Source organism: Solea solea, chromosome 13 (assembly GCF_958295425.1).
Source record: "Solea solea chromosome 13, fSolSol10.1, whole genome shotgun sequence".
Classification (NCBI taxonomy): Eukaryota; Metazoa; Chordata; class Actinopteri; order Pleuronectiformes; family Soleidae; genus Solea; species Solea solea.
Genome location: NC_081146.1, coordinates 11,166,343 through 11,303,619, shown reverse-complemented (window position 1 = coordinate 11,303,619; position 137,277 = coordinate 11,166,343). Strand labels below are relative to the sequence as shown.

General features: G+C 39.5%; 17 protein-coding genes, 1 long non-coding RNA gene and 1 pseudogene across 35 annotated transcripts; 13 read left to right on the top strand and 6 right to left on the bottom strand.

The window, feature by feature from the left end:
• Positions 1-2,739: 2,739 nt before the first annotated feature.
• Positions 2,740-9,399, top strand: si:dkey-79d12.5 (protein BTG4). The gene is made up of 5 exons (XM_058647061.1): positions 2,740-2,977; positions 5,932-6,109; positions 6,210-6,344; positions 7,354-7,684; positions 8,350-9,399. The coding sequence occupies exons 2-5, from the start codon at positions 5,937-5,939 to the stop codon at positions 8,569-8,571; spliced, it is 861 nt and encodes a 286-aa protein (XP_058503044.1). The 5' UTR covers positions 2,740-2,977; positions 5,932-5,936; the 3' UTR covers positions 8,572-9,399.
• An 889-nt stretch (positions 9,400-10,288) lies between these two features.
• Positions 10,289-28,428, top strand: kcnn4 (potassium intermediate/small conductance calcium-activated channel, subfamily N, member 4). Of its 2 annotated transcripts, XM_058647042.1 has the most exons (10): positions 10,289-10,749; positions 15,163-15,258; positions 17,018-17,454; positions 20,904-21,039; positions 22,677-22,694; positions 23,137-23,247; positions 25,533-25,654; positions 26,436-26,505; positions 27,532-27,698; positions 27,846-28,428. In XM_058647042.1, exons 1-10 carry the CDS (start codon positions 10,492-10,494, stop codon positions 27,847-27,849), a joined length of 1,419 nt encoding a protein of 472 aa, XP_058503025.1. In that variant the 5' UTR covers positions 10,289-10,491; the 3' UTR covers positions 27,850-28,428. The 2 variants fall into 2 exon arrangements, with proteins under 2 accessions (XP_058503025.1, XP_058503026.1); XM_058647043.1 differs by lacking the exon at positions 22,677-22,694.
• A 4,662-nt stretch (positions 28,429-33,090) lies between these two features.
• Positions 33,091-41,609, top strand: smg9 (SMG9 nonsense mediated mRNA decay factor). The gene is made up of 13 exons (XM_058647035.1): positions 33,091-33,520; positions 34,270-34,344; positions 34,711-34,945; positions 35,042-35,139; positions 36,543-36,655; positions 38,157-38,268; positions 38,683-38,778; positions 38,922-39,007; positions 39,480-39,586; positions 39,685-39,792; positions 40,159-40,284; positions 40,369-40,513; positions 41,041-41,609. The coding sequence occupies exons 1-13, from the start codon at positions 33,374-33,376 to the stop codon at positions 41,117-41,119; spliced, it is 1,527 nt and encodes a 508-aa protein (XP_058503018.1). The 5' UTR covers positions 33,091-33,373; the 3' UTR covers positions 41,120-41,609.
• Positions 41,610-46,861: 5,252 nt separating this feature from the next.
• Positions 46,862-49,473, top strand: LOC131470959 (urokinase plasminogen activator surface receptor-like). The gene is made up of 5 exons (XM_058647074.1): positions 46,862-46,997; positions 47,269-47,382; positions 47,473-47,619; positions 48,523-48,633; positions 48,726-49,473. The coding sequence occupies exons 1-5, from the start codon at positions 46,955-46,957 to the stop codon at positions 48,926-48,928; spliced, it is 618 nt and encodes a 205-aa protein (XP_058503057.1). The 5' UTR covers positions 46,862-46,954; the 3' UTR covers positions 48,929-49,473.
• Positions 49,474-50,346: 873 nt separating this feature from the next.
• On the bottom strand, positions 50,347-54,144 carry LOC131470948 (myelin-associated glycoprotein-like). The gene is made up of 11 exons (XM_058647052.1): positions 54,047-54,144; positions 53,545-53,616; positions 53,056-53,451; positions 52,677-52,973; positions 52,435-52,534; positions 52,295-52,330; positions 52,182-52,214; positions 52,056-52,097; positions 51,071-51,142; positions 50,900-50,927; positions 50,347-50,803 (listed from the first exon to the last, which is right to left on the bottom strand). Exons 2-11 carry the CDS (start codon positions 53,570-53,572, stop codon positions 50,741-50,743), a joined length of 1,095 nt encoding a protein of 364 aa, XP_058503035.1. The 5' UTR covers positions 53,573-53,616; positions 54,047-54,144; the 3' UTR covers positions 50,347-50,740.
• Positions 54,145-56,046: 1,902 nt separating this feature from the next.
• LOC131471309 (myelin-associated glycoprotein-like) lies at positions 56,047-57,790 on the top strand (annotated as a pseudogene).
• A 1,809-nt stretch (positions 57,791-59,599) lies between these two features.
• Positions 59,600-60,725, top strand: LOC131470962 (uncharacterized). Its single transcript, XR_009241960.1, has 2 exons — positions 59,600-59,706; positions 59,821-60,725. It is a non-coding gene; the product is annotated as an uncharacterized LOC131470962 (long non-coding RNA).
• A 1,130-nt stretch (positions 60,726-61,855) lies between these two features.
• Positions 61,856-66,264, top strand: LOC131470940 (sialoadhesin-like). Of its 2 annotated transcripts, none has more exons than XM_058647041.1 (9): positions 61,856-62,003; positions 62,156-62,527; positions 63,569-63,853; positions 63,935-64,186; positions 64,272-64,532; positions 65,217-65,307; positions 65,593-65,673; positions 65,774-65,849; positions 65,932-66,264. In XM_058647041.1, the coding sequence occupies exons 1-9, from the start codon at positions 61,955-61,957 to the stop codon at positions 65,962-65,964; spliced, it is 1,500 nt and encodes a 499-aa protein (XP_058503024.1). In that variant the 5' UTR covers positions 61,856-61,954; the 3' UTR covers positions 65,965-66,264. The 2 variants fall into 2 exon arrangements, with proteins under 2 accessions (XP_058503024.1, XP_058503023.1); XM_058647040.1 differs by having other exon boundaries at positions 65,590-65,673.
• Positions 66,265-67,263: 999 nt separating this feature from the next.
• On the bottom strand, positions 67,264-70,649 carry LOC131470952 (myelin-associated glycoprotein-like). The gene is made up of 9 exons (XM_058647062.1): positions 70,551-70,649; positions 70,377-70,437; positions 69,902-70,273; positions 69,751-69,765; positions 69,520-69,558; positions 69,297-69,408; positions 69,131-69,205; positions 68,882-68,963; positions 67,264-68,333 (listed from the first exon to the last, which is right to left on the bottom strand). Exons 2-9 carry the CDS (start codon positions 70,435-70,437, stop codon positions 68,265-68,267), a joined length of 825 nt encoding a protein of 274 aa, XP_058503045.1. The 5' UTR covers positions 70,551-70,649; the 3' UTR covers positions 67,264-68,264.
• Positions 70,650-74,110: 3,461 nt separating this feature from the next.
• On the top strand, positions 74,111-80,036 carry si:dkey-238d18.4 (TBC1 domain family member 16). Its single transcript, XM_058647808.1, has 10 exons — positions 74,111-74,607; positions 76,392-76,577; positions 76,676-76,794; positions 77,218-77,321; positions 78,074-78,141; positions 78,243-78,408; positions 78,641-78,676; positions 78,762-78,910; positions 78,993-79,134; positions 79,223-80,036. The coding sequence occupies exons 1-10, from the start codon at positions 74,409-74,411 to the stop codon at positions 79,389-79,391; spliced, it is 1,338 nt and encodes a 445-aa protein (XP_058503791.1). The 5' UTR covers positions 74,111-74,408; the 3' UTR covers positions 79,392-80,036.
• A 421-nt stretch (positions 80,037-80,457) lies between these two features.
• On the top strand, positions 80,458-84,862 carry hsc70 (heat shock cognate 70). Its single transcript, XM_058647029.1, has 9 exons — positions 80,458-80,566; positions 81,725-81,929; positions 82,090-82,295; positions 82,497-82,649; positions 82,725-83,280; positions 83,427-83,629; positions 83,732-83,930; positions 84,025-84,257; positions 84,404-84,862. Exons 2-9 carry the CDS (start codon positions 81,725-81,727, stop codon positions 84,596-84,598), a joined length of 1,950 nt encoding a protein of 649 aa, XP_058503012.1. The 5' UTR covers positions 80,458-80,566; the 3' UTR covers positions 84,599-84,862.
• Positions 84,863-85,868: 1,006 nt separating this feature from the next.
• Positions 85,869-88,898, top strand: LOC131470953 (chymotrypsin-like protease CTRL-1). The gene is made up of 7 exons (XM_058647063.1): positions 85,869-85,956; positions 86,142-86,245; positions 86,369-86,448; positions 86,546-86,627; positions 87,625-87,805; positions 87,971-88,101; positions 88,624-88,898. Exons 1-7 carry the CDS (start codon positions 85,911-85,913, stop codon positions 88,783-88,785), a joined length of 786 nt encoding a protein of 261 aa, XP_058503046.1. The 5' UTR covers positions 85,869-85,910; the 3' UTR covers positions 88,786-88,898.
• Positions 88,899-88,958: 60 nt separating this feature from the next.
• LOC131470946 (chemerin-like receptor 1) lies at positions 88,959-90,850 on the top strand. Of its 2 annotated transcripts, XM_058647049.1 has the most exons (3): positions 88,959-89,401; positions 89,526-89,589; positions 89,778-90,850. In XM_058647049.1, exons 1-3 carry the CDS (start codon positions 89,399-89,401, stop codon positions 90,848-90,850), a joined length of 1,140 nt encoding a protein of 379 aa, XP_058503032.1. In that variant the 5' UTR covers positions 88,959-89,398. The 2 variants fall into 2 exon arrangements, with proteins under 2 accessions (XP_058503032.1, XP_058503033.1); XM_058647050.1 differs by lacking the exon at positions 89,526-89,589.
• Positions 90,851-91,026: 176 nt separating this feature from the next.
• On the bottom strand, positions 91,027-95,113 carry lin37 (lin-37 DREAM MuvB core complex component). 4 transcript variants are annotated; one of them, XM_058647065.1, is made up of 9 exons: positions 94,978-95,113; positions 94,679-94,754; positions 94,544-94,594; positions 94,187-94,222; positions 93,881-93,966; positions 93,566-93,726; positions 92,663-92,806; positions 92,471-92,544; positions 91,027-91,867 (listed from the first exon to the last, which is right to left on the bottom strand). In XM_058647065.1, the coding sequence occupies exons 1-9, from the start codon at positions 95,009-95,011 to the stop codon at positions 91,780-91,782; spliced, it is 750 nt and encodes a 249-aa protein (XP_058503048.1). In that variant the 5' UTR covers positions 95,012-95,113; the 3' UTR covers positions 91,027-91,779. The 4 variants fall into 4 exon arrangements, with proteins under 4 accessions (XP_058503048.1, XP_058503050.1, XP_058503049.1 ...); XM_058647067.1 differs by having other exon boundaries at positions 92,675-92,806; XM_058647066.1 differs by having other exon boundaries at positions 94,193-94,222.
• On the top strand, positions 95,026-100,661 carry proser3 (proline and serine rich 3). 6 transcript variants are annotated; one of them, XM_058647021.1, is made up of 15 exons: positions 95,026-95,124; positions 95,394-95,539; positions 95,819-95,925; positions 96,002-96,110; positions 96,475-96,749; positions 96,951-97,102; positions 97,220-97,332; positions 97,905-97,990; positions 98,067-98,200; positions 98,364-98,602; positions 98,700-99,226; positions 99,296-99,488; positions 99,853-100,024; positions 100,322-100,403; positions 100,512-100,661. In XM_058647021.1, exons 3-15 carry the CDS (start codon positions 95,915-95,917, stop codon positions 100,561-100,563), a joined length of 2,145 nt encoding a protein of 714 aa, XP_058503004.1. In that variant the 5' UTR covers positions 95,026-95,124; positions 95,394-95,539; positions 95,819-95,914; the 3' UTR covers positions 100,564-100,661. The 6 variants fall into 6 exon arrangements, with proteins under 6 accessions (XP_058503004.1, XP_058503005.1, XP_058503006.1 ...); XM_058647022.1 differs by lacking the exon at positions 95,394-95,539 and having other exon boundaries at positions 95,034-95,124; XM_058647023.1 differs by lacking the exon at positions 95,026-95,124 and having other exon boundaries at positions 95,500-95,518.
• Positions 100,662-100,706: 45 nt separating this feature from the next.
• hspb6 (heat shock protein, alpha-crystallin-related, b6) lies at positions 100,707-102,208 on the bottom strand. Its single transcript, XM_058647075.1, has 4 exons — positions 102,052-102,208; positions 101,820-101,977; positions 101,262-101,384; positions 100,707-101,160 (listed from the first exon to the last, which is right to left on the bottom strand). The coding sequence occupies exons 2-4, from the start codon at positions 101,973-101,975 to the stop codon at positions 101,002-101,004; spliced, it is 438 nt and encodes a 145-aa protein (XP_058503058.1). The 5' UTR covers positions 101,976-101,977; positions 102,052-102,208; the 3' UTR covers positions 100,707-101,001.
• Positions 102,209-103,316: 1,108 nt separating this feature from the next.
• psenen (presenilin enhancer, gamma-secretase subunit) lies at positions 103,317-105,887 on the bottom strand. Its single transcript, XM_058647076.1, has 4 exons — positions 105,752-105,887; positions 105,317-105,405; positions 104,437-104,541; positions 103,317-103,710 (listed from the first exon to the last, which is right to left on the bottom strand). The coding sequence occupies exons 2-4, from the start codon at positions 105,375-105,377 to the stop codon at positions 103,571-103,573; spliced, it is 306 nt and encodes a 101-aa protein (XP_058503059.1). The 5' UTR covers positions 105,378-105,405; positions 105,752-105,887; the 3' UTR covers positions 103,317-103,570.
• Positions 105,888-106,704: 817 nt separating this feature from the next.
• Positions 106,705-129,541, top strand: kmt2bb (lysine (K)-specific methyltransferase 2Bb). Of its 3 annotated transcripts, none has more exons than XM_058646997.1 (36): positions 106,705-107,036; positions 108,382-108,460; positions 108,581-112,105; positions 112,228-112,385; positions 112,580-112,699; positions 113,415-113,601; positions 114,666-114,897; positions 114,987-115,054; positions 115,136-115,393; positions 115,719-115,825; positions 116,094-116,219; positions 116,844-116,957; positions 117,132-117,278; positions 117,376-117,468; positions 117,565-117,682; positions 117,770-117,883; positions 118,069-118,253; positions 118,377-118,478; positions 118,956-119,066; positions 119,233-119,309; positions 119,632-119,855; positions 119,946-120,049; positions 120,170-120,307; positions 120,457-120,615; positions 120,718-120,835; positions 120,922-121,000; positions 121,098-121,258; positions 121,355-121,513; positions 121,629-124,686; positions 124,994-125,094; positions 125,308-125,436; positions 125,564-125,816; positions 125,955-126,062; positions 126,248-126,331; positions 126,835-126,964; positions 127,096-129,541. In XM_058646997.1, exons 1-36 carry the CDS (start codon positions 106,731-106,733, stop codon positions 127,369-127,371), a joined length of 11,508 nt encoding a protein of 3,835 aa, XP_058502980.1. In that variant the 5' UTR covers positions 106,705-106,730; the 3' UTR covers positions 127,372-129,541. The 3 variants fall into 3 exon arrangements, with proteins under 3 accessions (XP_058502980.1, XP_058502981.1, XP_058502979.1); XM_058646998.1 differs by having other exon boundaries at positions 106,705-107,060; positions 115,136-115,369; XM_058646996.1 differs by having other exon boundaries at positions 106,705-107,060.
• Positions 129,542-131,445: 1,904 nt separating this feature from the next.
• On the bottom strand, positions 131,446-136,513 carry igflr1 (IGF-like family receptor 1). Of its 5 annotated transcripts, XM_058647059.1 has the most exons (10): positions 135,743-135,886; positions 135,246-135,400; positions 134,673-134,776; positions 134,415-134,598; positions 134,303-134,324; positions 134,175-134,225; positions 133,626-133,677; positions 133,458-133,535; positions 132,677-132,781; positions 131,446-132,447 (listed from the first exon to the last, which is right to left on the bottom strand). In XM_058647059.1, exons 3-10 carry the CDS (start codon positions 134,758-134,760, stop codon positions 132,122-132,124), a joined length of 906 nt encoding a protein of 301 aa, XP_058503042.1. In that variant the 5' UTR covers positions 134,761-134,776; positions 135,246-135,400; positions 135,743-135,886; the 3' UTR covers positions 131,446-132,121. The 5 variants fall into 5 exon arrangements, with proteins under 5 accessions (XP_058503042.1, XP_058503041.1, XP_058503043.1 ...); XM_058647058.1 differs by lacking the exons at positions 135,246-135,400; positions 135,743-135,886 and adding an exon at positions 136,268-136,513; XM_058647060.1 differs by lacking the exons at positions 135,246-135,400; positions 135,743-135,886 and adding an exon at positions 136,229-136,253.
• Positions 136,514-137,277: the final 764 nt, after the last annotated feature.

The window sequence follows — 137,277 nt, the reverse complement described above, 5'->3', positions numbered from 1 at the left end:
GAAAATCAATCGTTTTCAGATGGAGAACGTTGTGCAGAAGCTCTGGGGTTTGACGCGCAACATCAGGTTTGGAAGGAAAGAAAGACTGACCCGTGACTCTTTGAGAAAATTAATTGCATGTTTGAAGACGGTGTAATGCAATCAGTCTTATAGCTAAGAGCAAGAAGTGCCTGCAGCTCAGAGAGTTGAGTGGGAAGGAGGTCATCCATAGCTAAAGGGGCGAAACAGAGATAGAAACAGAGGCTGGAACAGAGGACAGAGAAGGCAATTTTATTTCCATCAGTTGTTAAAACAATTCTAATCAATAATAAAAACCCGTTCTACTTCTCCCACACACATGTTGGACATTCATGACTTGAGGGGACATTGCATTGACTTACATTCATTTCTGGAGACTTACTCTAACCTTAACCACAATTACTACTGGCCTAATCCTAATCCTAACCCTGACCCTAACCTCGACCTAACCTTAAAACATAACTTCACCTTAAAATGTAGTAATTTACGTTGTGGGGACTTGCTTTTTGTCCCCACAAGGAAGACAAGTCCCCATAATGTGACTGCAGGTTTAGGTCCCCACAACACACAAACACACACACAAATCGAAAGTCTGACTGTGGTCGGCACTGTGTTTTCCCACTTTCACATTATGGGATGATGTTTCAGAAACCATTCTGCTCTCTAGTGGACACAAAGAGAAACTCAACACTGCGTCTGTGTCAATATCACCTGAACAGCTGCTGAATGTAAAATAAGATATTCGCCAGCGAGAGCAAGGTAAACCGCAGGTGGTTTTAACCGAGTATATGGTGTAATATCCATTCTGATCTTATTTCTAGTCAGATTATTTATAATTTGTGTTTTAATATTTCAAGCAAATTCATTTACAAAACTGATTTAATAGCCATGAAAAATTTAAATCAATCAATAATAAGCCACTGTTATAAATCAAACAGCACTGCAACAGTATATATATAAAATGGTTAAAAATAGCCTCGCTTTTATCTGCTACATTAAAATACTACTTACATATTAATGCACTAGTAATAAAACCACAAGTTTTATGTTTAATAGTTGACATTGACTTGATTTATCTATGCACCTTGATAACACTCGTACATGTTAAATTTGTAGTAATAAGCCTATGAATGCAGGAATTATACTTATCTTTATCCTGGCAGCTATGGCTGCATGTTTTATGCTTTGGGGTTGGTTTTATATCAAAATGGGATAGAATTTAAGAATCTTTAATCTTTCCAAATTTGGCACAAACATTGGTCTTTGGTGCCTCCTGGGTGCAGGGATGGATGGATGACTAGACAGATAGAGATCATATCTATCATCATAATATTTTATAATGATATCATGATGGAATATTGTGATATAATTATAATAAAGTTCACATTGCCCACCCCTGCTAAATGGTTGATTTTCCCAAAAAGGTTGGACTTTTTTCCTCTTGACTGACCTCCTACTTGCCAGATTAGATGCTCTGTGGCCTCAATGTCATTTGAGTTTGACACAATTCTACACAATCTATAGAATGTGACAAACAGAGGAGTCCTCTACTCACCCCTTTTTTTCCCCTTGCACTTCAGGGAACTACAGTGGCCTTTACATTTCATAAAGGATGTCGTTCTCCTTCATTTACAGATTTTACGCTTCTTTTAAAATACTTTAAAATACATGCACTGGCGTGCACTCGTGCCTTTGCAGCAAGGTTTCATGACCCGGTCGGAACAAGGGCCTTTCTGCATGGAGTTTGCATGTTCTCCCTGTGTGTGTGTGTGTTTTCTCCTGGTTCTCCAGTTTCCTCCCAAAGTCCAAAAACATGCAGATTTTGGGATTAGGCAAATTGGACACTCTTCAGGGGCCTCAAACTCAAAATGACTTGGGGGCGAGTAAACTTCTAGTCTGGTCAGGAGGCCCCTCCTGACCAGACTAGAAAACCAGACTGGTCCAAATTGTTGGACCAAATTATATCTTGATAATCCATCATGATATTGCAATTACAAATATTTAGGATGACATTGCACACCATTTCAAAGTAAAAGTGTTTGTTTTGATACTAGTTCACAACAAAAAAACATATGTAAATAACAAAAACAAAATTACAATTGTAATTAAAACACTAGACAAGCATATAATTAAATGATAGTTTCAAAATAAGTGTAGGGCCACAGAACATCGACTGGGGGGGGTGCATGTGGCCCGCGGGCTGCAAGTTTAGGACCCCTGCTCTAAAATGACTGTAAGTGTGAGTGTGAGTGTATTTTGCCCTATGTCAGCTAGGATTGGCACCAGTGACCCCCGCAACCCTCATGTGGAGGGTAAAGAAGTAGAAGATGGAGGGTCCCTTGCTTAAAGTATGTTATGTTCAATGTTAAGTAATGTTCAATGTTCAAATTGACACAGCAGCACAAAAGGTTGTGACAAAATGTAATAAAAGATGAATAAAAATAGAAATTGCAACAGAAACAAACTGGACATTTAACATATTACTTGACTAGAAAAAGTATTTTGATGGTGAAACTAAAAAGAGCAGAATAAGAATATCTAGTCATGACATTAAAGATTTACAATGAGGGACAAACCACAAGGATGATGACACATGACAAAATGTGGCTGTAAGAAAGAAACACACACGTACACACCTTGGCTGTCCATATATGGTGTGGCGGGGCGTGTTCTGCTCGCGGCTGCTGAGGAAAGGAAGTGAGTCACACTTACGGTAACGTTACGTCCTCGTTGCAGCAGCAACAGCACAGCCGAGAATAAGGAAGCAACATGTACCGACCATAATAACCATAATAACTCTTACACATCAGCAGCACACGGAGGAGAAGAGACACGCAGCCACGAGAACAGAAGAGGGGAAGCCGACGACACGCAGTCACCAGTGGATACTCACGCACATATACAGAGTGTGTGTGAGAGAGAGAGAGAGAGAGAAAGAGAGGAAACATTGTTTATTATCGTGAGTACAGATTTGTTATTTTATTAATTCCCCTTTTAAATGTTTGAAGCCCATTGTTGTGTCTATGTACGTTGTTGTAACTTTGAAACCTTTAATTGTAATCTTGTTTCGTTTTTGTTTTTTTTTGGTTTATAAAAGTGTTTCACTGAACTTGTTCTTGTTAGTAATGATTTACCGCATGTCTTTGTCCAACACGAACTTTCTAAACGAATATAAAGCAGTGTTAACGGTATTTTCTTGTGTATTAGGGGTAACTAAAGTGTATCTTCACGGTAAATACACTGTTTCTGCTGAAGTTTCGGGGTTTCCACTCACTGGGGGTTTCCACGCTCACAGAAAACACACTTCACTGCTGTTTCCAACGTGTTTGCTTCAGTTTCCTTTGTCACAGCAGAAAAAACACAGAGCAAAGAAGATGTAAATGAGTTGGGTTTTTATACCATTTTCTGTTCCTTTCTGCTTGTTAATGTGAACGTGATACTTCTTGAGTCACACACGTGTCCACCTCCTTGACTGTCCAGTTGTGTTTTATTGTCTCCTTTGTTTCAGGCAGACGCGTTAACAAGTTTCGTTTTGACCCAAACATTGAATTAGGACAAAGGATCTCTGGTAGTTTCACTTGAAAAAAAAAAACCTCTGTTCGGACCTGGTCATTAAAGAGACTCAAGGATTAATCGAATTTAGTTCCTTTTTTAAATTCTAAGATTATGGCTCTTATTTCTTACCGTAAATGTACCTCTTGTTTTTATATTCTTTGAGTATCAATAGTCCATGTGTATGATAGATGTTCTGCAGCCAATGATTTAAACTGAAACAATTTAATTTCCATACATTCCAATTAATATAGAAAAGAAACACTGGTGTTAACTGACATGACTCTGGATTTTACCCCAACATGCACACGACTGTCCACAGAGACACATTAATATTAAACTTTAGGGTTAGCATTACATATGTTTTAGGGATCCTTTCAGGGATCAGTCATTTTGTGTGGCGTTCTATATGATTTCAACTTCATAGATGATAAATATTAATATTTTCTGGTTTGCAGGCTTCTCTATGGTCGTAAACTATAAATGTTTTGTTTGTGGGCCCAAAAAATCGGAGGATGTCATTAATTTGTGGTGTGGGAAACGCTTATCAACTACCAATTCTATGTCCATAACATGCAGAACTCTGTTAATCGAGAGAATAATTGACAGATTAATCTGTTAGGAAAAAATGGTGTGTTCCAGCTTCAGATCACATTGACTGTGGTGCGACACGTCTGTTTGGCCTAGTTTGGGAAGAAGCCATTTGACACAGAGGAAACGCAGCCGAGGCACATCTCTGTTTGATAACCCGTCAAAGTGTTGTCTTTACACGTTAAGTTGAAAACACTATACGCAGAGACTCTGCGATAATGGTAGTAGGTCACTGCTCAGTGCCTACACCGCAGTAAACATGGAGCTTTTTGTTTTCAGGGCAGAGCCTCTGATTAGATCACAGAGAAGAGTTACACAGTGGTGTGATTGAGATTTTATTTCCTCCAGCATCTGAAAACCTGCATTATTTAATGTGCTGGTGTGATGCAATTCCACTTGAAAACATGTCATGACTCATCCTGTCAAGCTACTGAAGCAGTAGTCATACGTGAGAGGTGTCATGTTGTCATTGAACAACTAGACACACGGCTGATAAAGAATAATCAGGTGTGTTATGTGTTGGCCTTGAATACACATACTGTAAGATTGATCTTGCCTTGTTTCAGCTTCTCAATCGGGAATATTTACTTACACTGTTTTATGAATTTGTGAACATATTACAGTGAGTATGAACATTGGACCTCAACAGGAGAAATAAATTCATATCTGTTTTGAATTCCTACAACGTGAGGAGGACTTTAAGTACCAAGTTGGGTTAGAATTCTTCACAGTTATTGCAGAAATCTCAGACTGGTTAAAACTAGGGGAAAAAAACGGTGCTGTATGTCAGGCAAAATGACATCCTGCAGGTCAACATGCTGTGCAACCCTTACCTGGCGGAGAGTGTCAGGCATACTGTGCTGAGTTACGTAACCCAGGAGGCAGAAACAACATGAGGAATACATACAATTTGACTCGTTTACCTGGCAGACTTAATAACTGAGTGGAATATCAGAGCGGCTGCCAAACATAAATCTGATGACAGGCTAAAGCTCTCAGAGTTCATGTAATGACAAAACACACATCTGTTAGGGGTTTAAAGTCCCTACTACTCTTACTTGTTGTGTCAGGAGCTCATCACAGCTTTCAGAGAAGGCTGTGGCTCCATCTTTCTCGCGCACAATAGTAATTTTCTCTCACAACAAATTACACAAGCAGAATTGATAGTGGCCTCTTTCAAGCCACAATAACACGTGAGAATCTGCAGCTGAAATGTTCAAGGCTCGACTTTCTCATCGGAAGCATCTGTGGGGTGTTAACGTGCCACAGAGTTCGAATTTCCTTTGCCTTTGTTGAGCTCTCTCCTCTCTCCTGGTCACGCTGACATTGGCACTGAACCCAAACAGACACGCTATCAGAAGATAAACAGCACAAAGAGCTCACTTGATTTGTATGTCCAAGTACTTGTATGTCAAAGCACCCAGTGCTTTTTTGCATCTTGTTTGCCTGTATACAAACTATAGCCTTTGCAGGCACACGAGTTTGCCTGAAGGTAATAAAAATAGGCAGCTCAGGGGCAGCTGCACAGGGAAATGTTGTTATCTCTGCAACTGCAACTGAAGTTCCTCCTCTTTCGCATCTCGCTATAGGAAAGTCACACTCTGTTACCAAACAACTCTTATCACTCAGATTCTTTGTGCCTTGGTTTGGGGAAAAAAAAAGAGATTGTGTGAAGTGATTATCGAAGCACATATTCATGTTGAGACAGAAACACTACAGTGTTTTTTTTTTTGCTGCCTCAACTGATTTGTTTCTTTTTTCTTTCTGCAGACATCATGAAAAGAGAGGTGAAGGCCGGAGTCAACTTCCTCAAACGCCTGGCTGTGGCACGTGGCAACCTTGACGAGGCCAAAGCAGAATTGTTTGCTGAGAAGCTACAGCAACTTTTGTGCGACAAGTATGATGATCACTGGTATCCTGACTGCCCCATCAAAGGCCAGGCATACAGGTAAAAACCATATTACATTGTTGTGTCAGTGTCAGTGATTCCTGTATGAGAGAGGAAGATGTTTATACATGATGTAAACTTTTTTTTTAATCATTCATAGATGCATCCGGATAAATAATGGAGTCCTCTGTGATGAAGTTCTGAAGGCATGTGAAGCGAGTGAGCTCACGCCCGCTGAGCTGCGCCTACCGTCTGAAGTCACAGTGTGGATTGACCCACTGGAGGTTTGTGCAAGGTGAGTCATAGGGTGACACACACTGATGCTTCAACAACAAGGCCTTTCTCAGACTACATCCACACTACTCCATTTTCATTCAAATTATGCATAGATTCTGCTGGAGGAGGGGTCCGCTGTTCACATGACCCTTTTTTTTTTTTTTTTATATATGTGTCAACAAGACAACAAAGAAGATATTTTACAAAATGACTCCAACTAAAAATATCCTCACATTTGCGATACTGAACCCCTTGTCATGATCTGTCTCTGTAAAGAACAAAAGACAACCACTTGCGTTTGTTTGACCAGTTGCTTTTGCCCATACGTTATATTGTGGAACAGTAACACTATTTACTTTAATTTTACACTTTTATTTACAATGTTTGAAATTTTGGAAGGAAAAACAATGATTTTGTTGGGTAAAGTTTGTATTTCTAAAGCTGAAACATTAACCGCCCTGAATTTAAAATACATGAGAAATGTATTGCGTAATCAATATCAGTTAGAAAAAACTCTTGCTGCAAGTCAGGGCACGGTAACACCGTATGATGAGAAGTAATTGCCTTTGAGGGAAAGTGTTAAATAATTAAAGGAACTGCCTGATTTGTATATTCATGTTGTTTTGTGAGAAAAAAAAGTATGACAATGCTGCTGTTCTTATCAGCTGTGAAACAAAAGCTCTGTTAACAAGTTTCAGTTTCACCTTGTCGTCTGTCGAATATAAGAAACACTTTTATTGAAATGTGTTGTTTCTTGTTAGAACTTCTTTTCAAAACCAAGCCAACAATTGCAGAGAAGAGAATCAGCTTCCTGTTTTCACCCGCATGTACATGCCCGGTGTACCTGAATAGACGTGATATACGGCTTCAGGTGTGCTACTATGGATACGGAGCTGAAACACTTTTTTATTTGAAAACACGTTTTTAACGGGTAGTGTGGATGTAGTCTCAGTCTAGCCAGTAAGTGTAAAAAGAAAGAATATGGGTGAATAAAAATGATTTTAACTGACCTACTCCCTCTTTTACAGATCTGGAGAGAACAGCAGGCCGTTCACAGTAGCCACTTTTAAAGAGGAAGAGGAAGATGTGAAGGCAGAACAGGATGACTCCTTGATGGATTCATTAAATCTGGAAACGTCAGATTACCACTCTGCCACTTCCTCAGATTGTGGCTCGGCCACGTCAAGCGACACAGAGGAGGAGGCGGTAAAGGACGCCGAGCCTGAGGGAGAGCAAGAAAAAGAAAAACAGCTGGTCGTAAAGGAGGAGGCGGCAGAAGGCGACGCCTACGCGGTAGTGATGGTGCCAAGGATTCGGAAACGTCACGGCGCAAATAAAGTCAAATACGTCGGAAATATGGTAAATCATCATGTCACAGTTGAATAATAAGGTTGATTATTCCACAGATGAAAATAGTTCCCAAGAAATGCACTAATTCATCCCTTTTGTTTCAGTAACATTCCAAAAAAGTTATTTCAAAGAGATAATAAAAACAATGTTTGTGACCACTTCTTCAGTAGTAGAAGTAAAAAAGTATTTACAAACGAGGTTTGATGGTTATGGCTTTTAAAACTTTTTTATTTATTAATTATGAAAGTGCAGATTTAACCCTTAACAACCTTCATGGTTGGATTTAGTACAACAGATTCACAAATTCAACAAGAAATGGGGATTGTGTTGAGAAATGTACCTACATCATCTCTGAGTTTGTCTAACTTAACACGTCAGCAGTGTTTTACAATATAACAGAAAGTACCATCTTAGCCACAGTTGCAGAAACTGCTGTTGGTTTTGAGCAAAATGTGTAACAAGAAGTTTTGATACACACCCGCAACATTTTGTTACTCCACTAGAAAAGTACAGACTTGATGTCTTTCTTGGTGTACAAACTGTTTATTTTGAACATGAGCTGCTTGAGTTACTCCCATGTTAAAAAGCTTCAGCCTTGGACATGGACATCAGTGTTGGAAAGCCTCCACCGTCCCTGCTAATCTCTTTACTCCATCCATTCCCTCTATGTTCAGCTGCCTGCTAGCCTCCAGTACTTCTACCACCCGGCACCAGTTTGGCCTCAGTACAAGAAGGCCGCTCCAGTCTTCCTCACCACAGTGTGTGCACCTACAGCTCAGCCGCCACCTCCCCCTCCCCAGCAGCAAATATTCGGCTACTACATCTTGCCACAGCCGCCTCCACAGTTCATTGTGCCGCATGCTGCTCTGCAGCCGTGGGGAGCCGTGAAAGGTTAAGACCTTTCAGGATCTCAATCTGGGAAGCATGCTCCGAACATTTCCACTGTGTAGCTCAAACTTATTCCTCGCACAACCTGTAATGATTTGTCTTTACTTTTTAAAATACTGGTGACTTGTAATTGATTGCTTGCACAGAGACACGCCTTGAATGGAAAACCCTTTTTTTTTATTCTTGATCTGTAATTCCACACGGCTCTATTTCCACATACTGTACACATTCAGATTGACTCAGGGACTCTAAGCAATATTCTCAGTGCCAAATAACTTTTCAGGTGTTATTTGTTTGTTCTCACCAAATGGGGTCCACTGTACTGTACATTACTTCACCAATGATCCATGTAAAATGTGATTCAGGGTTTAAATCTCTTGTAGCTAGAGTGACAATATCTGTATATTAAGAAGACTATTTTTTACTAACTAACTGCTTGTAAATACTTGAGAACTCGCACATCATGCAGGTATAGACTGATGCACACTTTCTAATATTACTTAGCCTTTGTTGTAATTTATTGGGCCACCAGTGGGTGGCACTAAACTCACAGATAATACATGAGATTGAATCGTTTTCATGAATAGTGCCTGCTGCATATTGTAAATGCTGAGATACGCTCCTTATTCAGATGTCTTTAATTTATGTCCTGCATAAAGCTGCCTTTTTAATTTCACTCAATTAATCAATGTGATGTGTGCTTAGTTAATTTTATTTGTTGGTGCATATACTGTATATTCTACTGTTCATGCTGCTGTGAAGCTCATCTGCGTGTTTAAACATTGTTCTGCTATTCACTTTTTACTGCAGTGCATTAAAATGAACTTCTATCTTAAGCTGTGTTTACTTTGACAGTCGTTGCTTTTGGGTGCAGTGTATTAATCTGTGTCTCGCAACAATATGGTTTGACAAGACATCAGGTCAGTCTGTTTCAGCACGTGCTGTCAGTCCCAGCTGTGGTCACAGTAAGGAGCAGCAGCAGCAGGATGCCGCAGCGGAAGGACTCCTGGGCGCGTCATTAAGCCCAAGGTCGTGACGCTGTTCCTCCTCAAACGGGGCCAGTGAAGCGGGTGAAGGACCAGTTTGTTTAGCCTGTGGTAGAAATGACCATTTGAATTCAGTAACAGGGAATGAATGGACCTCATAGTAGATCAGTTTGTCAAAATAGGAAAAATAAATGCAGCCCCTAATACTTTGGACAAGAAATGGATGACCAAGGAATGGAAGCAAGGGAGTCATTGCCAAAATAGTTTGAACAGACACAGTTACTCAACCACAAGATGTCACTGCAGCTCCTGTGAGACTGCACCACTCACCACTGATGATGTTGTGCTTTAACAACAATAATACAAATGAAATAATAATTACACTCCAGTGTGGATACACAATATTTCTTATCAAGTTTGACTTTTTCCAGAGAGGACAAACAATGATCCGTGGCTTGATCCCCGATAAATACAAAACAGAATTTTCTTGTCTCAACGAAATTGTTCCATAATCCACCAAATGAAATGCTTATCTGATCAGACTGATCCAAATCAAATAAAGTATAAAACCAAAAAAAAAATTGCCAAAGAACATCTTGTTATTGCTCTTAATACAGTGGACCTGCATGCGCACACACCCACCCACACACCATTCATTTGTGGCCGGCTGACGCACGCTCCTAAGATTATAACTCGCGCAAATAAGAGCACATAACCCGCTGCGCTTCAGTGCGCGCAAAGACGCCGCGCAGGTTGGCAGCAGTAGTCCTATTTCAGAGATGGCGTGTGCTAGAGGCAACGTGCTTTGGCTAACCCCGCAACTTCGATGAGCAACAAACGCACGAAGGGTCTGGTACACAGAGTGCCCACCGGGCTGTGCCCTCTCCAACCTGGGAGCGGAGCAGAGTGGAGAGCTGACAGAGACAGACCGAGGAGGATGAGATGGAGATGACAAACCGAGACTCCAAAGTGGAGTGTGTGAAGTGCGATGGTTTGATTAATTCGGCCAAGGTATCCGTGCCGCTGTCACTTATCGGGAAACGGGCAACCATGGAGGGAGACGACCTGTACAGGTTGCGAGACAGGAAGGTTTTATTGGAGGATAAAAAGCGCCTTTGCGTGTTGTCTTTGGGCACCGCTCTGCTCGGGATTCTGCTCATGATAATCCACGCTGAGATATGTCCCTTCGTTTATAAACCGGTAGGTTAAAGTTTCCTACATTATAGTTGTATACACCTGCAAATGTATGTAGACAAGAGCATGATGTATAAACGTGTTGTATATACTGTATATTCATGCCTCAGGGAAAATAAATCAACAAGAATCATCAGGAAAAAAATCACAAGTTAAACTATAGTGACTGCTTTTTACTCAAATCTCCAAACTTGGATGATTCACTCTGTGATGCAGCTAAACCTTTGACATCACTATTCACACTGCTATTGTCAGCTGGCTAAGACACTTGACTGTTGTCCCACGAACTCATCATCAAATGTCACCACAGTGGAACCAAAACATGTTATTGCTTTGCTGCTGCTGCTGTGTGACAGCTTCTTCAACTCCTCACAAGTGTTAAAACCATGCCAAAAATATTCCACAGATTGATATTAAACCCTATTGTCTATTGACGTTTGACAAATCTAGTAACTAAATGAACCATAATTGGTGCAAAAATAAAAACAACGTTGTCATGATAACTTAATTAGCAGACAGCACAGGACCCGTGCAGCTCAGCAGCAGAATGTGCACCTGGTTTTTGAACCTTCCTGACCCTCTGATTAGTTAGTCCATTTCCAGACACACAGTTTGGTAGCACAGTCTCATGACATTAACATGCAGATCTCAGTGGATAACAATGCCAGGCCACACAATCAACAAATTATTAACTCCCCCAGACTTCCTACAGCACACGCCAGTTCCACATGTGGAAAATAGTTCTCATGCATGCCACAAAACATCGGACCACCTCCATGCTGTGAAGTCAGTGATTGATTACAGTGTCAAAGCCCCACTTTTGTTAACTTGCAAACTTTTCAGGAATCTATGGAAATATGGCCCGGCATTCAAAACCATGCCTGGTGCGTTTAAAGAGAGTTGGACCTGGAGAGAGACACGGTTGTGAAATTACCAGGGCTGGCACAACTTTGACAATACTATTCCAGTTTACAAATGTGAACCAAGAACAGGTGTTGTCCGTCCATTCCTAACATCAGGCATCTGCTTCGGTACCATGGAAATGCTGATGCACTGGAAAAGTGCTCTGTGCTACAATGGAAGTGTATTATTTTCGAGAGGCTGCTCTGCGGTTTTAATCACAGTTTATATAACCGTTGTCAACATTCATCTGTTCATTTTATGTGATGCTCAAGTCATGGATGTGAACTGCAACGTCTTCCTCCTCTGTGGACTCACATGACCTTTGGTGACATTGGGGCATAATAGTAATATTGCATTTCTTAAGTCGTCTATCGTGCAGGGCGTTTTTGAAGATGCCCTATCAAAGTTAATGGCAGTCTACAGATTTATATTTCAAGCATACCTTTTCATAGTTACACACAAAAATGGGGGCTATTTATGGAACCTTTTTCCACATTTTACCTCTTCCCCTGCAGCAAAATTGCTCACAGTACTTCAGGCTATCTTTCCACATCATTTAGTGTATAATTAGTGTTTGCACGACCAGTCTAGAAGTCGCTATGTCTCTGTGGGTTTGCCTAGACCAGAACCAGGAGTGTGCACTTCAACCCGGAAGCAACCTGAAGTCCAATTGTCTGCATTTCATTTGAAAACTTTCCAGGAGTGACTTTATAGACCAGAACAATATTTACTCAGTATGATGTCCAAAGATTATTTTTGATGTTTGAATAGGAGTTATGTTGATTAATTTTTATATGTTTTGTTCTAAAATGTGTTAGTACATCTCGAGGCATGCATAAGGCCCCACTGTTCATTTGACAACCTTAAGTTTCAGAAGATCCTTCCATTAAATATATGATGCAGCACCCAGTACCTGCCATTCCACCTGCAGTCACTGCATGCTTCTCATGAGACTGTGTCACACAGTCTTTTATAGGTTTATATTTTTAATTTGATAAGAGGTCATTGATTTGCCTCATTTCTTTTGCATTTTTTCCCCCTGCTGTCAATATTTGTGTCATCTTTTAGGATAATATTTTTCTGTCAATTGCATTGTAGGAAAATGAACAGCACTATTCATATTTATGACTCTCGGTTTCATTTTTAAGTTAAAAGTCAAATTGTTTAAAGTTATTTTAGGTGTCATGGGCACATTTTGTATAATACGATAGTGTCATATAGTGTCATAGGTTGACAAACAAAAAGAAAAAAACCCATCCAAGGCCAAAACTAACACAGAAGCTGTTTACATTGCTGGAACAGGATGACCAAAAGTGGTCCAGGTCTGGCCCACATGTGTGGGGACTTTACAGAGAGTTTGAATCATCAAAATTAACTGTCATGGTGATTAGTAGTCACAGACCACTGCCTTCCTGCTAAGGAACATTAGAATACTTATACATTATAATACTGTCACATGCTGTAGTACTGCAGATAACCAATAACTAAGTCGCTAACTAAGTTTCACACAGCAGGATTAAATACTCTGTTTGGCAGGCTGAACGCTTATTTTTCCCCTCTTAGACAGCGAATCAACCACACCCATCATTTACACTGTTTCTGTGATGCCAGGTGAAGCTTATGAAACCTCATTTAACTCGACCAAGTATCTCTCACGCTGTTATATGCTGTGTTTGATAAAGGGTGAAGCTGTAAAATTCTGGTTTATGCTTGGGACACAAGCCACCTCATAGTTTTTGGTTGTTATTAATAAGATTTTACCCCGTGTTATATATCCTGTCCTGTGACTGTCCCACTAGTCTAATCTTGGATAGTATCTGTAAATCTGTTGTAATCTAATTGCAATGTTCTTACAGGATACCTCAGGTTCCGCATGGACTAACAAACCAAATTAGAAAACTAAAGTCAGGTGCATGCATTATTGTTTTGGAAAGTATTTATTTATTACAGAACATACTAGCCATAACAATGGGTGTTTGTGGGGTCAAGGGTTTTTTATTTATTTTTTTGTTAAGTGTAAAGTGACCCATCTTGGTTTACTGTGTCACTTCAGACACAAGAGTACGAGAAAGTTGTGTTTATCCAAATTGTGCTCACCAGGTTTTAAATGACTGTTTTCAACAGGACAAAAAAAAGACCATGTTTGAGAAACCGGGCACGGAGTATGTTATTGAAGTCTCTGTTATGGAATGTGGTGAAACATTGAGCTTTTGTGGGGTCTTCTAATTAGCCCTGGATGAAATACAGACGTGATGCGGATGCTACGGGAGAAACTGGAAAACGACGTGCCTTGCCAATGGACGTCACACCATACCACCTACACGCTTAAGTTTCCTCAGATTTGAAAGTTTGTGATTATCGTTTGAACTGTAAGCCACATTAAACTGCCCTTCCAGTTAAAATCTTCCACTGACGTTGCAACAGCTGTGATGCATGAGACATGGGCGTAGCTCTTGAACCTGCTGAGGCTATTGCTAATTTCTTTGTCTTAATTGAGTTATTGAAAACATATCGTCATTCATGAGCAAAATCATCATAGCGTCTGTAACTGTGTCTCCTGCTGTCAGGTTCCTGGAATGGAAAGTATTTAATTACAAGCATTCCTGTTCCTCTAATTGACCGGGTTTTTATGCACCTTTTTGGAGTGCATTGCAGAATCAGTATTTCCACTTTTGGAAACACATTAACAGCCCCTACAGTGCTTAAATACACTGCATAAATACAGGACATTAAATTTAAATTAGTTCCATTACATCTTTTATGAAAAGGCAATCTCTGACACACTGTTACAATAAGAAAGGGAGGATGATCACATGCTTGAGAGCATCACAGAGGTGAGAGAGCGGTTGTTGGTAGGTGGTAATTATTGAACAATCTGACAAGTCTTTGCCAAAAGGCTGTATTTTGGGAATGTTTGCACTTGATATTTGACCAAGTTATAGAATATTATGTTAAATAAAGGTGGAGACTGTTGAGTTCATGCACACTTACTGGGGTGCCTGCATGGTGCAGCTGGAAAAAGCACTTGTCCTCCACTGAAACTGCTTGGGTTTGGCAGCACAGTTATTCTTGGTAAGGAAACTGGTGTGGCATCTGTCCATCGCACAGTGTAGAAACTCCTCTTTGTTGGTCAGGCCTGTCTGGGGGGAAAATACAGTCATTTCAATGAAATAAAATAAGTAACATTTAAAGTAAGAAGAAACATTTTGAATAACAATGATGCATGCATGTATTCTCTCTATCTAACCAAAGTTTCTATTTAATATATAAGATCATTTGCTTACATAGAGGACAATATACTGCAAAAGGAACAGTTCCACAGCTCTGCCTGTCAGGAGGTCACCGGCCAGCTGTTACCATGTTACCAAGAGACAGTTTGTTTTGTCTGCTCTTGTTTGACATAATAACATGTACTTGATTTGGATTTTTGTGATATTCTTTCCACCCAGCTTTAATGAATCAGCTGTTGTAAAAGCCTCTTTTTTTATTGCCCTCTCTCCTTTGTTTCCCTCCCAGGGCACAAATATCGCCTTAATCGTCAACTGTTCCATTACACTGTCCACCGGGTGTCTCATCGTCCTCATTATAGCTTTTCATTACAAAGACATCAGGGTGAGTTTGCCTCGGCCTTTGTTTCCATCAGTTCGGACGCACTGTTTGCATGAGTGAGAGACTGAGAGAGTGCAGATGCAGTACATTACTGATCCTCAGGGCTTGACTTACTTTATTATTTGCACCATTTTCTTTTATAGTGGGCAGTGTGCAATGCAATTTATTTATTTATGTACTCAGTAATGTTCTGTGTGTAAAATGTAGGTGAACTGATTTTTATTTGGCAGAAATTGAAGATACAATAATTATACTGTATGAAATGTTTTTTAATTACCCCAGAATGAGCCTTTTATATTCTCTGTTGTCATTTTGATCACCATATATTTACAATAGCCCTCATTGTACAAAGTAAACATCATTTGAGTTTTGATGCTAACTGACGGCTACATAGGTTCTCACTTGGAAGGTGGGGGATATTTGGCTGCAACACCTATAAATCCTATACTAACTCATAGAAACTACCTTTAAAGATGGCAGTATTTTTGTTTTGACTATTGTTCACTGATCTAGAAGGACTAGCGAACATTATCTCATCATATTTTACAGAATGACAATAAAGCTTTTCCATTTATTTTGTTATTTCCAAATGAAATTGATTAAAATGAGGCTTTATTATATGTATATACACCTTAGAGCAAATGCTTTGCTGTATGCATATAACACCCTACTTTAAAACCACTGGCTACAAAGACATGTACCATTTTGCCATTGTGGTCAGTACAGTAAATACTGTTTGTTGTGGGTTTTGTTCTCTAACCTGAAGTGTTTTGGGTTTTTTTTTGTTTCATGTCTGATACTAGAGGGGTCCATAACAACAACAAGCATGTAGGTGATAAGGAAAGGCAGGTTGAGGGGTGGAGACTAACAGTACATGACCAACAGCAGTGATCAGTGGTGATTCCTGACAAACAATAATGCAAGAAAAAGATCTCTTACTTAGTAAGAAGTGCAATACAATGAAAACACATTGAGGAGATACACACATTCCCTTATATTCTTTATGTCATCTACCAATGCAAACCACCATATACACGATATGGACAAAAGTATTGGGATGCCTGACCATAACACCAGCAGGGCCTGTAATGACATAATCAAAAACATATACAGTACTCTAATATCGAGTTGCGTGCCCCTCCTTCGCAGCTATAACAACTTCCACACTTCTTGGAAGACATTTCTCAAGATTTTCAAGTGTTTCAATAGGAATTTGTGCCCATTCACTCTGTAGAGGATTTATGAGGTCAGGCACTAATCTCTGTTCCAGTTCATCCCAAAGGTGCTCGATGGGGTTGAGGTCAGGGCTCTGTGCGGGCCAGTCAAGTTCTTCCACAACAAACTCGTCAAACCATGTCTTTATAGTCCTTGCTTTGTGCACTGGGGCAAATTGATAAGGACCTTCCTCAAACTGTTGCCACAAAGTTGGAAGCATAGCATTGTCCAAAATGTCTTGGTATGTTGTCCTTCAATGGAGATAAGGGGGCTGAGCCCAAAGTCGGAAAAACAGCCCAAATTCAAAAATGAACAGGTGTGGCCAAATACTTATATAAAGTTCTGTTTGCTCTTGTCTTCTCAACTGCACTGTTGACAGAATTATCCAGACAGGATTATTTTGTCTGATCAAACACTTATAAATAGCTTGAAAGTTGTGTATATTTGGCCATAATCGTATAAACTTATTATGTTAGGATGTTTATTCTGGTTTCATTTTAAAATGTATTTCGTTTTCTCTCACTCTCACTCCGTCTTCATTTTTCAGTTGTTTATCAATGATCACAACCAGGTGGACTGGCGCATTGCCTTGACCAGTCACAGGATTCTTGTGATCACACTGGAGCTGTTGGTGTGCTCCATCCATCCTATCGGCACATACTGGAAGATGGGCCTTCACGTCAACTCCTCCTCCTCAGCTCCGCTCTGTGCCTCCAACCATCACAGCGGGGCCCTGATGAACTTGGAGCTGTTGTTGTCAGTGCTGATGTTCCTCCGTTTGTACTTGGTGCACAGAGCCATCCTTCTGCACAGCAAAGTGCTGCTGAGCGCCTCCTACAGGAGCATTGGCTCGCTCAACAACATCAACTTCACCTTCCGCTTTGTTCTCAAGGTACTGATGAACAAACACCCGGCTCGAACGCTGTTGGCCTTCATCCTCTTTTTCTGGCTCACTGCGTCTTGGATGCTTACGCTATGTGAGAGGTAAGCAGTCTTGTATAAAGTACCTACAGCAGAGTATCTTACCAGAAAATGACTTTGGTAGAAGTTGTAGTCACTTTTTATAATGTTACTTAAGTACAACTAAATGACATGACATTTACTGTACTTGAGCATCAAAAGTGATTTTCTGATATAAAATGTACTTACGTTTTAGAAGTAAAAGCAAAAGTATTACAATGGTAAGGTGAGTTGTCTTTTAACTGGAAGGTTGTGGGTTCAATTCCTGGCCCTGCTAGTCTATATGTGTCTTTGAGCAAGGCACTCAACACCATAGGGAAGCATGTGAATGGGTATGAAAGATGTGTGAATGGCAAAACTGTAGTGTAAAGCAGCTCATCAAGACTAGATAAGCTCTATAGAAATACAGGCTATTACTGTCTATAAGTCTTTTTCTGATTTTATTTGGTAGTAACGAGTAACAAAGATAGTTAGAGGAAATGTAGTGGAGTAAAAGTAAAAGCTGTTATAAATAATATAAATAAAGCACAGATATGTGAATTTTGTACTTAGTGTAAGTACAGTAACAAAGTACTTTTTACTAACTACTTTGTTATATTACAACACTGGAGGTAAGAACAGAAAACTGCATGTAAGGTAGCAATACAGATCGACTGGTCCAAACATCGTGGCATTTTAAGTTAGTAGGCAAATTACTTTCAAAATATGAAAACTACACTGTATAAATAGTACTAGCTTTGCATATAGGAGGCCCATATACAGTAGGGATCAAACTTTGAGATAAAGCAGTGACATCATAGACATCTGTCAAAGATAATGTTCCTTTGTTAAACATACAAAAGGGTATTTTAATGTGATTCACTCTTTATGGTGGTTGCAACCATCTTGATTAAAATGATACTTTGTTAGAGACGCTCGAGGGCAAACATTTTAGATAAAGAGGACAACGTTTCAGATGGTTTCAGTCCACTGATGTACCCTCAACACTCACTATATACTTCTTTATATGCTGTAGTGTATTCATAAAGAAACCTGGATGGAAACCATAGCCCTCACATGTGTGCACAATTTTGCAGCTGCAATATTTTTGCAGCCCATATGGCTTACTATTATTGTGTGTGGATCTGAACTATAAGAAGGGATTTGGTTGAAACTAAACAGAGTAAACAGTCTTTTATTTGCCGTCATACACATTCGCACACAATGTGCATTCAGTGCAATGCAACAGCATGTGCAAGTACTCAACTACACTGCTGGACATGGATGTGTTTTATCACCGAGCTGCTCAGTTTGGCTCAGAATTTTTCTGATTAATTAAATAAAATGAATCTAAGTGTAAAAGGCATTTGACACATTTGATTCCAACATATCATGTCTTTACTCGGTTGTTTTAAGGTTTATTTGTCTATGGAGGGGTTCCTGGACAAATATCACCCGGTCTTGACTAATACAAAATGTTAATTTTGTTTGCCTTCCATAATAATCTCTAGGATCAATAGATGTCATTTTGTCATTTGAAATTGACCTTTATATCTATGTCCTTAAGGATAAATGAATGAGGTAATAATTAAACAGATATTTAATTACCATCATCTTCAGAGGACATTACACTGACTTACTCTAACTTTAACCAAAGCAACTACTGGTTAACCCTAACGCTAACCTTAACTGACATGTTATATGTTCACCATAAAATACAATCATTTACATTATGGGGACTTCTTTTTCTCCTACAATGTGACTGTGTAAACAGACTTAGGTCCCCATAACATGTGTAATACCTGGAAAACACAAACTTGCATACACACATTGACTTAAATTAATTTCCTGGAGATTTACTCTAACCTTAACCATAATTACTACTGGCCTAACCCTAACCCTGACCATAACCTAACATGTCTTCACCTTAAAATGCAGTCATTTATGTTATGGGGACTTGATTTTTGTCTCCATAAGGAAGACAAGTCCCCATAATATGACTGTGTAAACAGATTTAGGTCCTCACAACATAAGGAATACCAGGTATACACACACACGTAAGTGTGTTTCGGGGTGACATTATTAGTTTCACCTGTGTCTTGTGTATCACATGTGTCTTTTTAGTTTTGTTTGTCTTTGTTCTGTTTGACTATGGCCCAGCTTTTTTCCGTTGTGTCCCTTGATGAACTGTATTTTAGACACTGAGTTGGTTTTTTTATTTTCCTTTTATCTGGCGCTCACCTGGTAGCCTACTTTTTTTGGATTCCTTTTCCCCTTTGAGTTTAATTTCACTGCAGGTTTTGAGTCAAGAGAACTTTTGTTGTTTTTGCGCGCGCACACACACACACACACACACACACACACACACACACACTTTGATGGTCAATTTGAGTTTCCCATTACAGAAGGATTTCGAATAACTGATTTCATGATCATATTTTAGGTCTCAACTCAAACAAGTTTTCCCTTAAATGTGAGCCAACTAAATGTCAACCTGATGCTCTGCAGTCTGTTTGGCTGTTTGTACAGCGTGAGGTCATTTTTAACCTTGACGGGAGGTTTCGCCTTCAGTCTCACAAGTCTCGGTGTGTTTTCATTTGTCAGACATGATGAAGGCTCTCGTGATTGATAGATGATGAAACCACTAAACCTTTTACCGTCATGTTATAGATAATTGCCACATCCCAGGAGACCAATGTACACCCATGCACTGTAAAGGACCCTTTTGTGTGGTTTCTGCCAAGTACACATTTGCTTTGTTGGTTCTCACCAAACTGTAGAGCATTAACATTTGATTAACAGTTTGACATACAGAGCACACCTTTATCAAACACACCACATTCGTTGTGCACAAGACAGTGTTCAACGTTTTGCTTTACCTGTACAGAAGTTACAGGCAGATTCACAGACTGATGGCTTGGGTTCAGACTTAATTGGCTCTTTTTTCTCATTATCATTCTGGTTTGTTTACATTGTAATGACATGATAAACCACATAAGCCTTACCCTGTACTCAACACAATGACAATTTGACAGTATCATCTGTAACCTACCCCACATACGTTGTGCAGTGTTTCCTCTGGGACTCTCTGCTCCAACACACCTGATTCAAATGTTCTGCAAAAGCCTGATAACGACACATTCATTTGAATCAGGTGTGTTGGAGCAGGGGAACTTCTAAAACATGCAGAACACTGACTTTTTAATGGAGAGCAATTCTCTGACTCATAACGATAGTCCTTATATCAGGGCAGCCATCTCTTTCAAGGGCATGAAAACAGCACACCCGCCTCAGTCCTCTGCTCATTTGCCGTCCACACTGTTTGACTGTGCACTGAGATGCCACATCAAAGCTTACCAAAAGAAAAGCTGTTGCCTCGTTGCTTCATCTCAACAGAGTTGCCACGACCACACCATAAAGAATGTGGCCAGGACCTCATTTTTGTTATGACACAGTCTCATCCTCTTTTTTTTCTTCTTTTCTTCTTCACGCAGACAAACCAAAGCATCAACAGGCCACATAGACACGTCTCTGTGGCTCATAGCTATCACCTTCCTCACAGTGGGCTACGGAGATGTGGCGCCCACCACCAGCTGTGGAAAAGTGGTGTGTCTCTTCACTGGAGTCATGGTAACTAGGTTGGCTTCCTGATAGGAAAAAATTTAAAATTTTATTTAATTTAAGATATTGTTAATGTTTTAAAAGCAATTGAGTGAGTGAATGAATGAGTAAATGAAAATATGTATACAAATGAACGACAAACAAATGAAAAAAAAGGAGACACAAATGATGTGTTGCATAGTACAAGGAGCACGAGGTGAGTTTTGGCCTGTTAGAAAATCCAGCTCAGCAGTCGTAATGTCTAATCGTATGTCTAGCGTACCTCACATTTCTTTGTGTGCACTACCAGCTTGATTATGCACAAGAAAGTAAGATGTTCACTCTATTTTCTAATTTATCTAATTTTGTTCCATTCCATGTTGTTTAATCAGAATATTCTCATTCATTCTTCAGTCTGTTTTCTTCTCAGCATACTTCTGTTCTGTGGCATGTTGTTTGCCTACATTTCGGTTCACGCTGGTCCATATCGTCCTCTCTGGTTTGCTTTTTTCCCCTCTTCCATTTCTGTTCTGTTCCATTACAGCAACTCTTCCCGCATTTTCCTATTTCATTTTTCCCGGCTCAGTCCAGGCTCATTTCGCTTTGTTCCACTGGTTATCTTGGACACGCTGGACACTTTTTTGTTTGGCCGTACACGCCGGTGGTGCTGACACATATGAATGCTTTCATTTCCTTGAAAGTGCGATTTAGATCACAGCTTTAAATAAATGCACGGTGCCTCTGCAGGAGGAGACTGAAGCTGTCAGCACTGCGCACTGAGCAGTTTGCTGCAGTCACTGGCTCTTTAAGTTAATTCCATCATTCAATAGAATCATTATAGACACCTCAGATTATTTCATTCTAAGCACATGATCTAATTAGAGCGAAGCAGACTCTTTCAATACCTGTTTTCTCGACCGAAGCAAGATGGGAGGCACGGTCACAGATGAAGGTGGAAGATGAAATGGATTTGGGAACTCAATTTTGAGATAAAACACAAAGAGTGACAAAGTAAAATAAACAACTGAGAACAGACATGAGACTTTCATCTCCTGCCAACTGCATCACTTGTGCTGCTTTCGTTTGTGGTACACAGATAAGCGGCACGGTCATGGTTGTGGATGGTGGTTTAAGACACCACCTTGTGACAAAATGGAAAACAATCTCGTTCCTCTATTTCTCCATATAACTTGTTTTTACAACCTTCCCTCCTTATAAGGGAAAACTTTCCACCATATCCATTTTTAGGTGGTTTATTGCTTTTGGCACTATTACAACGGGAAGGGGTGCCAACCTGTAGTCTTGGAAAAAAATGTAAAAATTCCTACTCCCATCGGGGCAGTTGTGGGAGTCAGTGACTGGGGTGATGCTCACACCTGTAACATGGCTGACAGTCTCAATGCTCAGCACTTCTGCTCTACTCCTGCTATAACTCGCTTTGCAACTGTGAACATGGGTTGACAACACTGTTGGCCTTCCATCACGATGTGAGGATGGATCTCAGGGAGTAGTCTGTACCTCCCAGGTTTCACAGGCAGTGTAATGATTAATATTATTTGGGGCTGTGGGAGTAAAATATATCTTTTAAAACTCTGGTTTGTGCATTTTTTTTATGCCCATGCATGATCTTACTCTCTTTCTCTCTCCCTCTCACTTTCTAATGCAAGCTGGAAAGAGGAAAACAGGTAAAGACCAGCAATCATGTGTCATTATGGTGATGACAGGTTCAGTGGAGTGTTTTGTCTGCATGTCTTATGATGTGTTTATTCGTGCGAAGATGTGGACGTTATTTGCTCTGTGGCCCTTTTCGAATACTCACTGTCATTCCCTGTCCAGCAATAGCACAAAGCTATTCTCAGAGGAAAGCCACACTATTATAGCAGTGCCACAGATGCCTGTGTTTAACCATTAGACTCACTGTATAAATATAACTCTGATTTATTGGACGAAACCTTCCATCAACATTCACTTTTCTGAAGTGCCTTCCCTTGAGGGTAATAGTGATGCAAAAGAGGCAAGAGCCACTGTCTGTATTCAGACAAAGTCAGATATAAAGATCAGCTCTAAAAACATCAGTAACCATACCAACGGCTGTGTGTATGTGTGTGTGTGTGTGTTGGGTTTTAGGGTGTAGGCTGCACCGCCATGTTGGTGGCAGTCGTTACCAAGAAGCTGGTTCTAAACAAAGGAGAGAAACATGTGCACTTCTTCATGATGGACATCCAGATCTCTAAAAGGGTAAGAGAATATTATAACGTCCATGTTATGGAACACTGGAATATCAGAATAACAAACTGGCTCACGTACGTCATTGATCAATTATTAAAACAGTCCATTATTGTTTTTTAGACAGACATTTGAATGTTGCAGTATTTTTGTACCATTTCAATTTGGTGTCCAGCTGTTCTGAATCCCTTGTTTTGGCCCAAGTATACCACAAAGGCAGAGTAAACTTCACATTATTGCTCTACGTTTCTAAATATGTTAATATTAATGTACCTTAATAGATGAAGAGGCTGTAAAGAGTTAACTGAGTAGTTATTCATAATGTTTTTCAAATAGTCCTGTTAATTCTGGGGGGGTCTAACACACCATATCTGAAGTTAATGAGGAGCAGTAAATAAGGCAGCATTTAGCCTGAGGTGGAGAGTGTTTGTATGCCTGTCAGTGTTTATTGTTTTATTGTAGTCACTATAGAGAATTGAGTCAATACAGCTGTGAGTGCAGAAAGATTCAGAAAGTCTGTACTGAATGTTCTGACAGTAATAACATCATTTTATTTAAAACCAACACTGGTATGTATTGAGAGATGCTTGTTAGTTATGTAAAATATGTCAGTCAAATGTATCAAGGCGGAATTCAGACAGTTGAGCTCACAGCTGAATATTTGTTTTTACAGTGTTTTGTGCTTTTAGGTTTTTTGTTATATAACTGCTCTTACCTACGTTTTAATATTCTTTATGTTTTTATGTTTTCAGGCCACATGCAACATTACACAATAAAGTTTTTTTTTCTATGGTTTGACTGATACAAGCCAGATAATGTGTCTAAAGTGAAATGATCTAAGATGTGGTTTTCCTGTGACTAAATAATCCCTAAAGGCATCAAAGTCTTTAAAAAATGTCTCCCATATAATACAAGCATTTTTTTTTTTACATTTGAAGGTTCTTAAAAGGGGCCTAATATCTATATTTTTGTAGCACTTTTGTGATTACTCAAATGCACTTCCAATAATAAGTACGTAGTAGAAACAGCCACTCACACTCCCCTCCTCTCAGAGGTGACAGCTGTGTAAGAATAAGAATAGTCAGGAAGGATGCGTCACTACTTTCCACGTTGTGTGCATGTTTTGGTTTGTGACTTTGTTTATAATACTGTATTTAAGAGACACCACAGGACGTGGTGGTGTGGGAAAAGTGGAGGGAGATGAGGTCTGCTTACCTCTTTGTAGCTGTTTCAAAGCATTGAGCAGAGGAAATAATCTTCAGTCCAGGATGGTGCGCTGATTCAGGCCAGGAAACTGGCTGAGCTTACGTGTGTTTGTGAGCGTGTGTGTGGAAGTGACTTGCAGAAGAGCTTGTCCTCTGTTTGCAGCCTTGAACTGGATTCAAGTGTTTGCTTCTTGGTGGGAAAAGGAAGGTGTGTGATCAGTGACAAGGAAACTGAACCATGAAAATAGTGTTACATAAATCAGAATACTTTTTTTTACTTTTTGCGAACATGTAGGTATGATCAATGAGCGACTTGATTGAAGTTCTACAAACTTAGTTCTATGGCTTCTTACCAAACTGTAAAGTAGAGGTCTGACTGCGGTAGGTACACAGCTTTGGAGGATACAACCATTTCCTTTCTCCCAGTGGCTGCATCCGGTCACTCGGTGCATCGTTATGCTTGGCTTTGGTTGTTTTGGTTTGAGAATAGGTTTTTGCACGTGTGCGTGCATCCTTCTGAGCTATGTGGCACAGTCCAGAGTTTCACTGATGGGAACAAGGAAAGACATCTGGATGCAGACACTGACAGCGTCTATTAATAACCCCCACAACAGGACCAGAGTGACATCATCATGGGGCACTTACAGTGATTTGGGCAGGAAGACAAACAAACACGAATAGAATCAAAGAGAAAAGTGCCAAAAAGGGGGATACTGGAGTAATCCTGCAATACCTAAACCTCACTTATGGTCTGTATGGCCTGTTCTTTAAAGGCTTTGTGTACAAGGCTTTCTGAGGAAATTAAGACTTCATAGTTCTGCTTTATCTGAAATCAGCATCTTGGAGCAAAGGGGCAGAACAGGAAACACTGTCTGGATTTAATCAGCTTACTTTGACGACACAGAATTTTATTTCCTGTATTAAAATGATTGATTTAAACCAGATTCTGTTGAAAGAATAAGATAAGAGCTGGGTGTTTCTTCGGTCAAGCCTGCAAGGTTGATTGACTTTATCTTGGTGGTTTTATCGCCACTTCTGTGCTACTGAAACTCTCTCGTGTAATCAGTCTGTTTGGATGTTTTTCTTTACCAGATCCGTCATGCTGCTGCTAATGTGCTGAGGGAATGCTGGCTGTTGCATCGCACCAGCCTGACAAACGGCAACCGCGGTGAGCACCGAAGACACCAGAGATGTCTTCTGGAAGCCATCAGAGTGTGAGTTACTGTAAAGAAAGATACCTTCAGGCAGGACGTGTGAAGATGTCTGAGCGAGGGATGTAAGTGGGTGGCTTTCAAGCCTTACGTGTGTATTTTATGGGCCATTAACTTTATGTCAACATGCTTAACCGCAGAGTCACACTTTTTAATGGCTTATTTAGATTAGACATTAGATTTGTTGGCCTTTTTTTCTGTGCAGCAGGGCTCAAACTGAACTTTGATTTTAATTTGTTCAAAGCACAAACCTCTTTTTGAATATTTACCATAATCATTATATACTGTACATCACTTTGTGGACACGAAAACATGGAGTGTCTTTTTTCGTGTCAGTGAGCCAAAGCTCCAAAGTGAATTGCATCAGGCAGGAAGTCCAGAAGGTGTTTGGTCATTATACTGACAACAGGATTATGTGAGTGTTAGTGTGGGTGGAGGGGTTGCACATCCTGCTTTACACCAGGCTGAACGCTATAAATAAATACACAGTGGAATGTAGGATGAACCTCCACACCTTGGGATTATAGTGTTTACATGGAGAGTTGCCTGAAATATTGGGTTCTGTTCATATTTCTGTTATGGATCTCCTTTTTATTCACCCGTATATGTCATAAAAATGCCCTCAAATAGTGATTTAAGAGGATCTGCATTGTGCCCAAAAACATGACAATCTACTGGTCTTACCCTCGCACATGAATGTAGATACTGTTGCCTCAAAGCAAAATTTGGAGATTTTGTATGAACCAGTTCTGTGTGACTGAGATCAAACCTTATTTTTGCACAGATTCCGTCATTTGCGCTTCAAACACAGACAACTGAGAGATTACGTGAGTGAGATGGTGGACCTCCCCAAGGTGAGCGGCAGCTGTCACAGGAATATTTGTGCATGTGTCACTGGAAACAAAAAAAAGATGACAAAGATCCCCCTTTAAACAGTCACGACTATTATGCCGAATTTTACGGTCTGCTGTTTATCTCTTAATGTTCAGGCACATTAAATGCTTGTTAAAAAATGGGAATTTATAGGCCCACAAGTTTTCCATGTGGAATAAACCCAAGATATAAAGATATCCCCTTGCAAAAAGCACTAGTGTTTAATGTGTTCATTTTCAAATTCATGCAGTAAGCAGATCTGCTCTCTGACTGACCACAAAAACACTGAGTACACACCAACAAATAAAACTTGTTGCTGTGGCTTTTTCCTGTAAAATCAGTTTGCTGAGGGGATTGTCAATGGTTGTACGTTTCTGAGTAGACTAATTAATTTCAGTGATTTTCAATATCCTGCCTGTGTTTGGTCTTTGTGAACAGGAACAATGTAGCATTATTTGTTATACTGCGTCCTTCATCTGTAAACAGGCTCTGTCAATACCTGACTGAGGGAGAGTTTTGTGTGTATACATCGCACGTGCAGGCCAGACAGGGACAAGAAGCATTTATCCTGTCAAACTGCTGAATGACTAGGTTTTTGGACTTTTCTTTCTGTTTTTATTCAAATTCCAACCTGTTTGCTTTCCTCGTTTCCTCCATTCCTCGTGGAATGTTGCTGTTGTTACTGTCTGCTGAGAGTCCTGGGGAGCTGATAGATTTAATGAGCAGTGTGTGAACTCATTTGACAATGGTCAAAATGTAATGGACATTGGTTTATATTTAAAATGTATGCAATGCAGTCTCATATGCATAAGACAGTATTTTAATTGTGGCATTATGTCAGTCGTTCAGCAGGAAATCTCGCAGATCACATATTTAAAATATGTCTGCACTGGACTTTGAAATGACATGTTGTGGTTTGACCCTGCAGTGTGTGTGTGTGTGTTACACACATGCAGTATTGTAGACACAAACATACTTACACTAAATTATTGTTGTTATTTTGACAGATGCAGATGATCATGTGTGACCTGAGCGCCAACTGGAATAATTCCTATCGGGAGCTGGAGCAGCGTATCCTCTCCATGGAGCAGAAGCTGGATGAACTCAGTCGCTGCTTCCAACAGACCTCAGAGCTGCTGTCTCAGGTCCTACATCACCACACTCCAGAGATCAGGTAAACACACAGAACTGCTAGTGATGCTGTGCAGATCTGCTAACAACACACTGCAGGGTGTGGTAGCCCTAATTCTTTGCTTAATTGGGACATGTTTGCTAAAGAAAATAACAACTTTATGTGTTTGGGTTCTTTTCTGTTTTACAGGTGACATGGCTCTGTGCTTTTGTTAAGAATGGAGACAGTAGGCTTCCTTCTGTTTTGTCATTCAAATTATCCATGAAAATGAGACAGTAAATCATCTCCACCCTCAGCTGCCCCAGACTTTTAACATACTTTGAACCAGCACTAGGACTAGCACACCTATCGGATCTCTCATCTTTTGGCTCTGTGCTGAGTGCAAGACACAGCGACTCACGGACAAAATAAGACTTCTATTCATCGTGGGAGAACATGTGCTGTGCCTTTTGGGAGATATGATGCAATTTTAGCTGTTGATAACGGAATTAATCTGAAACAAGGACTGTGGAGATCCATGTGACCCACTCAGTCCTTGCTTCCAGAATTACTCTTGTAACTGTCATTTGAAAGGTTTCATTGATGGACTCTGTTACTCTTATTCCTGTGGAATGAGATACAGTACACATCTTAAATGCAAATTTTATTTTAAATGTTGTAATGTGTTTATCAGTGTGAGGCTGACCTCTTTGCCTCATTCAAATCCTCTATCCAGTTGCAGTTGAGAAATTGCCAAGCTGGTTGTTGCTTGGAAACAGACTTATCCAATTATCTAGTAATTCATTGCTCTGCATTTCTTCATCCTAGGTAACAGTGAATACAAAACATGCTGCCCCACCAACAGAAGAAACTACTCATTAGATTAAGTATCTTTATTGGAAATTGTAAAAATCCTTTGGATCTTAACAGACGTCAAATTTAACTCATATCAATGTCCACACTGAAGGGTGCAATCATTTTGACAGTTTACACCTGTTCTCAGAACCGTTTTACTTTAGACTTGTGAGTGAATCTTAACAGCTCAACAGCTCTATCTAGTGGACATTAATACAGTAAACTATTATTGTGTCATACAACTAAACATTTAACTATCATAAACAGTGGTATGTTATTTTCAACCTGAATCATGTCTTAGAATGGAAGGGTTAATCAAGGATGGACAAACTGGACAAGCACTTCATCTGGAGGATAAACTGGAGTCGTGTTTCAACTCAACAGTAAAAAAAGGTTTCTTAGTTTAATTTGTACTTCAGTGCATTGTCAGAAGAACTTACGAGGAACTTACTTCTTTTAATATATAACATTTGCACAGGATAAAAGCATGTCCTCAGCCATCCAGAACATGCTTACATTACAAATTACTGTGTGACATGATTTTACTTTGACTATCTGACTTGGTAACAATTAAACAGAAGTGACTATCAGATGATGAGTGAAAACCTTCTTTTTTTTTAGTGTGGAACAGGTTGAAGAGAATGTGAAAACTGTGGTTAAGTACAAGTGTTTCTTTTTGTTTTTTTCAATTTTTGATTTTTGTCCAGTTTTGAAGTTGGTGCCATATGTAAGCAGAAGGCCTTAAAAACTGTTGTCCACAATCACATATAAAGGGCATTCTGCACTTTTGTTTAACTTTAAGCTTCCTTGTACGCCCAGAACAATTAACCTTGTTTTGCGATTTGTCCTGTATGTGCTCAGCTAGATGTCTTGCTCCAATGAAAGTCTCCCCACAGCTAACGCAAATGTAGCTTATGGCCTCTGCATGTTGGACACAGTGTCGCAGGAGGTGCAGCCGGTGCTTAAAAGCTCGGCCACACTGGCACTGGTGAAAGCGACGGCCTCGGTGAAGGTAGCGGTGGATGATCATGAAGGAGGGCTGCCGCAAGATGGCACCGCACTGCCTGCAGGAGTAAGGGACCTTAGCACGCCAGCTAGTGTTCATACGCTTCATCAAAGCCTCATCATGGCTGTCATTCTCAAACATGGCTAAAATAGTGGGCACTGGTGAGGCCTCTGTGGATGGAGTTGTATCAGTGGTGCTTGAGGTGACAGATAAAGATGCAGATGCACAGGTTGGAAGCTCGACGTCTTTCCCCAGTTTGACAGATGCGGCAGCATACATCGTGGATGGCATGTCAGGAGGTCTGTCTGAAGGGGAGGTGTAGGTTGAGGGAAAGTTTTGGTCAACGTGGCTCCTTCCATTACTGACGTGATTAACAAAATTTGGACTCCTGACATCAGACTGAACTGTGGTGCCATGGACATGTGGGGAAACACTTTTATCAGTGAATGCAGATGGACTAGTAATAATGCATATTTTGGTGCTGACTACTGATGTGTGAACTCTGGTGACATGATTTAACAAAGTTGTGTCAGAAGTGAAAAAGGATTTGCATACGTTGCAGGCTTTAGGCATTGTCTCAGAACAGAACAGTACCAAAGGTAATTTGCTGTCCTTGGGACACTGGTGTCGATGGTATGAACTTTCGAGAGAGAAAACCTGGCCACAGATCTTACAGGAATACAGAGGCATGTAGTGCTCTTTAAGATCCTTCTCAGTGAGAAATTGCTGCTTACATATTGAACATGGATATTTTACTTGGACAGGACTACAGTGCCATAGATGGAGCTTAATTGACTTAAAAGGTCCTCTACCACATGAAGTACAAATTGACCTACTACCACTGGGAGGCGCTGTTTCAGTTACTTCAGAATTTGGAAAATCACTGGAAATATCAGTTGCACTTGAGTTGGAGCCACCATCTGATTCTGGATCACTGGGACACAAGTTTTCAAGTTTGGAGTGAGTCCTAATTTCCATATCAGATTCTGAGCTTGATGAAAACTCTTCCCTCTCACAGTCGCTTTCCATGTCAACATCTGCATTATTTTCACCCACTATATACTCCACACTGCTGCCAGATGCCTGGAGTCTCTCAGGTTTCAGTCTCTCAGGTTTCATCTTAATTCTTTGTTGAGACCTCAACTTTGACGAGTTACATGTTACTGATCTTGTGCTCCGCCGAACAGTCATCTTTTTAGACAAGGTGGTCATGTTTGGACTCCGATGTATGAGTGCTGAGATCAAAGAGTGAGCTTCTTCAAATGTAGCCACATCACTGCATATTTGTTAATTCCCAGACATTAGACTGCTGGTGTGGTTCACAGGAGGGTGGTGAGTGACATCAGTCGTTGGAAAATAATCTTCCAGATGTGGCAGGTAACTCCGATATGGTGGATTTTTTTTTTGTGGCATCAACTTTTTTATGCTGCTGATTTGTTTTGCCAATTATGCAGTTGTATGTGCACCGGTCTGCTTCTTTGAAGTTAAACACCATTCACCATCATCTTTGTAAACTTCACACAAGGAGTTGGTCAAGTCAACCTCTGTGGGGTCTGAAATTCAAAGCAGAAGAGGCAGAATGTCTTTAAAATGTGCAAAAATTAATCTATTTTATAAAACAGTGCATTATCACAGCAGAAACAGTACACCAGACAACTGTTTAATATGAAAATACAGACCTAGAACTTCAGTAATTCTGAATGGTGTACACTGGGATTCTCTAATTACTTCACCCCAGTGTGTGCGAGAGAAATATTGTTTCATTGGCAAGTCTCTCTGTGTCAGTCCGTCTGTGTTTCCGCACTTGCCAATATGACCAACAGAGGCCAACAGAGGCTTGATGTGTGAATGGGGTGAAGTCTGCCTTCTCTGATTGCCTTGTTCCTGTTTAAACCAGAAGGCAGTCACCTACATCCCCTGAGACCATTGTGAGTAAGGTGGTTTGATAACGAGAACATTCATTTCTGTATAATGTGTACAATAAATATTGCAACACTGCATTATTTATTTCTGATCCTTGTTGACATTAAAAACAAGGAAATGGTACTTTGTAATTCACTATGGTTGGGGCTTGTACTACATTTAAGATTATGTGGGAAACTGTTAATCACTACTTAAAAAATAAAATGGATTTAAAATCAATGGTGATAGTGTTCTTTATAATACAGTGCAGCACTTTTTTGAATCATACTACTGAAAGAACTTGCAAAATGCAAAGAGAATAATAAACATGTAGGAAAGACACTGACCAGCAGAAAGAACTGTGGTTTCAATTAAATTCTCAATGAAGGAGCTGCAGCTGAGCTTTCAGAAAATTATAATAACATTAACTGCAAGGGGCCACACATGATATTATACTCTTTAGCCTGTGAAAAGTAGTTTTTAAAACACTTCATACATACATACTTCCTGGACTTCCTGATCGAATCCCAATAATGAGATTAAGAAAAAACCTTTAAATGGTCATTATAACAACATTATAACGACAAAACTAATGCTGGCCTACGACTTATACACGTTACCAACCATCTCACTAAGTTATATAATATATCTAGCCTTTTCTTTTGTACATATTATGTGTTTGTGTTTATTTAAAGTGTAAACAATGTAATTCCTTTGAATAATTTTTGAATACGTTAAGAAAACGTTAAATTAAATGTAAATAAAACACTTTTAGAGCATGCTAACAGGCTAACGAAGGGTCTCTGCTTTAAAACTGCATGTTAACAAATCCTTTGTGTTCAAAATGTACGCGTTTCAGACAAAATAAACTTGAAAGTATCGAGTTAAACCGCCTTGCAGTTGATTTTTTGCATTGGTTACCGTTGTTCTAAAGCAAACTTTATCTTCACATGACCATGACCATAATTAAAAAGCTGTGTGTGCGCGCGCGCGCGCGCGTGTGTAAAGACCACAGCTGTGTCTGATAACGCAAGGCTGTCACGCACCTACACAGAAAACTACTCACGTCTGTCCATGAATGATCCTGCAGTCTGTAGTAGAGTTTCAGTGCGCAATCACAGGAGTAAAACCACAAGGTGATGCTTCGCCCAAGTCATTTAGCCTACGTTGTTGAAAATAGACAAATAGCTGGCGTTGACTTGTTTGCAATGTCTCGGCTTTAGGGACCAAATAAAAAGCATGTAGCAGACAGCGTGTGCCCTGAAGTCACCCAGTTGTATAGGTGACGATAATAATGCTATAATTCAGGACATCATTTGAAGAGAATGTACTTCTTATTTTATGTTGATGGCGTTCACACACTGCGGTCCTCTAATTCCGGGTTAAACCGGAAGCCATGTGCCTACTCACCCAGAGACTATCGTGAATACGGTTGTTTGATAACTTTTCTGTGTTTAAAATAAATATTATAACACTGCATTATTTAAGAAACCTTACATCTCGTGTTGCTATTATCGCCGATACATTGCTACATTTCCACAGTTTAATTGGTCCTTGAAGTGTCAGAACCAAGTGTGGACTATGATGTTTCTTAACGACTTCATTTACTAGACGAACGAGATCGTTCGATTGAATGCAGGCGTTTTTCAGGCGGGTGGAGATTCTTCCAGCTTGTTGACATTGGGCAACCGCACCGACGGTGGAGCTTCACAGTCATGAAACAAGCGCACCAACGGGGAACATTAGCAGACAGGCTCAGCGACGTGAGGGTGACACACAAGGATGTTATCATTATGGATAAACACGAAGTAGAATATTGATTCAGGACTCTTGGCTGAGAGCAGATTGTGTGTTGGTTGGATATTTTAAGTAATCTTGAACTCGACTCTGCTTGTGCTGGGGTCTTAAGCTTTTGCTAACTCCCTGTTGTCATCAGCTGTGCTATTGTGACTCAGTGGTTTAGTAGAGTGGGAACATGTCCGAGTCCGGCCACAGCCAGCCTGGGATGTATGGGCAGGGACGCAGGAGGAGGCGGCGTCGGGGAGACCGAGATGTTGGACTCCCGGGGCAAAACCTGTCTGGTCCCAGCCGGGATCGAGAATATCAACCGAGAGAACGGAGGGTAAATGCAAACCACTGTCTATGTATTCAGTGTTATTTTGACGACTGCTGCAGCTTTAACTCTTAATGGTTCATTTTCATTAAACAATAAGTTAATACCAACATAGTTTAGGGGAAAAAAAATCACAGTTCAGGAAATATAGAAAAAGGAGAAAAGCCATACCTTAAAAAATACCAAACATATGGCATACATTCATTGCTTTTTATTTTTAAGTGACTTTTGTTTAGGTCAGAAGAAATTTATAAAATACTGCTAAATTCCCTAATGAGAACAAGTGAATTTTCAATGAACATGTATGGAATTAGGCAAGAAACAGAGATACATTTAAAATGGACAAAGGACAAAATCATACAGATTCAGATTCCATAGTTTATTTTAAAGTCACAAGACCAGAATATAGGAAAGTTTCATTCTGTATTTTATAGAAAGAGCATTTTACGTCAACACACAACACAGCTTTCCCCCCACAATGTTACTATATACTTTATACTGAAATGTTGCTGTTGAAGAAGAAACAACTCTGCCATGAAACAATTACCTAGTTCTGGAGTCCATGCCTTTTTTTTTATATGAGGAAAAAACTGTTTTTCCTAAAGGAGTTGGGGCAGGAGGTGACGTTGTCAAGTGCACAGAGAGTATAGCAGTCTTAAATAACATGTTAAGACCCAATGTGAGTTATTCTGTTATTTTATGGTGTGAAATTCTACTTTTGAGTTGTAACTAAAACTCACGTTTGTGTATCTGTTCAGGATGGGAGTGAGGATCCTCCCGGTCCACTCATTCAGAAAACCCCCATCATTCTTGCAAAGCCTCCAGGGGAAAGGGTAAGTTGGGTTGTGCCATATTTTAAAATCTTTTGTAGATCTCTTTATTGAACACAATTCTGCTTTACATGACATTTGGACATTCAGATTTACTTTAGCAGCATTTAACTTGCGGGATAGATTGGCCACAAAGTAGGAATATATATTAGTGTGCCTGCAGTAAATGAAATAAAATGTTATATTTTTTGAATTTGCCAGCAAAACTTGGCAGCAGTTTGATCTCAATATATTTCTTTGGCAGATGCTTATTAGGCAATTTTTTAATATATCATTATCCACAGCACCACAACAAGTTACAAAATGTATTTACCTCATTTACGCCCCTTTACCTCAGCTCCTGAGATCAATGGACTTGTTCTTTTCCAGACCAAGCCATCACAGAATGCACCTGTCAGTGGAGCTCCAGTCTTGGAGAAGCCCATCATGCTGATGAAAGCCAGGGATGATACAGGGAAGACTGGGACACCTCCGGAGGCAGCAGCTCAGCCCTCTGGTCCTGGGCCCTCTAAGATGGAGCGAGAAGGACAGCGACCTACACAGCCTGTGTACCAGATCCAAAACCGAGGAATGGGTGCCTCCGCATCTAGCAGTGCTGTGGATCGTGAGTAATTGTGGATTTAAATTAATGGAGAAAAAAAACAAAACAATTGAAACTGTGTTGTAAATGACAACTTCATTTTTTTTCCATCACTTCCAGCCATGGTTGGACAGTCTAAGCTTCTTCCTCCAGAGAAGATGAAGCACAGCATTAAACTTGTTGACGATCAGATGAACTGGTGTGACAGTGCCATGGAGGTGAGTAAATGTTTGATTATGGAGGAGCCATTGTTTTAAATATTTTAACTAGGGATGCACCGATATGAATATTTCCGCCGATACCGATATCCGATATTAATATTGCTGCTATGGCCGATAACCGATATCTACCGATATCGATATATGTTTTAAAAAAAAAAAGGTTTCTGAGATGATAAAAGTTTGTACAGACTGAAAATCATGCAAGCTGAATTTTTGAATGTCTTCCTTTATTTTCAAAACATGTTTTACCTCCAAATAACAAGGTTACAGGGCGACCATAAGACACAAGTAAAGGTTTTTAGAATCCTTTAGCACTTGTAGCAAGTGTGTAACTAAATTTAAGTTTAACTCCCTCAACTCACTAAACTCCTGTGAGAAAGTTTGGATCATAAATTACAAACATGAACATAAATAAAAATAATACCCTGCCAAAGTTACTGTAACCGAGATAAGGGCGTCTATACTGGGTACGTAAATAAAGTCAACAACCCTTCCTCCCGGCAACAACAACCGCGCCACTTCCCTTAACAATAAAACTACACAACAGATATGAGAAACAATACCTGACAAGCTCTACTAAGAGCTGCCATAATAAAAAAAAAATATGTAACATTACTTTATCAAACTTGCCAGTATTCATGGCAACCAGATATTTATTAAATTGCAAAACATTGGAAAAGTAGCGCCGACTTGGCAGGTTGTTGCGGGGTTCAATATGCTCTATCAGCGGTCGGAACCCTCAGTCCTTCACTATGGAAAAGGGCTGGTCGTCAAGAGCAATCATTTCCATTACCTTGATCGTTATTGCCCTGGCCAATGTCTTCCTTTGTTCGATTACTTGCTGTATTGGGCTCCCAGCTGCGCTGCTTTCTTTTTTGTCTGCCGCCTAACTTTACTAGCATTAGCTTCCTGCCGTTGTTTGTGTACTTCTGGGTGGCGGTTTTTCAAATGACATAATCAAATTTGTGGTATTGAATGACTTGACGCGGAACCCTCCTCGCATTACCTCAACTTTGCAAGTGTTGCATAATGCTTTTCGCGTATCTTCTATCGACACCCTGAAAAAACACCCACACTGCTGACATTATCTCTCCTCAACACACACACACACACACACACCTTGTGCTGCACTTGCGTCACTGTCACATGCTCAAGCAAATGCAGCATGGCCTCCCCTTCCCGACATACATACACAAACAGCAAATAGACGGGTATTAACATCGGTTGTTAAAATCGGCGCAGTTTTACTCATTGGACCGATGCCGATATGTTAAAAAATGACGAACATCGGCCGATACCAATATTAATGCCAAAATATCGTGCATCCCTAATTTTAACCCATTTTCCATGTACGGCACCATTACTCAAACAGAGTTGCTTTTCATTGTGATACCTTACAGTATCTGAGAGACCAGACGGATATGTTGGTGGTGGGAGTTATAGGCCTTCAGGGAAGTGGGAAATCTACGATCATGTCACTGTTATCTGCCAACACCCCTGAGGAAGATCAAAGGTAATGTCGTTCAAAACACATACACACTGAGCGTAAAATTGGTCATAGCATCTTAAAAATAAAATTTGAAAAGTTGTTCATAATGTTTTGATACTTAAGATACTTCATTAAATGTAAAACAAAGGAAGTCCTTGTTGTTGTGTAGGTTATTATACCATTATTTTACTGCTCTGGCCCAATTGAGATCAAATTGCACTGTATGTGGCCCCTGAACTAAAATGAGTTTGTCACTGCTGGCTTAGACCTTTAAGAGCTTTAAAAACTAATAAATCAGTCTTAAAATTGATGCTGAAAGAAAGGGTAAATTAGTGCAATGACTTTAAAATTGGTGTATGTGTTTTCTCTCTCTGGTCCTGATGACGTGTGCCTGAGTTCTGGAGTAGCTGTAGCTGAGCTATGTTCTTCATTGGGAGACTGGAAAAAAATCTTGACAGTAATCAATTTTGCAAGTAGTAAAAGCATTTGTCAGAGAGCGAAATGGCCATACTGTGGTGAAAATTCAGTATTTCCTATTACATTTTTATTTGTAAGTCTAAATTACTAATGACTTTATGAAGAGGACAACTGGTACTGAAATTAAAGTCCAGTAAAAGTTACTGTTTAGTCCATAGCACAGATTTTTCTTCACTTAACGCATCATTACATCAGTGACAACATTAGAGGAGATGATAATCTCAGTTTTAGGTAGTTGAATGTTTTAATTGTCGTCGAGATACATAACGTAGACACAGAAATGAGCTCTTGTTTCTGTTTAAGTAAAGTAAAGAGCAAACTGTTAGCACCAGTTTGTTGTATTAATATTGATCAGCTGGAAAACGATTGGTGTTGCAAAAGTAGCAGAATTCAAGCAATAGAAGAACTAATATATAGTTCATTTCTATCTATATTTTTCTTTCCTTCTAACATTTTGTTTTTTAAAACTGCATACTAAAAGGTAACAGTACTCTTTCTGACCACACAGTGGCAATATAGCAAACCCACCTACTTCTCTATAGTCTTGAGGTGTATTTCACCTGTATACACTCATCATTGTTGTTCCTAGAGCTGCAACTAACGATTATTATCATAATCGATTAATTGACTAATCGCTTGGTCCATGAAATGTCAGAAAATGTTGATCAGTGTTTGTCAAACCTTCTCGAATGTCTTGTTTTGTCCGCAAACCAGTGATTCTGTTTTTAATGATTTCTTTGTAATATGGAGCAAAGAAACCAGAACATATTCACATTTAAGAAGCCGAAAAACAGAAATCTTGTGTTAATCATGAAAAAAAGATTCAAACCGATTAATCAAAATAGTTGACGATGACTTTAGTAATTGATTAATTATCGATTAATCAAGTGATTGTTTTATCTCTAGTTGTTTCAGAGTAAAAACAACCCTTTAAAACTATATTTTAAGGTATGTGACTTGCTTTGACTCATTAAGGTACACTTTGATTGGTGATTTAGGACAAACCGTGCCCTTTGCTTGGAATAAACATGTATATTTGTTTGCACAGGAGTTATGTCTTTAGAGCCCAGACTCCAGAAATCAAGGAGAGAGGAGGGAACCAGAGCACAGGGATTGATTTCTTCATCACACAAGAGAGAGTCATTTTCCTGGATACTCAGGTAAGAATGAAGCAATTTGGATACAGAGGCTTTTCATTGTGTTAGTGTTATTCTCAGTCACTAAGTGATTTCAAGGTTTGCATATGCAGGTGCACAGAGGCTCTCTTCCTCAAACCACATGAGAAGCTGAACAGTGGGTAGACCAGAATAGTGTGCGAGTGTGTCCCCCGGCAGTCTCAGAGCAGAGAGTGAACCACTGAATTTGACATGATTTTAAAACCTAATTTTTTAACACTTTTTAACTTTTTTTAATTGCTTATTTAATTATTGACTTACATTTTTTGATTTTATGAGAGGTATGTTTGACAGATTTTATCCCAGTTACCAGTAACATTCAGTTTTTACCCATCTGGTAACTGAATGATAACACGGAATCAGCCAAATTGTGTCTAAATGTCTCGCTTGTTTCATTAGCCGATGCTCAGCCCATCTATTCTGGACCACCTCATCAACAATGACCGGAAGTTGCCTCCAGAATACAACCTCCCTCACACATATGTTGAGATGCAGGTGAGTGGGCAGTCTGCAGAGAGCAGTGTGTGAAGCTGTGTTCTCTCAACGTGCACTCATTGTCCTACTTTAATTTTAAATGACTGTTGAGTGATTCTGTGCACACTCTGTTGCATGTAACGACATGAGTTCTCTGTAACCAGTCTCTCCAGATTGCTGCCTTCTTGTTTACTGTGTGCCACGTGGTCATTGTGGTCCAAGACTGGTTCACCGATTTAAACCTCTACAGGTAAGTACTTGTTATTTGGGATTCACTTGTTTGATACTAATAACCCAGTGTCTCGGTACAGAAGGAGAGGCCAGCTTTCAGTAATAACTGACAATAACTTGCCTGTCCCCTCCTCCAATTGGAATGTTGAGTATTTCAGCTTGTATCTTGAGAGGAAATTGGTCTTTTGCTTTTTCAAAATCTTAGTAATGTTATTCTTTCCAGTGGTATTGTAAACAACAAATGCAGCCAAATCTAGGCCTGCTGAAAATGGCTACTAATGTCTTTACTTGTCCAGTACAACACTCTCCTTTCATAACCAATTTTCAAAGTTGAGTGATGTACAGCAACCAATACACCTTTATGTTCATACATTGGAATGTACTTAACCATAAACAGGAATAATCCATTATCATTTATTACTATACACTCATGGATATTGACCCTGGTTTGCAGATTAGCACACGGGGACTTTAATGTTCTGTTTGTGTAGGTTTCTTCAGACTGCTGAGATGCTGAAACCTTCCACTCCGTCTGCAAGCCATGACAGCACGGGCTCTTCAGGCACTGATGATGGAGCAGAGTACTATCCTCATATAGGTCACTTTGTTACACAGAAACACAAAACACAGACTCACTCGCCAACTAGACTAGAATAAACTAAAAGTCTGTCTCTCTAAATTGTCTTGTTCTTCCAGTGTTCCTCCAAAACAAAGCCAGACGAGATGATTTCTGCCCAAGGAATCTGAATAACATGTACAGAGTGGTGGATAAATTAATGACCCATTCCCATCTCAAGTACAAAGGTGCATAGCTATATGAATATTAAACCTGTGATTTTTGTTGTTGTTGTAGGTATTATTCTTACTCTGTTTGGTTGTCATAACCACAAATCATGTAACATTTGTATGCTGCGACACTGGGGCGCAAATCACTTTCTGTGTGCTGCGCAGGAATGCAACTGAGTGACACAATCACTAAAAAGTGCTATACTGAGACATGAGAGAGTGTGATGAGGAGCTGATAGTCTTAACTAATTGTTTGAATGTGACAGAAATGTGTTAATATTTAAAAGTTGTATTTATAGTCCAAACCTCTTATTTTTACTGTAATTCTCTCTACAATGAATCATGTCACACCTACACTCATTTAATTATGTGGTTTGTCTTCAGGTACACTGTCCATGCTAGACTGCAATGTCTTCCCTGGACTGAGAGCAGATTATCTGTCGCCTGAGGTCAACATGTTCCTACTTCCTGTGCAGGAGAATGATGGGGAGGATGGTCTGACTAAAGCAGGTTAGAGAGACTTCTAATCATCTAAAACTTGGTTGTCCTTCTTTAAATTTGTACGGATTGATCATTTAATGCCACCATGTTTAGGGTCCGGAACATACCCGCTCTTTTCCCTGCTCCCGGGGTACAGAGGACATCCTTCTTTCTCCACCATGGTTTCCAAACTGCGCAGCCAAATACTGAGCATGCCAAGATGCCAGCTGTCACACACAATCCTCACCGAGAAGAACTGGTAAATGTCACGTTTACGAACATCACACTTATCGGAGCACTTTTATTGATTAATATTATCTTGATTTATCAACCACTAATCAATAGCATAGTTGTTTTTTTTAGTCTTTATGGTATCCCTTCTTATTTGTTTTTCACAACAGTGAAAACACTGTTATTATTACTACTTTTTACTACTTTTTTTTTTTACATACCAAATTCAAACGTCGACACAAAATGTAACCCCTGAAACATTTGAAGCATATTTGGAATAGGAAACTAGTAATAAATTAAGTGTTCATACTTTAAATCTTGATTGTGTACTTTTCTCATCTTGGCAATTCTTTATAGCAAAGGCACAATTTTACTACTTTACTACGAACTATTTTACTGAGATTTCAAAGCAGATGTGCTCGGTGTAACACCACATTTGTTTTGGAGATACACACCCCTTATTTATAGAGTTTTTCATTCACTGCCAGTATTCCCAGCCAATGTTGTTTTGCGAGTATGATCTCTGGTATCCATGGAGGTTTTCTGTCTTTGCAGGTTTCATTATGCAGCTCGCATCTGGGATGGAGTGAAAAAGTCATCAGCACTGTCAGAATACAGCCGTCTGCTCTGCTAACACCACGGTTGAATTGCCGTTGTATGCAATAGTGGTGCGGAGTCTTGTGTGCGGTTTTCACGTCACATAGAGTAAAATGTGGTCCGGGTAGTAGAGGCTGCCAAGTGAAACACAGGAGCATGATATGTGACGAAGAGTCAACCTTAATGCAGGATAATGCCACTTTGTGTGGACTTGTAGATCCTGCAGAGTGTTCGCACACAGAGAAAGGTACCTATGCTTGTCCTCAGGAAATTCAGCAGTAACGGCTACCTGCTGTTTGGCAGTGGTTCAAAAGACAAAATATTGTCTGTACATGTCCAAAAACGTTTTTTTGTAAGGCAGTATTGCCATGTCGCAACAATTTTCACGGCACACACATTGTCTGAGATGGATATATTGCCTGTGGGTTCTTTTTTTATTATTATTTTCTTTGAAACAAGACTAAAAAAGAAGTATTGTTTATCAGTTCATGATAAATAAAAGGAAAACATCGAGTGTGGATCTTAAACTGCTTGCTGTTTTTCATTGCACAGGGCTGTTGTACTTTGCCAGGATGGGACAAGTTTCATACAAGTTTGAATACAATTGAGGTTTCAATTATTCGAAAAGAGCACACCCTCCTTTTGGCTTTGTAACATGACCAACTCTCCCCTTATCCCTCTCCTGCCTCAACACGTATCTGTACCTACAGTCAGATAAAAGCTGTGTGTATATATGTATACTATTTTACTGTATGTTGTACTTTGCCTATAGAAAATAAAGCATTTGTTCAGGGAACCCTTACTGAAAAGCCATTATAAGGAGAAACCAAGTACAAACACCAGTTTTTTAGTCCACAGTAGACGTGCAGTGATAAATTGATTAATGAATTAAGCAGATAATTTCTCTCAGTTTAGACTGTGCATTCAAGATGATTATTGGCACGCGCTCTTTCAAATAACTAGTGCAGAAGAGGAACATGGGCTTTGATGTTTCCTGTTTTCGGTTTCTTGTTATGTTTCCTGTATGTGGCAGGATGTGACACATTGGAGTATTGCTAGTTTGACACCTCCAACACACGCTGACTAGCAAGGCAACCTGGCCTTAATCTACAAAATGTGTTTTGTAGATTATATTATAGACTATATTATATAACATGACAAGGTACAACAGCCTCTTCATGATAAATTTTCCCACATCGAGTTACATCTGTATATGAAAGTGGGTGTGCTTGTGGGATTCTGTACGACTAGCTTTTGCTAGATTCACTGGAGGTCGAATGCAGAGGTCTGCAATAGCTCCAGCGTGAAGGTATTTAAGAACGTACATGACAAAAAAACTTCACATTTAACTTAAATGTTGGTAAACATAATATCTCACAGAAGAGCTACTTGTCTGAACTTGTTAACCTTATTCAGGCAACACTTGGGGGTGCATTCCAGATACACCCACAATCAAAATACCAGGCACACAAGCAAAGCAGAGAAGAACCACAGTAAAATTCTAGACATATATTCTCGTATGGAACATATATACTTCAGGATGACAAAATATGAACAAATAACATGTAACATGTAATACGTTGACACTGATAATGCTGAGTGCAGTACTTTTAAATATTGCACAGAACACACGTATTTTGCCACAATTGATTCAGTTCCTGGAAAACCCTGAGGGAAAAGACTCAGTCTGGTGATGTGAGTCCAGGGGGTCCTGTATCTCTACAAGAGGTCAGGAGGAAGAACAGGCTGCTGCTGTGGAGACCATGAAAATAACTTTGAAACAAACAAAAAAACAACCCAAGGGAATTTCAGTAAATAACACAAAATTAACCTTCAAACCTTACAAAAAGGCAGTTGAGCTCCCAGCATGATGACTCCTTGTTCTCTCTGTGTGTGTTGTGTATAAAGTAAACTTGAAAGTGTTTTTTTTACCTCTGCAACAGTAAACACATTATTAATGAGATTGCAGCAGTTTAAAAATATACAACCGGGTCTATATACCATGCATCATACAATTAGTCATGCATGGGTTGTTAAAGTGTGATTATGCTGCATTTATTCATACACATTGGTATTTTTTCTGTGTTCACTCAGAAAGTCTATGAACACATTTAGAGTAAATATTACTATTATTATTATTAGTATTCTTGTTACAATTAGGGCTGTCAACAGACTCTATAATTATTGATTATTCACAGGGTTAGGGTAACATTTTGGACATAAAATATTAGAACAAACAGGTTTGACCAGGCCAAATACACCTGGTTTAGTGTCTTGACGCCTCTCTTTAAATCACAACATAATAATAATTCAATAATATGAAGAATCAGCTGAAATGACTTGGATAAAAAGCCTCGAAATGATATCTAATTAAATCATGACTATGGCCCCACCATCCTGCTATTAATAAAGTTATACCAAAGGACTTCTGTGATAGCCTCCACTGTGACACAAATGTATCCTTCAAACGCTGACAAACGTCAGCCGCATGAGAAGGAGTCGACAATTCGTTTGGCAATAGGGACTTTGATGTATTATAATAACTGGATAGAAGCCCGCCCCCTCTGCCTTGAAAACATTATTCCTCGTGGTACTGCTGCCCCAAAAGCAATTTTCCCATCGACCAAAAAGAGACGCCTGCAAAACAGTTCTTTATATTCTATATTTTTAATTAATGGAGTTTCATAAATGTAAAACCTTCCTAAAGACCATAAAAAGCAATTAAAAACCTTATTACCCAGAGTGACGTCACCGCTGTGTACGCGCACACCAAAGCGCGGCCATGTGGCGTCAGGGAACCGTACGATATGAAAACTTTATGGGAAATGTGAATAAATTAAGGCATTACATTTTTTTTTTTTTTTTTTTAATATTACAACAAAGCAGGTATTTATTCATTGTCCATTATCATTTATTTTCAAACCTATTATCGATGCATTAAGGAGTTCGGATAAGGAGGAGAGATGTAAACACCGTAGTTCAGTGGATGAGGAGAGTGCCGTGCTGCAGTTTATCACTTTGTTTAGTCATCATTCGTGACATCATGACACAGGGGCGGGGACAGGTGACGGTGCAGACTTTGTACTCCTAATCTATCTAAATATCTAAATACAAATGAAGTCAAGGAAACATTATTCACAAAATCTATTCAGTTAAAACCTAGTATTAAAAACAGATTAAAAAGACATGGAAGAAAACTGCACTTTTTCTAATGATTGCCCTGGAACTGCTCCTTACATGTTTTGGCATTGCCCAGATGTTTTAGTGTGTGATTTTATCCATAATAACATTATGGACCATTTTGAGTTGTTTTGGAAGAATGTGTTGTGTGGTGAAGTATCTGACTCACATCCCTCCCTCCCTCCCTCCATCCATTATCTAATCTAATTCTTATTTCTGTATATCATGTTAGGAGGCTGGGAAGACGAACAGTCAGCAAGCAAAGGACCAAATGAGTTGAGTTTAGTCATATATTTCATATATTATATGAAATTAGAATGAACGAAGGGAGGCTAGATTTGATTAGGCATCAACTTTGATGCCTAGTTTCTCAAAAATTATACAGTAAAACTGTTTGATAATAAGTGAGGGAGTAGTCAGCATGCCCCTGAATTCAACCATACCAACCATTGTGGTTGGTATGGAAAACTGAGTTTTCTGCCTTTTTCTGAGTAAAAAAAGAGACAACTTTGAGGATTAATTTCTCAAAAATTATACAGTAAAAATGTTTGATAATGAGTGAGGTAGTAGTCAGCATGCCCCTGGAGTCAACTGTGCCAACCATTGTCAGAACTTATGGGCCAAAGTGATTTTATTGTACAGTAAAAATTGAGTTTTGGGCCTTTTTCTGAGTAAAAAGGAGACAATTTTGAGGATTAATTTCTCAAAAATTATACAGTAAAACTGTTTGATAATGACTGAGGTAGTAGTCAGCATGCCCCTGAAGTCAACTGTACCAACCATTGTCAGAACGTATGGGTCAAAATGGTTTTATTGTACAGTAAAAATTTAGTTTTCTGCCTTTTTCTGAGTAAAAGAAGAGACAACTTTGATGCTTAATTTCTCAAAAATTATAAAGTAAAAATGTTTGATAATGACTGAGGTAGTAGTCAGCATGCTCCTGAGGTTAACTGTACCAACCATTGTCAGAACTTACGCGCCATAATTATTTTATTGTACAGTAAAAATTGAGTTTTCTGCCTTTTTCTGAGTAAAAAAAGAGACAAGTTTGAGGATTAATTTCTCAAAAATTATACAGTAAAAATGTTTGATAATGAGTGAGGTAGTAGTCAGCATGCCCCTGAAGTAAACTGTGCCAACCATTGTCAGAACTTATGGGCCAAAGTGATTTTATTGTACAGTAAAAATTGAGTTTTGGGCCTTTTTCTGAGTAAAAAGGAGACAATTTTGAGGATTAATTTCTCAAAAATTATACAGTAAAACTGTTTGATAATGACTGAGGTAGTAGTCAGCATGCCCCTGAAGTCAACTGTACCAACCATTGTCAGAACTTATGGGCCATAAGTGATTAAGTGATTTTATTGTACAGTAAAAATCTAAATAAGTTAAGGAAAATATTTGTTTCAATAGCTATCAGCTCGATTTAATGCACTTGTCTTATTTTGAAAACCGGAAGTGATCGCGCCGGTATCAAACTAGCGCTGATTCTCAGCCGACTCCCAGCATTCACCGTAAGTTCGACTGCACGGGCGCACTTAAAAAACGAATGACGGCTCACTTGACCACGCGAAAACGAATGACGGCTCACTTGACCGCTTGATGGGGGAGAATCCAGGTGTTTTCTGGGACAAACATGTTGCTATTGTCAAATTTGTTGTCATGCATTTTAAATGTATGTTCAAAAGGTAAAAAAAAAGCACGAGAACATCAGCCTAGGATGTGATGACTGGGAGCACATGTACGAAATTGATGATGTAAAACAGGTGGTTAGGGAAAACACGGGCTGTGTTTTCTAAGATTCGGCTTAAACTCTGACTTACAACAATAACGTCCTCTTTGTTCTATACAAGCTTGTGTCAGTGGAGTCTTTTTCTGTACCATCATCTCATCCCTTGTCGTTATTTAAAGAAGGAAGGCCCGGTAAACGACAGTGGCCTCTTTGAAGACAGTGCAGAGAATATGTTGATTCATCTCTTCATCATAATGTCAAAATTTCACATTCTTTGTTGTAAATACTCGTTCTTCAACGCTTTTAATAACGAATTCAAGCAATACACTCTTTCAAATACTCTGACAAAAAGAGTATTTGAGTAAAAAGCGTATTACAATAAATGCACTTATTGTAAGTCGCTTTGGATAAAAGCGTCTGCTAAATGACATGTAATGTAAAAAGTCAAAATTATATGAGTTCTGACCCCCAGCATGAAGATAATAGTAGTTTTTTGTTTTATTTTGTTTTCTTCTATTTATATATCTCCTGTCTGTCTGTTTTTACCATGTTGTTTACTGAAGGTGTGTTTCGTGTACTAATAAAAAAGATAAAAGAGTGAGAGTGTGCAAATGGGCGGTGCCCAGCCCAGTTCTTTTAACACAGCCCTTATGGAAAGCTGACACGGCTGTTGTTGATGTGAATGAGCTCCTCTGCGCAGTCTCAGAGCATCTGTATTTTTGGTTTTGACAGTTCAGGCTAAAGGATCGTAACTCATTTTCGATCATTCGAAACTGAACTAAAATGGAAAGGTTTCGTTCTATCGACAAAATGAAACCCTCCGCCCCTCACCCTCTCTCGAAGTATTGCAGTAAGTTAATGTGAAGGAGTGGTGAGATGATGGAGAAGACCACTCCTCCTATGAAGGACTACTTATAAGCATGACAAATCGAAAACAAGTCAGTTGTCTCCTGCTGTCACGAAATGCTTCTCCTGCTGATCTTTGGGACATTGCTTCTCCCTAAAGGCAAGTGTTTTTTCCCCCTCTTTTATCTGTTTTCAAATAAATCTGATACCTCTTATAGAAAAAAAGGAATGTTTTACTTTGTCAAAGCTGCTTATGACATGAGTCATTTAAGGTTACTGCTCAAATAGCAATGGGTGTGGACCCTATCAGAAAAGGGCTTTGTGGACACTACTTGGTGTTATCCTGTTACCTGTCTGTGTTGTATACTCATTTTCCTGACAATCGTTTGCTGTGATTTTGTTCTTTTCTTTTTCTTTTTTTGTTTCATCAGCCATTGCCTTGAAATGTTATGAGTGCTTACCTGGACTCACAACATGCACAGACACACCCAAGGACTGTCCATCCTCGACTCATTGTGCAGCAATGAGAGTCATTGCATACGCAGGTATGGCCTTTTGAGGTGCATTGTTGTTGTAAAGATGCCCTTCAGTCGAACACTAAAACAAATTTGTTGGGGGTTTTTTTGTTGGCGCAGGTTCTTCTAAAATTTCTGACATCAATATGAAAACCTGTGCTTTGGCTGAACAGTGTGTTGAAGGTTCAATCAACTTTGGAGTCTCCAAAACAGTGCTGTCCACCAAGTGTTGCACTTCTGAGTTATGCAACAAGCAACCTCTCCCTGGTAAGTTACTTTTATATTGATAACTATTCATAAACACTGACTTTGTCGGGACCAGTAGTTCTCATGGAGACCAAAACCTGTTCCCATTGAGGCAGAACCTAATTTCTGAGGAACTGGTAATATTTGAATTGTGGTTAGGTAAAGGTTAGTCATTTACTGCTTATGGTTAAAGTTTGAGATAATGCTTTGTTTAGGCTGTCCAAATGAATAGAAGTCAATCCAACTCCAATATAACTTTATTTATAAAGCACTTTAAAAAAACAACAACAGCTGAAACAAAGTGCTGCACATCAGAGATAAATAAGACAAATAAAATATAAAAATGACATCATAAACCTGACAACAAACAATAAAACAATAAAATACTGTAGAAAGTTTAAATACAACACAAATGAACAAGTCATACAATAAAACTATAAAAAAGATAAAAACCAACGTCTCATACTGGGTCGAAAGCCAAAGAGTAAAAATGGGTTTTAAGATGTGTTTTAAGAGTGGACAGTGAAGGGCGTGTCTGCAATCTGTTGTTCCACAATCTTGGTGCAGCGACCGTAAAAGCTCAGTCCCAGCTTCTGTTATTATTTTGGTATCTGCAAGAACAGCTGATCAGCTGATCTCAGAGACCGGGGCGGGAATGCAAAAATGAAGCAGCTCAGAGAGGTAGGGCAGGGCAAGACCATTTAAGGATTTAAAAACAAATAAAATGTAAAGATTTAAAATGAACTCTAAAATGCACAGGCAGCCAATGGAATGAGGCGTTACGTGTGTTTCCTCTTACGTGCGCCCGTTAGAAGACGTGCCGTAGCATTACAGTAGTGAATTACAGTCAATGTAGTATCCTTAGAAGAATAGCTGATATATAAATACACATTAACAATGTACAGTATATGTTCAATGTTACAGACCCCCCGAAAAAAAATCCCAATGGTAAAAAGTGCTACCGCTGTGATGGAAAAACATGCACTGGAACTCTAAACTGTGAGGGGAACGAGGACTACTGCGTATCGTCAGAAGGTAACAGGCCTACATTCTACTCAGGCCTACATTGTACTCTGTCCATCACATTTGTTTCAGTCACTCTAGAAGGTGTATTCTCATTATTTCAGTGGACGTAGCAGGTAACAAGATGACCTTGAAGGGCTGTGCTTCCAAATCCTTGTGCTCGAGCGAGGCAAGTGCACAGATAGCAGAAGGCATTGGATCAAAACTGAACTGCTGCCAGGGCAACTACTGCAACAGTGCCGGTGCTGCTGGCGCTGGCCTTGTGATCCTGGTGGCACCACTGATGTCTCTGGTCTTATTCGCTTAAAGTTCTTCTAAAGCAAATGCAGTTTCTTTTTTTTCTTCTTCTTCATCCTCTTCACACTTTATGTTAGAAAGTGTAGCAAAGAGCAAAGAATTATGGCTGAAAACAGCTTCTCTCCATTCTTCTTTTAAGGATTTTTTAAAGGTTTGTCTAAAAATGATATGGCTTGATGATGCACTGGAGCAATAGTTACTTAGTTAGGGCGACAGTGCCTGCTCCTTCACTTCTGCTTTTGTTAGCTGAGATGTCTTGTCTTCCCTCTCTGCAACCTTTGTGTGATGAATGAGAAACTAGATCAATTAGAAGCAAAGTATAAAAATATACTAAAGATCAAAGGTCAGCGAACCAAGCATGGAGCTGAATTTTGGCACACTGTACCCAGGAAGAATATTTCCTGTGTTATAAATTAAATAAGCATGTTTGCCAAAAAGAGGGATGGAGACAATAGTCTGGCCAAAGATGTTTAGATCTGAGCCCGAGAGTGGCTCAATCTGTAACTTGAGTAAGCCTCAAAATAAAGCTTGTTGCCTCGCTAGGCTGAATCTTCACATCTGCCTTCATCGTCCTCATTTTCTCCACAACATATGATGAATAAAAGGTTTTACTGATCTTTATTGATCTGTTTTCTGTGTAATTTCTCTTTCATCCAGGTCTTAGTTCTCCAAAGGTTATTAAATCAGTTGCATATTAACTTAAAGGTTTCATAAACCTTTTTTGCTTTTACAAGATAAGAGAGGGAAACACAGCAAATTATATTAGTATGAATGCTTAGTTAAATGATATCTGACTCAGTCAGTGCCCGCTGTTGAAATACTGTACGTACACAACATGTCAATATAACACAGTTAAAAGCTAGAATGCCACTAACCATGTGCTAATTAGTTTTTAAGCTACTCATTCTTATTTCTCTTATTTCACATGTTCAATAATAGTAGTGCGGTCAATTATTTATTTTATTTTATTATTTTTAGGCACAAGATAGGATGGTGAGATGTTTTTTTATTATAGGCAGATCAGATCGAACTAATTCACCAATGCTAATTTTATAACTGTGAGGAAACATGAGGAGGAAAGTGGGGATTTTTTAATGGGAAACAGCACCATCTAGTGGACAGGCGGCAGAAAAAAAGCCAATATTGATTTGTGTTTGGGGAGTCTTTGAATAAAGCTGAATGCATTGACATGACAATTTAACAACAATATCAAAACATGATGATGTAGATGTAGATTTATATATATACACATATAAATCTACATCTATATATATACATATACATATATACGTATATATATATATATATATATATATATATGTCATAATGTGATATCATTTGGGTAAATTGTAAATTATTTGAGAAATACACAATTCCAGCAAAGATAAAAACATCAATACCATTTTTTTTCTCTCAAGAAAATACGAGACACGTGGTTCTTTATTGTTTTCTCATGGTTTTACATTTATCTCATATTTCAGGTTCAGAAACTGTGACTCCGAAACCAACAAAAGCATTAAGAGAACATGTAGCTGTGCAGAAGTAAATGTAATGACGTTGAAATATACATTTTATGACGTTACCTTCAAAATAAATGTAACTTCCTTTAAACAACAATATCAAATTGTTGAACAAATGTATATGTGTCCCTGTGATGGACTGGTGAACTGTCCAGGGTGTACCCCGCCTTTCGCCCTATATTAAGCTGAGATTGGCGCATAATAAATCATCACTCAATACATGTGTTGTGTAGATAATAAAATACATCATTAGATTTGTTGCTGGCTTTGACAACAAACCAAAGAAATACACTGTATTTGTTTCAGAGGTTTCCATAGACACTGAGGTCTGCAGTGTTCATGTAATCATCCCCATCATCAAGGTCCTGTGAGAGATGAGAGTCATTATTGTCCCAGACGTCGAAAGTGCCAGTGTATCATACGGAAATTCTCACAGTAAATCATTGACAAATTATGAATACCTGTTTGTAATGGCAGGCCTTTGGTTGGCTGAGGTCCAGTCAAAAAATCAGCAATAATAACAAGTTAGAGAAAAGAATGATTAAGTAAGACATTGCTGTTTTACAAAATAATACAGTATATGATATATTTCATTGACAGCAATTTAGGTTGAAGAGGAGTGAGACAAATACCTTTTGGGGGATGGGAAACGAGGCTTGGGAACTTTCTGGTCGGTGCTGACATGTGTCTTTACTTTATTTACCCTATGGATTAAGACTTTTGTCACTTTAAAGTTGGTGAAACAAAGCTTAACTAAGTAAAGGACCCGTATGCAGGATTTAGTGGCATCTACTGGTAAAGTTGTATATTGCAACCAACTGAAATACCCTTCATCTCACACTCCCCATACGTATGTGTATATGAGAGATGAAAATTACAACACAGACATTAAAAAAATACAATATTTTATTTGGATGTTTTTTTTTATGTTACAGTGTGGTTTTTTTTTTTTTTTTTTTACAGATTCGTGAATTGTGTATTTAAGTACAGTAACAAAGTATTTGTACTTTGTTACATTACAACACTGCATAAAGCATAAAGTTAATTTTAACACCACAAGGTTCTATGTGAAAAACAATGGCAGAGAGACACAGACTTATTGGCAGTTCGCAGTACCCTAACCCTGCCAGTAAGTTGAAGGTGAAAAAAGATGGACATGAAGAAGAAATCCGAAGACTGACTTTGAAAAACACATTGCAATATCAAAGCAATCCAAATAAAATATTGTACTTTTTTTTAAATGATGTATTTTGCAGTGCCAATACTAGCGTTTTAATACAACAATGCCCAATTTCATTTTCAATGCCAAAACTTAATGTCAGGGTTCTGGCTCCATAGAGTCGTTGGAAAATTGATCCTTAAAAGTGTAATTTAAGTGTGAAAGCCAAAGTGTCAGCTGTGGAAAAACAAATGTATATCAGTGGAGGATAAAAAGTTCAATTGATGTTTATCATAATACTAGATCACACAAATATGTGAAAAAGTGGAACAGAAACTATGCAAATGTTGTAAGATGTCTAAATAAAAACACAGCTCTTGTCAAAAGAAACCAACCCTAAACAGATGTGCACAGTTGATCGGTTAATGTCATTTTAATGAGAAAAAACATCCTCTTGCCTTTGTGTGGACTGAAATTGGCCTGGGCCACCAGAATGAATCCTGAAATGTACACAAATGAAGTTACCCATAAAACAACACTTTTACAGGAAAAAGGAAAGTAAGAGCACAATTCTCACTTCTTACCTGCGAGACAGCCGGGACAGACGGTTCCACATGCTATATGGTATGGAGAACCGTGTTATGATAATGACTTTGAACTGATGTCATGTGATATCAGTGACACACAATACTTTTACCTGCCATCTTGACTTTGGAGTTCTGCAATGCGCCCCCTTGGAGAGAGTGAAGAGAAAACAATGTTGTTTAATTAAGGAGCGAACACACAAATGAGTTACCGTTGACCACTTCACACTATCTATCTGACTGCAACACTCACTTGTATCGTTTCACGATGAGAGCGCAGACGACGCCAAAGATCACAGCAATACTGATCCCCACCACAGCAGGAATGATGATGTGCTTATTGTTCTCTACCCCTGGAAATTGCCATGACTTATATCTGAGTCGATTGTTTTTTTATATTGCACAAATGTGAAATGAACAAAATCCAATAAATGAATGTCCCCCAAAAATAAACTCACTCCTTAAAAATTCTCAGAAAAGTGAAAAAGATCTTACGTTTTACATGCAGCTTCTTTGTTGCAGATGATGTCTTCCTTTCATGAAATTCAGCTGTGCAGGTGATGTCACTGTGGTCGTCCTTCTCTTCAGGGATGAACGTCAGGATGGATTGTTTCTTCCAAATGCCATGCAGCATATCTGTGTAAACCTCAATGACTCCGTCCTCGGTGCTCCGACTCCATGTGAGTGAAGGTGGATGGGATGGACAGCTGTGTTCGACTGTGCAGGAGATAGTGTAGACATGTCCCACGGTGCCTGTGTCTTTGGAATGCAGTGTTGGCTTTGGAGGATCAGCTGTAAATGATAGAACCATAGCTAAAGTAAAAGGTAGATTTACAGTGTAGATTCATGAAATGTCAGAGAGTTAGTGACATACGCAGCATATTCAACGTCACACATTCTTCCACAAAGGAGTACTTGTCTTTGGTGGATGTATCGGACTCTGTTGGTGCTAGTTCCACTCGGAAACAGAAAGGGCCGTTGTCATGGTTTTTAACATCAGTAATTTCCAGGGTGCAATTTTTCTGACCCAAATTCCCCAACAACTTTGTACGGCCCTTAAAGCTGTCTAAAACTCTTGTTTGGTCCTCGTAATAGATGTAGTCCTGTTTGCTTTTAAAAGGATGCCAAATCCCTCTGAGTCTGGAGGTGGGCAGGTCTTCATTGGGATAGCTGAAGGTACAGGGAACCACAACGCATGACGAGACCAAGGCGTTAAGGTTTTTGACAACATTGGCCTTCCATTGTTCACATAGCACTGGGCTGAAAATGACTGAAAGGCAAACAAATGGAAGTGAGTGTAAGTGAAGTCTTGAAAGTATTTTTCTCATAATGAAGAAAGAGAGTTTCAGTTCAGCTTTGTTACCTGCCAAAAAGAGACAGAAACTGATCATGTTTCTCTCTTTGTCAATACTTCAGTTGTTGTTGGTGCAGCACACTATAAGATGTACAAATGAAACGAAATGAAAAAAATTAGCTCAACACAGTACTGTACTGTTGTATGCAAATTGCAGTGCAGCTTTGAGAGGGGAACTTCAAATGCAAATGCAATTTATTTGCACATAAAATAACAATTAAATGACAAACCAGCAAATACAGATTTCAGTATCAATTAAACAATGCTAACTTTAAAACAGTGGTATTAAAAGTAGAATGAGATTTGACGGTGGATTTCTGATTTGTTGGGGAAATGTGTTCTATATTTGTAGTTTTAAGATTAAATAACATGTGTTATCTGACAAATCAGAGTTTCAAATCTATTTTTACTTCACTAAATCATTGCAGATCCAAGCAGTATTTTATAAAATTTCAAAATAAAAGCAGCATCACATTTCAATATAATATAGCACCACCAGTATCTTTCTTACCTGATAAAGCGGCTCTCTGGCTGCTCAGAGACGGCTGTCTGTTAAATACCCCTCCTTCAGAATGATGACATGTGCTGTGCTGTGCAGTTAAGTACCGGAACCCTAGTGGAAAAAGGGCAAAACGACGGGAAGGGTTAGGGTTCATTTCCTGGCTCTGCTAGTCTATATGTATCCTTGAGCATGACACTTAATCTCTTAATCACTTAATGTTGAAGTGAATGTGAATGTGTGAATGGCAAAACTGTGGTGTAAAAGCAGCTCATCAAAAAATATAGAAAAGCTCTATATAATTACAGACCGTTACCAACTCTTCTTCTTCTTCTGGTTTTATTTGGTAGTAATGAGTAACAAAGATATAGTTAGTGGAGTAAAAGTTGCTAGAAATATAAATAACAAAGTAAAGTACAGATATGTGAAGTATTTGTAATTTGTTATATTACAACACTGTAACTAACAACTATCTGATGAAGTTTGGCACAAAGTAATGAGCCACAATCCGTCCTTGCTTACAAAGAAGTCTTCATATCCAGTTTTGATACACACACCAGTTACCAGTTAACCTGCTAATCGTTGAACCTTCCAGAACAACCCTCCCTTTTCTGTGTGGCATTGGAACATGGTGTTTTTGTTTTTTTTAAATATTATTTATTTGTTTTTGTACATTTATATGTTTGTAAGGGTTCAGGTTATTCAACAAATGACTGCTCTCGGTTGTTTTTGTCCCAATTTTTCCTCAAATGGGGTTTTGTATTTTTAACAGTATAATTTCAGTATAACAGTATTAACAGTATAAAAGTCTGTTCATGTATCATTTTGTGAATAAAAAAAAGGACTTTAATTTCTTTTTAATTTAAAGCCAAAGTCCAGACACACATTGAAAGTAGGTGTAAATGACAGCTTTAGTTACCAATAAAAGCATGTTTGTGGACTGAAGGAAGCATCATGCAGAAAAGAATAGTAATGCCCTCTATGATCAGTATCCTCATGTCAATAAGACTTAGATATATACCCTTGGTTGGATTATACTGGCTAATGACATTTTTTGTATTTATAAATGTAAAAAGGAGTAGGAAATTAAACCTTTCAAATAAATACATTATATTACTTTGTTTTGAAAGAATTGGAGAGATCATTTTAGGATGAGCTGAATTGTGACTATATGCACATGCTTTAACCATGTGCTTCACTATCATTGCCTCACTGCTCTCTCCCACACAGTTTCTTTTTTTTTTTAGGGTGACTTTCATTTCCCTTGCTGTTTAGGTCTTTGTGTGGTCCAGTGCACAAAGAATTTACAAGAAATGTAGGTAAAATCTTAAGTTTGTCATCAACACCAAATGATACTTAAATAGATCAGTATACATACAATGGTACAATGTAGACAATCTTTCATTTGGCAGTTTCTTGGGTCCTTACAGGTTTATTGAAATCATTGTCCATTATGTATTATTATTATTGTTATTGTTCATTTATTTCATGTTGTCTTACTTTCTGCCAAAAATCCAGTATCATTTGTGAGAGAACATAAATCCTGTGAATATTTGTCTCTTAAATATTGTCGTACTAGTAGTTTGCCTGTGGCCTTAAATGCTTTTCCACATATTTATTTGCTCTGAAATAACACAGTGACAAAATCTCAGAGCACTGACAAAGAGAGAAACAAATCATTGAGACCAACTTCAATTCAACACTGCCATATTCTTTCTCCTTTTGGCAGGAAACTAAGCTGGACACCTCCTTCTTTCCTCGTTCCTCTTTACTCTCAAGACTTCAAGGAATACTTCACCGATTTGCATTTAGCTTTGTATTACTAGAATAGGGGTAGTATTTTTGAAAAATGGTACTTCCCAACCTCAGTTTCCCCTGAGTCGAGAAATATCTTTTTGTTATCTGCCCGCGACACTTGGTCCGAGGCTTGAAACTGCAACGCTAATTCCACACTTTTTAGACCCAGTCGTAGGGGGACGGGACCTCATGCCCAGAATGGAAACAGTGTCTGATATCTTTGCGAACAGTTACACTAACAGGGCCAAGTGTCACTGGTGGGCACGTAACAAAGAAAAGAATGAAGATATTTCTCAACTCAGGGAAACTGAGGTTGGGAAGCATAACTTTTCAAATGCCCGTAATACAAAGTTAATTGCAAATCGGTGAAATATTCCTTTAAGTCATTTACATTTTTTTTTTTGTCTTTCAGCCATTTACAAAACCTTGACGCCTTGGACTCGTCATGCGTTGTGGTTCCCTGTACCTTCAACTATCCCAATGAAGACCTGCCCGCCTACAGACTCAGAGGGATCTGGCATCATTTTAAAAGCAAACAGGTCTTAATTTATTACAAGGACGAAATGAGGGTCTTAGACAGTTTTAAGGGCCGCATAAAGTTGTCGGGAAATTTGGGTCCGAAAAATTGCACCCTGGAAAATTAGAAGCCATGACAATGGCCTTTACTGTTGCCGAGTTGAACTGAGACTGAAAAGGCCACCAAAGACAAGACTCCTTTGTGGAAGACTGCGCCAAGTTGAATATGCTGCGTAAAAGGGGAATAGAAACGGGAGAAGGAGGAGGAAACACACACGCCGCTCTTTCCTTCACTCGTCTGTATTGAATCTCATTTTAAACAATGCATACAAACAACAAACAAATTCATGCATACGCACACTCAATTTTAGGCCAACAAATATCATATCAGTGTCTTTTTAACATGTTCTAAATGATCTAAATTATTGTTTTAACTGGATAAACACGACATGTAAAGTATACTTTTAACAAGTTATCATGGGACATTTGAACAATGAAATGAATTTTTTAACCTGTTGACTTATTCATTTTCGTCGTTATGACATGAACTAGACACAAATATATTAATATATAAATGAAACAGAGTTAGCAAGAAACTAAACAACAAATAAGTCCAACAAAAACGTCTTTTCCATGCATTTTAAACCAGAGCAACATTTAGAAAAACACTATCAACATGTGTTCATAAGTACGCAGTGCTTTGCAAACGGTAATTACCTTAAAAAAGGGGAATAGTAACGGGAGAAGGATGAGGAAAACACACATGCAGTTCTTTCCTTCACTCGTCTGCACGAGGAAGAGGAGCGCGAGCCCCCTACTGGAGCCCTGAGGCATTACCAACAGATCGACGACTCATTAAACCACACAGATCACGATCTGAATGACCTATCTGCATTCCTCTTTTTTGGTGTTACTCACTAGTTGCGTAGTGTCTCCATATACATTCACAACTACAATAAATGAAATTACATCTTCTGAAAATAGATACTATAATTACTGATAACATCCAACTGAAATTATGTTTACCTCAAAATAAATTGTTATATACAACTTGTCACATATGTCACTAACGCTTTGACATTTGCATTTCCTCCAAAGCCTACACTGGTTTCCACAGAACCAGCCACTGAGGAACTGTCTCCTGCTCAGTCACACACACCTGTCCATCCCATCAAACTTTAACTGAGTTATTGAGCTTCACATAGAAACTAAATCTGGCTTTTGGGAGAAACGCTCCATCCTGACGTTCATTCCTGAGGAGAAGGACGACCACAGTGACATCACCTGCACATGTGATGTTTATATAGTTTTATGGAGACCAAGCACAAGCCATCAGACATGGTTATATAATTAGGAGTTCTTTTGCTGTCCGTGTTCTGTCTTGTGTAATTTAATGTGTGTTTTACTTTTTAGGATGTGGTCACTCTGTACAGACCGATCTGATCACAGTCATGTTCTGGTGGTTATGTAGTCTTTACACTTTCAGCTGAACTGCAATGTCTTGCTTTCACCGTACACAAATAGACAACATGTTAATGTATATATATTGTTATATGTGTATTAATAAGAGCAAATGTGCTGTAAAAATAGGATTTTATTTTGACTGCTTTGATGTGGTGGTGTGTCATCACTAGTTTCAAAGTTTGTGTTTTTCTGATTATTTTGATCATATAAAATTTTAATGAATCAACAATATATGAAATAAATACTTATTACTTACTTACTGCTATTAATTGGATTACTTTATCTATGCACACATGTGTTTGTGAATGTGAACTTTCATTCAACTCAGCAACTGAACTAAAAGTGATTTAATGTTAGTGTATTAAAACCACTTCCTGCTCTCTGAACAATGCAAACATGTCCCTTTGTGCGTTACATATGTGTGTTTGAGTGCTGTGTGAAGTGACTGTTTGATCAGTCCTTCACTGTTAAAGCCGTTGTCCTCCTTAAACATGTTCAGTTCTTCCTCAAAATCCCCTGATTGACAGAGACAAACACGTTTATTTAGTGTGTGACAGTCTGACATGTTTGTTTATTCAGCCGCATCTTGTTTTTAGACAATAGTTATTTCAGACTCGCAGGCATGAATGTTTTTATAAACTCACTCAGCCATGTCGACCAGCAGGCAGTGCCTGAGAAGATTAAGAGCTGAAGTTATCAGGGGGTGACAAGTGTTTCATTTCTCCTCAGTAAAATAACAGAAAACAACTGTCTGTGCCATTGTTTTCCATTTTTGAGAGAAAGACTGAACATAAATATGATCATATAACAGCAATGTAAAGAAGTACAAATACTTTGTTACTGTACTTAAGTACACAATTCACGTATGTGTATTTTACTTTGTTATTTATATTACTAGCACCTTTTACTTTTACTCCACTACATTTCCTCTGACTATGTTTGTCACTCGTTACTACCAAATACAATCAGAAGAAGAAGATTTGGTAATGGTCTGTATTTATATAATTTTTCTAGTCTTAATGAGCTGTGCTGCTTTACAACTACAGTTTTGCCATTCACCAATTCACACGCTGCAACATGGGGTTAAGTGTCTTGCTCAAGGACACATATAGACTAGAAGAGACAAGAATTACACCCACAACCTTCCGGTTGAAAGACGACTCATCCTACCACTGAGCTACAATGACTCAATCCTTGCTCCTCAGTTTTTTAAATTAAACTTAAGTACATTTTATATCAGAAAATTACTTTTGATACTAACATTAGAATGAAAGAAATAGATGTGGACTCCCCACGATGTCACCATTCGTAGATGAGCTATATTTATATTGTTATTTATGTGTGCAACGTGATGTTTCATTATTAAATAAATGTTAAATAGAATAAACAAAACAATGTAATGGATAAAATCAAAGTCTGGGAACATTTAGGGCACATGTTCGGGTCATTAAAGGGTTTAAACTGAAGGAAAAGTTTCGATTTGAGCCACAATCCTCACTGTGGAAACTCAGGATACACTGACCTGAAAATAATTGGCTAGTTCTTGCTTTAATCATAGTTTCAAATGAGTATGTTTATCTCTTTTTAATGGGTCTTCATAAATGTGAATCCCCCAGTGATTGATTGAGTGATTGTGTGACTAATCAATATGAAGGAGTGAATACTTGAGACTGGTTAATCAGCTGTGTTTAACTTGTATTGTTCTTGCAGCTGATTGATCAATAGAGACTTGGGATTAATTGTTGCTTTGATGACAGATGAGGTCAAGCCTCCGGTCTGTCCTGCATGGTTGTCTCTTAAATGGAGGAGCCGGGCACTTTTCATTCAGGGTGGAAACTCCAGCAGATAAACAAGCAGCAAGGAGCAGCACTGCAGAGGCCTAATTTGCCAAACAGGTAAGACTAAATGCATGGATTCTTTAAAGTATCTTAACTGTATTGTTGATATTTCTGACAGACATTCATTTGGTGTTTTTTGTTTCTTCTGTTTCCTGTTGGCATATCTTAAAGTTCCACATCATCCTGCCATGGGTAACTCAGCATCTACCAGCTTCAACATGCCTGCACCAAAGAGACTGTCCCTGGGGCGTCAGAAAGAAGACACGGTGAAGCTGGAGGACTTTATGACACAGTGTGAAGAGGATTTCTGGAGAGTTAAAGCAAAAAAACGCTTGTCTGTGAAAAAGATCCACTTCATTCGCAGCATCAGTTACGTTGACTTAAATGTCCAGGAGAGCAATGGTTTTTATCCAAACAGCGGCGAAATGCTGAACCTTGCTTTCATTGGAGATTAGGGGACGTGAGAGACTGAACTCTATGGGGAAATCTCATGTCGACACAACAGCTCAGCGTGGAGGAGTCTCCGGTGTGATGTTTGAAGGGGACACAGCAAATTGTCTCTGTGATGCTTCTGCAACCCTGCAATTTTTTCTCTCTCACCACAAGACTGAAGGTGTGATCGTGAACAAAGTGATGAACTGAATATGAGTCAGGTTCCTTCCTTTTTTTAAAGATGTGTTAAGATTAAAAAAAAAAGTTTTCACTCACAGGACAGGTCATAAGACAAAAACTTTTAGATGTCGACTGAGACAAGGACATTCATTCTGTCTTCCCAGCTCTCTGTCCATGGTGCACTCAGTGTAAGGTACAGTAAAGATCATTTTCCCTGTAGAGAACACATTTCATAACTGAAATGTGCGTTGACGCCTAATTAGCTGATCTCTGTGACCTTTTTTTTTTTCATTGCTTTCAGTCAGCACTTGCTGTCTCGATAAATGTTTCACCTTTGCACAACCTGGATCTTAAATCAATGTATCACTTCTTAACATTGTGGAAAAAAGAGCAAAAAATGATGTTTCTAACTAAGATTTATGAGCAAACGATTTGAAAAAAATACATTCAAATATTCCAGCTGACACTGTTGATTTTATTTGAGTCTTGTTCTTCTCTTAGTTTCTCTTCACTCTCTTGCTTTAAAAAAAAAGAATAATTACAGTGTTCACACACACATGCTCTGCAAATACTGACAAAAATATGTTGTTACAGCCCCCGAGTGTTGTAACACAGGGAAGTAATATTATGATGATACCATCGTCTTTATTTAGTAATCATGTAGGTGTAACATTTAATAGTTAGATTTAACTATTTAATACATTTCTAAGTTAACAAATATTGTTGTAAATCTGCTAAAAAAGTGACTTCCAAAAATTCACACCACTTTTTCAAACATTGTTTGAAGCTAAATGTGACAAAATTATTATTATTAAGTTATTTTCAGCATATATTACAAATGGCACCCCATACGTCCACAGTAATTCTGATGACCAGAGCGATAATCTGGATTTTTCTTTGAAAATAACATGGTTTTACTGTAATAATACTCTAAGATTATATATTACTATTCAGTGTAATTGACCTTCATATTACAAAATTATTATCATCTTGTTACTGTAATGTAAAGTGTCTCCATTCTATCATTAACATTAAAGACTGTGAAGCAAATTGGGTCACAATGCATACTTTCCACAGCCTTACATTGTTTGTTTCTTATTAAATCTTATTGGTCAACTCAACAAAGAGGGCTGTAACTGACAGTTAGTGGTCCTTCTATCCTAAATAATCAGAATAATCTGAACATGAATCATTTTTGGGTGCTGTTCCTGGTGAGCACCCATTGTAAAGTGAATAAAATGCTTCACATAAAATAGGGGAAGTCTTGATACCTAAAATAAGTCCAATTCCTGTTTGCTAAAGAAGGAAGCGAGGGTGCTGGCTGGAAGGTTGTCAAACAAAGCTTGATCTGAGATGCATAACATAGACCCCCCCCCCCCCCCCCACCACCACCACACACACACACAATTTTGTGACAGTAAATAAATAAAGTGCTTTTCTTAAACACATATTTGAAAACATGAGACACAATAAGAACAAAAAATAAAGGCATCCTGAAATTATGAATAATAGGGTAGACTTCCCTAATGTATGTCTGGTGAGACAAAAGTCAGATTTTGGATCATACGCAGTAGATGAGTGGTGGAATGGAAAATGGACCAGTCATCCAACATCACAGGGAAACAACGGCTTCATCACACAAACCTTGACATATCTGTCACATAATTTGCAGGTCTGACCTTGGCAGGAAGAGATGGACGCTTTGAAGCGGACTCTGTTCTTTGTGTGGCTTTGCATCAATGGTATGGTCAATTGTCTTTGCAGTTTCATCTCTTATCTATTACAAACATGCAATTGTTGTTGTTTTAATGTCTTGGAAGAATTCACACAGCACAGTGTATTCGGCTCTTTTGGTTTCACTCCATCACAAGATTTCTTTATATTTTTATCACAGCTGTTCAAACTGAAACCTCCTCTTGGTCCATTACGTTGCCCTCAACAGTGAAAGGGCTGATTGGATCCTGTGTGGTGATTCCCTGCACGTTCAACTACCCGGATCATAAAGGAAAAGCTAACAAATTCACTGGGATTTGGACCGAAAGCTTGCAAAGCAGAGCAAGTCTCTTCATCTATCACCCAGATGCGTCGAAAGTTGTGCAGCAGTATCAGACTCGGACAGCGCTGCTCGGAGATGTCACGCACAAGAACTGTACACTGAAGATTGATCCTCTTCAGCAAAGTGACCAAGGGCCTTTTTATTTCAGGGTGGAAATGGCTAACTTTAACAACTATACATACAAAGAAAAAGTCTCCATCACAGTTTTTGGTAAGTTCTATTGTCATCATCAAATTAATTCCAGTGTTTTGTGTTGTTTTATTTGTACTTGTATTGATCAGAGGTCAAAAAACATTCTCTCTTCCCTTCTGTGCATTAGTGAAATACTTGTTTATCTTGAGCTGGAATATTTAACATTTAAATGTTATTATTAGAATTATTATTCTAATAATTGTCATCAGAATTGTAACAGAAAGAGGAGAGCACTTGAAAACTCATCATTCTGTGATAGCATCCACTGTGTCTGTGAAGTTTTTCTGAGTTTTTCGAAGTATCTCAATAATTCAGAAGAAAAATAACCCGGAAAAAAATTGTGTTTTTTTTTCTTCAAATTAATGCAATGCGCTTCCACAAATTTCATATTCACTTCTGTAGACAATGTGTTATAATGAGGGGAAAGGCAATCCAACAGTTTAAATAATGAAACTTAAATAACAAAAAGCTGTCCCAAAGTTTTATCTCAAACTGAAAACGTTGGATTTTTTTATGAACAGGACATAGAGGGTATAGACACACGAGGACAGAATAAAACAACTGAACGCACACTCAGTTCTTGTGACTGTGAATGCTCTTTAATCATCCAAGTCAGAGTCATCTTCAGGGGTTAGCTAGGGGTAACGGGACTTCCTTGAGTAAAGTTGAAGGCAATTCCAACTCTCATACAAGTCTGTGTCTCTTAGCTGACCTTTATTTTCACCTCAGATGAAACTAACAACCTGAAACTGGATCAGCGAGTGAACAACCTGCATGGTTTAACTCAGTACTTCTCAAATAGTGGGGCAGGCAGGGGGCTGTGAAAAAAACCACTGGTTTAACATAACAAATGTGTTCACAGGCTTCAGTCCGTAGCCAACTCCCCCAGGTCATTGTGGTGTGGTTTATTTGGCCTTCAGCAGGCTTTCCATTCTTTTTATAGTCAACTTTAATGTTCCTTTTAAAATAACTCATGAATCCATAAAGCTAAACACAAAGTGGCACAGGACACATCGACTGTTTTTTGCAGTATGTCATAACCTCTGTATATGTTCACAGGTGCACTAAATATTGCTCTCACGGTGAAAGAAGTCACGGAGGGTCAGACCGCGCTGGCGTCCTGCTCTGTGTCTCCCGCCTGTCCCACCTCTCTTCCTGTCTTCAGCTGGAGTCACCCCGGAGAGGAATATTTCCACTCAATGCAGTTTGAAGACGGCCAGTGGAAAGCGACAGCTACTCTCACATTTCACCCCACCAAAGCTGACCACAACAAGCCTTTACTGTGCACTGTGCGGTACGACGGAGGGCGGCAGCAGGAAACAACCAAGCTCCTCAAAGTGAAGCGTAAGCCCAAGTTTCTCACAGTTCATTTGTTCCTTTTTTTTTTGCTGACATAATAGATTTAATAGATTGGACACTCCTCAGATGCACCAGTGAACGTGATGGTCGAGTACAAGTCAGACGTAAAGGAGGGTGAGGCTGTGCAGCTGGAATGTTCCAGTGATGCTTACCCTCCGGCCAACAGCTATGAGTGGTACAATGAAACCGGTGTTCAGATGCATCAGGGAAACACCTACATGATACCAAACGTCTCCAGAAACATGGACGCATTTTACTGCACCGCCATCAACACAGTAGGACGAGGGAAATCAAGCCCAGTGCGGCTAAGTGTCTTATGTAAGTAAGCAGTTTGTAAAATATCATGACAAAGACGAACAGTTGTATTGGGCGAACCTCACAACTGCATCACTTGTGTTTATAGATGCCCCTGAGATTAAGCTGGCCTCCTCCTGCTCCTCACTGGGTGACGTGGTGAAGTGTATGTGCATTGTGGAGTCCAAGCCTCCCAGCATGGTCCATTTTGTGATTCCTGAAAAAGTCTTTGCAGGCACCAAGATAGAGAGACATGGCTCTGTTACCATCGGGACCCTGCAAGCAGAGTTTGGATCTTCTGAGGTTGTCCACTGTCTGGCAAACAACACAATAGGCATTGCCAACTTCACTCTCTCTTTACCTGTCAATGGTAAGACAGTGTTTGGAGTTTGTAGGGATTAAGTGGCAACTGGTTGTGATGTCACAATAAGAATTTGAACTCCCGATTTGAAGCCTCAAGTGTCTGCTTACATTTGCCATTCTTTACTGTATATTTTCTCTAAATTGGAAATTTATTTTACAAAACTGACATAATGTTTGATTAAAGAAGACCTGAAATTAGCGATTAAGACCATAAACTCCTCAGGAATATGTTGTAATCAGTATAGGCTCATTTTCTCACTGACTTTTGCTATTAAGTATAATGTTACTTTTGGTTTAGCCTCATCGGGCAAAATGGTAGACTAATGCCGTGTTTCCACTACATGGTCCCAGCTCGCCTCACCTCGGCTTTACATGGTTTGGTTGGGTTTTTCATTACAAAATAGTACCTCCTCAACGTGGGCGGAGCTATCACTGTGCGGCTTTCTCTAACACTGCCGGCAGTCTGACGACGTCACGCATGGTATCAGCTCGCCAGAGCAGATACTAAAAAAAGCACCAGGTACCAGATACTATTGCTAATGGGAACACAAAATAACCGTGCCGAGGCGTGCCATGCTAGTGGAAAAGGGGCTTGAGCCCAGCTTTTACTGGTCTTTGGTAGAGATGCATGGTATGACATATCTGAAGATTCTTTGCATAAAGTGACTGCATGTGGCCTCTGTTTGCACAGGTAAGATGCATCATCTCTTCATTGCCATCGCCACTGGAGCAGGTGTGGTTTTGATGATACTTTTAATTGCAGTGGTATTGGTAATAAAATGGTAAGTTCATACAGAATATACTTTTTCTTACCCAAGGTAAATTTAAACATCTACATTTTCAATGATGATTTTAGCGATAGTTAACTCTACAATAAATCATAAAAGTACAAACTTTTGACTGGTATTGTATGTGTGATACAGTCAAACCACTTTGACCTTCACTGAAGTAATGAGATGACATGATATGTGTTCATTTTTGTGGTTTGGCTTTCACTGGTTGCGTCAAGTTTCAATAGACACTTTTTGCCTGTATTTCTAAATTAAAAGCCCTTACTCTCCCAGTAGGAGATCATCTGGAGATGCACCAACACTTCACATACAAACAAACAAAGGTGAAGAGCTCCCTGAGTATGGTAAAGCAAATAGGTGAGCATTATTAAACTCAGTTTGGAATAAGCAAAGGTTTCCTCATGAGTTGCAGCGATGACATTTGGTCTTGTGCTTTTCTCTGCAATTCTGTTCTCAGAAAAGAAAAGAGAGACTGTGGCGACATGCAGTGGTCTGCCAGCTATAGCAGTAACAATGTGTATGGCAACATTGAGGTGTGTGACATTTTCTGCGTTCACTCTTTATTTCCATGTATGAGCTAATGAACGTGAGCTTTTTTTTAAATTTCCTTCACAGACTGACAACGATGCTATATACGCCAATGTGTGACTGGGCTGAATTTACCAGTGTTGCAGAGCGTTGTCCAGATGATGTGGCTGGAGAAAGCACAAACAAAGAAATGAATATGCTATTTCCATAATTGTTTTTCTGTATGCTTATTTACATATAAGGTTTTATGTCTTAAAACGCAGAAATCCGTCTGATCAACAGCAATACACTGTGTGCTGAGATTATTCAACATTAAAATATAGTAGTCATTTACTTACTTGGCTTGCTCTTAAAAACCTTATTAGTCATTCAGCAGCTACTCAGTGTTTGTGATGAAGAATAAAATGTTTTCAACACAGATCACAGTGTGATGTACGTTGCTGAAGGCCTCAGGATTCACTGTGGCAAATCAAGGAAATAATGAACCCCCTGAGCTTCAGTTGTCCTATGAATGCATTACAACATAGATCTGTATGCAGAGAATAGAGATCAAACTTATCAAACATTAATTCGAGAGAAAGCGGCAGCTGAAATAGTCATGTCATTATTATGTGTAAACATCCTTTTTTATTATTTTAATTTCCCTGCATTAATAAGGTTACGTTACCACATTTATGTAACCTGCACAGGGTGAAGTGGCTATGTTGTGCTTTTTGTACTCCATTTTCATTTTCATTAGTTGCATTTATGTAACTTTGTATAAATATAGTCAAATGTGAAATTTTAATAAATTATTACCATTTGGCAGAAGTAGAATACACAATAATTATACTGTTTTGTACTCAGTGTATAAATTCACCTGAATGTATGAATTGTTGTTTTCATTATAAGTGAGTGCTTTATAGCTACAATAGAAGCAAGTCTTCTCTACAGAAGCTGCCATATTGGGCCACCATGCTTTTTAAACAATCCCTTTAAATATAGTGCAGGTAACGTTTTTTTGTTGTTTGTTTTTTTACTTTATTTATTGAAATCAGAAGTTTCTTCCTCGAAATAAATGAAACAGGAAGTTCATTTGCAAGTGTATTGAGAAAGACGAGGCAGAAAAACTGAGCCCTACTCTGTGGTTTTTACTTTACAGATGTGCTGAATGATTTACAGGTTTGTGGCTCACTTCTCATTTTACTTTATCACAACTTTTAAACCACACCATTTAAAAAAAAAGAAGCAGGTCCTATCACGTAACCCTTCCCCAACGAGAAGTTGTTCCTGTGATCTCAACGACTGCACTTTGTATTTGGCAAACTGTTGCTGACCTCTTGGGCAGGTCAGGCCAATTGCTTTATTAAAAGTAATGCGATAGTAATGTAACTCCGATATGGATGCAGGAAGAAAAGACAGAAAATAGTAGCAGCAGTTTAATAGGTTTAATGAGCAGTTTAATAGGTAATAATAACACTGTATTATTTAAAGGTGCAGTAGGTAGGATCACTAAAAAGCAGTTGATGATTTTCATTTAAATAGACTCTTCCTCTGAACTGACCTGTGATTAGTCAATGTCTAGATTCAGATTACCAAGATGAGATGGCTCATATCCAATTGTATCCATTGATTCTATTGTTGACTTAGATCTAATGTTTTAAGCACTGTGAGGACCCAGGAATCTCATCAGATATTTATCACATATTTATCAGATATGTGGCAGTGTGACATAAACGAGCATGGTCGTTTAACAATCATTCATTTCACTCAGTGATTTCTGAATGTTCCTTGTAAGGGTAGCAATAAAGGTACACATGATCTTATACTGTATATCTCCTGCTCCTCAAAACCAAGTGGTTTCAAAATGATGGCGTTTTCTTGCTATAGTTAATGACACGTGCAAGATATTTGGAGGGCAGTCTTGTTCAGATGCGAGATACTAGTAAGAATGCGAACCGTCATTAATGGGATTGTAATCAGATTTGAACAATGTAGCCCGTAATCTGAACATAGTTTAAGTCTCCTGTCACTCTTTGCACTGCAATTCAATATGAGCAAAGGTGTGTTCACATATAGCACGGAGGAATAATTCAATAGAATTATTGAACAGTTATACATGATCAAACTTTGCATTGCTCACACAGTAAAATAAAACAAAGCCAAATAAATATTGTTATATAAAATAAGTTAAGAGCTGGTGTTCTACCAGTTTTGTGTCTCTTTGTAGTAGTTCAATTAATATTCATAGAAACTTTGCAATGAGTCCCTCCATATTAAGGTTCTAATCCTGTGTCCTTGTATCTGTACCTGATAGGACCTGGATCTGGACCGAGGGGAAATTGCTATGGTTTTTCCAGAATGTAATGTTTTTGTCTAAAAATGTAAATACCTCAGTGTACATCAACCATTCTTCTACACAGCTTTTGCACTGGTTTGCATTAACCACTATAATTTGCATATATATTGTCTAAGTAATCCATGCTTTGGTCCATGTGTATTCTGAAGTCCTGTGAAGACAGAAAATGATGCATTACAGTAAAGAGAATTGAAAAATAATGACTAGAGCTTTAAAAGGATAGTTCAGTGTTATGCAATCCGCTGTGCAAACAGAACCAGTCTGAGACACAGAGACTTGCTCTCATCTATGCCCCTGATTAAATCTATGACATCTATGATAAGAGTATGTTTGGTACAAATGGAGGCATCAGCGAATCAACAACCACTGTATGTGCTGTGATGTAAACCTGCAGATTTTCTCTTAGGACTTGAGTAAGGGAGTGAGCAATGTACATAGTGACACAAATTTTCGTTTCCAATTTGCAGCAGGATAAAGTAACGTAGACTTAAGGGGGGAACTGGTTTTATGATGTCAGCCCTTTGATGAGAGGCTAAAATACGTTTGAAAGTGTTTTCTTCTTCACCTGCTGCTAGCTACGTTTTCAGTGCGAGAGAACCTCCATGTCTCAGACTGCAGGTGCAGTCACTTAATATCACTTAAATAACTATGTATTTTAGGAAAAACACAATGGCTTGGTATGACAACGGGATGTTGTACCTGAGTGTTGGCATAGACGGGCTCATCGATGACCTTCAGATCAGCAGGGTTTTTGTTTTCATGTGTTGTGCACGACGCCTCTCTGAAAAGGCACGACAAAAAAATTTGAAAACTCATTTCCGAAAATTAGTAATGTAAGTCATGAATAATCCAGTATCTTCAGTCTTTGAGTACACACATATACTCTATATCCTCAGTGGCGAAACATAAAATGTTGCTGGTAATGTGAATGTGTCATATAAAACAAACCTTTGAGGTTGATTTGATGTTGATCTACTAAAATTAGCATAATATCCAGAACTCTCCCTTGTTAAAGACTCTGTCCTGTAAAAAGATTATTGTGGACAGGTTACTTTCATTTACACCGGTATTAAAAATATGAGTGAATTATTTGGCAGTTTAAGAATAAACACACCTTTTTTGTTTCATGTAACAGAATATTGTGGTGACAAGAATAATGATGACAAGTGCAGAAAGTGGTACAAAGATGGCCACATAGAATTCCAAAGGCTCCAGCGTCGTCGCTTCTGTGAGTAAAATGCACTTTTGTGAACAGTGATGTTTTCAGAAAAGACAAAAAACATGTTTCTTATTTAAAACAAACTCAAAAAACAAACAGGGGAAATGTAAAAACTTACTTTTTGCTGTGGGCGTGTACAGTGGTGGGATTGTAATTTCTAAAGAGCACAAACTATTAGTGAGTTTCATTTAGTTTACATTTTACCTGGAATTGTGACATTGTTTTTTTTTTTTTTTTTTAGATCAGACCGGAATGTCATACAGCCAGGTATATAGAAACGAATAAATATTAGTTCACAAACTAAACCAAACTAAATAGAAATATGGAAACTGAAAAGGTTATAGCTTACCTTGGCTAATATTGTCTGGTTTAACACCAATTAAATAAGACAAGAACAACAAAAAGGGAAAAAGGAGATAATTAAAGAATAGAAAAAAACATGGGATAGAAAAATAGTATAAAAGCAGAAAAAAATACCTTGAACAATTCAAATGTCTTACCATGCACATCAATGGAAACATGGTACTTGTAGAAACTGTAAGTCTGACCCTTTAGGATGACCCTCACATAGAGCCCTCTCTCATTTTCTACGATGTTTTCAATCATGAGGGAGCAATCTCCATTGTTTTTGTTTCCGCGGAGTTTGGTCTTTCCTCTGTACTTGCTGAGCACAAATGTGTCATTTGTGTGAAAAACAAATGGATTTATGTCCCTGTCTTTAATGTTAGACTCCCTTTTCCCAGGCTTTTTCCAATAAACCTGGACATCTTTGGTGTAGTATTCTGCAGGATATGTAAACGTACACGGTATGATCACATTTGAGCCCTGTATTGCATTAATGCGACGGGTGACGTTGATGTTCCAGGTTTGACCTGTGTTCAAAGCAAAACCAACAAAGAATGTATAGTATTTGTAATGATTATATGATTAATTAAATATGTGAACTTCATGGACTAAATTGAATATGTGACCCACCTTCTGAATGGGAGACGAGGAACAAAATGAAACTAAGATCAGTCAGACCCAGAAGCTTCATCTGATCCAAGAAAGACATTCAGAATTTAAATGTTGGAGTAGTCTCTGTCACATAAATGAGCAGTTAAATTACACATTATTGACATTTACATGTAGCATAAGGTCAATACTCACTGTGTAAAGGACTCAGAACTGTTTTTGGGTGTTGTCAAAGTGCATAACACTTTAACACTGCAATGTGAAATCTTTGGGTGTTTCCTGTTGCTTAGAGGTGAAGAGGAAGTTATGACAGCAAGAACAGTAACATTTCTCATTGAGTTTGAAAAAAAATGTTTTTTTTTATTCTGCTGCATTTCTTATACATAAATAAAACACAGCTAACAGTTATTTTAAAACATCAGCGTTTCCTACAACGTCTAACATTTCACACCAGGGCTGAACATCTTTCAAATCGAAATTGCAAACCGCATCATTCTATTTTTGAAGGTTCTGTGTGGTTTGCCTCTTAAAAATTGCATTACATAAATGTTAAAACCAAGAGGAGAGCTAATATTTTGATGGCATCTCATGTGGGAATCCCTAGTCTTGTTTCCGATCTTCAACATAGTAAATATTCAATATATTCTTACCCGAATTGTTCAACCCCATTTTCACACATAGGTATGTTGCTGCACACGTGACAGCAATATCGCATATTCAATATACCTGTGTCAACACATTAATTAAACTGATGAAGTTGTAATGCAAAGGCAGTGTTGTAATATAACAAAGTACAAATACTTTGTTACTGTATCTAAGTACAAAATTCACATATCTCTACTTTACATTGCTATCTATATTTCTAGCCCCTTTTACTCCACTACATTTGTTCTAACTATCTTTGTTACTCGTTTCTACCAAATGAAATCAGAAGAAGAAGAGTTGGTAATGGTCTGTATTTATACAGAGCTTTTCTAGTCTGTCAGACCTGAGGCTACACCCTAGCTCTGCCACCAGATGGAGACATTCTGCACATCCAGGATTCAAGCAAGTTGCAATCAAGCCTGAATGTATTCACCTGCTGCCCATGTGACACCAGGAGGAGCATTTAAGCAGAGTGGAAACTCTCCCTCAGTGCTCAGACATGATCAACTGTTGGCGTGGATCTATCTCCTGCTCTTGGGACCTTTATGACTCTTCATGTTTTGTTTGCTGAATGCTCCAACTTCAACTTTGTACTACTTACTTTTCTGATGTTTTGTGGACTATTAAGCCACCTTTAATTTCCTGGAACTCCTTTGGGGGAGAGATTGACTCTTTACCCTTTGTTTGTTGAACGCTCAAACACTTTTAGTTGAGACACTGACTCGTCAACCTTTGCTTGCTTATGTTCAAACTCTTTTAGTTTAGATAGTGACATTTAAGTTAGTTTTTTCTGAGCGCACAATAAACTGTGGAACTTTCACTATGTCCTCTCTGTCTGCATTTGTGCTCAAAACCCCCCTCGTGACACAGTCTTGATGAGCTGCTTTACACTTAAGTTTTGCCTTTCACAAATTTTTCTTACCCATTCACACGCTGCAACACAGGGTTACATGTCTTGCTCAAGGACACATATAGAATAGTAGAGCCAGGAATTGAACCCACAGCCTTCCAGTTGAAAGACAACTTGCCCTACCACTGAACTACCATGGCTCAACCTTTACTCCTCACTTTTTTAATACATTTACTTCTACAACTAAAGTACATTTGATACCTGAGTAGAGTAAATGTTGTATACTTTAAGACTTTTACTTAAGTAATATTATAAAAAAGTGACTTCATCTTCTACCAAAGTCATTTTCTGGCGAGATACTTGTACTGTTAAGGTACATTATACAAGACTGTGTAATGCTGGAAGAAGTGCCACACACTATGACAATATCAAACACAAAACCGGCTTAGAAGGTTCAGCAGTAATGCTGATGGATTCGATGGATCCAAGCAGAGCATATGATAAATATCAGGGTTTCTCAATCTTCACACCTGATTCAAATGATCAGCTCATCAACAAGCTCTGCAGAAGCCTGATAAAGACCCACTCATTTCAATCAGGTGTGTTGGAACGAGGGAACATCTAACCCATGCAGGGCAATGGGTCCCAGAACCAGGATTGAGACACCCTGAGATATATAACAACCACTTGCCAACTAAATTCTACTAAACAAAGACTTTCCACAGCTTAACCAAAGTAAAATGTTCATGCCAAATCACTCTCTGTGTTATATTACGCTTCTTTGAGGGGGTTAACATGTATGAAAAGTTTTACTTTTAACACTTGCTGAATGGGGAAACATGTATCTTTGCATTAGTTGAGATTGTGTATCCTGGTTATGGTTATGTATGATGATTAGTTTTTTTTTGCATGCCTCTGTTGTAAAGTGTTAGCACACATGCATTATGTAGTCCTATCAGTTTACTTTGGCTTTCCCATATATGATACCTTGTTGTACCTTAATCAATGAAATCTTTTGGGAAGATATACAAGTCCTGGGTTTCTAGTTGTGTTTCTCCGTGTGTGTGTGTGTGTGTGTGTGTGTGTGTGTGTGTGTGTGTGTGTGTGTGTGTGTGTGTGTGTGTGTGTGTGTGTGTGTGTGTGTGTGTGTGTGTGTGTGTACATGCTGTGTTTATGTAACACTAAATTTGTCAGTTTAACACACATTCCAATTAAGACCAAATACAGTCTGGAATAGTTTTGCTTTTATCACAATGTATTGTAACAAAGTGGAACTGATGATGTGGGAAGGCGGGGCTACAGGTAATCAAGGTGATAAGAGGCACCTGTTAGCAGGACGTGACACTAATAACACTGCTGTGGATTCTTCTGCCTTCTGGGTGATGTTTACTGGGACTTGACATGGGCCATAGTATCTAACTGTTTTCATTTGAATTTGAACACTAAAGGTGTTAAATTCATGTGTTTGGTCCTTATCGATGCTGGTGTTAAACTGCCTGTTTTGGTGCTACTTTAGCACTGCATAATTTACAGTGCAAGCAAATGTATATAGTTCCACATTTATTTGTCCTATGTAAAAAGTTGCAACATTTCTAATGTATAAACAACAAAGTGTGTAGTTTGTTACAGTTTGAGTTTTCAACCCAGCTGTTATAAAGTCTTGTACATTGTGTCACCATGGTGCCGACCCAAAACCGGAAGTTCCATGGTGCCAGTGCAGTCGACGCAGAACTGCTCAGACTTTGATGAGGTTTCATTCTATGAGTAGCTGTCCATCTGGAACTTCGACAAAACTCAGTAGCCAATCAGCAGGCATCTTCCTAAGGCCCGCCCATTGTCAAAATCGCAAACTAAAACCCCCAGCAAAGAACAAATCAGGGAGTGCAAAGAACAAGTGAGGGAGCACAAAGAGATGGAGCAAACAAAATTCCAATCATTGCAAACAAAAAGTGCATTTTTTTTAAACATTACATCGATTTTTCAATTTGCAATTTGTTCATTTTGTTTTTTTTGTCGCTTGCTTCGTGAAAAGTGTTGTATTGAAAGTATTGACACAAATCTAATTCCACATCATTCACCCTCTTTTTGATGTTCTATAAAAATGATCTTGAATAGATTATTTGAAGGTCGAAATCCTACATTGCGTTGCTTTAAGACACTGTAATGGGAAACAAGCTGCTCAGCATAAACTTGTGCATGACGCTGTTCCACCACTGGGTGGCGTGAGATATAGCCCACGCACAAAAAGTGTACTTTGGCACTGGAGTCTGAACTCCACCTGGAATGTGAGCCAAACTCAGATCTAAAGGTGCAGTCATATGACTCCCTGGTGGCTGAACGAGAATCAACAACTGCTCCTGAAACTAACGCTGCCTTCTCTGCCTGGGATCTTGACGGTTTCTCACCTGGAGGAAAACGAAACCGGTCCTGCCGAGTCCCGACTCGCTCCGTGGCGCACTAACGTGCCTTTGGAAAGCAATGACACTTTCTTGCCCGCTGAGCCTCCGTGGATGCAGCTGCCCTTTACCTGAGCGTGGCGTGAACGCTGTCGTCCACAGATGGACAACCTGAAGGAAGGAAGGCCCTATCGGGCAGCGGCAGAAGAGTCGTCGAGCCAACCAGATGTCTGCTCCGAGCGGACAGTTGCAGCGGTCAGCTGTCCTGCTCTGTCCTCAGCACGCTTCACCTTACCTGGGATCATGGACACTGAGGGCAGGATAGACGAGTCTAGACTGAGGATGCATATATTCAAAAATGGTATCTATCTATCTATCTATCTATCTATCTATCTATCTATCTATCTATCTACTCACTAGTGACTGACTAACTACCTCTATAATTATTTATATAACTCTAAAAAGGTCATTTGACTAAATTAACTTTTCTGATGACCTGTTTCATGCATTTAACATTTTGTTTATTTGTTATTATTTTAATAAAAATTATATAAGGTTACTGCAGTGCAAACACTTATGCAGATGGAAGAGACGGACAGGTAAACAATCTAAGTAAACAATTTAATTTGTAATTTCGAATTATTACACGGATATTTTCCTAAATGGTGGAATAAATAATAGATGTGTAAAGCTTGACATACTCATATTGACGTTACATAACAGTAATATTAAGTCGTCAAAGTGCATTGTCTTATTTATTATTATTCTTATTATTATTATTATTAGTAGTAGTAGTAGTAGTAGTAGTATTACAATTATAACAACTTTACTATATTAGTAATGACACTGAGATAAAAATAGTAAAACATAGAAAAAACTGTTGTTATTCCCAAGTGCTAAAAACCTTTACTTTTCATGGCAAGATGACAGACTTTATATAAATGTACAAGGAAGGTTTTACAAGAGGCATTTTTTAGTGGCTCATATATTTGTTTTCATTATAACACAGTAGTCATTTTCCTGAGGTCACAACAGGTCAAAGCAGATCACAAAAGACTTTCAAATTCCAGTGAAATTGTTGTTGTTTTAAAAACAATTTGTAGATGCTACTCTATGATGCACAGCTGATTAAGTTGTGGGATTTATAATAAATGCCATAAGGTTGTTATTATTCTGAATTATAGATTAACCTGTTCTTCTTTTTATAATGTAACCTTATTAATTAACACATGTTTTTACTGACTAGAAAGAACTTAATCCCACTTCGGCATTAAATCTCTGTGCAGTAAATCATTGAACTGGGATTTGTTTTCAACATCACATGTCCAAATAAAACTAAGAATGAGTCAAATGATGATTTGCTTCAAGACATTGGCCACAACCAAACCATTCTCTAAAATCCAACATTTGTTATGTGAATGAGACTCCCCTCCAGCAAAGAACTCCAGCATGACTACTGCTATAAAACAACAGAGTTTTTTAGAAGCAGATTTCAGACCCATGAGAGTGTAGTGTGTGAAACTAAGAAAGGAGACTAACTCATAGTGGCATCACTGTATAAATGTGTTATCATATAAAAGGATAAACAATTGTTTGAATGATATGTTGGCAACATTGCTCTAGCATGTTTGGAATTAACACACATATACACACACCTTTAACTGGTCCTTTATATGATATGAGTGGTGTTTGGACAGAGGAGGTCTCAGTGTAGTAAACATCACACTGAATTTATCATCCATGAACAGGAATGTGGAAACCTGCCCTCCTTCACTGTGACCTTCTGACCTTTATACACACATTCCAACCCTACAAACATGGAAACCAAAGATCAAAAAAAAAACCCTGCAGAGCAGAAATTGTGAACTACTGATTCAAGATTCAAGATTCAAGATTCAAGATTATTTATTGTTATTATGCAACATAACAAAATTTCCTCCCGATACTCTTGACTCTGTTCTCTGTCCCAGGCTACAAAGATAAGTCTTCCCATGTGATCCATTCAGGATTTGTTTTGATCAGTTAACACAAGAGTTTGACTGAACATGACAGACGCTACATACCTAAACTCTTGGTTGAAAGAAAAAAACTGCAGAATAGTTTGATCACTAGAAATAATTAAAAGGTTTTTCCATCTCTGCCAAGGTGGCGTGTCTCCCTCTGAGCGTGGCCTGGCATGGCGGTTCCTGTTTGGCATGTACCCATGCAGCTCCACGGCTTTAGAGCGCTCACTGCTGCAGGAGCAGTTAGTTATACGATATCAGGTCATGAAAAGAAGGTGGCAAAAGTTCCTTCCTTCAACCGTGCGCATGCACCTCAACGGCACTGATGGTAAAGACCCAAACACACACACACACACGCATGAACTCCGTAACAATAAAAACGTTTCCCTCGTTTTGAATTTCCTCCTTCCCTCATCTCCTTTGCAGCTGAGTTAGTCGCAGCTGTCAGATATTTTGACCAGAGGCAAGCACAGGAACAGCAGCAGACCCAGGACCTGTCTGAGGAGGCCAGGGAGAGACTGGCTTTCTTGAACCTTCAGGCACAGGTTAGCTCAGTTAAATATTTATAATCAATATATTTCAATTGTATCTTTTCTGTTTTATCTTTGCTGCAGTTGTGTTATTTGCATTTCTGTTGTTTGAGCAAATATATTTCAATAGGCTTTGTTTGGTAGAAGAGAAACGATTGTCTGTTTAAGGAAGGAGGAGTGCACTTTAGGTAAACTCACACAAATGTTTGCTGTCTATTTACATATGGTGTCATTTGACCTCTTTATCGTGGGGCTTTTTGGTTTTGCTCACAGAACCAGCTGACAGATTTCAGAATGGGATATTTCATGTACGATGATACTTTAAATAAAGTGTTTTGCACAGAAAGAGCAGGAAATTAGTATGAAAACATATGACACTATGATCACCATCAATACTGGTCAAATATAATTGTTTCTACATGTCCCTCCTGTCACCAGATATTATTTGAGCGGGTCACATTTGACGGGGAGGAGCTCCGGGAAGCTATACGAATCATTGACAAGGATGTACCAAGAACTAACAGAGACCTGACGTATTACCAGTGAGTGATTGCGACCCATTGTTGAGAGTTGTTTGTTGTGTCAACAGACACTATATGAAGATAGAGCTCTTTAAGGCCCAGTGTGTAACCTATGGGTGTAGCAGGAATTGAATTTCCTACTCACAAGTGCATTTGTATAGGTTCATAATAGCTTTAAAATCATAATTTCTTTGTTACCATAGAATAAGCCTTTTAAATGAGTGTGCCATCATGTTTCTCAAGCTCTCCAAATGGACAAACCAGCCAGAGCCGGCATATCCTTATTTCTGGTATGTGAAGGCTTGTTTAGTTCCTTGACCGACTGGTCTTTTTGTTACAGTTTGCATTCGTACCACTAGATTCCACTAACTCTTACACACTGGACCTTTAATGGTAAATGGTCTGCATTTATAACGCTTGTTACCCATTTACAGCTGCCTTACACCACAGTTTTGCCACTCACCCTGTCACTGACACTTTCATACAGCACACCTATGTTCTATCACTCACTCATATTTCATACACTGTCGAGAACGTGGGGGTTGAGTGTCTTGCCCAAGGACACACTGGCATGTTGAATTGAAACCACAGAGACCTGCAATTGAAGTCAACCATTAAAACTAATTAAAATAATTTTCCTTTGAGAAAACCTAAGTCCATTGTTAACTACCATCATATTATATTATTTATTGTTGTGGGGGATGATTGTCTGAGTGCACAACAAATAAGTTTATTCAGTGTTTAACTAACTCTACATACTTTTCTGTCTGCAGGGGTCAAGGTTCAGGTAATCTGTTGGTGTTGAGAGACATACTCATCACTTATGCTGCTTTTCATCCAGGTACACAAATAAGCCTGTCTCATGTGTATTGACTGATTACAGCACAGTGAGGCTGTTTGTTATGCCATTAAAGACACAAACTCATCTTGACTGTTTATCAGAGGTCAGCTATGCCCAGGGAATGAATGACCTGTGCAGTCGGTTCCTGGAGGTTCTTGACTGTGAGGTTGACACTTTCTGGAGTTTCTCCTGCTACATGGAGAAATTCTCCAAGGACTTCAGAGCTGATGGCCTGCATAGAAAAATAGGTAAGACTTCCAAAAAGGAGTATCACTTTCTTTATACTGCGCATTATATTGTCATGTTTATTAGACAGTGTTCCACACTGTAATAGCACAATGTATGTGCGACCTCTAGTGGTAAAACAAGGACATTGGCAGTTTTTGTTGATATTTCCAGAATCATTGTAGAGTCTAAAAATGTCAATCAATCAATCAAACTTTATTTATAGAGCACTTTTTGTACAATAAAAATGTAGCTTCACATAATAAAAAAACAGAATCACAAACCCCCTCTCCTTCACCTTCTGCCACAGGTAGATTTATGGCACTTTTCTCTATTTATATTGTGAACCTGGATTTCAGGTGCACAAGTCATGCCTTTGTTGCTCCTTCTTTCAGGTGGTTGCTGCTAGGTTTCCAGAGGGAGTTTGAACACAGTGATGCTCTCCGTCTGTTCGAGATCCTGAGTTGTGACCACCTTGAGCTCATCACTCAACAAGTAGAGCGAGCCAGGTATCAGGAAAGGCTGGCACAAGAAATCAGCACAGGTGAAAAGCGGAACTCATAATTGTCAGAATAAAGTGTCTCACAGCAAAATAGGAATACAGATTTGCGGTGTCATGTTTGCAGAGGACGATCCAGAGTCAGACCTGCAGGCCATCAACACTGACTTCACCTTTGAGCTCTTCATCTGTGCAGCCATTCTGTTAGAGAACAGAGAATCTCTGCTGCAGTGTCAGGATGATGTGCAGCTCATTCAGTTCACAAGCAGGTTTGTCCTTATGCGGAGACATAACAATAACGTCACACGGGGTTGTGCATTTGTGAACCTGTGTCAACGTGTTTTACTTTTTTTGCAGCCTCCATGGAACACTGGACCTGAATAGTACGCTGAAGAAAGCAGAGCGCCATTTCTACAACTACTGCAAACGCTGTGTTTGGGTCATCATGAATGGGCAGTGCAGACAGCACAAAAGCAAAGAAGAGGACTTTCTTTATCAACTCCGTAATTTGTTTGTCTTGAAGTGACAACTATTATTTAAACTATTTAAAGCCCTGATGCTGTGAACTTCTGGGATGTATGGGGTAATCTGGAGTTTTGATGGTATACAGTAACTCTAGAGTGGAAGACTGATGCTCTAATTTTGTCTATCTCTGTTTATTACAAATATACAGTATTTAATGGATGAAAGTTGATGCGCAGTCGTTCCAGCTCCCCTGCACTGCTGTGAATATGATAGTAGCTTTACTATCCTGTTACCTCAAAACTTAAGCTTTAAAAGATTTGTTCTTTCAGGTTATGCAATATTCAACTTGCTGGAGAAAAACAACTTGACAGGCGTGTGTTATTACTCATATCTGATGTGTTGCAATCGGTGCCACACGCTGCAGTAAAAATACATTTTATGCCTGATGCCATGTGTGTACCTAACAAGAATAGATGTTCAGCTTTGGAGCGCTGGAGGAATTATTTGGGAAGAGCAAGCACAACTTACTGCACAACTCTCTTGAGAATGAAACACTTACACCGTTAAAGACACCTGACAAAATGATACCTCAATAATAATAAATTCACTTCTCTTGTATTTAGTTTTCTCACATAATACAGGTCAGCATTCCTTAAATGAAATGTATGAAATAAATTTGATCTGTCCCGTAAAGGACCTAATATCACCTTTGGTCTACTTGTGGAGGCAAAAGGTGTCTGATTTCATTGCATGTATTATTATGCAATGTAGCAAACAAGTTCCTGTATTTTTCCTGCTGTCAGGCATTTTCTCATTTTTTTTTTAGGTAAAACTGTGGGTAATATACCATGTGATTACTCGTTAAATAATTGTCATTGTCTCATTGTATTTCAAAAAGCCCCATAATTGGGCTTTTGTTTTTTGTTGTTCAACTAGCAAAAGAGGTACAGCAGTAACACGATTAATTTCCAGGAAATCCTGGCAACGAGGAGAAACATGGGCCTAGAACTTTCCTTGGTGGAGTCACCTGACACTCAAATGAGCTGTCCTACAGTTCTCTATATACACCGTGGATCAGAGGCACTCGTTCTCTTAGTCCGCCTGCCAGGAGAGGGAAAGGAGTGCTGGAGAGGAGATTAAACGCTGGGTGTTGTGTGCAGGGCAAAAAAAAATTTAAAATACAAATCACCACTTTTACTCAGTAAACTCAAGTTTTGAACATCTGACAGAAACAAGGTAACAACCTTCCATAAGAGGCATTGCATCCGGTTTGGCTTCTTAGTCTGTCTTGCTTGCTGCTTAACTATCACACATGATAATTATTCCTACATAAGTAAGCCTTGCATGGTTTCTGTCAAACAATGGTATGCCAAGCTGAAGCAGAAACATTTTGTCTAAAATGTTTTCCTATTTTACAACACAGACACACTTGTTTCCTCATGAATGCCTCAACTAGAACAAATTAGGGAATTTCATTAACTCCAGTATACAGGCCATGATACTGTTAGATGCATGTTTGTTTTTTTTTTAGCACATTTCGCAAGTTTCAGATGTGAGTGAGCAAGCAGTGAAGCAACAGTGCTCTTGCAACTTTTCCTGGTCTCTGTTATGCAACTAGATGGCCAGCGACATTTCAATAACTTTTTCTAGTTACAGCAGTTCAGCAAAATTAGTTTACTGCCTCCAGTCATGAAAGGTTTGACAAAATATACTGCAAGATGTCTCGAATCTATGCCACAGAGCAGTGGTTTTCTGCAAAACAGCCATAGGAAGTGGTAACAAGAGCCGGTTGTTGAGTTGATGAAACCTGTCTGTCACTGCACCTCAAAGCTGTAGAGTTGTGTGGGTATTTTTGGTTATTAAGTTATTTGTCTGAAATGGAGCTGGGCACATTTTGCCCTCTAGTCAATGAAAAATGATCAGTGAATTGGTTGCCCTCCCATTCATTGCCATGTAGATAAGCTGATTCTTTTAATAGAAACTGTAAGCTATTTGGAACCAGCTGTTGGAAAATAGACACAGATTACTATGTCAGGTTCAGTAACTGACTTTGCACTGGTCTGACTGACAGACTCAGTGGAGCTATGCTGCAGCGGGAGAGAAGCAGTGTGGAGATAGATTTAAATGACTGAGTGTTATAGAATGTCACTCCACCACTTGCTGAGCCATGCATTTGGATGAATGTGAATGACAGGCACACATTTGTAGACACATCTACAGTATAATAGGTGCATACATGTTTCGATTTATGCTACAGATAGACCAAAATACTTTTAAATTCCTTTGAATGGTGAAAACAACAATCACAAGCACAAATGCATTCACTATTCTGGAATAACGGTTCAAAGGGTCAGGGTTAGTAATTACTGACCTTGTTTTGTGTCTTGATCTAAGATGTCAAAAGGACCTGCGATAGGCATTGACCTGGGCACCACATATTCCTGTGTGGGCATCTTCCAGCATGGTAAAGTGGAAATCATTGCCAATGACCAAGGAAATAGGACCACGCCCAGCTATGTGGCCTTTACAGATACTGAGAGACTGATTGGTGATGCTGCCAAGAACCAGGTGGCTATGAACCCATCCAACACTGTATTTGGTGAGAACTGCTACACTGACACGACAGAAAATTAAAAATCCTTATCAAAACCCTTCTTACTTTCCTCACAGCACTGATAACTTATTATTTTGAACAAGAAAAGTCAGATCTGGTTACTAACTGTGTACTTAACATATTACATTGTTTTTTTTTTCTTTAGATGCTAAGCGTTTGATTGGCCGTAAGTTTGATGACCCTGTTGTGCAGTCAGACATGAAGTACTGGCCCTTCAAGGTTGTGAATGATGGATCCAAACCCAAAGTAGAGGTCGAATACAAGGGTGAGATCAAGACCTTCTTCGCTGAGGAAGTTTCCTCAATGGTCCTCACGAAGATGAAGGAGATCTCTGAAGCTTATCTTGGCAAGGTAACTGCTCTGTATTTATATAGCACGTTTCTAGTCTTCTAGTCTAGTCCTACAGTTTCGCCCTTCACCCATTCACTCACATTTTTTCTTTAGCACCTTGTGGCCTTTAGCCACACTTTACAACATGTTAAATGACACAAAGTAGATAAGCATCAATCCACAAATGCCATTTGCTGACTCAAATTTTTGTTACCTTTACAGCCTGTTACCAATGCAGTTGTCACAGTTCCTGCATACTTCAATGACTCCCAGCGTCAAGCCACTAAAGACGCTGGAACCATATCTGGGCTTAATGTGCTGCGCATCATCAACGAGCCCACTGCTGCAGCCATTGCTTATGGCCTGGACAAAAAGGTAACAAACACAATGAATGCAAATCCCAGCCTATTTAATAATGTCTTTGTTGCCATTTTGTACCGTTTGTTTTAGGTTGGTGGTGAACGTAATGTCCTTATCTTTGACCTTGGAGGTGGTACTTTTGATGTGTCGATCCTGACAATTGAGGATGGCATCTTTGAGGTCAAGTCTACAGCCGGTGACACTCACTTGGGTGGTGAGGACTTCGATAACCGCATGGTTAACCACTTCATTGCTGAGTTCAAGCGCAAGTTCAAAAAGGAAATCAACAACAATAAGCGAGCTGTCCGTCGTCTGCGCACAGCATGTGAGCGTGCCAAGCGAACCCTCTCCAGCAGCACCCAGGCCAGCATTGAGATTGATTCACTCTACGAAGGAGCAGATTTTTACACTTCTATTACCAGGGCCCGTTTTGAAGAGCTAAATGCAGACCTTTTCCGTGGAACGCTTGAGCCTGTGGAGAAGGCCCTGAGGGATGCCAAGATGGACAAGAGCCAGGTCCATGACATTGTCCTGGTTGGTGGCTCTACACGTATCCCCAAGATTCAAAAGCTACTGCAGGACTTCTTCAATGGCCGCGATCTCAACAAGAGCATCAACCCTGATGAGGCCGTGGCCTATGGCGCAGGTAAACGTCTCCACCATATTTAATTAAACTGCATACTTCTTTTCACGCCTTTTTAAATATAACTTTTAAACCATTCAATTGCAATAAAGTGGTTACATTTTTAGACATCATGCTATAAGGTTTCACCATTTGGCAACTATTTATAGCTGTGCAGGCAGCCATCTTGGCTGGTGATAAGTCTGAGAATGTACAGGACCTGCTCCTGCTGGATGTGACACCCCTGTCCCTGGGAATTGAGACCGCTGGAGGCGTGATGACTGTCCTTATCAAAAGAAACACCACCATCCCCACAAAGCAAACCCAGACCTTTACCACCTATTCTGACAACCAACCTGGTGTACTCATTCAGGTACAACCCTGAAATTACAGTTCACCCATTGCCCCAGTTTAGGATAATTATTCCAGAAACTATCCACTGGTGTATGAAAATCTGATGTAAATACTCTTTTAGGTTTATGAGGGTGAGAGAGCCATGACCAAGGACAATAATATTCTGGGCAAGTTTGAGCTGACTGGTATTCCACCTGCTCCAAGAGGGGTCCCACAGATCGAGGTTACCTTTGACATAGATGCCAATGGCATTCTCAATGTGTCTGCAGTGGACAAAAGCACCGGGAAGGAGAACAAGATCACCATCACCAATGACAAAGGTACACTAGACAACCATATTGAAAACTATGATGGAGCAATGGTGAAGCTAAATAAGACAGTGGGTACCGAGCTTTGTATTCTATTTTCATGTAGGGCGGCTGAGCAAGGAAGACATTGAGCGCATGGTACAGGAAGCTGAGCAGTTCAAGTCTGAGGATGAGGCCCAGAGAGAGAAGGTTACCGCCAAGAACTCCCTGGAGTCTCTGGCCTTCAACATGAAGAGCACTATGGATGATGAGAAGCTTAAAGACAAGATCAGTCCTGAGGACAAAAAGGCAATTGTGGACAAATGCACTGAGGTCATTGCCTGGCTGGACAAGAACCAGGTAAAACCATAACTCATGATGGACGTTCCTCACTGACTCAAATTGTAAAAGCAAAGATTTGTTTTGCGTAAACACCATCCCACACTTTCCTATGACAAGATTTATTATGTTGTCACTATTAAGTCTTTCTTCCTCCTGTTTGCTAGATGGCAGAGAAGGATGAGTATGAACACCAGCAGAAGGAACTAGAAAAAGTGTGCAACCCCATCATCTCAAAGCTATACCAGGGAGGGATGGAAGGAGGGATGCCAGGTGGGATGCCTGGAGGAATGCCAGGTGGTTTTCCTGGTGGAGCTGGAGGTGGCTCCTCCGCTGGCCCAACTATCGAGGAGGTCGACTAAACACTGCTGACGGTGTTTTTACCTCAGATCCCAACACACACACACTGGCTGTCTTGAGAGTTCATGTTCACCAGATATATGGCCAAATTAAATACTTGCTACAATATTTAACCAGCAACTGAACCACTGACTCTTGCAGACATTTGCAATATCTAGACCCATCAGTCCTCTCTCTGATTAAGCTAATTTACATTATAGCTTTCCATCTGTGACATGTGAACATTAAATGAATAAAGTTTACCAATGGGATTCTGATTTAAACAATTGCACTGTGTGTATCTGTTGATTTGTGTTTTAAAGTAAGTGCAATGCATGTGCGATTAACTCATATGGCACAGTTACAACTTGCAATGACAAGTGCAAATAAAATTGGTTTCAGTACAGACCACAAAGTGTTTTGATCATTATCAGTTTTCCTGTATATTACTTGCTGCAATAACAGGAAATATCTGCCTCAAAACAAAAAAGTTAAACTTTATTTCTATATATTTCTACAACCTCTAAAAACATATCCTGTTTTGTTGATGTATGGAGATAAAGGAAGAAGGTCAGAAGGTTGTTTGTGACCATGCAAGATTTTTCCCTCACTGCTTGCACATCAATAGTATTGAGAGAGACCATAAACACACTCCGATACTTGTTGGTGTATACAGAGAGTAGCACATGCCATATCTTGGGAAAAACACTTGTTTTTTTTTTTGTTAATCATGTATTTGGGCCTCAGGCTGTGGAGTTCCTTCTATCAAGCCCCAAGTGGGTGGATACAACAAGATTGTGAATGGAGAGACTGCTGTGTCCGGGTCTTGATCATTATCAGTTTTCCTGTATATTATCTTGCTGCAATAACAGGAAATATCAGCTTCAAAACAAAAAAGTTAAACTTTATTTCTATATATTTCTACAACCTCTAAAAACATATCCTGTTTTGTTGATGTATGGAGATATTGAACAAGGGCTTGTTCAATCTATTCCCAACATTAAAATTCAAAAACATTTTTTTGTCAGAGTAATAACAAGGGCTGTGTCGTTCATCTAACCAGTGGAATAATTACGCAACCATTTGTTTGCTAAAAGTCATGAACTAAGTGCACAAAAATAGACAGACGCAAGCATAAAACGAAATAGATGAATGTTTCCGTCGCAAATCATCTCAGTTGCTTATCACCAGATGTTCTCTTCCCTGGCCTATCGCATCTGTTGGGTGGTTTGGGAGGGTGGAGGGGCTTCAGACTTCACAGTGTTAGGTACAGGTATAAAAGTCAGTGTCCCACACAGCTAAGACAAGAGGACGGGAATTGTGACAGAGACAACCATGTTCTTGCTCATTAGTTGTTTTGCCCTTGTGGCGTCTGCTCTGGGTGAGTGACTACTGCATTCATCTGTCAGTAGGTTGTTTGTGACCATGCAAGATTTTTCCCTCACTGCTTGCACATCAATAGTATTTAGAGAGACCATAAACACACTCCGATACTTGTTGGTGTATACAGAGAGTAGCACATGCCATATCTATGTTTTTTTTGTTAATCATGTATTTGGGCCTCAGGCTGTGGAGTTCCTTCTATCAAGCCCCAAGTGGGTGGATACAACAAGATTGTGAACGGAGTGACTGCTGTGTCCGGGTCCTGGCCTTGGCAGGTTTCACTTCAGGTAAACTAAGAGATACATAATCCACACTTACTGCCACTGTAGTTTCACTATTAGATGATGTATTTTAAATAACAAAAAAGTGGGATCTGTAAAGGATAGTTAATGATGCATTCTTACTCTTAGGATGGCGGAGGATTCCACTTCTGTGGAGGATCTTTGATCAACCAGAACTGGGTCGTCACTGCCGCTCATTGCCGCGTGTCGTAAGTGACTTTGTGTCCAAAATTCACCACATGACACAAATCTTACTATCACCACCACATCTGCAATAATTCTTCTGTCTGATCGTACACTTCACAGTCCTAGAAACCACCGTGTTATCCTGGGAGAACATGATCGTCAGTCTGGCAGTGAGCCCATTCAGGTCAAGTCCATTTCCAGGGTAAGCTGACACACCTTCTTTCCTGATTGAGTGACATGCTGGTAAGGTGTGCAAATTCAATTCAATTTTATTTGTATAGCGCCAAATCATAACATACACTGTACATAGACAACATCAAGGACAGCAGAGAAACCCAACAGTTCACACAATGAGCAAGCACTAGGCATCAGTGGAGAGAAGAAACTCCTTCTTAACAGGAAGAACTCTCTGACAACCAGGCTCAGAGATGTGCAGTCATCTGCCTCGACCGGTTGGGGTGAAAGGAAAATGGGGGACAGTATACGAGTTTATACAGTCAATGATGACATGTTTATAGCAATACAATGTAATTTATATCAGCAGCAGAGAGTGTTGATAAAAATTATACTGATATCGACTTTTAATTATAGCATAATAATAATGGCGATGATATGTATGATAGTAATAGCCTCGAAAACAGGATCTGGATTCTGCAACCTGCAAGATGAGGATACAGAGAGAGAGAGAGAGGAAAGGAAGGAAAAACACAAACTAGGGAGAGAAAGAACAAGGTTAATGACATATAAAAAGTCATATTCATACATTACATTACATGTCATTTAGCAGACGTTTTACCCAAAGACGACTTACAAGGGAATTGAGTACAACCTGCCAGGGGTGGAGTTGATCTTGCGACCATGAAGTCTTTTCACACAGGGTCTTAACCACAGGTGGTCTTAACCACTGAGCCACTCCACCCCCTCATGTTCTCTCATACCCTGAGTGTGAGAGAGTGAGTGTGAGTGCACCACAGTAAATTCCCCCAGCAGTCTCGGTCTACAGCAGCATAACTAAGAAATGGTCCAGGTTTCCCTGAACCAGCTCTATCAAAAAGGAAAATTTTAAGTCTAACTTTAAATACAGAGAGAATGTCCGCCTCCCGAACTGTCATTGGGAGATGGTTCCACAGAAGAGGAGCCTGGTAACTGAAGGCATCCGATAACATTTGCTTATGTTCTCTGCCCACCTCTTCATCCAGGCCATCAGCCACCCCTATTACAACTCCCAGAACTTCAACAATGACATCACTCTCCTGAAGCTGTCCTCCCCAGTGCAGATGACATCCCGCGTATCCCCAGTTTGCCTGGCCTCCTCCAGCACCAACATCCCATCTGGCACCTCATGTGTCACCACTGGGTGGGGCAAAACTGGCCAGACCTGTGAGTGAACAAACACTTTTTAAGTCTTACAAACAGGATTCATTTACACATACATAAACGTATACATGTGTCTAATTAGACAACAGTCACTTAACCTTTTCAAGAAAGTTGCAAACAATATGCATATTGCACCCAGCCTCATCTCTGTTTCCTATCCTTCCACAGCAAGCCCCCGTTACCTCCAGCAGACTTCCCTGCCTCTGCTCAGCCCTGCTCAGTGCAAGCAGTACTGGGGTTATAACAGAATCTCTGATGCCATGATCTGTGCAGGTGCCTCTGGTGTGTCCTCCTGTCAGGTAACAACCATTTCAAAGCCTGAAATACACAATTCTAGACATTCCACATTACTAATACCTATATATTAATACATTACTAATACTTATACTTGTACTATAACAATATCCTGATTAGATATTACTTTGCAAACACATCCTTTTCAAGCTATTACCTCATAATCAATAAATGGAATATACAGTAGATGAGTTGGGGAAAAGTATATTCTCGGAAAAATATTCTGACTCAACAATGATCTTCCACACATTTCCTATTAATGCAATTAGAAGCTAATGGCAGCCCAGGCCATTTCCTGTAAGAAGCCCCATTAAAGGTCCCATGTGTAGCTTCTATTATCAAAAACTGTGTCATTTCTATTACCTCCCCCCTCAATGTGGTCTAAATGTGGTAGACATTAATGTATAATGTGGTAGACATTAATGTATAATGTCTGCACAATGACCACAGGTTATGCACTTCAACTTTAATGCAACATTATCGAGATTTTGAAAGTCAATTAAAAAAATTGTATTTTCTCATTTCAGGGCGACTCTGGTGGGCCCTTGGTTTGTCAGAACAGTGGAGCTTGGTCCCTGGTGGGTATTGTGTCCTGGGGTACCTCTAACTGCAATGTGCGTACCCCTGCTGTGTATGCCCGTGTGTCCTACCTGCGTGGGTGGATCGACCAGATTATTGCTTCCAACTAACTCCTATCATCCAACACTTCAGCTCCTCACCATGATCACAGCATCAATATTAACATGTGCAAGGATGTTAGTATTATGGTTACCATGCAACAAATAAAGCTTGTTAAAAGAAACCGGCTGTGTATGTGTGAGCCCGAAACCTTTTGTTATTTTTATTTTTTTTTAACCTTTATTTAACCAGAAAAATCCCATTTCAAGAATCTCTTTTTCAAGGGAGTCCGGGCCAAGACAGGCAGCAGCCAATACGAAGCACTCAACAGTTACACAGTTAAAACACAAGCAGAAAACAAAAGAAAAGAATCCAGATTAAATTCACAAGCGCATTATGAAAAACAAGCGCATGTTGAGTCGGCCCCAAGAACTCTCTGTTTGGATTTGAAAGCGTTCAATGAAATTAACTCAGTTTCCGGTCCTGCACCAGACATTAATGTCTTCGACTGACTAACCCCCCTCCCCCCCCCAAAACAAAGCAGCAACAGTTTCATTGGTTGCTGCCATCCTAAAAAGGAGAAGTGCACAGCGAGTGAGAATGAGCATCAGCAGAGCCAGAGAGAAATCAGCAGACATCATCAAGTATTAAGACAGACTTTCACAGCACGAGAAAAAAAAACTGATGGTAAGATATAAATATATATATCTTCATTTAATTGCATTACAAGAGGCACTGTGACACTGTTTGTGGTTAAACTATACTATACTAAAGTACTACAGTATTTACACACATTACTTTTGTTTAATAGACCATATTTTCTTCTTCTATCCGAATGGACACTGATGTTTCTTTGGTTGATTTTAGAGATAAAGGTGAAGTATTGCTACAAAGTCTACTACTATACTGTGAACATTTTTTTTAAAATAGCATATGTTGTTTTTATATAATCTGTTTAACAAAGAAGTTGTAGTCTTATAAAAGTTTTTTTGTTTTCTCAGTGTTGAAGTAACAAATGTATTTATTAACATTTCTTTTTTTTGGGGTGGGTGGGGTCAACCAGGTAATATCATGCCTAATTCAAGTTCATCTTGGGTGGACAAGGTTGCCACATGCATGCCCACAGTCTGTGCGGTCATCTACTCTGTGATATTTATGGTCGGGACTGTCGGCAATGGTTTGGTCATCTATGTGACAGGCTGCAGAATGAAGAAATCAGTCAACTCAGTTTGGTTTTTCAACTTGGCCCTGGCTGACTTCATCTTTACGTCCTTCCTGATTTTCTTGATCATCTCATCATCTCAGGGGTACCGCTGGAATTTCGGGGATTTCATGTGCAAGCTCAACACTTTTGTTAGTGTGATCAGCATGTTTACCAGCATCTTCCTACTAATGGCCATAAGTGTGGACCGTTGCCTGTCCATCTGTGTGGTGGTATGGGCACAAAACAAACGCACTGTTGTCAAGGCTCAGTTGACTGTGACCATCATCTGGGTAGCTGCTGCACTCTGCAGCATCCCATATACCTATTTCCGTGAAGTTATTGTCATTAACGTCACGGAAGATGAGAAGATAACCTACTGTACTTATAAGAAAGGGACACCGACATTGTTCCTGGAGACTTTTCGATTAGTTGTGGGATTCGTCGTCCCATTTCTGGTAATATGTGTCTCCTATACGGCCATATTTGTTCGCACACGGCGTCTGCAGAGGACAAGGACACATAGATCTTACAAAGTTGTTCTGTCAATCATTTTTGCATTTTTTTTCTGTTGGTTGCCCTTCCATATTGTACTCTTTATAGGGCAAAATATGGGACACTCAAAGTATATAACTTTTATTGGAGGTCCAGTAGTTATGATGCTAGCTTTCACCAACAGCTGCCTGAATCCCTTCCTGTATGTTTTCATGTGTCATGAATTCCAGAGGAAGCTCAAACAGTCTGTTTGTTTTGTCCTGGAGAGTGCCCTAGCAGAGGACTTCTTGGTGTCCTCTCGCTCCTTGTCCTCACACCTCTCGATTTCCCGGAGCTCACATTCTGCTGCATCAGTGCACGAAAGGAGGGGGACAGACACTTCCTTGAAGTTAATAGAAAACAAAGAGCCACCAGGAGCGAAAACTCCGAGCACAGGATGAAACTTAGCCTTAAATAATCGTTTGTTACTTCTATTTCATCTGCTAAAACTTTCATATTATTTTACTGGTACATGTAGTGATTTTAAGTTGATCCAAATGTGTATGCAATCAGGTGGAACTGTTAGTAGAAGTGTGCTTTTGCTGCTGTAATATTAAAGTCAAGTGAAAATCAAGTATACATTTAAATGACCTTTTACTGTCAGATGTGCATGTGTTACAAATGTTGTCATGTTATCTGTATTGTCCATTGCAGCATCTATATTGCCAGTCAATTTCCAGGGTAATAAATAGTTTGTCAACATGGCATTCACTTCCTTTTTCTTCAGAATGGCAGTTCTTCCAAAACCTCTTACACATTCCACCATTGAATGTGTTTTAAATAAAACTGTAATACTTGGCCCTCTTAAACACAAAATGTGATCGCAGCCTCATTTACAGATTGACCACTTGCTTTGTTGGTTAAAGCTGCATTTATGCACTTTAAAGAACGAGCGCTAATGTTACCTGCTCTGTTCCACTCTTGTGGTTTGACTAAGTGTCCCGAAGATGAACTGCTTCTAGTGAATCTTACTCTATCTTCATAGCCACAAATGTGCAGAAACAAGGAAACCATAATGGACTTTAAGGAGTCTTTTCATTTTTGCTCAAAACCACTACTAATGAGCAAGTTAATTTATTCAGACATATGTGAAGGATGATAATGACAAACTCTAATTCATTATTGCACAAGCAATAGTGCAAGAATGAAATAACATCCATCAAAAGAATTCTGTATTGCATAAAGTCCATTTAGGTCTCCAGGATTAGTTAATGCTTTCCTACAAGGCAGAATGCTCAGGGTCGGTGGCAGGTGTGTTCAGACACAGTCTTTTGTTATGACTCCATTGCAGTTGCATTGAGTCTGTGGTGAAGCACTACACGTAGGCTGATTAGTGATCATACAGGTCTTTCATCTCCTTAAGGATCTTGATACTCTCACTGTATCTCAACTGGTTCTTGGTAGAGCACTCCTTCCATCTGTGAAAAAAAGAAAATGAACAAGGTGTAAACTTGTCAGACATACAGGCTTTTTTGTGGTTTGTCACAGGTTACTAAGGTTGCATTCAAATTTACTAAATCATGACCAAACTTCTTAACAGTATCCATTCATATTTGTCGTTGAGCGTAAATGATTGTTACAGTTCTTTAATGATCAATATTTAAGATATACTGTAGTGCATCTCATACTGAGACATTTCCTGTTTCTAGTTTTAAAGAATGCACACCCTCATCTTATATGCTTAAAATGATCTTGAACACTGCTACCCACTTCATCTCTAAAGTTAAGAAAGAATAGATGTTTTTTTTTCATGATTCAGGGGGTATAGGGAAGATGGATGAAAAGATAACTTATATTCAGTTTGATCAAAGTATTGTTACAAGCGAAGAAATGCATGCAAAACTATTTTAAATTTTACTCCTCTTCAAAACAGATCAATTAGAATGTTACCCTAAAGCAACAAATAACACACAGTATATCAAGGGTATAGCCATACTCTTAAGGTGTGATTTATATAGCAAACAAAATCAAAATGAATGCATCTCAGCAAAGCAAATGAAACAACAAAAAACAAAACATACTTGTGCCTTATCTTTTTCCAGCGTTCCATGTGGTCACATAAGAGAGAGTCCGATACAGAAACAGAATCAGAAGACTGTAGCGAGAGAGAAAGAGAAAAAACAACAAATCTTTGTTATTGTTCATCATAATGAGAGATGAGTATGTTCTAATATCACAATGTTAGTGAACCAAATAAAAATTGCCATGCCCACATTATACAGAACCTTGGTAGCAGTGGGCTTTTCTGTCTGTGGGATCCTAAGATTGACAGCTTCGCCAGAAGAGCTGATTGGACAGGGGGCTGGAGGAGGGAGTCTGTACACAATCTGATCTTTACCATTGATCATGTCTGTGACCTGGCAAAACAATACGATGGAACAGCTTTAAGAACATAGCACAACAACGTCTTTAGAACATGAGAGATTATTTTAAGTTAATTTTATACTTCTTTCTAATCAAAATTAATAAATTAAAAATTTAATTTAATTTTTTTTTCAAAAAAAAATGCTTGGTTGTCTTTTTTTTTTTATAAAGATGTCCTGATCTCTCAAGTATCAGATCAGAGCATGTGAGCATTTTTTAAACTGATTGGACATTGGCAACACCACCAATCACCTCTCTCCCAACTTTGACTTCAGCTGCAAATATTTTCACATGCTCCAGCTGTTCACTACTTTAATAGAGAGGGGGTCCATGATGTAGCACAGCTATAGACTGCAGCAGGGCTTCATTTTGACACACACTCTTTACTGAAGATCAAACAGGGGGCTGATGCGCTTGGGTTTAAGAAAGTTGGGTTTAAAAAACCTGCTGTGGAAATCACACGAGGGAATGATATGTAGCAATGTGATGTAACACGGTCTTAAGTGGCCAGAAAAGGTGATAAATATCATTATAGCATATGGCCAGTAGATGACCCTAGGCTTCTATGCATGTAGTAATTGGAGTTGTTGGCTGAATTAGAGTCAGCTGGATATAAGATAAAGTGTCTGCACCTGTTTAGGAAAATCAGAGGATATCAAAAATACATATGCCACTGACTTTATCGCATATAGTTTGAGTGTTCGGCAAATTGTGGCTTTATTTAGGTTTCATCAAACATCTTGTGGCCTCACCTCTTCCTCTACCATGCTGTGGGGGGGACTGGGGGAAGGAGCTGGCTCTCGAACAGAGGGATTGTTTCTCATCCAGGCACGACAGATAGGATACAATGGGGTGCTGGTGTGGAACTGAGCCAGATCCACACTGCGATCAAACAACTTGATAATGTAAGCATCTAACAAATGGAAAAAGACAAAGAACAGCAAGAAAAAGTAAGAATTACTAGACCTCAGGCTATTACATTTGTCACACAGTAACTGTGCGACAAATTTGAGAGATTCAACAGTGGAATTGTTTTCTATTATTTTCATTATTTGCACTAAGTTTACTTTGTTTATGCTGATTGCTCTCTGGTATGCCCTCGTCCATCTCTTTTCGCTTCTTCCTCCTGTGCTGTGGAAATCGAGCTGAAGGTCTGAAAACAAGAGTCAAGACATAGAGATGTCAAAGCAATAACCAAATGTACACTTGTTATAGCTTCTAGAATTGTTTTCAATTAATCTTTTACTGTGTGCATGCCAACAACTTGTCAGTTTAAAAAGATACAATCACTCACAAAGCATCAATGCTTGATTTTATTAAAGACCAAAAAGATGTGCGAGTTACAGCATCAACTAAAACTGAAAAAAACATACACTTGCCTTTTTCCAGCAGATGATGGAGACAGATCCCTGGTGAGAGCAAGTAAAATGCAATATCATAAGAAAAACATGTTTTTCAGTCAAATTAAAATGCAAGTTAAGTATGAATCATCAGCTATTTGTCTGTCATACTGAATATCTTTTATTTGTGGGAAAACAGGACATTGTCATTTAGAGGTCCGGACAATACTGATTGACATTTTACACAATGTCCTGCATTATATGGACAAAATAATTCAAATAAATTACCAATATATTGATAATGAAAATAAGTTGCAGCCTTTATATATGTGACTTAACGGCTGAAACCATGGAGTAGGTGTAACTGAAATATTAATTATTGCTCCTTACTTGTTAAGGGAGTCCACTGAATTTTTCCCAGTGTCACCATCATTTTGCTCCCTGTACAAAAAACAGTGAAACTGAATGAACTTGTAGGCAATAAGGCTGCCAGTTATAAATAATAATATAGTTATTTTTTCTGACCTTTCGTTATCACTCTTCTCAACAAGTCCCTTTAACACTGCATCCAATCTGCTGCGAGCACCAACCACCTCCACATCTGCAGAAGAGATAATCCATGTGTACAAATATAGTAATGCCCAACTAAACCCACTGCACGTCGTTTGTACAGTATATAGTAGATGTTACTACCAAAGTAAATATGAAATGTGAATATAACAACAGTTAGCACTGGGTTACGTCACGCAAATGTTTGGATAGAAGTAACCTTATCACAGAGTTGATTGTTGTTGTTTTTTTAAGGGGTGGGGGGGACGTCTTACCTGGCCTCTCAGTCTTGATCTTTACGTGGTGCATTATCTCCACCGCACGGAAGATCAAAATATTAAACACACGCTAGAAAAGCGTTCACCGCCAGGAGCCAGACCACTGCACAGCGTCTGCAGTGACTTGTTACTGACTTTACAAATGTAATGTATGGATATTATAAATAGCCTTCTTACTAATATTGACGTTAGCTAGCAAGCTAGGTGTGGTTAGTATAACAACAGAAGTAATCTAATGTAATCCTTATATTCCTATTACAACGATTAGTTGGCTGTTAGCTCGTCATATATGTACTGATATGTTGATACAGAGTAGTCTTTGTCTTGTTTTTTTTTATCGTACAACTGCACTTGCTAGCTCAAATAATCGCTGCTAACTTAGCTTGTTTTCGACGGTCGCGTATGATTTGCAGACGTTCCTCTTCCGCGCGCTGCCCGTTTCCCGGTCACTGATTGGCACACGTGCTGCAAGGAACATACACGTGATTGGTTAAATGTCCTGTCAATCATCTTAGACTCGGAGCCTATTGGTTTTGGAGTAAGTAACGACAACAGCAGAGTGAGTGACTCTCTTCTGGTTTCATCGATAGTAAATATCTTTTTTGTCGAATAGCAAAACATTAATGAAAGAAAATTACCTTTTGGATGATGTGGTCTTTGAAACGCCCTCGTGTACAGGTTATTTTGTTATACCGTGAATCATTAGTGTTGTACTGGCTTTTAAATCCATGGTAACCTTCTTTTGTGGCCAAAACATTACAACGAATACTTTGATGCATCATGTGGTATTTGGCTCTGCTGTGAGTCCAAAGTAATATATGTATTTATACCGATCCAGCTAATACCCGGAGCAAGAACTATCCGTCATTTCACTGAAACAACCTCGACCGTGCTTTGTACTATTATGACCCACCCGTGACTGTCAGAAGTGGCGATGAAATCCAGGTAAGATATAAAGAGCTTTTTTTTTCATCGTAACTAAAACCGAAGTTGTAGTTGGTCACATGTGTTATTATTGCAGTGGTCCCGTGTTCACCAACCAGAACCCTTTCCAGCCAGCTCCCAGAGTGGGGAAGTCACACTACCATCCATCCTGCAACCAGTCCTTGTCAAAAAAGAAGAAAAAGACGGTAGGATTATTTACAGCAGTGTTGTAGTACTCATTATTCATGTATTCATGCGTCATCAGCTCCATTCATATTTGGAAGTTGGAGATGATGACTTGGATTTTTTCATTAAAAAGACAGGTATTATTTTTTAAATAATTCGGCATAAGAAATTGCTATATTGATAATGAAGTAGTATTTAATTTGTGGCAAAGGGCAGATTCATTTGCTCTCCAGGTATTGTAGTGTGCACATTTCACACATGCAAACTCAACTCAACCTTGCTGACTTGGACTCAGACTCAAAAAGTTTTTTGGTGACTCTGAACACTGGGAACACTGATTTTAATGCTGCTTTTCTTCCTACAATTTCTTTTGTTCTTTTGCAGACATTGAGTCCTGTGCGTTTAAACCAGAGACCCAGTCCACGGAAACACACTCTAGACCCAGTGAGCCAACAGAAGTCTGACAAATGTGATCTCAGTTTAGCCATTGCAGATGGGCAACCTGTTTTTTCTGAATCCTGGCCTTCCACTGATAGTGGAACTTCTCCTTCCATCACTGCAACCACATCTGACATGGAGACACACAAACAGACTGCAAGAGCAGGGAGCTCAACACTGTCCTCTGAGCCAGGAGATCAGCAGGATTCAATGCTGGCAAAGTATGTTTTAGTTTCATAGTGTATGCATGCAGTTATCCTAAAAAGAACTGTAACCTTTTCCAAAGTGAAAAATGGTATAATACCCTATAAGTCCTGACAGAACCTTAAAGATAACTGTGTTGTGAAGACAAAAGAAACTGTTTCTTTTATTTAACTATACGAAATTAATCTTGTAACCAGCACTGACCTTTGGTCTTCCAGATACATTGAGCGTTTTCGCCACGGTCGACCACAGAGTCGAGAGGATCGCCAGCAGATGGCTTCTGCTTTTGGAGAGGAGCAGCTGCCTTTTTGGTGGAAGTCATCCTCATCTTTGCCCACCAGTTCAACACCAAATAAAATGGCGGACATAGGTATATTTTGATATATTTTTGTATTTTAATGTATGAATAATTTATTTTTTATCAGGTTCTAAATTCAGATTGCAGTTGCAAACTTTCTTCCTCGGAGTAATCCTATCCTCTGAACAGATCAGGTCATCCTGCCTCTGAGAGAAGAACACGTGCCTGCCTTTTTTAGTCCAGCTGGACAGCGTCATCGTGACAGATCTCCTTCTGCATGCAGTGGATCTCCTTGTGTGAGTGTGAGTCTATTGGCCTCCTCTACTCCATAGAGTTCATATGTACACTTTTAGTAAGAATTATAACTCACCAGCAAATATCTTGTATAATTGCTTAAAAAGTAAGGCAACCTACTATTTTGTCTGTGTCTTGTGTTGTTTTAATATTAGTACTGGGTTATACTAGTTATTATGTCTCTCCATAATGACTTTGTCTGCAAGAGAGAAACATCTCTCCAACTAAGCGTGCAAATAAACTTTAGCATTTCACTGCCACACCACGTGTCCATTTGGAAACCTCTGTGTTTACAATAATGCCTTGTAATCTTTGATGCTGCCTTGTTTGACACATTTATGGTTCTTTCAGTCTGCTCATATTTCAAAGTGAACCCTCACAATATTATAAAAGACCACTGTTGAATTTATAAGTTTTGAATTTTTTTTTTTTTTTTAACTGGACTTTTTCAATCAAATGTTACAAATGTATTTACTTAGTTGTAATTGTTTATACATTTTGTTGTGAATGCTATTAATATTGAGACATAATGAGCAAAACTGTGGCTTATAGAACTTTCTGCCTTGTCTTTGTTTTACAGGGTTTGTCTGACACGTTCCAGGTTGAGTTTGATGACACAGAGATCATAAATCTTCAAGAGAGGGCCAGCAGACTTCTGTTGAGGGGGTATGAAGCCAATTTAATTAAATGACTGATAAATGAATCCCTTGAATTGTAAATAATTGTGTTTTCCACTTCACAGTGAATGCACTTTGAGTGATGGATCTGTCCGTGTCAGCTCAGAAGGCCTGGGGTGCTCAGATTTCTCTCCTACTGTCAGTGTAGATGAACCGGTGCGAAGACCTTTCATGCCTGGTCTCATAAAATCTACTGCTGGTGAGTAGCAAACTGTTTGTTGACATTTTCTTCCACTGTAACCAGCACAGGGCAATTCCTCCTTCTCAAAGTCCTCCTCCTTATGTAACTTTTATCATGATGGTATTTTAAAATGTAATCTTGTGCCAATGTTATTGTTCATTGTGTTGATTAACGTTTACAGCAAAGGCCAGCTCAAACTCTGTTCAATCTGAGTCGTCACAAAAGCATGTTTTTCCTTCTTTGGGGCTCCCCACTCGCCCTGAGGAGGACATCTTGTTCCAGTGGCGTTTAAGGAGAAAGATGGAGCAGGCCACAAAGTGGTCTCAAACCCTGCAACACTCCCATCGTCATAACACCTTTAGCCTGCAGCCTTCCAGTTTACTCCATCCCTCACCTGGTGAATTGGGACAGCTGTACAAGGTTGGGTTAATGGTATTTATTTTCATATGTTTTGATAATGGTCTTAATATACATTTTAGATTTAATTTCTCTGTCCTTATTTTTGTGTCATTTGCAGGAACACCCAAGTACTCAATGTCCTGAATTCTCACTGAAAGATATTCATCCACACATCACTGCTCACCAGCCAAATGACAAAGAAGCCCTCAGTTCATCTCGCCTTGCCTCAGGTCCAAGTCCCCCCCCTGCATTTGTTGTCTCTGGCTCTTCTGTGTCTCAACACCAGGCTCTTGCTCATGTTCCAGCCCACATGCATTTACTCTGTGATGTCTTGCCCTGTTCCATCCACTTGTCTCATGCTAGCACACAACAAAACATTTCACAGGATTTAGATGAATTCCATACCAAAGTTGTAAGTAAAAAGACCCAGGTCCCTGATGACCAAATTGATTTCTTCACTGAAGAACCAATTCGTGAATGCATGTCTTCCTCAACACATGCTTCATCTGGAGCTGTAGAGAAAGAGTGGCCTCTTCGAAACAAAAGGTCTGAGAACAACAAGAAGGAGAAAGCTCAGGGAAAAGAGTTGCAGAGGAATAAGGGGACAACAACGTCGTCCATCAGAAAGCAAAAGAAACCATCAAGGTGAATGAAGGAAAGAAACACACACTTTACGAAATTCAAGTCTGAATGCTTAATATAGATGTGTTGCAGATATACTGTGGATGAGGAGCACGCTGATGGCCCTAACTTAATAAAGAGGAGTTCATCACAACAGAGACCCCCAAAAAATGCAGTGCTATTGGAAGAGATGCAGCAACAGGAGCAAAACCAAGGGTTTTCCAGCAGGAGCTGTACTGGTGATCATGCAACACCACGTTCTCCTGTTCACAGTGCCTTAGCACAGGTCAGCACATACACACGCTGCAAAGGTTCTTCCAACGGTTGTCAAGTCGTTTTCTTTCTTGGTCGCTATGCAGTTCTATTAAACCAAGAGCCTTGAGCCAGTTAGGTTGTCAGCTTTGGCCCCAATAATTTTTAATGTTCATAATTATAAAAACATTCTTGCATTTCTTTTCATTCCTATCCATGTCAGAATACCATATTGTATTTAGGTCTTAAAATCTGACATTACTCTGCATGCTGCATATATATATATATATATATATATATATATATATATATCTATATATATCTATGTTGTGATAATCTAATGTTGGTTATTTTAAATATGTATTAACCAGTAGGGTGTTCTTATTGGACATTGACAGGTAGTTTCAGAGGTACTCTTCCCTACTGTGGATTCACCTCCTTCTCGAAGATCCCCCAGCTCTTTGGTTTCTCCCCCTCGCCCTGTCTCTGCACCTCAACATGCCACAGTTCCTCAGTGTAAAACGCATAAATCTGTGAAGGTCATCTCTCAGCTGCTGCAGGAGGCTGAAGGTGAGCTGAATGGAGCAGAGAGCACCAACCTTTACCCTGTAGTGAATTGTTGAGATCATATTCTGAACTATGAATAGCTTCCATTCCCTGCATTCCCAGCAGAAAACCCCTCAGAAGGTCTTACATATTTGTTGTACATGCTGCCTGTAAGTGTAGGTGATAACATGTGTTGCCATTGTAGGTTTCAACACTTAAACAATAACATATACTGTAGTCTTGGTCTAATATCAATGCTGGTCATTCATCAGCAACTGTCTTATTTGCTGCTCAATTCTTTTAAATGATTTTCTTTTCCAGATTCAGATGAAAAGGAGTTTGAAGATGACACTTTATTACAGGTGCTACGTAAACAAAGAAAATGGGTAAAGGAGCAGATCAGGTAAAAAATAAATAATAAATTTGGTGCTTATAATCCTTTTCGTCATATCAACATAGCACCAAAAATTCATGATGAATACCTAATTGTCTGCTAAATGTTTCTTTTTAGGGAAGTGGAATGTATGTTGACAGAATTCTTGGATGAGCAACATGTGACTTGAACATTGATGCAGTCATTTTTTAATTTTTTATAAAATAAAGTTTATTTGTATTTTTTTTTAAGAAATACAGTAGTTCCACATTAAAATGTTTGGAGATACATATGTGTACTTAATTTATCACAATTACAATTACTCATGCAGTACATTTTACAAAAGTGGCAAAAAAAAGAAGCAGCAGGTTGATATGTGAACACAGAATATTTACAAATGTCTGGTTCCTTTAAACATTTTTGTAAGATTGATGAGTAAAAGCAGAGCCGTATACAGTATACAAATGTCTGAGAACAGGGAATATTAGGATGTGCCAGGAACACAACAAATGACTTGTTTTGGCACATGCCGAGTGTTGATGTGACTGGAGGAGCTTGCAGTTATTTCTGTTACATTCATTGTCATATAAGGTGAAGATTGGTAGAGTGATGATTTGACGGTACGCGATTAGGTTAGGGATCTGGAGTTCTGACTTTGCAGCATTGGTGCAGATATGATAAGGATTCCATTTGGAGAGACCACTGACTGTAAAGCCATGGTGTCCACTCCTTTTGGGATTCGGTAGCGGCGGTTAAACTGCCTCGTGGTAACTCCTGGACCATCCTTCTAACAAAGTAAACAGAGCAATACAGTTTTAGAAGATACTGCACTTCATAGCTATTGTAAATAAAGAAACTAAATGAGAAGGTTCCTCCTAGAATACCAACCTTTCTTTCTTCATGCTTTCCTTGTACTTCTACAAAGTCCCCAATCACTTTAACAATTAAATCCTCTGGGTTGAAGTGCTTTACATCAACTTGAACTGTAAATCCAGTGTCGTCACAATTTACCTGCCAACATAAGTAAAACATACTATGTATTAAAATAACCAAGTGTCCCATTTGTCACCATTCGGTTAAAATATTGTATATATAATTTAACTGCTGCTACCTGGGATCTTAATCTGTAGGTGTGGTTGGAAAAATAACTTTAAGTAAGGATGTTGCTTAACCAGAAAATACATGAAACATTTGCAGTTTTAAAATAAAGAAAATAATTAAAAAAAACAATTGCACAACCCTGACTCTCTTAAACCTGGAGTGAAACCCTAATTAATGTTACTGGTAAAACCTGTTTTGTGTTGCCCAATATATGCTGTAAAAAAAGGCCCATTACACGTTATATTAGTTAAACAGCTTCCTTATATATAAGACCAACACAGAATCACAGAGCCTAGATTAAAATGTTCTTTTTAAATGTCTGCCATTAAAAATAAATAGACGTACCTCTGCTGTACTTAAATGATCACTCTCTGGGATCAGTAACTTTGGGGACCAGTTACATTGTCCATAAGTCCCACTCAGCCGGGGAATGAGAGGTGGTATAACCTTCTCCCATGGGATACCTTCAGCTGGCAGAGTGGGTGGCAGGATGAAGTCCATTTCTAATCAGTAGAAATTAGAAAAGTAGTGACTTCACGGCAGCTGATGCTTAAAAACCTGCCAGACAAACACTTACCTCCACTTGAAATCCCCTGATCCAAATAAATGTAAGAGAGAAGAGACAAAAGACAGACAGTCCTTGCTGGATGCTTGTTACGTCCTGAGTGGGATGAGCTGGTGCGTGTCTCTGACTGACTCTATGCTCCCCTCCTACTGTTTGCCGGATGTGGCTGACTGTTGTGGTGTATTTTATACCAGAATTACATAATGACTTTGGAATCCATAGTGGGGCACCTTGCTTCAGCCATGCTATGCACCAGTCAGCACCAACATGTTTACCCTTGGGTGTTCACGCAGGGCCATAAGAGTGTATTGTTCGGTCAGCGGTGCAGCTGTTGCTGGCTTACCGTCTTTTAAAGAGTTTATAAGCGTTAGTGTGTATCTGTAATTAGTGTGCAGTTTATTCTGAAGGCAGTGATGTTGTGTCACTGTTGTGTCATGTATCAGACATGTTACGGATTATATGCCTCAGGTTGGTCGTCAAGGAGGCTCCATCCCAAAATAAGTTCAAAGGATGGTGTTGTTGACCCTTGTGAGCCGATGTCAGACGGACAGTGACAGCAGGGGCGTCCAACACATGCTAGAGAACGTGTGCAACCAATAAACCCCTTTCCCCTCATCACTCACTGTCTGTATTGGAAGATGTGTTGATTACAAGCACAAGTCCTGCACTCTCTGAGTGCTTTCTCTAAGTACTGATGTTTAATATAAGATCATATTGTAATGTTAATAACAGCACATCATAGCAAAAGTTAAAATAAAAAAATAGCAATATATTTGGCCGGTAGTTGCCATTTTTTGGAAACACAAGTAATATACAACACTCAGGAGACAATACACCATGTCCATGAAAGGACTCCTGTATTTACCTCCCATAAATCAATTTCATTGTCCTACTCTCTACTTCATAACAGGCACTGTACGTGCTGATCTGTCTTGCTCCTGGCACATGCCAGTGAAGTGAGCAGTTGCGTGGCACGCACATGTTCACCCTGTCAATAATGTGGAACCTGTCACTTAAGCTTTGACGGGGAAACTAAAAATGGCACTGATAATGTTATGACTCATGTATGAGGATAGGGAAGAGAGGACATTTGAGGGGATCAAGTTATTGAGTTTCACAACAGGCGCCGATGATTATGCAGACATTACGAGACCTCTGTAACAATGCAAAACATTAGGAATATATATAGAGAGGAAAAGCTAACCGATAAGTCAGAGGGATAAACTTGTATGACAATCTGAACCGTCATGGGAGCAAACAGCATGTGGAGCAACAACTTGAGTGTGTAAAACGTTTTTATTGTTACACTTGTTTTTGGGAGAACAATCACAAATATTAACAAAACATTAGGAATAAAGAAAAAAAAAAAGTTAAGTATGCTAAACAAACTGGATGAAAACTGATTGCTCTGAACATCATTTTGTCACTGAATTAAGCCCCAGAAACTAGAACACTAAAATTGTTCTCTTTAGCTCGAGAAAGAAAAGTTTTGGTCCATTATAGTAGATTATGAGTTATTTGAAGAAACATCTCAAGGAATGCCCAGAGGAATGGTAAAGGAGAGGTTATCTCCCACTGCCCCCCACTGTGCTCTGTAGTGCTGGAAAATGGTAATCCATGTGGTGAGTACAGCTATCCATAACAGCAATCCCAGTGCTGACCGCTTCACATCTAGATAGAAGAAAAAGCAGGAGTTACACACAATGTATAAACTACACCCACATCTATCTTTTAAAACAGAAGAAGTTCAGAAAATTGCACACATACTGTTTGAAATTGTTTTACTGTAGCACAGTATGTATTCTAATCTGAAGTAATCACAATGAGAGGTTTAAAAAGGGGAAGTACATTCTAATATTAGACAGTATGAAAATATCTGAGGCACTCAAAAGGATGATGAGCTAAAATGCCTTTATTATTTCATGGCTATAGAATCATATCAACAATGTGTTTCAGCCATCAAGGCCTGTATTTGCCCTAATGCATCAATGTCTTGATGACTGAAATGTGTTGCTGTGTCTTTATTGTTGAAAATATCCTCAAAATAGCCTCAAATGTTTTCACATTGTCTAAGATTTTCTGAATCCCCAAACTGAAGAGCACCAGAGGGACATTATACCACAACCAAGTGACACTTCTTGTTTTTTTGTTTGTTTTTTTGTTTGTTTTTTTAACCAACTTCTGATATGTTTCAAATAGAAAGCTATCCACAATTTTCCTTACCATATTTGTATGGGAGAATTCTATTAAAAATACTGAATAAATAAATAACTATACGACTGTTATCATAAACATTTACCCATCCATTTGTCTTACTTGAAAACAAAACAAAAATGCTCACATTATGAAACAAATGTCTGATTTAATTATTTTTTATTGGAAATCATTCCTACTTACATGCTTTTATCTGATCCTGTTCAGTGTAAGTTGGCTTTACAAAGGCCTCCCGGAAAAACCAAACAACATTAACCAGCCATAGGAATGGGAGAAATGCAAAGCCACCTGGGGAAAATGAGGATTCAACAATCACACGACAACAATGCTGAATGTACTGTATATTATAAATAATTAGACTTTCTCATTTACTTTACAAAAGGCTCTTAGATACTCAAGCTGCACTCACAGCAACAAACATCAGAACAGATAGATATAGTACTGAGCATAAGTGTCAGGGCACACTATGTTGTTTTTATGTCTGTCAAACTTGGTGATCATTGATGTTTGGATTGGAGTGATGACTCTAAAAGTTGGACTTATACATTAGCAGGCTTTCAATGTGTATGTAAAGCGAACGCACGTCTTGAATAAGCCTACCATAATAAACCTTTTCAAACATGAAATAGTAGGACAAACACAGATTTTACCAGTTACATTAATTAAGGTTCCACAACATTAAGAGAGCCAGGATTGTGCTATTATTCAAGTGTAAGGGTAGGTCATGTTTCCTGTATTTTACAATCAGGTGGCAGAAAATAACTTTACTGTATGGTCATAGCACTGCTCGAACAACAAATATAATGGTGGCATAAGACTCTTGCACATAATGCAAAGACTGCACTGTAGATAGTGGCTGTTTTGATTGGCTTGGCTGGATAGTTGTTTTCAGGGGGCAATAAGATTTTATTTGGGTTTTTTTAATCAGTGCCTGCATAGGTTACAAAGCAGGACATACTGTATATCTGTGTTCTTGCATTTACCGCAGGTCATATAGCCATAACTTACATTGTGCAGCCATGGTTAGTGATCCTGACATTATTTACATTTAAAATATTCTCACCTAAATAATACTTTCTGCATAGGCCGAGTTTCTCCTCGTTGGGCAGTCGTTCCAGGTTCATTGTGCGCTTTCTTCTGGGTCCTAGAAATCTGAAAACAAAAAGAGCCAAAAAGGATGGTTCACTGAATAAGTCAGCTGCAGTGGTCTGACCATTCCTTAATTAAAAAACAAAGAGACCTAAAATCGTACGCATGAAACTGAGGCGATGAAACAGCCCTTTGGTGTTTGTTGTTAAGCCAGTTAGCTTTGTTGTCAGAGGAAATTCAAACACATCAAAACTGCTATGCTAACGTTAGCGTTGCGTTAGCTTAGCAGCGTAGCATTTGGGTGTTCCGATTGCTACAGGCAACAATGTCAGAAAATACATTCTGTTCCCAAGATAACAATGCGATGCGGTCCTTGACGATATAACGCGCAAATAATATGATAGTTTACCTGATGATTTAAAGTCAAAGCAGCTGAAAATCGTAAACATCCAACTGTATAGAAACAAAACACTTCCTTCTTCTTTCTCAAGCTGATTCTTTTTCGGCTTGCCGTTGCTCTTTTTCCTGGTAAGCACGTGCTCATATGTACTGCATACCGCCATCTAGTGTACCGGGAATTGTATTAACAAAATAGTGACGGTCCTTTTGAAGGCTAGTAGTTCTAATATGCATTGATTTTCTATTTTCACGTATTTTACATGCCTTTCCCCTCTCTTCCCCCTCCACCTTCCAGTTAATGCTTTGCAGAACATCTCATGTTGACAGATACTTTTGCATTATATAAAATAGTTCATGAGCTAATTAAGTCGAGACCCCTTAGTAATCAATATGAAATGTCATTAAAAACAACATTCACAACAACATTTCTACTCTAAAAGTGAATTGTATTTTTGTCAGGATCTAATTCTCGATGAGGAAAGATATTTTTCTAAAATTTCCCCTCTTCTTGGACTGAAAGTTACTACTGTACTGTAAGTACTGTAAATCCACACTATACAAATATTTACATTCCATTGCCATCTTAATGGCTTCCGAATTAATCAGTCCTTTTAATGTTTCATAATATATCATAATTTAATTTTAAACTATAGTTTTCTTTCTGATAAAGCAGTAATTCGTTTATTAAACATATATCTTGGAAGTTGATGGTTAACCCCTTCAAAATCATCTAAGGTGTTACCAAAATTACAGTAAAACAGTCAGATACGTTAGATTATATACAAATTTGCTCTAGTCAGAAAATAATTTTGAATGGTTCGCGGTAGTTGGTCATCTCACCACCAGGGGGCCCCCATTTCCTTCTCAAGTTGGGGCCTCGCCGAAATTACTCACTTTCCCATGCTGCATTGCGGCCCCCTCCCATCTCGCGCCTTCCCTCTTGTCTCTCGCCGAGCTGCTAGCCGACGGTGTGTGTTGTTGTCGATGCAATGATGGCGGCAGCGGGATGCGGATCAGCAACCGCGGCTGCCGTAGGAGGCCAAGGAGGAACCGCTACGGCCAGAGGTCGTTTCCCCGGTCGGCCCTGGTCGTCACGCAGTCGTTTGCGTTCCGAGAAGCGTTGGCAACTCGGACGATCAGGCTTAGAAGCTGATGATGTGACTAACGGAGGGCCAAGGCCCACAAACCTGGTTCTGTCGTTAAACGAAGACCAGTCTCACTTACGCTTGCTCGGGATAGAGGCGAGCCATAAGGTCCTTGGCCAAGCTGGATACAGCTCTAGTGGGAGTGAAGAGGTGAGGTGCCAAACCGAGCCAGGAGTTAGTATCTTTATTTCATTTTCTCATATTTGGTGTGATTGTTGAATGTGTGAGAACGAGTGCTTGTCCACAGCAGTATGACTGATTAGTGCCATGGAGAAATGTCAACATCCTTTTGCTAGGCTAACATGAACCTGCACTACCTTTACATGCTAACTGCTGTTAGCCTACAGCAGCTTTCCATGACATTTAATGGGCAGTCGCAACACAGTGCCACTCCAACAAAGCAGCGGAGCACTTACTGTATTGTACTGTTCCCTTAATTGCGCATATTGAGGATACACATAAAATGATGTCTAAGTGTGAGTATTACGTGTTTGTTTAAAAGCTAGTTGGTGAGTGCGCCAATTTGTAAACATGGAACGTAGTTGTTTCATTTGTGGCCCGCTCCGTATCGGGCCAGCGTAGCAGCTAGCTAAAAGTAGCGAACACAAAGAACGGGAAGGCTAGCGCCTACTGCAAAGTCGCTAAATGCTAACAACCCAATACGCTGTCTAGGTACGGACAAAGTTTTATGCTTATGTAATTTAAATTAGGCTGAATAAACCACCACATGTCTACGCAGCATGCCATAGATACAAACACTCGGGTCAGACAATATAAATTATTTGAAAGAACATTTCCAGTAGGTAGAACAGAGTTACAGTCAGCTAACCGCTAGCCAGTGTTGCCATACACGACAGGTTTAAATGGTGGTGCAGAAGTGTATCCTAAACCAGCCGTAGTTACAGCTGAGAGAGCGTATTATTTATACACATGTAGTAGTTGACGTCTAGTACCGGGTCACACCATTGGAGTTGTTGGAAGGGTACCAGCCCGCAGCTCAAAAAGTAAAAGTGTTATAAAGCCTGGAGCGTGTGGTTATAGCGCAGATACACCTCAGCCTATCTACTCAGTGAGTCAAGTTTTTGCACGAGGTCATAAATAATCTGGATTACATGCACCTGCAGTTTAATGCCACTAAAGAACTTTACCTCAAACAACAAATGCATCTTTCAGTGCTTAGTATTGTGACTAAGATTTGATGAATGTAAACAGTTGTAGACAGTGTATTTTTTTCTTTTAGTATTATGTCACAAATCCATGGCCCAATTTGCAAAGATTAATATTGTTTGGCTTATTCAAAAAGTCATCATTATGCAGGACATGAATCCATCCATTTCAATTATCTTTGTTAGTGTTGTATTTGCTGTGGAAATGTTGATTGTCAAAGTGAATGCTTTTTATTTATCATGTTTGTTGTCTTGTTTTTGATTATCAGCAACCAGCAGAGTGATGCCAGGTTGCTTAAAGTGTTAATAGTCTTTATTTCATTTTCAAGGGGGATGACTTCAGAGGATTTGAAGCTGAGAGAAAAGGTCCCAAAGGGCCTGGATGGTCTCGACAAAACCCTTCTAAAGGTAAAGGCAACCACCTCACTGCATCTTATGTCATACTTAGTTATTTATGAACAGCTTTAGTTTTTAATCAAATTGAGTTACTTTGGATTTTGTAATATTTAAAGTGTCTTTGTTTTTTAGGTGATGCTGGCAACACAAAATCTAAACGACAAAGTGAGAAGTTACTGCCTAGAATGCCAGCAGTGGAGGCAGCGATTACCCCACCTGATCCTGTAAAAGATGTAAAATCAATGGAGGAAGTTCACATCTTATCTCCCGACGCAGAGCCTGCAAAGGGTTGCAGGAAGGGATCAAAAGGAAAAAACAATATGGATCGACGACCCACTAAAAACAGAGCCTCATCAGCAGCACCAAGGATTACTATAAAGTTGGTGGCCAAAAAGAAAATGAGGACTGTAAAGGAACCGAGTAAAAAATCTGCGAATAAGTTGTTGATCGAGGAAGTTCATGATTATTCTAAAACCAAGGACATCCAGGGCAACCAGATTTCAAGTGCCCACGTCAAATTAAAAACAGAATCACATGAGGTTAAACATGGCAGAGAAGACAAGGGAGAGGAGACAGCACCTGTACGGCGGCGTGGGAGATCTGCTTCAAAGACAACAGAGCCTGTCAGCCAGACAAGCGCCAAAGTTGTGATTGATGACCAAAACTCACAAGAGAGTAAACCAGCTGACGGGACCGACACTGCCATGGAGAGTGGGACTGAGCCAAAAACTAATTCAAAGAAATTGAAGTGTAGGGAGCATGTGATGGAGCAAACATCTGAAGTTAATCAACAAGTGATTCGTAGGAGCCGTAGAGTCAGTAACCCACTCTCTAAAAGTGACTCTGATGGTGCAGCAGGACCAGAGAATCAGAGCAAAAGTGCTGCTGTTCAGGTGTCAAAATCAGAAGCCTCTGGTACAGTAGAGTCGAAATCATTGTTGAGAGGCAACAGACGAAGACAAAGCAAGAGGCTCAATAAGGACATTACAGTGCCAGAAAACCATGGTCCATCATCCACAGAGAGAAATTTAACGGCACAGCTCACTGACAGTTTGCCTCTGATAAATAAGGACACGCAAGTCCCAAGCTTAAAGCTAATACGGACCAGAAACCCAAAATATGATGCGCAGACCAGTGGGAAGAATAAAGCTCGAAAGAAAAAGCGCAGAAAATTTATATGGACTTTAACATTGGTAAAGGGAGGGAGTCAGACACAGGTTGCTGAAAACTGTGACAAAGTTGCAGAGGAGACTGTGACTGAAGTGCACCAGTCCACTTTATGTGATGCTAGTGTCACCAGGACTCTGAGTGATGTGGATGAAGCTTCAAAATTGGAAAGCTTAGCCACACAAGAGAGTAAAAGCATGGACAGTCAGTGTTCCCATGAAAAACCTGACATAACATTTGAGGAAAAGTCCACTATACAAGCAGAAGTAGAAGAGGAACACAAAACTGAAGATCCATCTGCAGAATTAAATAAAATGGATAGCGAGAAAGTTGTCCCACCTCTTCAGATCAAAAAGGTGTCCTCTCCTGGTAAACATAAAAGCTCAAAGCCATCCTTTTTAATTCAGCAAGTTAGTCCTTTATCTGAAAAGACAGAGGACATTTTCAAAGATTTTAGTGAGACCAATGAGGATAAATCACCATGTCAAGAGGCTGTGGCCACACCAAGTAGGAGACTAAGGAGGAGGACATCAAGCATTGACTCACCACAAACTAAGTCTGTCAGTCAAAAGCCAGTGACCACTCAGAAACGGAGAATTAGAACATGTCCACAAGATAAAGATAAGCATCAGGTGCACCTTGAAGATTCTTCTCAGGTTTCAACTGATGATTGCAATTCCCATGTTCTTCCTGAAAACTGTGGTGAGAGATTGTCTGAGGAGCCCACACAGGTGACAATTATAGATGCCACTGAAATTCCTGGTAAGGATTCCCCAAAGAGCACTGATCATCCATCCCAGCTACCAGTGGAAAGCTCCCCACAGAGGTTGGAAGTGGAAAATGTAGTAGTAGAAACACAGATCAAAGAGGCCAAACCATTGCCTATGCCTTCCAAGCCTAGAAAATGTAGAAATAATAAATTAGGAAAAAAGAGGTCTGCTCAAAGGAAGAAGGCAGTTGTTTCCCCTGAAATCAACATCAACACTGAGTTGGCTACAGTTGAAGATACTAATACAGAGTCTCTACTAAAAGAAGATATTCAACCTTTAGAAGAAGAGGTAAAGCAGCCAGAAACAATAGAATGCACCCAGTCAGAGAAAATACAAAACATTGTGTCAGCAGAAGAAGAGCAGATACAGCCACTGGTAAAAGAGGAAACAAACTTGCAGCTAATAGATGGTGAACCACCTTTGTTGTCAGAAAGTCAAGCAAGTCACCCAACAACATCATGCTTACAAAAAAAATCACTCAAAAAACTAAAAAAGAGACGTAAAAATTTGATTGGGCAGCGTCAGAAACACAGGTACAGGAATAGAGATGGAAAGTTTGCACCACTCACAATATCTGAATGTGAGAACATTTTTGAGGGGGATAGTGACATGTCCACCCCACTGGAAGATATCACATCACCCCTGAGCTCCAAGCTCATTGGAGTACATAAAAAATACAAAAAGACACAGTTTTTGGAGTCCAAAGGGCCAGAACCACAGTCTAAAATAATTTCTAAGCTGATAGACATAGGTCTTGAAAAAGATAGTTTTAAGCAGGAAGAAACAGACACATTAGTTGATATGGGGCAGGCAGATGTTGTAGAAACCCCGCCTGGTAAAACAAAGTTTATAAAAAACATCAAGCACTTCATTATGCCTGTTGTGAGTGCCAGATCATCGAGAGTGATAAAGACTCCGCAAAGGTTCATGGATGATGCTGGAATGTCTGTATTGCCTCGAAGAAACTCTCCAAAGAAGGGTGCACAAGTGGGTTTGCAAATACGTCCAGGAAAGAGGCGAGATGATGGGACATGCAGAGCTATATCCCCCATCCTGCCAATGGGTGATGAGGACATATTAAGTGAAGCTCAGCTGGATGTTGATCTGTTTTCAGCTCAGGACCTAGATGACGACATTGATGTAACTGAAAGCCCTTTTTCTGAGAGGAAAAGTGGTAAAGGTGAAAAGAGGGGGTCTGTTCTAAAGAACTCTAGTTTCAAGTGGCATGTCCCAGAAGAGTCTAGCAAGGAAGCGTGTACATTGGACAAAACTCTAGAAGAGGAATGCGAGGATCTGTTTTTATCTGCACCAGCAGACAAGCCCACAGAACAAACTACTGACCTGGATCCACTGAAAAAGAAAAGTCCCCCCAAGTTGAATAAACAAACAGCTCACCTCAAGATATTTCAAAGGCTCAAAAAAGTGCACACTTTATATCCAAAAAGCAAAAATACAACTGAGGTAGTGGATATGGATAGTAAACCTCCTCAGCTCCCCGTTGATTTAGCTGAAGGACTCGACGATGAGGCCATGAGCATCAGCCTTAGACAACGGAATACAAACTCTGAAAAGCAGAAGTCCAAGCTCAAGATTGAAGACCTCAATTCTCCTGGAGTTGTCAGAAAAGTGTGTGTAAGGACTATGAACTTCAAGGCCCTTGCATATCAGCACAGTAAAGTGGAGGATTTATCGGGGAAAGATGGTGCCCAACTTCACCCAGGTAAGCAGTAATGATTACAAGCATTACCAAGATTTCAGACCAAGCAAACCTTTATTTTCCTATGCAGCCTTGTAGACTGAACCACCTAATGTAGCTACACTGGCATTACCTTTTATTTACAGGTGTGCTGCAGTCAGAACAGATCTCAGGTTCTATGGAGAAGGGGACTTCACAGAGAGCTCGTCTTACTGGAGCAAATAAGAGAATGTTCAATCTCCTCAGGAAGGCAAAGGTCCAGCTCATAAAAATTGACCAACAGAAACAACTAAAGTCATCTGGGGTAAGGTTATGATGCATGCAAGTACATTTGTAGTTAGCATAGGCTAACTATTTGTTGTAGCGCATGTGTTGTGTGGCATTACCTTTTGTAGAGAATGAAAATCTCACATAAAAAGAAGCTGGATCATACAAGGGGATTTTCTAGTTGTTCTTAAGCTTGTGCTGATACCATGTTATTGTCCATCAACTCTGCAGCTGTTATCTGGCCCAAGTGGTGTCAGGGCTCGTGACGTTACTTCTAAGAGGCAGAAGAGGAAGCAGAGGGTGCAACCTGAAGCTGATGTTGTCGTCAAGACAGAGCCACCCCCGGGACAAGTAAGTATTCACATCGATGGCCCAATGGTGAGCACAATCTTAGATTTTGTGCACATCTTTGTTTTTTTTTAGGAAACTCTTTGTATGGTCTACAGTTGTATTGTATGTAAAAAATATAAAAAATTAATGACTTCTACAGCAGGAGTAGGGTGTAAGCATACATGCACATTTCTCTCCTATGCGCGGCGAGCCTTAGTGACCGATACACAGGTTGTTATGGAAGAGAGATTTCAAGATTATTTTCTTTAAATTCAGGTTTTTTCATGCACACATTGAAAATGTGCTTAAAGGTTGATGAAAACTCAACTGCAGACTCGATAAGCTCGTGTCTTGTAAAGCCTGAGTCTGTAATTTGTTTCTGAAGCACTTTATGTTATATTTGGATAGCCATAAAGTTGGGCAGTATTGTTGTTACCGACATCTACATCATGCCTTAATCACCTACAAGAAAACACTAAACATTATCTTACAGGATTGCACAGGTGGGTTAGTTTGTGACAGTAATGCCAGCAAATAAATTCAATTTGTGCAAATGAAATGACTGTATTTGGAGAGTAAGAAACATTGGGCTTTTAGTTGTATGTACTTATGTATGTATTGATGATTGTCAGGACTAGGACCTGGAGGATTTTAACAAATTAGATAAAAACTATTTACACACTGTAGCTTCAACATAAATTGTTCTGATTGATTTTCGTTTCGTCTCTTTTCCTAGCCCCAGGTCATCTCCCCATTATGCCAGGAGTTTCGAAAAGCAGGAGGTCCCCGAATCAAGCACGTGTGTCGTGCAGCATCTGTAGTGCTGGGACAGCCTCGAGCAATGGTACCAGATGACATACCCAGATTGAGCGCATTGCCTCTGCATGAAAGAAGTGGCATTTCCCCATCTGCTGTCACTAAAGGTAGATGTGACCCGATTGACAAACTGATGTGGACTGTCTGTCTTGAAATTCAATTTCTTCTGACTTGAAATGATGGCATCAGTAGTGTTACGCAACTGTGTGACAAAAATGAATAATGTATTACAATTTACAGTGAAGCGTGATTGGGTTCGTGATAGTGTATTTACAAACGATGGGGTTAATACAGGCCATAATAACAAACAGAACTCCCACCGTCCCGACAACCAGGAAACAAAGACACACACTAATCTCTACCTCCCTAACAGGTAATCAGGAGTAAACAGTGAATGGCAAAAATGGCGATTCCCCCCTACTGTGAGAAAACAGTATGGGGGACCAAAATTAACTACAACTCTATTTACAATATTTGCCCAGATCTCTGCCAGAATTCAACTGGTTTGTCTCAACACACACTAGCGCCTCCACAATTTCCCTCCCTCGATTCTCTTCCAGGAGGACAGCTTTATCTCCCCTGACACCTCCCATCACCGCTCTCCTGTCACCACATCTGGCACGTCAGTGCCTGGGGAGAACAGAGATTAGGGAAGAGACAGGAGCTCTCACTCCTGCCCCAAATGTCAAACCACAATTTTGTGCATAATAACAACTTGGTCGTAACAGTAGTAGTTGTTGATATAGTTTCAGCTTCTGTTATACTTACAGAAAACTTTATGGGCTTTTGGTTTCGTTGGATTTAGAAAACAGACTCATTTCATGATTCCTTTAAGCAGAGGGACGAGTTCAACTGGACTAATATATTATTGGTGCATGCGAGTAATACAGTATATGAATCACTCCCTCTCTCCTATTAATTCTCACCCTTTTGTCTGAAAGTGTAGTTTAGTTCACTCATTTGAAAAAATAACCTATAAACCTCAGAAATCTATGCATGACTATTTCTTTAAAACAACTGACACATGTAATTTGAGTTGCAAACCAGAATAATGTCATTAAATAATCTGAAATTGAGAATATATTTTTTTGAACAAAAATAAAAATTAACCTGTCGAAAACAATGTGGCAGATGGTGGTTTGCTGTTCTTATTGTATGTTTGTTGTTACAGATGTTGGGTCTCCATCAGAATCAGACAGTCCTGGATTGTCAGATCCAAAGGTCACCAAAGCCAAGAAACCATCTAATTTTGTGAAAAAGAAAGGACTTGGGCCATTTGGGTACCGCTCTCGGAGGTGTGGAGTATGCAAAGGCTGTAACCACGAGGACGACTGTGGCAAATGCATAAACTGCCTTGACAAACCTAAGTTTGGGGGTCCCAATACGAAGCGGCAGTGTTGTGTGTAAGTTGGCTTTTATGACATAAGTATTTGCTGCAAAATATAGCAGCATTCAGAAATAATGAACAATTCTTCTATTTTTTCCCCACAAGCTATAAGAGATGTGATCAAATTGAAGAGAGGAAAGCCAGAAGACTAAGTGGAAGAACAGTACCCAAAGGTAGTTATTTACTTAATCATGGGAGCTTCATGTTCCTATTAAACATCCCAACACACAGCTACATATCTCTTCTTTCTTAAGGCTCCTCCAAGCGACGGCGGTCATCTTTTAGCGGAGGTCATTCAAGTAATGAAGAAGGAAACGAGTGCACCGCAGACTCACCTTCTGGTCTTCAGGCTGACGGCAGCAGTCCATCAGTAAGGAAACAGCCAAAGCGTGTTGTGAAACCCCGTGTCTACTTTGACCTTGTGGACTACGACTCGGATGTAGATGACAAAGCTCTGTCAAGTTCTGCGTCACCAGCCAGGAGAAGAGGTACTGGACATCGTTTCAGTCAAGGTAAATTAAAGCTCATAATCCAGCTCAGGTGGTAGCTTTCTATGTGATTTTCCCTAAACAACATATAAGTATCTGCTCAAATGTGTTACATATTACAACTGAACAGTATGCCGAAAATGTACAATGTACAATACCTATACTGCAAAAATAAAAAATATTTGCAAGGGTTATACATGTAGAGCATTCCTCTTACTAGTTTTGCCAGTTTATTGAAAGCCATACCATCATTGCAACATTCACCTTTGTTATCATATATGTTTTCCTGATATCGTGCAGCTCCATTGCATTTGTTCCAGACTTAACCTGTCCCTCCTGTCTTTCATAGACTTTGTGTCACTGGATGGATTCCTTGGGGACATTTCAGATGATGAGGTCAGGCATCGAAAGTCCAGTTCACACCGTGTACAACCTGTGCGACGAAAGCCTGAGAAGGTGCGTAATTCTGACTTTTTGACAGTTGCTCTAATGCTTAAAAAGTGTCTGCTTAAGACTTTCAATTTATCAAAGGGTGTTGATAGTTTCCACTTATTATTATTCCACTAAGCACATGCTAAATGCAGTTTTGCTTGTTTATTACCAGATTATGGCAGGATGGAGCTAAAAACGCCTCCCGGTTTCCCCATAATTCAAGCCAAATGTTTTTCTATTTTAATATCCATCACTGCCCACATTTTGTAAGTAACCCATGGTTGTCTTTCAGGTTCAGACGTCTCAGGGTCCGTTGGAAGAGACTCCTCCCAGTGTGCTGGCAGCTTTGGCCCATGGCTTTGAACAAAGAGAGGTTGAATCTTCCAAACCTTCCTTCAAAATCAGGGTTGATTTCAAGGTAGGTCACTTTGTTTTCACAGTGTATTTTAAATGGTTATTGTAAACACGTTTTTTTAATATTCTCATCTGTATGTCAGTGATCAGGACAGCAACGGGAGTCCTGTTTGAAAATGATCAACCATGTGGTATAGGATTTAGGGTTTTTAACATTTTAATGAAATGAAGAAATTGCATTAATGTCACACAAATGAAAACGATTGTACTTCTGTTAATCAGTGTCTCAGTTGACCCTACCACTTCAATTAAATCTTATACATATGACTCATTATCCATCATATAAACCTACCACTCCCACAGTCAGCTGATTGTGGTGTTCATACACATGCATCAAGTGTTCAGTCAGAATGGACTTCTTTGACATGCGCAGTGTTCTCCAGAAATAGAAGAAGCAGCTTCGATTCCACTTCTGTAGTAGACAAACGCTGCACATGTCTGCTCGTCCATACTGATCTGAATGACAATTGCCATATATACCAGCCCATTCTTTTGGATTAAAATTTGTTTCTGAATTGCTGTATCATTCAGAGTTTTCAGATTGGCATGTTTACATAACATTATTCCAGTCAGGCTTTTATTCCGATTACGTGTGCTTATGTAAACACAGTTTATGTCTCATTTTCAGGAGGACTGTGCTTTGGAGAATGTCTGGAATATGGGTGGTTTAAGTATACTGACTTCTGCGCCACCTGTTCCACCTTACGTTTGCTTCCTTTGTGCCAGTAAAGGGCAACATGAGGTAATTGTTTATCACACTATGCCATAACCACCATACATTTGTAGACTACTAAGGACAGCAGGTTTTGTTAAACTTCATTGTACATGATATCATGCAGGGAAAATAATTACTTTTCATTGTAGTTATATATTGTATAACTTACAGGAGCTTTTGTTCATTTGAATTTCTTAACAGATGCTGTTTTGCCAAGTATGTTGTGAGCCCTTCCACCAGTTTTGCCTTGACGCCGCAGAGCGCCCCTCAGAGGAGAACAAAGAAAACTGGTGCTGTCGCCGCTGCAAATTCTGTCACGTGTGTGGCAGGAGAAACAAGCACTCAAAGGTAATAACCTTTCATTTCATTTAGTTTGTAATATTTCACTTGTAAATATTAATGTAGTTCATGGAATAAACTTTTAAATACCTCATGTCTACTTCAGCCTTTATTGGAGTGTGAACGTTGCCAGAACTGTTATCATGCTTCCTGTCTTGGACCCAACTATCCGAAACAAAACAAGAAGAGGAAAGCTTGGGTATGTTCACTTTTTTTTATAACGAAAACACAGTCATCTATGTTTTAGGCGCCCACACACACTGATTCCTGGTCTAATGTGATGTTTTTTGTTTAGGTTTGTATGACATGCATTAGGTGTAAAAGTTGTGGCGTCACACCAGGAAGGAGTTGGGACACTGACTGGAACCACGACAAAGGCATCTGTCCAGACTGTTCAAAACTCTATGACCAGGGTGAATATTTAACCTTGATAGTACATTTGTTAATCGCTGTGAGACACGATTCTCCTCTTTAATGCAGCTCTATCCTTCTTTTATAAGGTAACTACTGTCCGATCTGCTTCAAGTGCTATGAGGACAATGACTACGACAGTCAGATGATGCAGTGTGGTACCTGTAACCACTGGGTACATGCCAAGTGTGAGGATCTAACAGGTAAAGTTTTTATTCTCCATCCTTTTTAATGAGAAAAATACTACCTTTCTGGAATGCATAAATTAATTCAATGCATCAGCATTACATACTTATTAAGTTCAATTGTTTAACTTTAAACAAAATATTTAGGACATAATAATGACTAAATGCATTTCTCTTTTTTTTCTCTTGTAAAATAATTTCAGATGAGCTTTATGAGATCCTGTCCAGCCTTCCAGAGAGTGTGGTGTATTCCTGTAGGCCGTGCAGTGTCACTCAGCCCAGTGCCTGGAGAGAACTGCTCTACATTGAGCTCAGGGCCGGGGTGGAGAAGGTGCTAGCTTGCTTGCTTTCCTCCACCCTCACCCAGCACCTTGTTACATGCTCACAGGTTAGAGACTTCCTTTCAAAGGTACCATGTGAACTGTTGGGCAGTTTATGTTGGAGTGTTTAAATTTGTTTTACTTGTACATAAAATAAACGGTTGTTAAATGTGCGTAAATCTCTGCTGCAGTGTGAAAAGTCGGTTGATCCAGACAGTGGACTAGAAGGACATCCAGCCTGTGACCTCCGAGCTGTTGGCAAGAAATTTGATAAGGGCCTTTACACTTGTCTGGTGAGTACATAACGTCTTGTGCAGTTACTGAACACATGCAAACCACCATATTTGGTTGGATATAATTGTGAGTTTTAACTTTGTATGAGCCTTTATGGACATGATAAAATCACATATCACCCACTTAAATATAATTTATATTCTCAAAAACACATTTCATGCAATGGCAGCGTGCACCGTGCTTTGATTCACTCGGCTTCTGTCACAGTAAACATATTGACAGTGGACTCATCTCTACTGTTGGTGTCAGTTTTTTTCCCGCAAATAGACATGACATTTGTGTGTAGTAGCATACAGCACCGATAAGTGAGATCCAATCACAAGTTGTCACAGTAGATACATTAAGGACATTTTAATGCCAGGTGTTAACAGTCATACTGGAGGCAGGACACCTTTGATCAGGTCACCCATGATGTTAATACCAGGTCTGAACAGGGTGTAAGATATGAATCTCATGGATACTTAATTTGTTTTCAGAAAACGTTCCATGAAGATGTTGTTCAGGTAGTACGAAAGAGGCTTGAGCAAGAAGAGGACCTTCCAGAAGAGCAGAGACCCACTGCTCTGGCACGCTCTTACTACCTAAAGGTGGCGTATTGCAATAAACTTTTGAGGATGTGGCTGCTCTTAATCATAAATCATATTTTTTTTTTTCATTCTGTGAAGTACTTACAACCCACCTTTTCTCATTTGCTAATGGGAGTTTGGAAGAAAAAACATTTCAGTTATAATTGAATGTGATTCTTCATTTTAGCTCCTCGAGGAAGTTTTTAATTGGTTCAACAGCCAAGACCCAAAAGTGTGGAACCCTTGTACCAAAGACTTGCCTATGTGAGTAATGGTTTTCTTTTGTTTTGTATTCAGGTTAGCATTCATTTGAAAATTGTTCTTTGCATACACAGCATCTTTAGGAAACATCTAGAACATACACTATAAAGCATCCACAAAATGTAATTGAGTACACTTCTGCAGTTTTTTTTTTTTTAGCAATCCTGCTAATGGCATTTTAAGCATAGGAAAGTAAAAAATGTAGTCTGACATCATCACTTAGTAAACCACATACCATCTTGTGAAAGTTATACGCACTATATTTTGTTATTACATAAAAATAAATACTTATAAGCTTTTAAACTCATTATCATTCTGGTTAAAGCGGGATGCTGTCCCAGGCTATCCATCCTCCGACAACAGAGCATGTTTATGCTCAGTGGCAGGAGAGGGAGGAGCTTTTGTCAAGGGCTCCACTCAGCATCCTGCAGGAGGACAATGAAGAAAGCCTGGATGTAAAGGAAGAAGAAGCTGTTTCTCCAATGTCTGGGGAGCCAATAAGCCGGAACCACTTCAAAACCAGCAGGGCCGTCAGACTCAAATTCAAAGGTAATGTTGTCAGTTATAGTGGAAGTGGATATTTTTGTATCCTTATACAGTGTCTTGGGGCTTCAATGTTTATTTTTGCACATTTATTAGGGAAAAGGGGTCGACTCTCAAAAGCTGATCTAGATACAGGATGGTCTAAAGATGACGAGAGACAGTGCTCTTTGTGCCAAAAGTATGGAGACCTCAAATCCAGTGTAAGTAAAATGAATAATAGATCATAATACAATGCAAACTGGTTAAGTGCTAGTAAGTACTGTACATAGATCTTTGAATCATAGCACATTGGGCTTAATATCCTCTTTTTTGTTCCACAGGAAGCGGGCAGGTTGCTGTTCTTGGGCCAGAATGAGTGGGCACATGTTAATTGCTGTCTCTGGTCAGCTGAGGTGTTTGAAGAGGACAATGGCTCTCTGTTACATGTACACAGTGCTGTCACAAGAGGGCGCTTGATGGTTGGTTCATAGTTTGTCATTAAATCTGATGTAGCTGTTAGTTCAACAGTTTTTTCACTGACAATATTACTGCAATATCTAAGTTAAGAGCTTCTAAAGTAGAGCAGTCTGTAAAAAATAAAACTGAATGTGTAACCTTTTTTTTTTAGCGATGTGAACACTGCAACCAGACGGGTGCCACAGTTGGCTGCTGCCTGACATCTTGTCAAAGCAACTATCACTTCATGTGTGCCCGGTCCCGTCACTGTGTTTTCCAGGATGATAAAAAGGTCTATTGCCACAAACACAGACATCTCATCACTGGAAAGGTAATTTTTTTTTCCACAAGTTCTTTTCTAATTGTTGCTATAATGTCATCTTTCGAATTGAATTCTTAACAGTTTCATCAATTATCGTCGTTTATTGAACAGATGGTAACTGGTCAAGAATTTGAGGTGAACCGCAGGGTGTATGTGGATTTTGAAGGAATCAGCCTCCGCAGAAAGTTCCTGACAGGACTGGAACCAGAAGTTATCAACGTCATGATTGGTAAGTTGCTTTCGTTTGTTGCTTTTTTCACTGCTTTTGGCATTTACCAACCATAAATATTAAACTTCCACATTGTCACTACACAGGTTCCTTACAAATAGACAAACTAGGTGTGCTGACAGAACTTTCAGCTAACAAAGGAAAACTATGTCCTGTCGGGTTTAAGTAAGTTTCTAGGTATTTTATAATTTCACACTTCATTGTGTATTTATGTGAAACATTAAACAAAAACACTTTTAAATATTTGTAATTCTTTCCTAAGGTGTTCGCGCTGGTACTGGAGTACAGTTAATCCATTGCGCCGGTGCAAGTATACATGCACAATCCGAGAGGTCCGACCCATTGTACCTGAGAAGCCTGTTGAGGAGATGCCGAACCAAGGAGACAATCGCACCATTGCTCACAGCCCGTGTCCACTGCCTGGTGTGCTTTCATACTGAAAAAACAAAATACACCTGTGATGTAATGTAATTTTATAGATAAAGCTAATTTTTGGGGATGTTTCTTATAAATCCTCAGAATCTGAAGTCCAAAAGGCTAATCCGAAGAAATCGCAACCATCAGTAGATGACAGCTTTGTCCAGGGACCACTGACCAAGTCAGAGCACAGTGCAAGGCCAAAGATTCCCCAAACCAGGAGACCAGCTGGTGGACTGTCCCGACCTCTGCCATCTCCAGGTGAAATATGAATCAATTTGCGTTTTAGAACAATATTCTATTTAAAGGCACGTCAGTCATTTCACTCAAAAGCATGAAAGTCTAAAGATGTTTTTTATTTCTGTTTTCTTCTCAGGACTAGCCCAGTCGAAACCCCACCACATATTAACCATAAGTGATCTGGGGGAGACTCGAAGGGCTCGTCACCACAGCCCACATTCACACACAACAGGCCCCCGCAGTCACATGTCTCCCCCTCCTCTGGGCCCTCTGGCTGGACCAGTCACCCTTCGTACCGGAAAATCTTCTCTTCCCACTTCCCCGCTGTTTCCACTTGCTACTGACAACTTGATAAGTTCTCCTTCCTCCCGCCCAGTTGGAGGTCGAAGTGCTTCCTCTGTCCGATGCCCTGGAAATTCGATGACCCACTGTACCTCAACTTTCTTTCCTCAGTCTCCCTGGCAGGATAGCACGGGAAACTTTCCTTCTCCAAGTCTATCTTTCTCCTCATCAATACATTTACCCAGAACTCGATTATCATTCGATCTCAGCCAGTCAGACTCAGTTGAGGTGCCACACAACTTCTTAGCTTCACCAGAGCCTGAAGATGTGTCACCAGCAAATGGTACTTCACCACAAGGAGACTTGGATCAACACAAGGATCAAGAGGAATTTTCCTACAGTTCATTTCACAAGGATCCTAACATGAACATGGGCCAAGAGATGAGGACAGAACTGGAGATTGAAGAAACACTCCTCAATGAAGGTGTAGCAATGAACTGTGGGGGGCAGATAGTAGTGGAAGGTGATGATCAGGAGGAATTCTGGGAAGGAGCCCAAAATGTACACAAGAAGAAGAAAAAGACCCTTGTTGCCAGCCTGCCACGGTCTGCGGCCTCAGCAAGGGACGACTTAGAAAACACCTCCTCCTCTGAAGATGATATGGAGCACTATTTTGACTTCTCTCGGACAATAGTCAGTCGCCCTGGATCAAAAGATCTTACCAAGTCTCCCCCCTCCCCTTCCTCTCGACCTATGGCTCAGCTTGATGGTGTAGACGACGGCACAGAGAGTGATGCAAGCGTAGTGACAGGCAACGATGCTCAGAAAGTTGATGGCCTAACAAAAGCTCAGATTCAAAGCAGAAAGCTTAATAAAAGTGACACTGGATTGGAAACTCCAAACTGCACAGCAGCTGTCCAGGGCCTGGTCCCTGAAGCACCATCCATTGAGCACACAGATTCTTCATCAATTGCCAGCAAAGATCCGGCTGATGGCTCAAATCAAGATCCTCCTGTATCATATGATGCTAGTCAGTCAAGTTCTCCACAAATCTCTGCATGCACTCCATTAAAAGAGCCAAGCTCTGACACTCCCTGCATAAATCCGCAGACCATGCTTCCTACTACAGCTCATGATGCTGATTTACTCAAAAAGGTGCCTGAAATCGCATATTCAAAAGGGTTATTCCAGGGGTCCAGTTTAGGGTTGGTTCCATTGCTAGATGGCAAGCCACTTGAGACACAACAGCCTGAACCTTGTAAGCCCCCAAACTCGGAGCCTGACAGCAGCCGATTTTTTTCATCAGCAAATGGGTCAAATGTGCTAATGAACCATTTAACAACGAATACAGCGGATCCGTCACTAGCAGATAGTAGTCAAGGTGTCTTTCTGGATCTTCTCCAGCCCCCTTTAATGTCTACAGATGCACAAACCCCCCCTCAAGGCCTTGGGGACTCCTTGCAGATGTATTCCTGCTTACCTGGTTTCAGTCCATCTCCTCTAACAAGTATAACACTTCAGCCACTAACATGTTCACAAGAGTCGACAACCATTTCATCTCTGTCCAATAAACTCACCACTCTGACCCCTGTTGTAGACGTGACACAAACACTGCTAAACATTGCCCCTCAAAATGATCCAATGTTGTCAGCCACCCCAGCAGGAACATGTGGTACTGTCTCTGTACCCATCTACTCCACACAAACACAAGCACTGGGTTCTGCAACTGTCACTATTGTCTCATCGACCACATCAGTACCATCTCTGTCTGGGCTGCTAACACAGTGTTCCACTGCTCCAGCAGCAGTCCAAACCACCTCCACCCCTGTGCTCTTAAATGGTTACAGCTCCACATCTATGCAGAAGGATGCTGCATCTGGTCACACAATCTCCATCAACTTCTCTACTTCCAGACCGGCTGTAGAACCTCAGCAGTTGGTGGCACCCCAGGCTTTACCTGGTCATGCCATTCTTACTGTGAAAGAGGTTGGAGGTCCGAATGTGGATCCGACACCGCATGTCCTGCTGGTGAACCGCCTCGGGCAGATCTTTGTTAAGAATCCTGAAAGCAACGCTTTCCAGCTGCCCACTCCGAACTCCCCTTCCTATAACTGTGTCACTCAGATTGCAAGTCTTTTGCAAAGCAATGCACTGTCAGCCACACTAGCAGCAGCTGGTACTATGACTGCTCCACCCCCTAGGGTCAACATAGCAACAGTAGTACCTCCGTCGGTTACACCTGCAGTTCAGAATTCAACTGCAATCACGCAGCTGCTTACTCACAACAGCAATGGCGCAGTGGTGTCCGTTAACGTAAAGAAGCCGAAGAAGAATGCAAAAGCATTGAAAGATGAGACTGTCCAAGAACCGAAAAAAACAAAGAAGAAAAAGGAGTCCGGTGCATCGAAAAAAACAAAGTCATCAAAGGCTGCAGGACAGCCTGCTCAGTCAACTGATAAACCTTCCATGACTCCTGCTGAAAGTGCCCAGGCAATTATTAACCAAGCAATGGCGAGTAACTACACTCCCAAGTGGAGTGGGCTTCGCACACTAAGCCCTTCCTCACTGGTTCTGCCACCTGGCCTATTGATTGAACCAGAGGCTCCAGAGTCTCCTCGCCCTCTATCACCTTTACCACCACCACCACCACCACCAGCTCCTGCACCTCGCCCCCGCACACACGTCCGTATGAAAAGAGTGTCCTCGCTCTCTGATCGTATTGTCACAAAGAAATCTAAAGTTGATTTCCAGCAACCGGAGCCCATCAGTGAGGATGAAAAGCGGCAGAAAACCCCTTTTCCAAGTCTCACTAGCAGGGCTTCAGGTGTCCGGATCAAGACACCAACAGTGAAAGGAGTACTAAACCTGGATGAGCTAAAGGAGGAGCCTATAAGTGATTCTGATAGCACAGGGTGAGCTTTATTTATTTTATATAGGCATGAAAGTTTGTTTTTTCTTTTAATTTCCATTGATTTCAGTTAAGCTTCCAAATTGAGCCTACTCTTACACTCACACACACACACACTACAAAAAAAATGAATAGCATCTATTTTGTACCTGTGCTTCTTCATTGTTTCAGCAATGTACATTGCATTGGTACATTTTGTTTTGTTTTCCATTATACGTCACGAGAAACAAATCTGTATGTAGGATTTTTATTCTAAAACAAAAACTTTATTTGCTCATTATTACAATCTGTTATTGAAATACCTTTCTCAGGTCTGAGCCTTGGGATTACATGTCTCTGGGTGACCAAGGAAAGCAACATGCTTGGGAACCAGTTGGACACAGCAATCTGACTGACTGGAAGAAATATTCTGGTAAGCTTGAGTTACAAATATTAAAGATTTGTGTGACTGAGTTTAGCAGTGTCTGCCATGACAACGGATCAGACTTGATGTGCTACTGTGCAGTTGAAATTAACGGAAACAGTGGCCACAACAGGTAGAAGCTGAGCCATGTGACCTCCTCTCCACCATGACGAGGTCAAAGTCAATAGTCACTAACTGATTGTATAAATTGTGTTTTGTTAGGTGCTACCTCAGATGAGGAACCATCACCGTCTGAGGCTGAAGAATGTCCAGTTAACAGAGAACAGTCACATTTACGATTCGAAATAACCAGTGACGATGGCTTCAGTGTTGAGGGGGACAGTATCGAGGGTAAGACAAATATTTCCCTAAAGGTCCCAAAGTAAAAACCAAAGCAATAGCAAGACTTTCTTGTTATGCTCTTTCTGTAGTTACTTATGTTTATTTTATCTTAATTTATCTTCAATTCTCCTTTTAGTGGCCTGGAAAGCGGTAATAGACGGGGTTCAGGAGGCACGTGCAATTGCAAGGCTGAGGCCTCTCACGTTTCAGAGGATCACGGGAGCACGGATGTTTGGTCTGGTTCATGATGCAGTGGTGTTCTTGCTGGAGCAACTTCAAGGAGCTCACCATTGTCAGCGCCACGCCTTCCGTTTCTTTAAGCAGTTTAGCCAAGAGGACGATCTTCCGGTCAATTCCACTGGCTGTGCTCGCTCTGAGCTCTATGCGAGGTATGCTTTGAGTCATAAAATCCATTAGGATCCTGGTCAAGAAAATTGTGATTCTCTGACACACATTATACAGTGATTTTAACAATTATTTTGTTTTTCTTTCTGAAATGACTTGACTTTTCTGTCTCCTCTTAACAGGAAGTCCACATTTGATATATTCAACTTCCTGGCTTCTCAGCATAGGCAGCTTCCTGACATTGGGCCTTATGATGATGAGGAGGATGAGGTTCTTTTGAAGTCGACAAGGTCTGATTCCATATTTAATTTTTAATTGATATAGTTTTTGTTATGCGTTGGCACCTGAAGTGTTACCCATTTGAAATGTTAAAAGAAAATGCTGTGCACCTCCGCCAAATATTAAGGCCCATCACACTAAGAAATTTGATGAGTTTGAAAAGAATTTGATTGGATATTTCTGCTCTTTCTTTTAGACGAGCTACGAGCTTGGAGTTGCCTATGGCCATGCGCTTCAGACATCTAGAAAGAACTTCCAAGGAAGCTGTAGGCGTCTACAGGTAAGAACTACACTTGCACAGCAATGATAGTTCAATATATTTTTCAATAATTTGTGCATTTTTGTTGAAAAAAAGGAATTTATTGGTGCTGTCTGGAATTAGGGCCATACGTCATTTGTTTCAAGCACAAAAATACAAAAAGCAACCAGGTTGGAAAAAAAAAAAGGTTGCAATACTGATTAGAATTATTTTTCAAAAAGTATAGTCAGTTTTTTGTTTTATAAACCAAAGCATTTGACAAATTTAAAACTAGTGCATACATTTAAATACAAATGAATGTTACACTGAAACAATTGTTGAGCAGTTTGGGTTGGACCATAGAAGTAATATTACATTGTTTGAATCAATAGAACATCATCAACAAAATTCACCCAAAGTTATGCACTGGAGCTTTAAATTTTCAAATAGCTTTTTCTGTACATGTACTATATATCCCGTGAAACTTTGGCGAATTCTGCAGGCTCCGTCACACAGTTGTCTGAAAGCCACATGTCTTGTTTTAGGTCTGCCATCCATGGCCGTGGTCTTTTCTGCAAGAGGAACATCGAAGCAGGGGAGATGGTTATTGAATATGCAGGCATCGTCATCCGCGCAGTGCTCACTGACAAAAGAGAGAAGTACTACGATGGCAAGGTTGGTCTGGTTTCCTTATTCTATCGGTCTCATTCTAATATAGGTCGAGTAGCTACAGTAACTGATGATTATGGTTGAGAAAATGTAGAGGATGTATTGGTGGGTCTCATTTTTCTTTTTTGCCTTTGCAGGGTATTGGCTGTTACATGTTCCGCATCGATGACTTTGATGTGGTGGATGCAACCATGCATGGCAACGCAGCGAGATTCATCAACCACTCCTGTGAACCTAACTGCTACTCACGAGTGATCAACGTGGAAGGCCGGAAGCATATTGTCATCTTTGCTCTTAGAAAGATCTACAGGGGGGAAGAGCTCACCTATGACTACAAGTTCCCCATCGAAGACGCCAGCAACAAACTCAACTGCAACTGTGGGGCCCGCCGATGTCGGCGTTACCTGAACTGAGAGATTCCCTGGGTGAAAGGAAGAGGATCCTGTCTGCAAGTAAGACGGCACTCGACTGGGGCTGGGAGTCGACATGTGAATAAGCCACTGTGAGACCAGACAATAATGTTGGGCTCCTTAGAAGTAATGTGTGGCCATTTTATGGATTGGACAAAAAGAGGAGAACCTTTGCATAAAACTTATGCAAAGGTTCTTCGGATTTTACTGTGTTCTTGTGTCACAGCAGCAGCAGTAAATACTGTGAAGGAAGAACAACAGGACATTTACACCAGATATTTAAAAGAAAATGTGGGCGGCTCCTCAATCTATATGGACAACACCACCGGAATTTCTTTGATACACGTCAAGCCTTATCTGTTTGAATCATTGCTGAAAAGATATAGTTAGCATTTGAGGATTCTATATGTTTTACTCATTTCGCGGGGGAGGAGTGTCTGTCCATTTTACACTTTGTTATTATGGTTGCTCCATCCTCCAGTGATGGGAACAATTATAGCCCCACTTGTGCATTTCTCAAGCCATACATTCACCCTTCACCTTTACTTGTGTATTTTATCTAACATTTAATACTTCTCATGTTGTTAATAATATTTCTCTCTTCTTTTTTTTTTTTTTGACTGATTTTTGTAGTGAACAACAAACAACCATGGTGCTAAGCTTTGAAAGGTCTTTAACGTAATGAGTTAGACTGTATGTCCTGTGAATCAGGATTTCTTAAGCTGTTTATCCACCCTGCTGAGATCATGTCTCTGGAAATGTATGCACAACCATACTCTTACCATCCTCGCACTATAGTGTGTGCTCTGTTTCACTCGTCTACTGTGGACTTCCAGTATAGATTATTGCGGATTCGCTCAGAGGTGTCATATTTTTTTAACGATGGAAGCAGGAAACCAATTTTTTGTGTTGATGTACAGTGTATGTAGCAAACACTACCCAAACCAAAACTGAAGAGTTGAGGTGAACTTGCTGGCCTACAGCTGCGAAATAATCATAAACACACAGAAATTCTCCGTCATCTGACTCTAGCTAGAGTTTATTTCATAATAAGGGAGGGCACTGGTGTAAAGCATCACCACTGAGTGTGGATTCAGCTCCTGCGTAAGGTTTGTTGAGAACAGGGTGAAAAAAAAACAAAGCTGAGAAAGTACACACGGCACCTTTAAAACGATGCTTATCTTTGTTATTGGTTGATATTCAGTAAAATCACACACTGTTAAAATTGTATATTTATTCATGTTCTGATTTATATTTTTAATGGTTAAAGGTTGTGCTTTGTATAAATGGTGGCGGTCTAGTGTATTAGGAGATCTTCCCCTTTTGTATCGTTTATTTTATTGTTTACAAATGATGTCCTTTCTTTCACTAATTTACTTGAATTTTTTTTGGGCAGTTGTGTCTCGCATTTAAGCCTTTACGACAAATTGTTCTAAAGCAGGTATTTTTAAAGAATCATTTTTATTTTTTTAATTTTTGGTTTTATTTGACTTTTTTTGTTAGAATCAGTCACAGGAGTAAATTGAGCACTGTTGGCCTTCGTAAGCCCATAATCGTTATGGCTTTTTTCCCCACCCCTCATATTGGAGCACATTTCCATACTGTTTTGTTATTGTCTTTATCCCGTTTCCTTCTTGCATGTCCAATCACTGGGATGGAGCTCAGATTAACATGTCGATCACCTTGCTGACAACAAAGGCAGCAGTCACTCCCAACTCCTTGCAAGGATTCTACCTCAGCTGTTGAGACAGATGTTTGGGAATACTGATGCAAAAAGAGAGGATGATAATTTAAGCATAGATTGGTTTTTATGTCCTACAGAATGTGTGCAACTCTGTGTATGTGTGTGTGTGTGCGTGCGCGTCTGAAGTGAAGGATGCAAAGCACTAGTCAAAACCTTAAGTTATCACGACCATCTCTCCCAGAGTCTGTTAAGAAAGCTGTATGTTATATATACAAACATATATAAATAAATATATATATATCTATATATATATTGTAGGGTTATTTTAAAATAAGTGTAAAAGACATAAAACTGAGAAGATGTGTGATCTTTAAAATTGATGTCTTTGTTACTATGTACAAATAAACCCTGAGTTTGTAAATATTTGTATACATATTTCTAAACCTGTTTAATTTTTCTATGCACTTTTTTATTTATGATGGTATTTGCCTAATAAAGATGTTAAGATGTTCAAACACAGTCCATTTCAATTATATATATATTTATAAAATATGTAGACAACTAGTGATGTTGAGCAGCAAACCATAACCTTTTTAAAGTAATCCAAGTGACAGCCAAAGTATAAAAAATACTGACATTGTGGAAACGATAGAGAGATTTTTGATCACATCTCCAGTCCATAAAACAGTCAAGTTATTGTAATGGATTTTTTAAAATATAAGTATGGGGTAAAGCTGTCTGAAATTCATCAATAATTATTATTATTATTATTATTATAATAATTTGATGGATAACAATAGGCTTCCTCGCACAAATTCGTGCCTGGAGCCGTTTCGGTCCCTGCGATTCATGCTCGGGCCCTGATAAATAATAAAATAAGTGAGTTGTTCTCACGTGGCAGAGCATGTATATCTGCCCTCTTATAATGTAAACGGCATTCACTACATTAAATGATCATCCATGGCTTCATTGCTTGGCTAAGCCGAAAACACTTGTCAACATAGCAACCTGTTAGCAGATTTATTATTTTTTGCTTATTGGTGTAAAGCATAAAATCCCTCTTTTCTTTTATCTCCTGCACATCTTCCCCTTGTCTAAATAATACTCAAGTCCAGTTTATTTGTACCTGCTTTTTTTTTTTTTTATCACTTTACGTTCAGTTGCGTAACATTTAGGACGGTGTATTGGTAGAAATTAAATACAGCACCCCTAACTACGTTTGTACAAGTGTATAATCGCTTTCAAAGGGTTAAACTGGCTGTTTTTCATATCCTTGGATGAAGCACTTTACTTGTGCATTGGGTAAAGGGGTGAAGGGTCTTGTTTTACGGAAGCAGCCAATTTGCACAGCTGACTGAGTGTTTTGCCTTTTAATGCAGAAGCTTATGACAAAACCAAAGAGGAACAACATCCTCTCTGGCGTGTGAAGGCTATAGTTTCCCAACAGGTGACAGAAAAGGAGAACTATGGAGAGAATTCTGTTCCTTTATTATTCAATCAAACAGAATAGATTTGAAACCAAAAAAGAGATTTGAGATATAGATTAGATATAGATATAGATTTGATTCTGTGTGCTTCTTTTGTTAGAGTTTTGGCCAGGGCCGCTGCTAAGCAACACACGTGCACACGAAACCTTGAGAGTTCCACTCAAACCTTTACTATTTATTTTAAAATTGACATTAAATACATTAAATAAAAATGTATATATTAAGTTACAGAACAACAGCACCACCATCAGTAATATCTAAAGTAATATATAAATAATATATAAAGTAATATATATAGTAAGTATATAATATAATACAAAAAGAAGATAACTTTGAAGTAATGGCAGGGTTTTTTTTACATATTAGGTAAAAACATCTAATTTGCCCGAATTGAGGGATAGGATACGTAATTTTTTTTTTTAAATTGTGGGCCTGTTCATAACTAATTTTTATTTTTTTTCATGTAATAATGTAATGATTATCATGACATTTTTTTTTATCAACCTTAGTTTTGGGGGCCCCCACCAGGTACTTGGGGCCCTATGTGCTCTGCGTATGTATGTGGGGATAGGACAATTATGCACATACATGCCAATAAAATACATACCTGTATCTATGTGAATAAATACAGTGAATTACCCACCCGCAGTAACACATACAGACAAATGGACGGATGTAGAACAGGCAAATAATGGTGCAGTTGTCCTTTTGTTCCAGAGTTTGTGCCTGTAACGTACCTTCTAGTCTGAAGATCTGAGGGTTTTCAATGATTTGTACAATGTGAGTAGTTTGCAGATGATCCTGGAAAGGAAAACATCTGCAGGTCCATACCTCACAGTGAAGGGCTTTTATACTAACTGTTGTTCCAAAAATCATAAATTCTGCTCAAATTAATATACTGAGACAATGGTTTGAATTTTTTATTGTCAATTTGAAGTAAATGGGGTTATAAAAAGTTCTTCTATAATGTCAGGTTTAAAAAAGGAATTAAACAGGCCTTCAAAAATAAATAAAGCACTTTAGATGCACATATAAAGAGAATTCTGTGGACTTGAACAATCTCACCTTAGTACTTTTGGTTTACTAAAATCTATTTACTCTTGTTTTTTTGATTAAAACAATGTTTTCTAGAAACAAATGTGAATATGTATAAGAATGTTCTGCTGACCACAATGAGACTAACACATTAATAAACAAGTCTACAGTGATGTTTACAATAGACGTATGAACATAGAAAAAATACTCTGCATAGTAATAAAATAGTAAATGGGAATAAAAGTAATGAATATAGAAAATGTTAAACTAAACAAAACACTGTTAAGGCTGTGACTCAGTGGCATAGCACATAGTCTTTCAACTCAAAAGGTTGTGGATTCAATGCCTGGCTCCGCTATTCTACATGCTGATGTGTCCTTGGGCAAGACACTTAACCTCGCGTTGCTCCTGAGCTGAGTGCCCTGGCGCTCTGGTCGTAAAGGCTGGAAAAGCTATCTAATTAAAATACAAATGCTCCAACAAGACATGGCAGTTATGTCGCATTTATAGTTATAGGTTTGGGTCCAGGTCTGGGTCCAGACCTTGGCTATACAGCCAAGGTCTCAGTCCGTAGCTGGGCAAGAACTGCAACGGCATCATTGCGCTCCATTTTCCTGAGCAGCGTAGCAAGGTGGCCGACTGTCCAGTCAGGATGCCTGCTAGCGACTGCCTCCAGCACAGCCTTCAGGGGGCTTTTAATGTCCTTCATAGAGTAAATGTAATTGATCTGGGTGGAGGGGAAGGACCAGTGCGATGCCAGGTGTCTGGTGTTCTTTACTTTTTGGTTGTCAGGGTCCAACAAAATCACCAGCTCCTCCAAAACATCCAGGTTGTCCAGCACTGTCTGTAAAGGTGCAGACTGTATGCCAGGAACTACAGAGGAAAAAAAGGGAGGGTGCTATGACTTGTTATGGTGCTTTTCTACTACACACTCCCGGCACCGCACGGCTCGACTCGGCACGTTTTTTTGTTTGTTTTTCCATTAGCAATAGTACCTGCATGGTACCTGGTACTTTTTTGCAGCTGGACTGCACATACACTATAATAGTAATAGTTACACACTAATAGTAAATTTTGTTGCAAATTTGTGTTTTCAACTCACTGAGGATGGCGTCCAGATCACAGTTGCCAGCGGGTGCAGAGAGGGCAGAGAACCCTTCTGCAATTATTGAAGACTTCCTTCTGTAACACAGCAGTCTACACCGACCTGAGACAGCGGATGGTTTCATCAGCATCGACTCCCTGCTCATTTCCTCCACAGAAAATACCACAGTTGCGCAACGAAAGTTGTGCGTAACGTTTCCCAAATGTTTCCATTGTCATGATCTTCTCTCTGTCACCTCAGCTCACCAGCCCCTCCTTCTCCTCACCTGCCTGCCAGCCACTCCCTGCTCATTAGTCCAACTCTCCCCACCTGTTGCACTCAGCTGCCTCTGATCACCAGTCAACCCTGTATATAAACTCACCTCTAGGCTCTCCAGGGTTTTTCAGATTGAGTCCCGGTACCGACCCTGCCTGCTCTGTCTCTGACCCCAGTGATCTACTCTGCCTTCCGCCCCCAACAATGGATTCTGCCTGCTCCTTGCCTGACTTCTGCCTGCTTGTTCCTGTGGTGGAACAGCCCTGCACTGGACCTGTCATCTCCCTTGTGTGGGCTTGTTGTCTTGGGCTCAAGTTCCCTCCAGTGAACCCAGCTTCCCCTTGCAGTGTTTTCATTGAACTATCGCTGAACATTGTGGTAAATAAACGTCATTACCAACTGTCTGTCTGCCTCCATGTACTGCATTTGGGTCTTCCCCTGACCTGTTACATCCATAGACTTCACATTACATTACATTACATTACATTACATGTCATTTAGCAGATGCTTTAAATATGCAAACCTCTGGTCCACTTCTTATAGATGATGCAAGCAGATAATAGAACAAGGAAGATGGAAATTAGGATGACTGGCACTTCCCCTGCAAAAGAAATGGAAGAAAAGGTCAAGGTAAAATTAAACTATGATGAATGTTGCTCTTGTTGTATAGATAAGTGTAGGTTTAACTTGCATTGTACACCAGCAGCATCTGTCTGGCCTGTAGATGTCGCATTATATGTTGTCTGGATTTGGAAAAAAAAAAAGGCAGTGAATTCTCATGAACTCAGCAGACGAGCTGCACAGAGCGTAAAACCCATGCAGGACACATCTGAGTATACCCACAGCCTTAACAGTGTTTTAGTTTTTTTTTAGTTGTAGATGTACAATTACACACAAACCATGTGATGCAATGTCAAGACGAAAGGCACATACTGTATGTGAGCCAGGGAAGTTGACTATATGGCCTCATGATAGACTCACAGAGTGATTTAAAATGTTAAATGTAAACATCATACTAGTTCTTTTGTATGTTAACTGATATCACTGACTCTGCCGGTGGACACATGTAAAACACATTTAAAAATAGACATGTAAAGTATTCGATACTGTTGAACAGGGGATTTTTGTAATGCCGGCTCTAAATGTGTAATTTCCTGTTTCCTGTGGGTTGTGCAAAGACTGGTAACTGGTCTAGTATACAGCCTAACGAGTTAAAAGTGTGTATTTTTCCCTTGATTACCGTTGGTGCATTGCTGGGAAAAGTGGCATCATGCTGAGATGTTGTTGATTCCTGAGAGGAGAGATGAACGCAGATGAAGCGGAGGCATCTTGTAAAACAGAGTACACAGGGAGGGTCAGTATACTCACTGTGACTGGAGTCTTCTGGCTTCTGTAGAAAAACCACAATGAAAGAGTGAGACAGTTCTCAGAAAACTATTCTAAGACGTTATTCTGAAAATAGTTTGTTTTTCTTCTTTACCGGCACTGTGTGTCAGTGGTTGAGTTGCAGGAGCCTATAATGAAGTATCCAGGCGGACATGGAGTGCAGGGACGACAGTGTGCTCTGCTGCCATCATTGTAAGTGTTGTCTCTGCACTCTCTAAAATCAGACTCATGTCTCCCTCCATAGTCATCATAGCCACAGTTGGGTGTAACTTCATGTCCTGTTTTATTGGAAAATACAACTATAATTTAAACCAAATATCATATATTTTAATATAATGTTATATCCACCTACCTGGCTTTATACTACACGGCACACACTGTCCAGTAGATCTGTCCAGTCGTGTTGTTGGATCTTCACATCTGTCGGAGTGTCTCTCCATCTTGACTCTGAGTCAACTGAAACATGTTTGTGGTGGTAGTTACTTACTGCAGGGAAGTTAGTTTTAAGTAGGATATTATGTCACGTGATCAGCTGACTCAAAATCATATTTTTTTTTGATGAATTTTTATATGTAAATATTAGCATTTTAGCTCAATAGCTTTCAGGTCATGTGATTAATTGACTCAAAATCAGTGTGGGATCATATTACTACACGGGCTGCTTGAGATACACCTTGTATTTGCATTTTAAATCTCTGAATATTTTTATTAATTCTTATGTATACATATTAGAATTTTAGCTCAATAGCTTCCAGGTCATGTGATAAATTGACTCAAAATCAGTGTTGGATCATAGTACTCAACTGGCTGCATGAGATACACCCATTGTTTTTGCATTTAAAATATTTTATTAATTGTTATATGTAAATATTAGCATTTTAGCTCAATAGCTTTAACCGCAATATCTCTGCTTCAAAAATTCCACATTTGTATTGTTGACCCGCTTTTGTACACGCTGTAGCCGTCTTCTATCTCCATGTGTTTACTGTAAAGTCTGCAATACAGTGTCTTGCGTGGCTTGCTCGGAGTTGCGCTGTGGAGTAGCATCCTGCAGCCCCAGAGAACACACAACAGAGAATTCTGAAGAAGAAGAAGAAGAAACAAAGCGAAAACTAGAAAATAGCTAGGCCTATATGAAGGAAGAAAGAAGGAACTTTTGCTGTTTTGAAGCAAAACATCAACCAATTACATATACAGTAAATATAAGCCATAGCATACAGCACTTGCCTGACCAACATCTCTCAGTGGATGTCTGACCATCACCTGAAACTCAATCTCGACAAGACCAAGTTTCTTTTTCTCCCATGAAAGGGCTCTCCCACTACAGATCTAACCATCACCCTCGACAGCTCTGTGGTAGCTCCTTCTCACGACCTCTGCAGATCATCCACAATGCAGCAGCTCGACTGGTCTTCAACTTACCAACATTCTCCCACACTACACCGCTCCTCCGCTCCCTTCACTGGCTTCCTGTCGCTGCTCGAATCCGCTTCAAGACTCTAGTGTTTGCATTCCACGCTACAAACGGATCCGGTCCAGCCTACATCCAGGACACGATCAAAATCTACACCCCAGCCCGCCCACTCCTCTCTGCATCGGCAAGCCAGCTTGCTACCCCCTCACTGACACTGAGAGGACCGCAGAGGCATTCACAGAACTCGCTTATACATCGCACTTATGACTAGCACTTTATAGTGTGGCTTACTTGAAGCTCTTACTTACTTCTAGCTCTTGTTTGTACCCAAATGTTTAAATGCATTTATTGTAAGTCGCTTTGGATAAAAGCGTCTGCTAAATGACATGTAAAGCACTCATGACCCTTTAAAAGTGTTTAATTACAATAAATAATATTTCATTACAATTTTAAACTATACAGAACCTTCAACATCTTAAAAAATGGTTACTGACATGTCATCATTTTATGAACGGTACTGGTAATTACTGTACCGTTACTTCCGTCACACCAGAGTAATTCCGTCACGCCAGGGTACTGCAGTTCCCTACTACAGTGAAGTCAGGTTTACCCGGAGCGAAGAAGACTTTTCCCCGTAGCGAAGAAGACGTTTACCCGCGGCGAATGTCTGTCGAATCATGCCCAACTTTAAACTAACACAGCAGTTCCCTGTGCGGGCGAAAGCGTCATCGTGACTAAACCATCTCAACCTTGACTCTCTTACATTATTTCCAAACTGTTCAACCAGAGTTTTGCCTTGAGTATTTATGTATTTATTTATGAATTATCGTCAGTACTCAGAGCCTTTACTTATCAAAACCATAACTTATTATGACTATGGTTTTACTGAAAATGACTGACATTGAGGACTTGGTACAAGTAAGGGGGTGGAGTGGGTCAGTGGTTAAGACTGCCTGTGGTTATGACCCTGTGTGCAAACACTTCATGGTCACAAGTTCAACTCCCCTGCAAGGCTGTACTCCCTTCAACTCCCTTGTAAGTTGTTGTGGATACATTTAGTCGTCTGCTAAATGACATGTAATGTAATGTCTTTACTGGAACTTGGGCTGGGAAAATAAATAAAAAAACCAAAATGGCACCATTGGAGCACAGACACTTTATTCAGCAAAATAAAGTGACTCACAAGAAAACAAGCCAAGACCTACATAAACACCTAGAATCTTCACAGTCATGCTTCACAAGCGTCTCTGTGTTTTTCATCTTTCCTCCTGCCCTGCTCCATTTTCATCATCCTTTGTCATAAACATAACGCATAAAAACCTCTAAAAAAACATAGAAGCCCTGCACCTTAAAAACCGAAAACCGAACCAGATCATTACAGTATGGGCCCTTTGCACAGTAGGAAAATCCCAGATGTAAATAATCAAATGTTTTTTGATGTATTTTACAAAGTGTAAGAACGGTTGTGGGTATTTTATGCGTTGTTATTTCTGATCATTTTGGCTGTGTTCATGCAATATGAGGATTAGGTAAATTGGTCACT

Bases quoted from the DNA above. Each gene is read 5' to 3' on its own strand.
- kmt2bb (XM_058646996.1), top strand. From the start codon at position 106,731: ATGATGGCGGCAGCGGGATGCGGATCAGCAACCGCGGCTGCCGTAGGA. The intron at 108,461-108,580 runs GTAAAGGCAACC...TTTGTTTTTTAG, and splicing joins TCGACAAAACCCTTCTAAAG to GTGATGCTGGCAACACAAAA. The intron at 120,050-120,169 runs GTAAGTAAAATG...TTTGTTCCACAG, and splicing joins ATGGAGACCTCAAATCCAGT to GAAGCGGGCAGGTTGCTGTT.
- psenen (XM_058647076.1), bottom strand. From the start codon at position 105,377: ATGAACCTGGAACGACTGCCCAACGAGGAGAAACTCGGCCTATGCAGA. The intron at 104,542-105,316 runs GTGAGAATATTT...CATTTTCCCCAG, and splicing joins ATGCAGAAAGTATTATTTAG to GTGGCTTTGCATTTCTCCCA. The intron at 103,711-104,436 runs GTAAGTAGGAAT...TCTTCTATCTAG, and splicing joins ACAGGATCAGATAAAAGCAT to ATGTGAAGCGGTCAGCACTG.
- hsc70 (XM_058647029.1), top strand. From the start codon at position 81,725: ATGTCAAAAGGACCTGCGATAGGCATTGACCTGGGCACCACATATTCC. The intron at 82,296-82,496 runs GTAACTGCTCTG...TTACCTTTACAG, and splicing joins CTGAAGCTTATCTTGGCAAG to CCTGTTACCAATGCAGTTGT. The intron at 84,258-84,403 runs GTAAAACCATAA...CCTGTTTGCTAG, and splicing joins CCTGGCTGGACAAGAACCAG to ATGGCAGAGAAGGATGAGTA.
- kcnn4 (XM_058647042.1), top strand. From the start codon at position 10,492: ATGGAGATGACAAACCGAGACTCCAAAGTGGAGTGTGTGAAGTGCGAT. The intron at 10,750-15,162 runs GTAGGTTAAAGT...TTTCCCTCCCAG, and splicing joins GTCCCTTCGTTTATAAACCG to GGCACAAATATCGCCTTAAT. The intron at 25,655-26,435 runs GTGAGTTACTGT...ATTTTTGCACAG, and splicing joins CTTCTGGAAGCCATCAGAGT to ATTCCGTCATTTGCGCTTCA.
- LOC131470952 (XM_058647062.1), bottom strand. From the start codon at position 70,437: ATGAAGCTTCTGGGTCTGACTGATCTTAGTTTCATTTTGTTCCTCGTC. The intron at 70,274-70,376 runs GTGGGTCACATA...CTTTGAACACAG, and splicing joins CCTCGTCTCCCATTCAGAAG to GTCAAACCTGGAACATCAAC. The intron at 69,409-69,519 runs GTAAGTTTTTAC...TTTTACTCACAG, and splicing joins GTACACGCCCACAGCAAAAA to AAGCGACGACGCTGGAGCCT.
- proser3 (XM_058647021.1), top strand. The intron at 98,201-98,363 runs GTGAGTAGCAAA...TAACGTTTACAG, and splicing joins TCTCATAAAATCTACTGCTG to CAAAGGCCAGCTCAAACTCT. The intron at 100,404-100,511 runs GTAAAAAATAAA...GTTTCTTTTTAG, and splicing joins TGGGTAAAGGAGCAGATCAG to GGAAGTGGAATGTATGTTGA.
- LOC131470953 (XM_058647063.1), top strand. From the start codon at position 85,911: ATGTTCTTGCTCATTAGTTGTTTTGCCCTTGTGGCGTCTGCTCTGG. The intron at 85,957-86,141 runs GTGAGTGACTAC...TTTGGGCCTCAG, and splicing joins CCTTGTGGCGTCTGCTCTGG to GCTGTGGAGTTCCTTCTATC. The intron at 88,102-88,623 runs GTAACAACCATT...TTCTCATTTCAG, and splicing joins CTGGTGTGTCCTCCTGTCAG to GGCGACTCTGGTGGGCCCTT.
- si:dkey-79d12.5 (XM_058647061.1), top strand. From the start codon at position 5,937: ATGAAAAGAGAGGTGAAGGCCGGAGTCAACTTCCTCAAACGCCTGGCT. The intron at 6,110-6,209 runs GTAAAAACCATA...AATCATTCATAG, and splicing joins ATCAAAGGCCAGGCATACAG to ATGCATCCGGATAAATAATG. The intron at 7,685-8,349 runs GTAAATCATCAT...CTCTATGTTCAG, and splicing joins TCAAATACGTCGGAAATATG to CTGCCTGCTAGCCTCCAGTA.
- igflr1 (XM_058647058.1), bottom strand. From the start codon at position 134,760: ATGGAGAGACACTCCGACAGATGTGAAGATCCAACAACACGACTGGAC. The intron at 134,599-134,672 runs GTAGGTGGATAT...CCAATAAAACAG, and splicing joins GCCGTGTAGTATAAAGCCAG to GACATGAAGTTACACCCAAC. The intron at 134,325-134,414 runs GTAAAGAAGAAA...GTTTTTCTACAG, and splicing joins ACCACTGACACACAGTGCCG to AAGCCAGAAGACTCCAGTCA.
- lin37 (XM_058647065.1), bottom strand. From the start codon at position 95,011: ATGCACCACGTAAAGATCAAGACTGAGAGGCCAG. The intron at 93,967-94,186 runs GTATGTTTTTTT...TCTTGTTTTCAG, and splicing joins TCTGCTGGAAAAAGGCAAGT to ACCTTCAGCTCGATTTCCAC. The intron at 91,868-92,470 runs GTATGTTTTGTT...TTTTTTTCACAG, and splicing joins TGGAAAAAGATAAGGCACAA to ATGGAAGGAGTGCTCTACCA.
- si:dkey-238d18.4 (XM_058647808.1), top strand. From the start codon at position 74,409: ATGGACAACCTGAAGGAAGGAAGGCCCTATCGGGCAGCGGCAGAAGAG. The intron at 74,608-76,391 runs GTATCTATCTAT...ATCTCTGCCAAG, and splicing joins GATGCATATATTCAAAAATG to GTGGCGTGTCTCCCTCTGAG. The intron at 76,578-76,675 runs GTAAAGACCCAA...TCTCCTTTGCAG, and splicing joins GCACCTCAACGGCACTGATG to CTGAGTTAGTCGCAGCTGTC.
- LOC131470946 (XM_058647049.1), top strand. The intron at 89,590-89,777 runs GTGAAGTATTGC...GGGGTCAACCAG, and splicing joins GGTTGATTTTAGAGATAAAG to GTAATATCATGCCTAATTCA.
- LOC131470940 (XM_058647040.1), top strand. From the start codon at position 61,955: ATGGACGCTTTGAAGCGGACTCTGTTCTTTGTGTGGCTTTGCATCAAT. The intron at 62,004-62,155 runs GTATGGTCAATT...TTTTTATCACAG, and splicing joins TGTGTGGCTTTGCATCAATG to CTGTTCAAACTGAAACCTCC. The intron at 65,850-65,931 runs GTGTGTGACATT...TTTCCTTCACAG, and splicing joins ATGTGTATGGCAACATTGAG to ACTGACAACGATGCTATATA.
- LOC131470959 (XM_058647074.1), top strand. From the start codon at position 46,955: ATGCTTCTCCTGCTGATCTTTGGGACATTGCTTCTCCCTAAAG. The intron at 47,620-48,522 runs GTAAGTTACTTT...TCAATGTTACAG, and splicing joins CAACAAGCAACCTCTCCCTG to ACCCCCCGAAAAAAAATCCC. The intron at 48,634-48,725 runs GTAACAGGCCTA...TCATTATTTCAG, and splicing joins CTACTGCGTATCGTCAGAAG to TGGACGTAGCAGGTAACAAG.
- hspb6 (XM_058647075.1), bottom strand. From the start codon at position 101,975: ATGGACTTCATCCTGCCACCCACTCTGCCAGCTGAAGGTATCCCATGG. The intron at 101,385-101,819 runs GTACGTCTATTT...TTATGTTGGCAG, and splicing joins ATCATTTAAGTACAGCAGAG to GTAAATTGTGACGACACTGG. The intron at 101,161-101,261 runs GTTGGTATTCTA...TTACTTTGTTAG, and splicing joins GAAAGCATGAAGAAAGAAAG to AAGGATGGTCCAGGAGTTAC.
- LOC131470948 (XM_058647052.1), bottom strand. From the start codon at position 53,572: ATGATCAGTTTCTGTCTCTTTTTGGCAG. The intron at 52,215-52,294 runs GTAAAAGTATTG...CATACCATATAG, and splicing joins CTCCAAAGTCAAGATGGCAG to CATGTGGAACCGTCTGTCCC. The intron at 51,143-52,055 runs GCAAGAGGATGT...CTTAATCCATAG, and splicing joins CAATTTCAGTCCACACAAAG to GGTAAATAAAGTAAAGACAC.
- smg9 (XM_058647035.1), top strand. From the start codon at position 33,374: ATGTCCGAGTCCGGCCACAGCCAGCCTGGGATGTATGGGCAGGGACGC. The intron at 39,008-39,479 runs GTAAGTACTTGT...CTGTTTGTGTAG, and splicing joins ACCGATTTAAACCTCTACAG to GTTTCTTCAGACTGCTGAGA. The intron at 39,587-39,684 runs GTCACTTTGTTA...TTGTTCTTCCAG, and splicing joins AGAGTACTATCCTCATATAG to TGTTCCTCCAAAACAAAGCC.